Source organism: Cannabis sativa, chromosome 8 (genome assembly GCF_029168945.1).
Source record: "Cannabis sativa cultivar Pink pepper isolate KNU-18-1 chromosome 8, ASM2916894v1, whole genome shotgun sequence".
NCBI classification, from domain to species: Eukaryota; Viridiplantae; Streptophyta; class Magnoliopsida; order Rosales; family Cannabaceae; genus Cannabis; species Cannabis sativa.
The window spans coordinates 24,866,798-24,987,236 of record NC_083608.1 but is presented as its reverse complement, the minus strand read 5'-3'; the positions used below and the strand labels follow the sequence as shown (position 1 = coordinate 24,987,236).

At 32.3% G+C, this 120,439-nt stretch overlaps 4 protein-coding genes and 1 non-coding gene across 6 annotated transcripts; 1 reads left to right on the top strand and 4 right to left on the bottom strand.

Annotated features, from left to right (window-relative positions):
* Nucleotides 1-10,079: 10,079 nt before the first annotated feature.
* Nucleotides 10,080-17,865, bottom strand: LOC115699470 (stomatal closure-related actin-binding protein 3). The gene is made up of 13 exons (XM_030626897.2): nucleotides 17,517-17,865; nucleotides 16,027-16,326; nucleotides 15,734-15,862; nucleotides 14,927-15,019; nucleotides 14,615-14,761; nucleotides 13,738-13,806; nucleotides 13,426-13,509; nucleotides 12,625-12,805; nucleotides 12,288-12,404; nucleotides 12,093-12,151; nucleotides 11,183-11,317; nucleotides 10,657-10,806; nucleotides 10,080-10,355 (listed from the first exon to the last, which is right to left on the bottom strand). Exons 2-13 carry the CDS (start codon nucleotides 16,306-16,308, stop codon nucleotides 10,323-10,325), a joined length of 1,479 nt encoding a protein of 492 aa, XP_030482757.1. The 5' UTR covers nucleotides 16,309-16,326; nucleotides 17,517-17,865; the 3' UTR covers nucleotides 10,080-10,322.
* A 14,279-nt stretch (nucleotides 17,866-32,144) lies between these two features.
* On the bottom strand, nucleotides 32,145-32,251 carry LOC133030702 (small nucleolar RNA R71). The gene has a single exon (XR_009684251.1). It is a non-coding gene; the product is annotated as a small nucleolar RNA R71 (small nucleolar RNA).
* Nucleotides 32,252-44,374: 12,123 nt separating this feature from the next.
* LOC115699116 (probable mediator of RNA polymerase II transcription subunit 26b) lies at nucleotides 44,375-47,922 on the bottom strand. The gene is made up of 9 exons (XM_030626358.2): nucleotides 46,682-47,922; nucleotides 46,309-46,377; nucleotides 46,098-46,180; nucleotides 45,863-45,924; nucleotides 45,636-45,766; nucleotides 45,502-45,529; nucleotides 45,080-45,393; nucleotides 44,922-45,003; nucleotides 44,375-44,808 (listed from the first exon to the last, which is right to left on the bottom strand). Exons 1-9 carry the CDS (start codon nucleotides 47,153-47,155, stop codon nucleotides 44,684-44,686), a joined length of 1,368 nt encoding a protein of 455 aa, XP_030482218.1. The 5' UTR covers nucleotides 47,156-47,922; the 3' UTR covers nucleotides 44,375-44,683.
* Nucleotides 47,923-75,014: 27,092 nt separating this feature from the next.
* LOC115700612 (putative SWI/SNF-related matrix-associated actin-dependent regulator of chromatin subfamily A member 3-like 1) lies at nucleotides 75,015-79,517 on the bottom strand. 2 transcript variants are annotated; one of them, XM_061102635.1, is made up of 4 exons: nucleotides 78,925-79,065; nucleotides 77,760-78,836; nucleotides 77,011-77,302; nucleotides 75,015-76,030 (listed from the first exon to the last, which is right to left on the bottom strand). In XM_061102635.1, exons 2-4 carry the CDS (start codon nucleotides 78,792-78,794, stop codon nucleotides 75,216-75,218), a joined length of 2,142 nt encoding a protein of 713 aa, XP_060958618.1. In that variant the 5' UTR covers nucleotides 78,795-78,836; nucleotides 78,925-79,065; the 3' UTR covers nucleotides 75,015-75,215. The 2 variants fall into 2 exon arrangements, with proteins under 2 accessions (XP_060958618.1, XP_030484078.2); XM_030628218.2 differs by having other exon boundaries at nucleotides 77,760-79,517.
* An 8,743-nt stretch (nucleotides 79,518-88,260) lies between these two features.
* Nucleotides 88,261-106,928, top strand: LOC115701443 (serine carboxypeptidase-like 45). The gene is made up of 10 exons (XM_030629245.2): nucleotides 88,261-88,853; nucleotides 88,947-89,048; nucleotides 89,133-89,228; nucleotides 89,311-89,403; nucleotides 89,483-89,553; nucleotides 89,652-89,936; nucleotides 90,052-90,176; nucleotides 90,437-90,529; nucleotides 90,658-90,775; nucleotides 106,644-106,928. Exons 1-10 carry the CDS (start codon nucleotides 88,598-88,600, stop codon nucleotides 106,791-106,793), a joined length of 1,389 nt encoding a protein of 462 aa, XP_030485105.2. The 5' UTR covers nucleotides 88,261-88,597; the 3' UTR covers nucleotides 106,794-106,928.
* Nucleotides 106,929-120,439: the final 13,511 nt, after the last annotated feature.

The window sequence follows — 120,439 nt, the reverse complement described above, 5'->3', positions numbered from 1 at the left end:
CCATTTGGAAAGAACTAAAAAGAGGGAGAGTAAGAAGAATGTAGCCTAAAGAGACCTGTTAGAATCCCAAGTGAAAATGACCCTTTTGCATCAGACACACATGAAAGTTGATAGCAAATCTTTTAACAACTCTTCTGGTGAAGTCACCTGCTGAGGTTCTGTTCTCATTGACTTGTGTGTGGTTTTAACTGTGGAGGTAACTTTGAAAATCACATTTTAAGCTAAGCCATCTTTATATGAAATTTTCCAATGTTTGAAGAGACATGCACCTTCTTCCCTTGTCTTTTTTTTTTTTTTTCAGTTTTAGAAATGTTATGAATCCGATCATCAAATTAGATATGATTTACAGAGTTTATTTGGAACGATGAGTAATTGCTTTAATAACGTAGACTATACATACATTCAATACTATTTACAAATTGGTCCTAAGCTGCTGAACCTTTACCTCACGCCATAAACTCTTTTCTCTTTTTGTTATGTTTGCCTAAAAACTTTTTCTGATTAGGCTGTTCAAAAAATTAAAATACATTACAAAAAAAAAAATGTCAAAGAAAAACATGGCATAACTTTGAATATATAAAAGGATGGAGTTAAAAGAATGTAAATTTCCAAAAGTATTTTCTTTTTGTTGGACTTACTTGAACAAAAATACAATATGGTATAAAAAAAAGAAAAATCAAAGGCTTCCTACATGGTGTGCTTTCTTTGCATCAAGTTATGTTTAACCTTTTTGTTGTAAATCAAAATGTACTTTTCTTGAAAACATTTCATTAAAGTAAATTTCGTAGAATATCACAAAATCTCTCTCTCCCAAGGATAATATGTTAGCATTGATTAGAACTTTATAGTGAATTTATTGTTAGCATATTGGTTAATTTGGTAGAGAAAACATGTGACTGTCATTGCATTCTTACATGGGAAAGTCCAGCCCATATTTTAAATTTCCCTGCCTAACAAACTGATGCAATAAACAAACTAAAGATAAAGATATGGAGATGAAAACGACATCCTATTTAAGATTATTGCTGACACTTTGGTCCCAAGCAAAATAAAAGATAAATAAATAAGAGAATAATGCAAACGTTGCCATCATATTCACGTAATTGGTTCCTAGCCTATACATGAAATTTTCTAAAGCCACAAAAAGTGTCAAAGAGAAGCAAATGGAACAAGGGTATGCGGAAATGGTTATCTATCTATATATTTATTATATATTCATATATGGTGGGTCCTCATGGGATATAACCTAGAAATATCTATAAAAACAATGACAGATTTTGAAAAATATTCGAGGAATATTGATTATGTGATAGCGGAAGTTGTTAAAACAATTTTTTTTTTTTTTGGCTTTATCATCTTTTGTTATAATTAATTTCAATCTATATATTTTTACAATTAATTAAATTTAATATTTAATTATGATATTGTTAGAGGATTGGGTAGTTTAACAACTTAAAAAAGAAATTTCAAATAATTTAGAAAATATTTTACTAGCTAAGAAGATAATACAATTCTCTCTCAACGAGAAAGAAATACAAAAATAAAATAAAATAAATTTAACACATGTTTAAAATCATAACTAATAATATTGTTTTTTATTCTTAAAAATAAAAACTATTTTTTGAGAATAATTAGGTGCGTCCATGGACAAACCCACATTGTTCTAGGTGTTATCTCCCCTCAAATTCTTAAAAAATTTGTATATCATATACATTATGCTAATACACATACACAGTAACATATTATATAATATATATATTTATTTTTTACTAACTAAAATTAAAAAATATATGTATACATTCCACTTAATTAAAAAAATATCATATTCATATCGGTCTTTATTATATATACAACACCTTTATTTAGATGTCATGCTACAACAGTTATCTGAATCAAGATTACTTGGATTGAATAACGGGCATCAGTCAACTGTACTAGTAACTATTGATTAAGGATTCTTAAACTTTAATATGTTGCTGACTGTTTTATTCATGACAAAGTAATCTCAATTCTTGAAATAACTATAAGTCACAACCTCATATATGAATAAAGAATTTTTTATATATTTACATATAAGTTATTCAATATTGAATATTAATAATTTAATATTCATGCATATATCAAAATATTCAACTCTTATTAATAATCAAAACTATCTTTACAGACTTTTGAAGGCATAAACCCTAATAATTCTCACTTGCCCTAAAATCAAATTGGGCATCTCCCTTAATCCCATATTAGTCATATGACCCATAAAAGAATTTGTTGTTAGCATCTTTATGAATGGATCTGACATGTTATGTTGCGACGCAATCTTCATGACTGTCACATCATCCCTCTCTACTATATTTCTTAGTAGATGGTACTTCTTCTCAACATGCTTTCCTCTCTTGTGGCTTCTTGGTTTCCTTGGAGTTGACCACCTGTAACACCCTAAATAATTAGACACGCTACCCAAGATACTTAAGAAATCTTAATCACCTAAATGGGATTACTAATAAAATTAGCGCGGAAATTAAACTTTAATAACAAATAGAATAAAAATAAAAACTTGTAATAATTAAAGTTTTCCAAACTAAAAGTTACAAAAGTTGGGATCCAAAAAAATATTTACAAAATACTATTACAAGTTCTTTTTCATTGGCCGACCTAAGCGGCGAAACAGAGTCACAAAATACATCACTGGTAGACCCCAACCCGCTTGGTCTAGTGTGGCCCGAACATGTACATTCTTCATCCAGCTCCTACACTCATGGCTGATCAGAAACAGCTTTACCCTTTCCTGCACAGTAGAGCACCCCGTGAGCCAAGCCCAGCAAGACAGTATAAAATATCAATTACATGCTCATCATATCATATAAACAATAATGCCATTCTCAAATGCCTGTATGACACAGACCTGCATGTTACGCTCACATGCCTAATTATGTCTATGTGGCGTAGACCTACGTGTTGCGCTCACACGTCTAAATACAATAAGGCCTTAGAACGGTTCATCTCGGTTCTGATTACCGAGTCCAACCTGATTATGTCTTGAACGCATAACCCTTAAATCTCAATATACTTAGCATGGCATAGCATTTACACAACTCATATCACTAGGGTAATAACCCTAGGCTATTAAACCGCTCATGTTAGGGTAATAACCTTAATCTCGGTTACTATTTACTCACATATATCATTTCTAATATAAGAACCACCGCACATAACTCTACGTGCTAACTACTATCTTACCTGATGTCCCGTAATAATAGAGATTCCAAATCCCCTGGGTGCTCCTGACCAGATGTCGGTAATCCTAGTCACAATTCTGGGATTTTCACAAATAGGGTTAACCCCTGATTTCACATTCATAAAGTATTCACATGACATTTAAAATTCAAATAATCACATAGAGCTTGGAACGAGCTTTCCAACGGTATAAAGAACTCCCAAATCGGAGTTTGGAATAAAAAGTTATGCATTTTCAAAGTTCACACATGAATCTGCCCAGTAACTCAAGAGCGGGCCGCGACATTTAAAAGCCATGTCGCGACACCTGTGACCAACTCCCAGGTCCGGAAAGGAGGCGCGCTGCGTTATGCCAAATACCATGTCGCGGCACCTGGGTTCAAAACCCAGAAACCAACAGCAAGAACACGAAAAATTAGCCCCCAAAACTCAACTAAACCATCGCAAATCACAACCAAACTTTCAGATCACAGAGTAAGGCTACTAACAACCATTAGGGAATTAAAATACTGATTTCATGCATCAAAACCCACTTTTTACCTTGAAAATTCAGAAGCCAAAAGAGCTCAAAGCTTGAGCCTAATTCACCAAAAATCCACAATCAAATCCCTAAATTCTCAAGCATATACAACCACAGATTGCAGCAATATAATAATCAAGCACAACTAGATTTCAAGCATAAGAGGCACCCAAGAATTACTTCCTTAGCTCAACAACAAAATCACCACAAAATCATAGGATTAAACCCAAACCTAGGATGATCAACACTAACTTCCTCTTACATGCAATTAAAACATCACAACCAAAACATGCTTTCACAACCGTTAAAATCAGCAAGGATTTCAATCAAACATAGTAAAAGAAGGTTACCTCACTTCAAATCAAGGCTAAGCTCAAATCAATCCCCAAATACTAAGCTCTAAACCAAGCAATTTCACCAATTTAAGCTTGAAATTCAAAGTGTTGACCGAGATTTTCGGCAACTATTAGAATTTAAAGAGCTGTAAGAAAGTGAGATGAAGATTTTTACGTGGTTGGGGCGTTAATGAGCCTTAGTCCACGAGTCTTTGTTATTAATGGATGTATTTAATACAGATTCCCACTTGAGAGAATGTTTTTCTCATAAATACAGAGAATGTTCTTGGTGAGTATTTTCTCTTCTTGCTCTTATGCAACCCAAGATTCTCGACCCCCTTTAATGAGCTTTGAGGGGGTATTTATAGTGTTTTGGTGGGGTAATCCCAAGAATTGTTCTTACACATGTGTCTGTAAGTATCCATAAAGTTGGGTATTTCCAATGAATATACCATGGGTGATGCATGGTCAAATCCCTAGGTGCTGTAGGGTTTTTATGAAGAATGTCCTTTTTGCCTTGTGATTGACGTGACTCTTCGCAGAGTAGCCGTCGCTAGACTTAAATGATCATTACTGTAGCGCTGCTGTTTGGGGGTTGTGCCGTCAGACTTTATTGCGTGTTACAGTCCCAACACGCTTCCTCCCATGCGGCATTAAATGCGACTTGATTGCTCGGGAGAGACCTGACACATCCCGGAGAGCCTTCACGCTATGCGAGCTTCCGGGAGTACCTTGTACTCCGGGTGCCTCCTCCGGGACCCATGCTAACGGCGCTTCCTTGTGGCACACAAAGACTTATCAAATATTTACAAGTTATCTGATCCACGTGTCCCATTTCGACTGGTCCACGTATTTTGGGCGAATTCAGGGGCAACACAAAGAGGGTAGAGTAGAGAGAGAGAGGGGGTCAGGTTTGAAGGGAAACAAACCAGAAAATAAACTCATTTTGTTGATATTCAATAATCAATGCCAAGGACAAAAATGTCCCTAAGGCCAAATTAAAGCATACACTTCAAACAAGGGTACAAATGTCATTCACACACAATTTAAACCCAAATAATTTTTTAGATTATTCACCAATAATTAAAATGCCAAATATTTCAATCCTAATTGCATTTTGGGCCCGAACCCCGTTCAGCCTTAAATACCCGGTTGTGACTATACCGCGCCAACCTGTCAGAACACACCTGAAAAAGACAACACAGGCACATTATATAATAATATAGTCCCATAAGCACGTTAATAAATTAATTTCATCATTTTACCCTTCTCGGGTCAAAATTACTAAAATGCCCCTAGCTCACCAACGGGGTCTTAACATGTCATAAATCATATAAATTCACATATATTAAATTATATAATAATATAATTCCTCAATTATTCATAATATCTAATTAGGGTTTTGCTAATCTATTTCATAATCCTAGGGTATTACACCACCACTACACTGTTGTCACAGTAGAGCACAAGTGCGCAATAGGGCAGCCAAGGGGATCCGACCAAACCCCTTAAGATGGCAAGTTCATTATCTCTTCATCTCGGTTAAGTATTTGGAATCCTCGTCAACTGATATGTTGTGCATGCTAACTTGGTCTTCTTGCTGACAAGCTATACTCCACGTGGTATGAATTTTGCCCATATGGGCATGCCACGTCATGTGGGCAAAAATTGGGATAAGAATTATTTTTGTTGCTGTTGGAAAATATGAGATATATCTCATATCTGGATTTTTTTTGTGTCAGTTTAAAATCGAAGGGTAAAGTGTTAGCGACCATTTAAAACAGTCGCATATTTTATCCTCCTTTTGCTGTCGGTTATGAACAGTGAGGAATGCTCAATACCGACCGTTTATAACTGACGCCAATACCATCTCGTTTGGTGTCAGTGACAAAGGCATCAATTTTAGGAATCGACGAAAATTCTATATGTAAGTGTTTAAAACAGTCGTCCATGTGTTTTTTTTAGTAGTATATATTAATGAGATTACGTGATCTTAAAAATATAAATTGTTTATAGATTGAATAGAAAACTTTTGTATAGATAACTATATTAGAATATTTTATTTATTTTTTGTATAAATAAATTTATACGTGTATATAATACAATGAATATTTTATATTTATTGAATTTGGTCACAATTAATTAGTTGATATTCTATCTATGGTCAGATTACGATTTACTAAACATTTTATTTTCCGATTTGATTTTCTAAATTAATTGTTAACATATTCTGACAATTAATTGTGACAAAAACTTTGATGAAATGTCTCACCTATATAAATATAGGGTCTCAGTCCCTGAGTTAACTACTCGTTCTGTGAAACAGTATATCCTTCTAAAAAGAGTAAAGAGAGCTTGAAAGCCTGATTATCCACACTAATCAGTTTTCTTTTCTTTTGTAGATCCAAAGCTCGTGTGGGATTGAAGCTCAAAAAATCAATGACTCGAGGTATTTCGATCCTTTGTTCATTGTGCATATATATTCGATTAATTCTATATTTCATACATGATCATATATGTTTCATATCATTCATATAAATTTCTAACAGACTATGTATGCTCCTACTCAATAATGTGTATATTTTCTGCTGCGTACTCTTATTGTGTTGTTTCCCATAGTTGAAGCACTAGGGGGTACGTTAGTGTACTCTTTTTTGGGGGTGCACTGTAGAAGCTCCCTTTGTATGTATGTATATATTGGAAAAATTTATAATATAGCTCCCTAAAATGGTATTTCGGTAGACATCTTATATGTTTTGACATTCAAGAGAGTTTTTAGTCCACATTATTTTCATAATCGTGTACGTTATAGTTATTTAAGACCATCTATAAATTTTTCAAAAAATACTGAATAATTTACATTGTCAAAAATAAAATTCAAACAATTTCTTACCACGTGTGTATAAAAAAACAGTCACGCTTGTAAGAAAATATTTGAACTTTATTTTCAATAATATATATATATTTTTAATTTTTTTAAAAGTTTGCTGTGATCCTAAATAATTACAAATTACACGTTTATGAAAAAAAAAAAAAAAAAAACCCTAAAATGCTCAATTAAATGTCAAACTAGATAAAAGTTTACCAAAATAATTATTTTTGTGTACTTTATCATACGAATTATTTATTCTGTTATTCTATTGGACATAACAAATATATTGATTATTATAAACATCAATTATTGATATTTACTTCCCAACCTAAAAATTACTTTCGGGCAAGCGTATATAAATATAAATTCACATAGTAGTGATACTTACTAGATCTAGCAAATTGATTATCTTATTTTCCAAGGCTGTTTTTAGTTGGATAGACAATTATCTCAAAAGGTCAACAAAAATCATTAAAACAAAGACAAGACCTATTATTGTTATGAGATTTGGGTTATTAAAAAATAATATTATGAGATTTGGGATTTCTCACTTCTCACGAGTCACAATGCTGTTTTTGTTATTCTATATTCTTAATTTGTAATACATCTATATACTTATTCAGAGGACTTTCTTTCTCCTTTTTTTTTTCTTTCTCTTTTTCGAAAGCGATAGACTTTCTTTCAAAACTTTTCAAAAATATATCCTTTATATAAATATAAAATATCTCTTTCAAAAATAAAATTATAAATATAAAAAATATATGTATATTTATATTTATGTCTAAAAAGGACAGGTCTTATCCTTACCTTAGTAGTATAAATATAAAACAAAACCATGCCTTGAGCTTAAGCAAGTGGTGGACACCCTGGATCTCACCAAATTTATTATCATCACCATTATTCACATACTAATAATAATTAATTAAGAGAAGAGATCCAAACTAATAAACAAGCTTGTAATCTCAGACAAACTTTGCTTAACATACCAAATATAATAAATAAATCATTAATTGTACTTTCCCACCTTAAAAAGTAAATTAATAAATAAAAAAAGAAGAGCATAAAGGAAACAAACAACAATATCTCCAGGTACAAACAGTGTCCCAATATTTTTGCCAAGCTGGAAAAATAAAATAATAAATAAAAAGAAAGAAAGAGAAACAAAAGCTGGTCCAATGGCTTCTCCATATTTAGACTTTTCAACCTGCATCTTCTTTTGTCTGATTCTTTCATTTCTGGGAAGGACACTCAAAGAAGTAAAGCCCACCTTGGCCCATATGATTCGATCACCATTTTAGTCCACGCATCGACACATTCTTAATTGGAATTAATTTTAAAATAAACAAAAAAAAAATAATTATATGTAATTTTAAATATTTTTACAGTTTTTAAATTATTTATATAAAATACGGTATTTTGATATTTTTTTTTTATATTAAACTCTTGTTATTTTGTTTTTTTTATTATTTGTATATTGTTTTTACGTTATTTTAGATATTGTTTTCTTATTTGATGTGATTTTCTTATTATTTTTATGTTATTTTTATAAACACCCGTAAAAATATATATATTAAAAAAAAGAAAAGAAAAACTTAAAAAAGTAAATTTTTTACCAAATTTCCCTACATTCTCATATAAAGATATATATATATTTCAGTTATTTTTTCTATTAATGTGTATCTTCTTAACAAAAATTGCAACTTTATTTATGTGTATTTTTGAGATCCTTCCCTTCAAACACCACGAGGCTCTAATACCACTTATTATTCTTCAAGCTCGATCACTCTCAACTCACAGCAAGAACACACATACCAATCTCAGATTACTCGCACACCCTCAGACACAACAACACAGTAAACTCTTTAAGTCAAAGTAGAATCTTTAAATTGAATGTTAGAACATTACACATTAAGGTGGACTTTGGTTGGTGGTAACGAATTGAAATGTAATGCAAAAAAAATAATTTTTATTCAATTCCTTTATTTGGTTGCATATATAATATTGAAAATGTCATTCTAATATAATGGTTTTTTCTACCATTTTAGTAGAATGACTATTCAATTTTAAAATGGAAAGAAACACCATTCTAATGTATGATGAGAAAAAATTTAATAATTTTTTTATCAAATTTTTATACGTATTTTAAATTTTATTTCATTCTTATTCTTATTTCTAGTCTCATTCTTATATTTTACATTCCCCTAACCAAACAGCACCTAAGTTCTAAAAGAATGAGCCAAAAACCTATTTATAGTCGTAGGCTTGGACTGTAATTACAAGGCTATAACATAACTAGGACTTAATGACGTGTCCTACATTATTCTTTACTGAGATTTAACAAAATAAAATTGTATTCTCTCTTACATTTAAGAAATCTCACTTAAGTTGTAACCCATAATAAAATTTATTAATTAGATAAATGCTACTTTAGTACATTTGTTACCTAAACATTTGATTATTTTTCGTCAAATTTGACAATATATTTAGATTTTGCATTAGTGAATAGTGATGGTCTAAATGGAAAGAAAAGATGACCCCATCTGAAATTATAGAATTTATGTGAAGTTTAGAACACTTAAACAACCAATTTAACTGCCTTGACAGTTGGCAGTTATTTCGATTAGTTGTGTCCTAACTAAACTACTATAAATAGACATTCAACAAACAACAGAACAGGATGAGATCAAGTTGGGGTGAGGGTAATACACAAAGAAGAATGAGAGCTAAAGTGAGATGAATTCTCTTCAAGATTGAGGTGTTACAAGACTGTTTATTTTTCGAATTTTGACAGCCTTTTGTGAGCTCAATTCAGTTACTGGTGTGAACTGAAGCACCATTAGTGTACTTTGTGTTCTTGATTTTCAATTGTTGTAAGTTGTAATCTTTGTCATTTATCAATAAAGTTAATACAGCCAATAGAGCTGTTTCTACCTGGGGATTAGGTCCAAGTTTTATCCAAAACTTGTGACTGAACCTCGTTAATTCTTGCTGTCATTTTACATTTTCTGGTTTTCTGGTTTAATGTTCTAAGCCTATTTCTTCTTGCATTGTGTTCTTGTTTTGTGCTTGAGTGCACAACAATTCACGTCAAGATAATAATAATAATTAGAGAGCGAGAGAATTGCAATCAGCCACAAAGAACAAATTAATTATAAATATTCATTACAACGGATGATTAGGCAAAACAAAAAAAATGCCTAAAACACAACCATGATTAGTGGAAAAACACCCAATCAATATAGCATACCACGCTATTAATCTTTTTCTTTATCAATGCAGACACACATGCATACATATTAATAATCACACTGTAACAAAACCTGAGTTTACACACATTTGAAAAAACTGTCAGTTAGATTTGCTTCTATACTTGATCATCTGGACCAGCAAGCATGACCTGTCATTGAAAATATTGATTAAGATGCCTAAGAAGATGAAGATATATAGACTATGTAAAATCATTTCACTAAAGATATAAAAGCCTTAAATATTGAATCATCTTATTTCTTCCCTTTCATAAAATGAAATTATAAAAGAAGGTTATCATGTTTCTAAGTGTGACAAACATCAGAGTAGTTAGGCAGATCAGATGATTACTTAAAAATGGAAAAATCCATGACTCTCCAAATGGGAACCGTTTAGAACCAACTATGTAATGACCAAAGTCTCTAGTTGAATAAAAACAAGAAGTTACTTACATTGCAGTCAAAAGCATATTTTCTGGCAAGCGTAATAGCTGCATTCCTATCCCGTTCGGATTCAAATGTTAACATGAATGAGAGCCCCTTTCTCGCTTGCCAAAACAATGTTCTTGCTGCAGTATTACTTTCACCTCTGTAGCCGCATAACTTAATACCAGAATAAAGAAATATGTGAGATTCAGTGAAAACAATATCATTACACCATGCTACAAAGTATCACTTTAACTGAATGGGTAAAGGCTTGAAAGGGAATAATTTCTATCTAGTGATGAAATATCTTAAAAAAAAGGTTCGAGAGAACAGGGTCAAAGAAAAAAGAATAATACAATTTCCTTGCATATTCGCCAATTCACTTTCTTCGGTTCAACTTTGTGTGAATCACTTTAAGAACTATACATGGTATCAGAATGCAGAATGCAGAATGCAGAATGCACTAAGCGACCAAGCACATCATAAACTAGTTTCACCATTCCCAGTCCAATTATTTGTTGACTAAATGTTACACCTTGACCTCAAAATATACCTGCATTGTTGCAGAATAAATTTCTCTAGCCTTTGTAATCCACCCTCTTGAAAGCTTCATTCTCATCTTTCCAACATGAAATACATGTACAGAATTCGATGAATAGTTTTGCCCATTCATTTGGGAAATGGTAACCTACAAAAACAAATGTCGGGTTAGACAAAAATTGAATCCTTATGCATACACCCAGGGTTGGCCAAACATCCATCTCTATTTTGTCAATACCTGCATATAATTTTCTACGACAAATGAACATAATTGTTTTTATGCTAGCATTGTAGATCATATTCATTGTTTTTCTCTTTTTCACAAAGATTACGCTATAACCCTCTATGTTACCGTCTTCCGCACAACCTCCAAGCAACAGCTGATAAATTAGCAATCACTTGTTGTAAACAAACCAGTGAAAATCTTGGGCTTTCATAATCAGGTTGGAAGATTATTTCATGGGAGCAGAAGGTAGTGTTCTAATCGATGAAAGGACATCAAAATCTTTCAATGAGTAAAATTTTGTCTGTCAACACACTTAATTTGATTATTAATGATTGTTCAGTCACTTTCTCCAAAAGTTTAACATCCCACTTTAGTTTGTGTCCCGCTGATTCCTGATTAATGCATATGAATAATCACTAAGTATACATATAGTGTCCAAGTGTGGACCAGCAGAGTTACAGCATATTGTTGTTTAGAGTTCAATTAAATATGTACGAAGGATAATCAGAAAGACAATCTTTTCAAAGTGATTGGAGAACGGTTCAGCATCAAAAGCATAATCAAGGCGGGCTGTCTCTGTAGTTGATTGAATAGACGCAGGAAGCAAATTCAGAAGTTTCAACTTCATTATGGGAAAAAAAAAGATCTTGAAGTAGTAAACATAACTGCAAGCAATAAGAAAGACGTAGAATCTTACACTAAATTCAGTATTTGACTTTTTCGTAAGTGTCTCTATGTAACTTCCAAGTCCCACAGCTGTAAAAAGTAACAAAGTTAGACCTTCTGTCCACTTCTCTCTTAGTATCAGTGTGGATATTGGCATGAATTGAAACTACAAGTATGGACTTAAAACTAATAATTTAGACCAGATGAAAACAATTTGAGAGCTGACCAGAATCGACAGGACCAGCAGTCATTACTGAGACTTTTTGCCCATTTGAAATGATGTCTGCTTGTAAGATTCTTCCAACATCTAAGGGTTCAGGAGCATACATTGGTTTATTGGCACCTAGTGAAGAACATTGAACAAATTAGTTTACTCATCTATAAGACAACATTATACTTCAATAGAGATTCATAATAATAAAAACATAGGAAAGAATGTGCAAAGATAAACATGTTAGACAACTATGTAGTTCTAATAGTAGAATTGGATTAGTCAAGAACAGATTGTACAGCTATGATAATTAAAAGTCAAACCAGAAAGTAAATGTTGAAAGTTTGCTTGCCTAAGATAATTTCATCTCTGCTGCATTCTAAAGATACACGATACCACTGGATTGAACATTTTGAAAGCTGTGGAGCATCATCCGAGCAAATCTGGATTCTAAGACAGGAGCCCAGGATTCCCCCACCATCTAGACCATATAAACGAGTTTTGTTCTCCTCTGCCCTCTTGCTTAATGCCAGCTGATAATAATGGCAACTCTTCAAAATCAAGCTTATATAACTTCAATGTATTTTGTTGTAACAAACTAACTAGTTTAAACTACTTAAAAGGTCAATGAATGTCACTAGAGACATTAAGAATGCATGAAAAAGGGGGGTGAATAAATGACAATGCCACAGACTCAAAACCAAAAACTTATTCACAATGTTTAATTAACAACTCCTTGTCCCAAAGATGCTAAAAACATAGTATGTGAAAGTCCAAGAAATAAATATTGGTTATCTTTTACAAGGTTAAAACGAAATATTGGATAAAATATGCTTGAAACAGTTAAAACTGAGATACTATCAATTTTTGCAAATGAAGACATCCTAACCAACATTTACTACCTAGATCTAGTTTAGGCATAAATATTGTTTTTTAAAGTGAAGGAAATAAATATTATTATATTTTGGCGTAAACCAAAACATTTATGTTTTGGCATAGAAATATTTATAATTAAGTTTCGGCAATAGCATAATCCCACATTGATTAATCAGTGAATGAAGAATTAAAAAAAAAAAGTTAAGGCAACGGCTACTCCAATCTGAACATAAACCTAAGAAAGTCATAAAAAAAGTTATCTGTAGAGAACACATACCTCTTTTTGAAGCTTGACAGAAAATATAAATTTCTCCCTAATTTGAGTTCGTAGTGCACGAAGTTCGTGTTCCATCTCCATCACCTGCAAGCATTAAACATTTCCTAAAGTTCAAAATGTCAATTTAACCATAATTATGTTTTCAAAATTTTCTTTTATACCCATGCACAACATACATATATTTACAAAAATATCGAAGTAGGAACAGCTGTATAAAATATTTAAATCAGTCAATTGATAAAGGTTAAACCCGCTCACAGTGCATCACATAAACCAGTGGGAAAAAATATAGTTAAGAAAACCAAACTGCACCTTGATTGGCTGGTGCAACAATTTAATTCTTCTAGCTTCCTGAACCTCCTCAACTAGATCCTCAACATCCTGAAAATATATATGATCAAAACAGATACTGTGAATAATTCGTGTAGTAAATAACTAGATTAAGTATACATGGTTGATATTCTGCCCCACTATTTGATCAATGATATTTAGAACATAATTCTTATGGAAAACTCTACACTGAACAGATGTTCAAATTGCAGAAAACCATTATAAGACTTCACACTTGAAACAACCGTTTCTGGCCCCTAAAATTTAGAAGTGGGTTATTATCACTGTCAGACTGAAAACAACAATCTAAAGCACAGTAGCATTTAGGTGACATTTTGTATGTACAATGGTTCATTCCACCTCTCTTACTTCATAGGCTAAATGTATCGTGATAGAAGAGCATTGAGAGTTTGGACAACTGTTGCTTAAAATCTTATACATTTATCAGTATTTATTGTAAGAATTGTTTTGACATTGCTCCTTCATGAAACTTGAAAATAATTCATAAAATTAAAGGAGAAAAATTGGTTTAGGATTATTTTATTTTATGTTTCAGTTGCAAAAATGTTAAAACAAAAGCAAGAAAATTTGGAAGTGCTAGTGACAAAAAATAAATAAATAAATAAAAAATATAGGCATAAAGATGACATGGTGACCACATTCAGCAATGCAAAATAAAGTGGAATGTCAAATTAACAAACAGACATACATGTACACGTTAAGACGTGCATATTTGTGTCTGTGAGCACATGTAGGTGGGTGGGGCTACTAGTTGATCCAATGACATCCATTCGCATTTATACGCAGGAAAATAAGTAGAAATATAAAGAGAGAAAATTGATTGTAAAAAGGATCTTACAGGAGCCTGATTCTTAGAAGCTTGTGAAACTCTTGCTTGCTCGTCGAGTGCCTCTCCAATTCTCTGAACTACAGCCCGTGCACTCTCAATTTCAGCACAAGCAAAAGATTTTTCTTGGTTAACCAACTTCTTAGCATCTTCAGAGGCCTGTCGATTGATAACAGAAAACAAATCAAACAATGATACAGGACATCAAAATGCCTAGGATTATTTAAGGCATTCCAAAGTTGCTACCGAAGAAAAAAAATTAAAAAACATTCTTATAAAAGTGAAATAAATGTCTGTGCACAAATTTAAGACACCACTAACAACCTGCTTTAGGAAGTTTGCTAGCTTTTTCACTTCGAACTTCTCCTGGATTAATTCTCCCTCATTTTGTGTCAACTTAACAGCTAAAGCTTCAACCTGTATGAAAATTTGAGTTGAGAAGAATCATAACAATAGAAAGTGTACATTTCAGACTGTAACATAACAAGTTACGTCATTCACAATACATATAAAGCTACATTATTAATAAATAAATCATGCATAGAAAAATTTATGTGGTGAATGCAGATATATATAACAAGTCAACTTATTTGTAGAGCAATATCATTGGCACAGAAGTGGATTCTTTAGTTTTTCTAACAAAAAAGACTTCCAGAAATATAATACAGTAGTTTTAAAGTGAAAAATCTATATAATACAGCAAGAAGTGAGTAATATCTACATTGGCATTTGGCACAGTAGTTGTTTAAAGAGATCTGTCTAACAAAATGGACTTCCAGGAATATAACACAATAGTTTCAAGGTGAAAAATCTTTATAAGACAGCAAGAAAATGGGTAATATCTACACTGAAAGGAAAGGAAGAAATAACACAATTAACAAGAAACTAAAGTTACAAATCAAAGCTTCTTCACGTATCCTGAACCTGAACCTTAAAAAGCAATTGTACAGCTGTCTGTTCAAGATCAAGCAGTTTACATTATCTGCAACTGCTAAATTAGTTTGGGCGATAACAATAGTAAAATATGGTGGCACTGAACATATCCACAAATTGTGAAAAAGAATTTCATTTAAAACGGCAATAAACAAAAGTAAACAATCAATAAAACCCTTATAAATACTGGGGACAGACCATAGAAATAGCTGTCTCCACATCCTCTTTGTTACGCCCCGCCATACGACCTCTTAGATGTTCCAGTGCATCTCTGAGCTTCTTCAATAGAACATGTCCCTCCAATGAGGCAACTTCTCTAAGTTTTGCCTAAATTTCACATAGGAAGCACAAAGAATAATTGTCACCCACCATCTTAAAGATTCATGATCTTCCAAAATAAATGAGAGAATGATGAAATAAATGGATCAAATGTAATTAATAACTTATGCAATAGTACTAGTTTTGTCAAAGAAAAAATTATAAAGCCAGACCTCTTCAGATAATTTAGCAGCAGCTGTCAAGTTCTTGTCAAATTTACAAGCAAGATCACGAACTGAGAGACGTTTGCACTGCTCTGAGAGCTGAGTAGTTTCCTCTTCAATAACCTCCTTCAAAGATGGACCATTGTTGTCCTCCTTTGGCTCTTCCAGAATCTGATTATCAGCTCCTAGCTTGTACTTTGGAAAGTGATTGGTTGCAAAACTCACATCAGCAGATACTGGAAGAACTGGCCCCATCTCAATTGCTTCAACTTCAGGAGTTACCTTCGTCATTGGGTCAGATTGTATTTTCTGTACAGACAAGGAAATCAACAATATACTTTATGTTCAAAAGAAGTAGGATTTGATACAATCATACAGACTCTCCATATTGGCATGAGCTTCAATTATCAAATTAGAACTATGAATGTTAGATTTTTCAAAACCTCAATCCGGGAGATTAAACAACACCACGCCTAGATATTAATGCATAAAACATGTGTGCTTGTTCACAGACCACTGATCAATCACAAATTCTTTCATACAAAACATTAAGCAAATTTTCATCTAATGTGAATGAAAACATTAGGAATAGGAATAGAGATGAAAAGTGTCTCACATAATTGGTTGATGAATTACTAATGAATCAGCCAATCAGGAAATGGCATAGTCTTTAAAAATGATTTGTTAACAAATTTGTATATAATTCGTCAAATCATGCACCTTTTCTTCCCTACTTACACCAACAAAATCAATTGAGTTGGTTGGATCCAACCTATTCTTGAACTAACCAAATCATACATTCCTTTTACCAAATAAATAAATAATACACCAAGCACTGCACTTAATATGTTATAGGGAACTTGGATCTTGGATCTGTAAAACCATTATTAAAGTCTTAAGTTACCAAAAAAGAAGAGAGCTTTTCTCATTACAAACTATCCACTCTCAAAGTTTTGAAAAAGAAAAATGAGGAAACTTTACTAGATGATCATGTGATACCCCAAAGAGTAAATCCATCAAAGAACAGAGTCTTATACATACCCCAATTGCAGAAAAGAGCCAACTGCATGTATATATGTGGTGAATGAAGCTAGAATTAGGTTAACCATCTAAAATAAGCAAGAGAATACTCTTACAACACATTGTGAATGTATCCCAGTTCTCAATGTTGTATCAACTACTAACCATACGAAACTAAATTTCAGAAGAATATTAACCCACATTTTAAAGTTTTTCTATACAGCAAAACAATATACTAACCAAGAGAAAAATTATGAAAAGTACAAATACACCAAAAATACTAAAGCTAATTTTTCACCACATCTAAAGGCAACAAAAAAAACGAAGAAAAGAAACATGCAAAAACATCAAGCACTCATCAGTCCATGTAGCTCAGTTCCTTAAAAGCTTCAAGCTTTGATGCATTGTGTAAATGGTGAAGAAAACCCTTTTGAACAAAACAAAAACTGAAAATAATCAAATGTGAAAATCACACTTACAGAAAATTAACAGAATATCTGACCACAAATACAGAAGCTTTTGTTAATGCTGATCCATACCAAAGCTCAAGAGATTCATCTCCAAACAATCTTCTTTTTTTCTATAAGAGAGAGTTAGGAAGAAGGAGGAGAAGACTGAAGAAGAACCTAACAAGGTATTGTTTGGTTTGGTAGCTTAGAGTGCTTTATGAAAAGGAAAAAAGAAAACAGAAAAAGAAAAAGGCTATATAAGAGTTGTGAAGTGTGTCCATGCCTGACCTCTCTGTCTCCTGTCCAAACAACTTGAATGAATTTATTTTTCTTTGTTCTTCTCTCTCTTATGAATGATATTCTATGCTCTGAGGAAAAAGTCACAAAGAAATAATAATAGTAAGAAAGTAAAGAGAAAAGTGAAAGCCTGCATGCTCACGCGCCGGTCCCGCCACCTTCTCTTACGTACCCTCTCACTTGGGTCGGGTCCCACTTTAGGGTCAGTCAGTCATATGGAGCATCTGATGAGTTTGAGAGCCTTCATCACAATCAATGGCGCGTGGGAGATGTGACACTCATGAATGTGTTTGGTTCAAGGATGTTTCCGTAAATGAACCACAGTCATTCTTTTTTCTTAAAAACAATATTAAATATTTGAGAACTTTTGTGGTGTTTTCCCGTTAAAACTTAATTCGAGATTTTTTTTAGTATAATGCATGAGAAGCCTTTACGTACCGTAAGAGTATCAATTTTTTTACTCTATCATTTAAAATATTTTTACATATTTATTTGTATGAAAAATTTACATACAAAATATAAAAATTCAAAAATATTACTCATATACTTTTATAAAGTTACTCATACATTTTTATCTTTGATTTGATTTTATTTTATGTTGGAAAAGTTCTCATAATAAAAGAGAATAAGAGGATTACTATTAAAATACTCAAAATATTAGGGTTGTAAAAAAAATTCGTAAATCGCCCAAACCAAATAATCCGCCCAAACCAAATTGAAAAAACCGATAAAAATTACAAACCAAAATAACCCGAAAAAAATTACAAGCCGCTCAATCTGTTAATTGGGCGGGTTGAAAATAGGTCCAACCCGCCCAATTAAACCGACCAACCCAATTTTGTACCTTTAATTTTTTTTTTAACTTTTTAGTTTTTATTATATATAACATAAATGATTAAATATATAATAATATAAAGTTATATACTTAATTATTAGTTTTAAAGTCATATATATGGTGTTGTACTTTGGTGGAATGTGATATTTTTAATTTATCTTTTTAATTTTTATTAATTTTGACTTTGAAACTAAAAAAAAAAAAATTAGCCAGTTTGGGCGGTTAACCCGTCCAAACCGTTGGTCGGTTTATAGAATTTTTTTTTTTAAATTGGGCGGGTTGCACTTAAATTTTAGCAACCTGAACTTTAGATTAGGTTAGAAAATATATAGGATAAATCGTCCAAACCGACCGATGTACAGCCCTACAAAATACAAATAAAAATATTTCATCAAGATTACAAGAAAGCTAGAGAAAAAGAAAAAGAAAAATAACACACAAAAAACTTGACCAAGGCTCAAAGACCTTTGTCCTAAAAGTCATTTCCTCCCTCATATGGACACTTAGGGAAACTCTAGAAATACTCTTAAGGATTTATCTAGCCTAGCTCATATGCTCAGCCTAGTATCTAAGGATGAGAATATCCTCACAAGGTTCTAACCATAAAAAATGATTTAAACTAGATCTTAGAAGTGAACAATATGGCCTTTATTTATAGAGTTTTTACTCTCATATGAACATAATGGCCACCATAAAGCCCTTGGATGTTACCAATCATAAATTGAGCGTTTATAGTATTAATTGGGTGATTTGGAGGAGTTTTGGGCTATTATAAAGACTCTCAAACTTTCAAAAACGTATGCAATTGTATGCTGAAAAAAACTATACTAGTTACTAGTAACTATTTTTTCAGCTTTGGCCAATTCTTCTCCAAAGTTTTTCAAATCATTCCCACTTGATTTTGAATCATTTATACACCTTATAAATAAATAAATCAAGTCTCCAACAATAATATTTTCAATAGCTATCATTCATTCACATTCACATTCATAAACAATTAGTAACATCTTTTACTAATTTAAGAGTGAAAAAGAGGTAAGAGTTATATATTCAAGTGGTCATCAATTTAAAGAATTTGCAACTCTTATTTTGTGATCATTCTACACATTGTAACTCCATAATGTATGTTATAATTTGACAAAATTAATACTTTGTCACACTTAATTATTTAATCTAAATATTATATTATATAAAATAATATAACATTTCACTTATACTAATACTTCTTACACATATTTTATTTTATTTTCTCTCATTTTGTATCATTTTTTTTTTCAATTTTATTTTATTTTTCATTGTAGCTTTCTATTTGAAAACTTCTCCCACGATCAAAACCATTTTTAATCCAAAAAAGAAAAACAAATTTCGTCTATCTTCCTCAATTGCCTTCCTCCATCTTCTGACCACGTTTTTTGAAATTTTTTTCTTCTTTTTTTTTTATTCTATAAATGGTCATTACTTGGTCTTCATCTTCCCTATCACCATTGCTAAAAAAATCTTCAAAAATGGGTGTTAAATCTCTTGCCAACAAATCTAAAGGCAAACGGCCCGTTATTAAAGATGATGATTTAGACTTTGTCCCGCCTACCAAAAAAAGTGATGGTCGCCCTGTTAAGAAGAAATCGAAAGTTAATGTTGCTGAAAATATTTCCCTCCCTAAAGTTAAGAAAGAACCAAGTTGATGAGCACCTGAAGGTTTCTTTCTAGTTTCTTTATAGTTTTGTCCTAACATTGTCCTAAATTTTCTTATTACTAATTTTTTTTAGGAGGTACAAATCTTATTTATTCTATATATATAAAAATCTCTGAGGATTATAAGTTTTTTTTTTTTTATACAAAAGCACTTATTATTTTTTATTTTTTAAATGATTGATTATTGTACCACCGAGTGTGTGGTGTAGTTGGTTGGAATGCTTTGCATAAGGTTTCTCATTCGGTTGTTCTTCAGAGTTCGAGTCCCCATGGTAACACTTATCTTGGGCCTTAAAAATTGCGCTATTTTAGTCATAAGAAACTTTAGAAGATTCAACAAAATAAACAATATAATAAGAAAAAAATTGGAACTTCACATTAATGTGTCAAATATAATGTTAATAATGCTTTATATTTCTGTTAATATTTTGGATATGACATACAATTGTTGTGCAACTAATGAGTTGCTCATTGCAAAGAGGAGGTGTTGTTAGTTGTTATTGTATTGCTAACTATGTTTACACATAATGGATACCTTGTTAAATAAGATTCTTTCTATTTTAGTTGTATGTAGAAGAATAGGTTGGGATCGTCATTTATCCTCAATGGTTGGTATCCTTCTTTCACTTGATATTTCAGTTACAGTTGAGTGTTTTCTTGGTTGCACTCCAGCTCCTGTTTCAGCTTGTGTACTAGTTCTTCATATATGTAATCTATTGAAATGTATTGGGCAGTAGCTTTGTAATTTACATAATTCGTTCCTTGATCAAATTGTCCATTGCAAAATATGAGAAGCATAATTGCGTCTATTTCTTGACAATTTGAAAATTTAAGTATTGTAAGTCAACTATGGGATAACTGTCATGAAATTGTAATGTAATAGTTATATTTGTTGTGTGGCAACTAATATTAAACCTTAAAATAACTAATAACGCCCCTATGTAATACAAACAAGACTTACCACAATTGAGTTTTCTCTATACGAGTCGTGTATTGTCAATTCCAAGCCTTGTTTTTTTAAAATAATAATATTGTAGTAGCACAACTATTATTCAACTAATATACTACTTAAATGCAACTAGAAATAGAAAATTTGAATGGGCATCGTCATGAAAAAATTGTCAGTGTTTTTTTGTCACTGATCAACAATCAATTGTACCTTAATAATATTATGTGGAGAAACAACTATTAGAATTATGTAAAGTAACTTTATAACAACCAAATAAATATATTAATAAAACTAACCATGTTAATTTTTTTTAAAGAACTTGGTGTTGGATTGTGGATATGAAACACCTGCAAATATAATAAAAACTATTGTATCGTTGACAATTTGTAATCATTGATATGTCTAGTTTTAGAGCGTTAGTAAAATATTAATCCAACTGCAATGCAACTACGTAGAAACTTAAAAACTAGAACAATATTTCTATGTACGTGGCTCTAGATGAATTCAAATTTTTTTCATTATTCGTCAATGTGATATGAATAAATCCACCATTGAAAATCTAGAAAAAAAAAACGTTAATGCAACAGGAGAAACATTAGCTACTGTATCAATATATTTTTTTGGTTTATACCTGATTTGGATTGATCAAGAACTCCGGATCTACAGTTTATGAATCTAAAAATTGATGCTAGGAGGATTAGTTTTCTTCGATTTTAATTGTAATTTAGGGTTGAATTTTGGTTTCGAATCAGTTTTTTGGCCCAATTTTGCATAAATCTGAAATTTTGTGTGTTTGGATTTCTTACGGTCTTCTTCTCAGGTGAAGTCGCCAGAATTTATGGTAATTCTCCATCTGGCTTGATTTCTTTACGGTTGGCCTGCTATTTTGGTTCCTGGAAGCTATTGTTGTTGAAGAAGGTAGTTCGAGCGACTGAATGGTTAGAGCAAGAGATATGTTTATAAATTTTTATTATTGGGCTATATATATTTATAGGGCCAACCCAATATATTTGTGTAATATTTTTGTTATTTTAGTATATACATGAAAAAAGCTCTAATGTAATAGCTCTATTCTATTTTCTGTTTATGTGACAAAAGCAGAGTCAAAGAGTTGATTAGGTTAAGAGCAATAATATTATATTTATAAAGTAACACTAGGGTAAGATTTAGAATTAAAATGGATTAAAAAAAGATAAAATGACTTAATAAAACCCTCGTGGCCGAAATCTTATATGAGGCCACATGAGTTTTAATTTTGTCATTTTATTAAAACTCATATTTTTCTCAAAAATACCATTCTTTTATTCTAATTATTCAAATGCTAATTTTATTTATTTAATAATTATAATTAATTATCCAATAAAATCATCATTTAACTTATTTATTAATTAGATTTTCTAAAGTTTCTCAATCAATAAATGAACTCAAAATTTTTTTCTTCTCAAATTTTCCCTTCCTTAGTAAAATTTATAAATAAGACATCTTACTTAGAATTTTAATTGATTAATTAAACCAATTGATTGAGTCTACAAGACAATATTATCTCAGGTAGTATTGGGACCATGAGACTATATAATCAAACTCTCAATAAGTAGTTCTATAATTTATCGATTAAATTCTCTCTTATTAATTCCTCCTAAGTTCACTATATATTCGAAATTACACTTTTGATTACATAAAATACTCTGTTCACCAAGAATATATACTAGGGTTGTACAAAAAAAATTATAAACTGCCCAAACTGAATAACTCGCCCAAACCGAACCGAAAAAACTGATAAAAATTACAAACCGAAATAACCCGACAAAATTACAACCCGCCCAATCTGTTAATTGGGCGGGTTGAAAATAGGTCCAACCCGTCCAATTAAACCGAATAACCCGACCAACCCGACTTTGGCTTTTTTTTTTTTTTACTTTTTAGTTTTTATTATATATAACATAAATGATTAAATATATAATAATATAAATTATATACTTAATTGTTAGTTTCAAAGTCATATGTATTGTGTTGTGCTTTGGTGGAATTTAATATTTTTAATTCATCTTTTTAATTTTTATTGACTTTGAGACTAAAAAAATTAAAAAAAAGTTTGGCCGGTTTGGGCGGGTTGACCCGACCAAACCGCCCAAACCGTTAGTCGGTTTACAATTTTTTTTTTAAATTGGTCGGGTTGCACTTAAATTTTAGCAACCCGAACTTTAGATTAGGTTAGAAAATATATAGGATAAACCGCTCAAACCGCCGATCTACAACCCTAATATATACTATGAATTATCTATTGTTTCAATCTAAACAATCAACAATCATAGGGACTAAGTTATTGTTTTATCCTTCAATGTATTTTATCCTTAAAATACTTAGCTACTTGTAAATGATAATTCGGGAAACTAATGTAATTATTGAAACAAGCACTCTTCCATTTAAACTCGTTTAGCCAAGCTCTAAGGAAATCATTGTTTCACATCTAAGTATTTATGAAAGCTATAGATTCCTGTAACGTCCCCGCTTCAAGCCTCCATTAGGCCCTTACACCCACGGACTAATGGCTCTTATACACGAGTACGCCACACTCTCGCTACTTCCTGGATCGATGACTGACCCTACAGACCAACACGAGTGTTTTCAGCGTGCTTTGTCCTCACTCACACGCATCCTGGGAAAACTTCCCAGGAGGTCACCCATCCTTGAAATTGCTCCAGGCCAAGCACGCTTAACTATGGAGTTTTTTCGAGATGGGCTACCGAAAAACAAGATGCACCTTGTTGACATAGGTAGTACCAATCAATCCATTTAAGCTCTCTTCAACTGTGTAGTCCCATACCTACACAGTATCAGAATCATCCCGCTTGACCTTCCCCAGGCGGTGTGGGATTGCACAGCTTACCCGGTGTTTCCCCTTACAGATCACGGGACTACTGACTGTCACAATCACCCCCCCTTACGGGGTTCGACGTCCTCGTCGACCACACTTCCGGCTGGGTCAAGGCTCTGATACCATTTGTAACGTCCCCGCTTCAAGCCTCCATTAGGCCCTTACACCCACGGACTAATGGCTCTTATACACGAGTACGCCACACTCTGGCTACTTCCTGGATCGATGACTGACCCTACAGACCAACACGAGTGTTTTCAGCGTGCTTTGTCCTCACTCACACGCATCCTGGGAAAACTTCCCAGGAGGTCACCCATCCTTGAAATTGCTCCAGGCCAAGCACGCTTAACTATGGAGTTTTTTTCGAGATGGGCTACCGAAAAACAAGATGCACCTTGTTGACATAGGTAGTACCAATCAATCCATTTAAGCTCTCTTCAACTGTGTAGTCCCATACCTACACAGTATCAGAATCATCCCGCTTGACCTTCCCCAGGCGGTGTGGGATTGCACAGCTTACCCGGTGTTTCCCCTTACAGATCACGGGACTACTGACTGTCACAATTCCATATCTATGATTAGTGCTCACATTCAATTGCACTACCGTGTTCTCGAAATGTAAGTATTGGGCTAATCCTATGGGTAAGCTTGTATAAAACATGTCAAAGAACACGTGCAATATAGTTAAGCCAGAACCTAACTATCTTAGGATTGAAATCATTAATTTAAGATCAACATAGTGATATTGACTTAGAAAAAAATATTACTGTAAGTTTACGATATCTTTTCTATTGTATATATCAGTCCAATTTGATGTATAACCAATACATCTGAAACAAGATTACTTTACTAATGTTGAGATTTATGCCCTAAAAGCAAGTAATTAATAGAGAATATATTATAGAATATATAAAATATAATTATAAGATAAATAAATTAATTAATTATAGAAGTATAATTAATAAATATCTAAAAACTCCTTATTCATATGGAGAATGTATAATCTTATAAGGATGTACAAGAGAATTAAGGTTATACGATATGAATAAAACAAGTCGGTAGTGTATTAAAGTAATAGGAATTGTTAATATGAAACTATTAAGTATGGTTTACTACACACTATACGTTGTGTGTGTGTGTGTGTTGTGTGTGTGTGTGTGTGTGTGTGTGTGTGTGTGTGTGTGTGTGTGTGTGTGTGTGTGTGTGTGTGTGTGTGTGTGTGTGTGTGTGTGTGTGTGTGTGTGATTTTGATTTGGATCACATATGTGGATAGACATGTAGTAAATGTGTGGTGTATAATTTGATTATGCATGACTGGACCGATATGTAGTAACATCTTTCACTAATGTATCGTTTACCATGAAAGAGTTATTCATATCATAATGATGATCATTAGTAGATCAACCTAAATCCTGAATATACATGAACTCAGGTTTGTGTTCATTGAGTTCTTTGATTCACTCGTTAAAGTTTCTCAGAGAAGATGATTCTTTCACTGGGTGTTAATTTTTATGGTCCATATTAGAGTTATAAAAGCGGAAGCAAAATTTTGATAAAATATTGTTTATCTAATATGAATCATAAGCCCAAGGATCTCAACAAAATGAATATAGATTAAATTTAATCTACTGAAAGAAATTCGATACCTCTTGATGTCTATCAGGGTATCCTTGATTCTTTTTGTATAACAATCGAGCATCCAATCCAAGAACTTGATTGAAGAATCAACACCTTGATCTTCTAATTCAGCCTCAATACTCAGGAATAGGGTGGGCTATTAGATCTTACAAGATGAACAGATTTAAGTATTACAGTGTGTACTCAACTCATGAGACACTGTAATAAGATTAGGGTTTAATCTCACACACACTTGAGATAGGCGTGTAAGACAAGAGAGAAAGATGGCATGAGAGAGAGGGAGGAGGAGTGAGAAAATATCAATCCTATTTTCTCTCTTTTCAGTTATTTATTTTCTATTATTTTTTCATTCTCAATTACGATACTATATATCCATATACATATTGTTATAAATAAAGCCTTTTTAATCTTTTATTTTAAATAAAAGATAAATATCTAAAAATTTTGAATTTAAAATTTAAATTCAAGTATAAATATCTAATAGCTAAATATCAAAATATCAGTAGATCTTTTATAAAAATAATTATCGTTTAATTAAATAATTATTCAATAATGTATTTAATTAATAAATAAAAATAATTAACTTAATTTAATTGAAATTATTTAAACTTAATAAAATAATTAAATCAAATTAATTATGGACCGTTATATGTCACTCTATAAATGTCGTAGGCTATACTGACTCAGATTTATAGGCTTGTCTAGATGACAGGAAGTCTACATCTGGGATGGTATTTACTCTTGGGGGTGGAGCAGTTGTTTGGAGAAGTACTAAGCAAGCGGCAACATCAGACTCTACCATGAAGGCCAAATACATAGCTGTCACTGAAGCTGCTAAGGAACTTGTCTAGCTAAGAAAGTTCTTCTCAAGACTTTGTGTTGTTCCTGGAATGGAAAAACCATTGGTTTTACTTTGTGATAATACCGGTGCTATAGTCAACAGCAAAAAGCCTCGAAGCCACAAGAGAAGCAAACACATAGAGAGGAAATACCACATCATCAGGGAATATGTGGCAAGAGGGGACGTATTGGTGGAGAAAGTTGATACTGAAGACAACTTAACTGATCCATTCACCAAAATTTTGACTGTAACTACATTTGAAAAGCACAAACTGAATCTAGGATTAATTGAAATGTACTAGTTGTTTTATGTTAGTACAAGTGGGAGTTTGTTGGGCTTTGTGCCCTAAATAAAACTCTATTTCAATGTAATCTTTTATGTTCATTTATCAATAAGAAAACAGATTTATTTTCATTACTTATTTAATGTGTTATTTAGTTCATGTGATCATTTATTCATTTGATTTGATTTATAAATTCATCCAAATCCTTATCACATTAATATTCTTGTTTATTGTGTTAAACACAATGAAAAGTAATCAAGATTGTGAGATTAAATGTATTCCTATGATTTATCAGTACACATGGTTTAACTGATAAGATAATCTACAATGTAGTTTACTTGCACGTTGGATAAGTGTTATGTCATTTCCAAGGCATTGGTTAAAGTAAGCTTGGATTGGATGTATGGAGTATGCATCAGAAGTGACCAACATTGAGCTTGGATCAGATATAATTAAACTTACCGTAATATCTATTCAATTCAATATCACCTAGTTGATCTTAGATCAAAGGATCTCAATCCTGAGATGGTTTGGTTCTAGTTCAGTTGCATTATTTATGTTCTTCAATCTATTCATTAAAGTCGACTAATGTATCTTCTCATGACATATAGATTAAGGACATGGTAGTTCAATTGAGCGGGAGCGCTAATCATAGATACAGAATCTATAGCTTCTATCTGGACATGGATGTAAAATGATGATTTCCTTCGAGCTTGGCTTAATAGAGATAAATGGTTGAGTACTCATTTCAGTGATTATATTAGTTCACTGAAATATCATTTATAGGTAACTAAGTATTTTAAGGATAAAATACATTGAAGGGTGTAACGGTAAATTTATCCCTACTCAGTGTAGATCATCTATAGGGGATCATTGATTATTAGAATTATAACAAATAGATAATTCATAGCGTATCTATATCGTGGAACATATAGAGCGCTCTATATAATTGACAGTGCAATTCCAAATCTATAGTGGTGCAAGGAGGAATTAATAAGTTAGGAAATTTACTTAGTAAATTCTAGATCTACTTATTGGAAGCTCGGTTATATAGGCTCGTGGTCCCCATACTAGTTGAGACAATATTGCTTGTAAGACTTAATTAATTGATTTTAATTAATCAATTATAATTCTAAATTAGACTATGTCTTATTTATGAATTTTCACTAAGTTATGGTTTGTTTGTGAAGAAAAAAGGATTTTAGGGTTATTTATTAATTAAGAGACTTTGTGGAGTCTAATTAATAAATAATATAAATGACAATTTTATTTGATAATTAATTATAATTATTAAATAAATAATTTTGGCATTTATAGGATTGAAATTGGAAAATATGGTATTTGTGAAATAATAGATAAATAGTTGAGAAAAATGACATAATTAGTGGGGCTCACTCTCATGGCCTACCACTATAGGCTTATTTTTGGCTAATTTTTATCATTTTTTATTTCATATAATTCAATCCTAACCCTAAGTGAATTAGCATAAAAAGAATAGGATAGTCTCATAATCCAACTAATGACTCTTAACCTAGTTTACATCTTGTCAGACAACTAGAGAGTTCTTGAGACTTCTTCCTCTTTCTTTCTTCTAAATTTCGAATCCTAGAGTGTTCTTCATTAAAATTTTTGAGCCTTAGTGATTGAGTGCATGCCCACCCATTACGACCTTTACCACAACGATGCTGTCCATAGATCAAATTATTTCGTGGATTGGATATAGCAACTCTAGTACTCAATCATAGTGTGTAAGACTGTGAAGAATCCAAACAACTGAAGGAGAATCAGGCTCAGATCTTGATAATACTCTGCGACAGAAAGGAACAAGGGTTAGAGATCTGAGTGAAATAATTCATTCTATTCCGCTACAACCAATGTAAGGTTTCTCAAAATTTATATGTATTTAAGTTTTATTGTTTTAGAAATTCATATTTAGGATGTTAATAAGCATACTTGTTAGCAAATCTAGGTTCTGGTAATATATTCCAACACAGCCACACCCTAAAATTTGAAAACTCCATAACTTACTCAATTTTAAGCCAAATTGGGTTCCGTAAAAGCTTAATTCCCTTAAAAGTTCACAATGAATCTTTCTAAAATAATTTTAATCCTACAATAAAATTATCATCGAAAATTTTCAATTATTATTCAAACATCATTATCATCACATAAACCAAACATGAACATTCAAATCAATTACAAACAATACATAAATTATTTTAATCCATATTTCATAAAAGTAAATAGATGATCATGGCTCTGAGGCGAGTTGATGAAAATTATTTTACCAGAATCTATATTTACTAACTTGTATGTTGATTATAATTCTATAATCTAACAACTTAAATATGAACAATCCTAAAACGATGAATGTTGCGATATTTTGCACACGCAAGTGTACGTATCGTTTTAAGTAGTAAACTCACCAGGAGTGTGGTCGATCCCACAGGGAGTGTAGTTAAATACGTTAAAATTAAACTTTTACTTCTATTTGGTTAAATAAAAATAAAGAAAGAATTAAAAATAAAAAACTAGTAAGAAGCAATTATTCAAGAAAATTGATAGTTAATAAAAACTAGGGCTTCGATTTCAATTGTTTCTATTGATTATGGCCTAATATGATTATTTTCCTAATATTAATTTCTATGCAATAGCAGGTTTACTAAGGTAATTTATAGTCTTCTCAGATATATAAATCTCAATTACATGCAAACTTTCTGCTCTCGTGATAAATTTAACATGCAACAGGCATTAAGCATAAAAACCCTATAAACTATCTAAACCATATAGGTACTCTCGTCCTATATCGAAATTCAGTTCTATTTTACTATAGCATATTTGACACTCACTTCTCAGATCTCGCATCAAAATCATAGACAGTTAATTGGTGGCCAGGCAATTAAAAGTAATGAAGCACAAATAAAATAGAATACATATAAATTAGGGGAAAATAAATCATATTAAAACCATAAATAATGTTAAACAATATCCATTGATTAGTGGTTAAAAATACACTTTTATTTATTTTAAATGATAAAATAAATTGAGTTTTAATTGATATTTTCATGAAATTATTGTAATATATTTTATAAATGAAAATGATTTTGATTCAATTTATGTCTTTCTTGTAGGAATTAAAGTGTATTTTTGTTGAAAGAAAGAGGAAGGAGCAAAGTTGAAAAGAAATGAAGAAAAAAATGGCATTTTTGTTGAAGTCCAAAGCAACCCAACCCAAAAAGGTCAAGCCTAGCCCATGAAGCTCATAATCAATTTTGTCTCTTCCAAAGCATGTGATGCAATGATGATAAGCCTAGGTCATCATCAACCCTATTTTCCTCTTCCACACTCAACCTTCATCCAAAGAGTAGAAGACAAATCATAATGATAACAAAAATAATATTAATTTTATTTTTGATTTGAAATGTCAAATTTAATCTTAATATTTATTTTATAATCCCAAATTTTTATTTATTTATTTTTAGTCCTTTTATGGCTCTATAAATAGGAGCTCACTTAGTGTAATTTGGAGTGTAATTTTTAGTGTAGAAAAACTATAGCAAAATTCTCTCAACTTTTCTTCTCATCTTTTCTCTTTAGAAATTTTATGAGAATGATTAGCATAATGGCCTAATCTTCCTTGGAAGGTTAGGGATGATTCCATATGCAAAGTGAGGTTATTTTGTATCTTTGATTCACTTTTTGTTGTAATGTTTATTTGAGTAATGCAAGTTCATATTCCACTTTTATTTTTATGTTCTTCTTCCATCTATACTATCTATGCTATTATACCAAATATATATATAGACTTAGTCATGCTCTTTCTATATATTTTTATTTAGTGATTATAGTAATGGTAGTATTGCTCATTTCTATCTTTTATGTTCATTTTTATTTACTTTTTGTTAAATGATATATAGGTTTAGTCATGCTCTCCCTATGTGTCTAAAAATTAATAAAAGTAATATTAATGTTCATTTCCTTCACTATCACCTCCATCTCCATCTCTATCTCTTTGTCATTATTTTTACTAAAAATATATAGGATTAGTCATGCTCTTTCTATGTGTTACTATTTAGTAAAAATAATATTGATGTTTAGTTTTATATTTAATCTTTTATTGCATTATTACTTGATGTATAATGTCATTTCTAGGTTCTACATAAGATTAAATTATTTCTTTTATTTTTAAGAACTTGTATACTCAAAATATAATGAACTTTAATGTTACATCATTTGTGTCAACTTAGTGAATCAAAGGTACAAAATAGCTAAACAAGCATATGGATGATTCTTGAAGCCTTTCTCTCTTTTACTATTGATTACACATCTATTTGCTTTCTTTTAATATTTATTATCAAATTAAAAATCACAAAATCATTGGTTACTATTATCACTTATTATTAACCTTTTGTTTTTATTTTTCTACTAACGCTTTTGTCCATAATCACCTTCCTGTGGAATCGACCGCCCGATCTATACTACAACCACCGCTAGTGGAAGTCACATTTGGGCGTTAAACAAATTTTGGCGCCGTTGCCGGGGAGGTAATTTTTCGAAAGCTAGTGAAATCTACAATCAAGAGGTTAGTAATTTTTTTTTGTTACATTTTATTTTCTTGTGAATATTGTCTTATGTTGTGTAAATATTTGTAAAAAAAAAAATTACCAAGAATTCAAAGTATGCTCTAAGGTTGCGGTTTTATCCGATCTTCCTTATCAGAAATGATTTCTTGAAAAAAAAAAAAAAAAAAAGCAAACAAGAGTGGATGAGTAACTCTTCTTCTGACGAAACCACTTCTAGTGAAACTTCGTCCAATCCATCCACTACTCCTTCTCCCATTCACACGATAATCGGTAATCCTTTCGCAATGAATAATAATAATGAAATACAACAGAGAACACTTAATGATTACCTTCACCCCACCCAAACTTCCATACCATCATGCTTCATATTTCCTCCTAATATGCCAAGTCTTGGTGTCAAACCCGGCATTATTCAACTTTTGCCAACTTTTCATGGAATAGAAAATGAAAATCCATACGTGCATATTAGGGAGTTTGAGGAAGTTGTTGACACTTTTTATGACCGAGCAACCATCAATGATGCTGCACGCTTAAAGTTTTTCCCCTTCTCCTTGAAGGATAAAGCTAAAAGTTGGTTGTATTCTTTGAGATCTAGGTCTATTGGAACATGGGAAGAAATGACCAAAACATTTTTTGTTAAATATTTTCCTGTCCATAAGACCAACAGTTTGAAAAGACAAATCTCAACATTTTCCCAAAAAGACAATGAAACATTCTATCAAGTCTGGGAGAGATTTAAAGATCTCTTAAGTCAGTGTCCACACCACGGGTACGAGAGTTGGCGCATCGTCAGCTACTTCTATGAAGGCCTCACAAGTCGTGAGCGCCAACGTAGAAATGATGTGCAACGGTGAGTTCCTTCAAAAGGAACCCGAAGAAGCTCGAGTTTCTCATTGAGCTTGAAAAATCTCACACATGGATCGGTGCTCTTGAAAGCACCGTAAATCGACCGGTACGGGATTTACCAACTTCGGGAAGAGGATGGCTTAAAGGCCCAAGTCGAAGCTTTAAAAAGCAAATTGAAATCCTTACGACTAAAGATGGCCAAAAAGGGCGCATGGTTGCCCAAGCACCAGACCACTCGAACCTTGTTTCGTTTGTGGAGAAAATGACCATTTAGCTAAGGACTGCTTAGTTTACAAAGAAATGAAGGGGGTTCATGAGGAGCAATGCAATGCCTTAGGGCAATATAACAAGCCATTCTCCCATGCGTACAACCCTGGTTGGAGAAACCACCCGAATTTCAATTGGAGAGATAATTCCAACCAAGGTCAAACGTCTGGAGGACAATGGAGAAATGAGAATCAAGCTCAACCTCCAAAGGCATATCATGCACCTCAATACCATGCTCAACAACAAGGAAACTCCCTTGAAAATACCATTCATGCATTCATTGAGGAACAAACGAAAATCAATCGCCAATTAAAGGAAGATGTCCAAGAAATAAAAAGTCAATTTTCAAAATTGAACACATCCTTAGCTATTTCTGAGAAAGGCAGACTTCCTTCCCAACCTCAATTCAATGCACAAGGGCAACATATGGCTGAAACCTCCACCTCTAATGATCACATCGTTAAAGGGGTTAACGCCATCACAACAAGAAGTGGTAAAGCTTTGGAAGATCCATCCATCAAAACCACTACTTCAAATTCAAAAGTTGCCCCTGACAGTGCACCGATAAATGCTCAAGCAAAAGTACCATTTCCCCAGGCTCTTAAACACCCGTTGGGAAAATTCACAGCAGAAATTTGAACTCCTTGAGCACGACACAAGTGAAGATTAATCTTCCTTTGCTTCATATCATAAAACAAGTGCCGGCTTATGCCAAAATCATCAAGGACTTGTGCAATCGCTAAGAGAAAGCACCATGTCAAGAAGATCGCTTTCTGGTGAACAAGTGAGTGCGGTGATCGAACAAAAGACACCGCCAAAATATAAAGATCCTGGTTGTCCCACCATTTCATGCCAAATTGGGACTCATGAAGTCAGCCAAGCTTTGCTTGACCTTGGCGCGAGTGTGAATCTCATGCCTTACTCTGTGTACTCGCAACTTGGTCTTGGAGAAATGAAGCCAACATCTGTTGTCTTTGCCGGCTTCTTGACCGCTCTATCAAAAAGCCTCGGGGTATCGTTGAGGATGTTCTTGTTCAAATTGAGAAATTCTATTATCCCGTGGACTTCCTTGTTCGGGATACTCAACTGTGGTCAACATGGAATCCAAAATTCCCATCATCCTTGGAAGACCATTCCTTGCCACCGCAAATGCTTTGATCAATTGTCGTAATGGTCTAATGAAAATATCATTTGGAAATATGACACTTTGAGGTCAACATTTTTCACATTGGGAAACAACTTCAAGAGGATGAAGAATGTCATCAAACATTCATGATTGACAATCTTGTTTCTGAAGAGATTCAATTGCAAAGAAATTTCGTTAATCTTGATGAACTCCTCTCACGCCTTGAAAATGAAAATCCCGGTTTGTTGAATTCCGCTCTTTCGCTACCGTTGATCAATTGGACACACAAACAGTAGGAAGAAATTTTGGAAGCACACTTTGAAGCATTACCTCGTGAGAGGGAAACGCTAAAAGCTTCGCCGAAGAACCTCCCAATGTTCAATGAACCAACTTCCAAAGGGTTTGAAACATGTTTTTTTCGGGAGATGGCCAAACCTTTCCGGTTATCATCTCGTCCGACCTTCAACTTTCTCAAGAATTGCGGTTACTCGAGCTCTTGCGAAATACAAACTTGCGATAGGTTGGACGTTTGGCGATATCAAAGGTATTAGCCCTCGAATTTGCACCCACCGAATTAATCTAGAAGAAGAAGCTATCCCACGAAGGGACCCTCAAAGACTGAACCCACCAATGAAAGAAGTGGTGAAAAATGAAGTGTTAAAACTTCTTGATGCTTTGTATCATTTACCCGTGGGCCGATAGCAAATGGGTCGATCCGGTTCAGGTAGTACTTAAGAAATCGTGTGTTACTTGTTGTCCAAAATGAAAAAGGGGCCCTTGTTCCCACCAAAGCCGTGACGGGTTGGCGCATGTGCATTGATTATCGAAAATTGAATGCCGCCTCCCGTAAAGATCATTTCCTACTCCCATTCATTGATCAAATTCTTGAGCGCGTAGTCGGTCATCCTTTCTATCGCTTTCTCGATGGTTATTCGGGTTACTATCAAATTGAGATTGCATTAGAGGACCAAGAGAAGACCACTTTCACTTGTCCTTTTGGAACATATGCTTTCCGGCGTATGCCATTTGGGACCGTGTAATGCACTGGCTACTTTCCAAAGATGCATGATGAGTATTTTCGGTGACATGATTGAAAACACCATGGAAGTTTATATGGATGACTTAGCACCGTCTTTGGAAAATCTTTTGACGCATGCCTTCTCAATCTTGAAATTTGTTTTAAAACGTTGCATCGAGAAAGGTCTTCAGTGCTTAATTGGGAAAAGTGTCATTTTATGGTATCTTCGGAATTGTCTTAGGCCACATTGTTTCGAAAAAGGGATTGAGGTTGATCAATCTAAAATTGACCTCATCTCTAAACTTCCTACCCCTAAGATCAAAGACATTCGGTCATTTCTTGGCCATCTTGGTTTTATAGGAGGTTCATAAAGAATTTTTCAATGATTTCTCGTCCATTATGCAACCTCCTAGCCAAAGATGCTACTTTTGAGTGGACCCCAAAGTGTGAGGAGTCCTTCCAAACACTTGTGAATTCACTCACTTCTGCTCCCATTATTCAATCACCCGATTGAGTCTTCCTTTTGAAATCATGTGTGATGCCGGTAATTTCTTTGTTGAGGCTGTTCTTGGACAACGAAGGGAGGGAAACCTTTTGTTGTCTACTATGCAAGTAGAACTCTTAATAGTGCTCAAATGAACTATTCCACAACCTGAAAAAGAGTTGCTTGCGTTGTCTTTGCTCTTGACAAATTTCGAGCTTACCCGATTGGATCACCTATTACGATCTTCACCGATCACTCGCCTCTTAGTACCTCCTTTCCAAAAAGGATGCTAAGACACGCTTAATAAGGTGGATCCTTCTCTTGCAAGAATTTGACATAACAATCAAAGACAAGAAAGGTGTTGAAAATGTAGTCGCGGATCACTTGTCCCGACTTGAATTTAGTGATCCCGCTGATGGCCCACCTATTCATGATGATTTCCCCAGATGAACAATTATTCGTTGTTACTAAGTTACCGTGGTATGCGCACATTGTTAACTACTTAGTATTCGGTGAGCTCCCCTTCGAGTGGAGTTCACAAGACAAACGCAAATTCTTGGTCGAGGTGCGAAATTTCTTTTGGGATGATCCATACTTATTCAAGTATTGTCTGAGCCAGATTATGTGAAAATGCATTCCCGATGATGAGGTATCTAGTGTGCTAAATTTTTGCCACAATGATGCTTGTGGTGGTCACTTTTCTCGTGAAGAAAAGCTGCGTAAAAATCTTACAATGCGGTCTTTATCTTGGCCACTTTGTTCAAAGACACCAATGATTTTTGTCGCTCTTGTGTAAGGTGCCAAAAGTTAGGCTCCTTGTCCCGTCGGCACATGATGCCCTTGAACCCAATTCTTGTCATTGAAGTATTTGATTGTTGGGGGATAGACTTTATGGGACCATTTCCACCTTCTTTTGGTTACCTTTACATCCTTCTCACGTGGATTATGTTTCAAAATGGGTCGAGGCAGTACCTTGTCGAAATAATGATAACGCGACTGTTGTGAAATTCTTAAAAGAAAATGTGTTATCGAGGTTTGGTACCCCTCGCGCTATCATTAGTGATCAAGGCACTCATTTTTGCAACCGATCTTTTGAGGCTCTTATGCGAAAGTACGGTGTACTTCACAAAGTTGCAAATGCCTATCATCCACAAACCAATGGTCAAGCTGAGCTAGCTAATAGGGAGATCAAAAACATTCGAAAAGACGCGTAAATCCCAGGACCGCAAAGATTGGTCAACACGTCTTCAAGATGCACTTTGGGCATATCGCATCGCTACAAGTCCCCTCTTGGGATGTCTCCTTATCGCTTGTCTATGGGAAAGCATGTCATTTACTCCGTCGAACTTGAGCACAAAGCTTATTGGGCTATTAAGGCCCTGAACTTCGATCTAAGTGCGGCAGGTATGAACCGAAAACTTCAATTGTCTGAAATTGAGGAGTTGAGAAATGATGCTTACGATAATTCTAGGATCTACAAAGCAAAGCTGAAAGTTGCTCACGATAAATCGGATCCTAAGAAAACATTTTGGCCGAATCAAAAAGTACATTTGTACGATTCTCGTTTACATCTCCACCCCGTAAGTTGAGATCGAAGTGGACCGGTCCATATGTGGTGAAACAAGTATTCCCAACGGTTACATTGAAGTCAAGGATCCAACCGATGGGAGAATTTTTCGAGTCAATGGCCAGAGACTGAAACATTACATTGAGAGTGTGAGCCTTGTTGAAGAGGTCCTTCTTGAGGACCCAGATTATACACTCTGAAATGTTTATTTTCCCTCTCTTTATATTATAGTATTTTATTTTATTTTTATTTTTGTTTTGTGTTTTTGTATTTTTGTATTTTCTATGTTTGTTTTGGGTTACTGTTATCAGGTTATCTCCACTCTCACCCCGTGCATATTATCGTCGATCAGGTGTACTCTTTTCCCTATCTTTTCATTTCATATTTTTTGTGACATTGAGGACACTGTCTAATTTTGAGTTGGGGGTGGTGAGCTCTGGTGAGCGTTCATTTAGAGAATTATAATTGTCTTGTTGAATTTTTTTAAGTCAAATTTTTCAAAATTATCCAAGCATGATAGTAAAATTACGATTCGAGTCAATATTTGCTATATTTTGTTACCAAGTTGTGATTTTCAGAGTTCTTTTGTGCACTTTCCAAACATGTGGTAAAATGGTTGTAAACACATATAGTTAAGAAAAATTTTGAGTGTAAAGTTTTTCATTTTTTGTGAGTTGTGAGAGTTGAGAAAATAACTTTTTGAACTTTCATTGATCATTTGAGTTGGTAAAGTCAAACTTTTGGAATTTCAAACATGACATTTACTAGAGGGATTAATTTTATGTCAAAAGAGCCTTTGTGTTTATTTCTTTGTAACTTTATTGTATTTCTTTATATCTTTATTTTTATATGTTGTCTCTTGTCAAAAAAAAAAAAAAGAAGAAGAAAAAAAGTAAAAAAAAAAAAGATCATCAAATCAAAAAAAAAAAAGAGAAAAAAAATCATCAAAAAAATATATATAATGAAAAAAAAAAAAAAGAACAAGAGCAACATCATTTTATTTTGATTTTCAAGTAGTCTCCATCTTTTTTTTTTTTTTTTTTTTAAGTAATATCATTTTATTTCTATTGTCCTCCATTATTTCCATATCTAAAAAAAAGGGTTTCATGTTAGTTTATTTTAACTAAAAAAAAAAAAAGAAGCATCACATGTCTCTTTTAAAAAAAAAAATTGTTATTATATTTCTTTATTTATTAGTTAGTTAGTTGGCTCTTTATTTTGTGAGTTTTTCATGTAAATCCCAAAGGTTGTTTGTCATTTGAATTCTATTAGTTTGATATGTCTATCTTGTGATCAATATTTGTTCAAATTGCTTATCCTAAAAAGTTTATCCTCTCTCATTTGTGCGTTAATTGTTACATTTCCAACTCCAAAGAGTGTCACCCTTCCAATATAAATACTTTCAATACCCGTGAAAAAAATTGGAGTTGAGACCTTTACACTTTTGAGATTTTTCGATACTATTTGTGTTAAGACTTGAAATAAAATAAATACAGTTTAGTGCACACACACACAACTCTGTTGTTACAACTGAAATAACACTGATAGCAATCTTTAACTCTCTACTAATATTTTGAAAATGCTTGGATATTTTTGCGTGATTTGACTTGTTTATTCAATTCGATTATTCTTTTTCTCCGCTTGAATTGCTAGGGACTAGCAATAAGCTAGTTGGGGGTTGTGATTAGTGGTTAAAAATACACTTTTATTTATTTTAAATGATAAAATAAATTGAGTTTTAATTGATATTTTCATGAAATTATTGTAATATATTTTATAAATGAAAATATTTGATTTTGATTCAATTTATGTCTTTCTTGTAGGAATTAAAGTGTATTTTTGTTGAAAGAAAGAGGAAGGAGCAAAGTTGAAAAGAAATGAAGAAAAAAATGGCATTTTTGTTGAAGTCCAAAGCAACCCAACCCAAAAAGGTCAAGCCTAGCCCATGAAGCTCATAATCAATTTTGTCTCTTCCAAAGCATGTGATGCAATGATGATAAGCCTAGGTCATCATCAACCCTATTTTCCTCTTCCACACTCAACCTTCATCCAAAGAGTAGAAGACAAATCATAATGATAACAAAAATAATATTAATTTTATTTTTGATTTGAAATGTCAAATTTAATCTTAATATTTATTTTATAATCCCAAATTTTTATTTATTTATTTTTAGTCCTTTTATGGCTCTATAAATAGGAGCTCACTTAGTGTAATTTGGAGTGTAATTTTTAGTGTAGAAAAACTATAGCAAAATTCTCTCAACTTTTCTTCTCATCTTTTCTCTTTAGAAATTTTATGAGAATGATTAGCATAATGGCCTAATCTTCCTTGGAAGGTTAGGGATGATTCCATATGCAAAGTGAGGTTATTTTGTATCTTTGATTCACTTTTTGTTGTAATGTTTATTTGAGTAATGCAAGTTCATATTCCACTTTTATTTTTATGTTCTTCTTCCATCTATACTATCTATGCTATTATACCAAATATATATATAGACTTAGTCATGCTCTTTCTATATATTTTTATTTAGTGATTATAGTAATGGTAGTATTGCTCATTTCTATCTTTTATGTTCATTTTTATTTACTTTTTGTTAAATGATATATAGGTTTAGTCATGCTCTCCCTATGTGTCTAAAAATTAATAAAAGTAATATTAATGTTCATTTCCTTCACTATCACCTCCATCTCCATCTCTATCTCTTTGTCATTATTTTTACTAAAAATATATAGGATTAGTCATGCTCTTTCTATGTGTTACTATTTAGTAAAAATAATATTGATGTTTAGTTTTATATTTAATCTTTTATTGCATTATTACTTGATGTATAATGTCATTTCTAGGTTCTACATAAGATTAAATTATTTCTTTTATTTTTAAGAACTTGTATACTCAAAATATAATGAACTTTAATGTTACATCATTTGTGTCAACTTAGTGAATCAAAGGTACAAAATAGCTAAACAAGCATATGGATGATTCTTGAAGCCTTTCTCTCTTTTACTATTGATTACACATCTATTTGCTTTCTTTTAATATTTATTATCAAATTAAAAATCACAAAATCATTGGTTACTATTATCACTTATTATTAACCTTTTGTTTTTATTTTTCTACTAACGCTTTTGTCCATAATCACCTTCCTGTGGAATCGACCGCCCGATCTATACTACAACCACCGCTAGTGGAAGTCACATTTGGGCGTTAAACATCCATCTAACCCTAATAAAGTTTTTAGCTACACATGTTCATTGAAGCACAATTACACATATTAACTTAAAGAAAAGAGATGAAAATAGAGAATAGAAGAAAAGAAGAATGCTGAAAACCCTGAGCAGTATGTCTCCAGTATTGTAGTTGATCTCTCCACTCTTTATCTGAATTCTCTCTTTTTTTCTCTCTGAAAATTGCTTGCTGAAATCAACTCCCTTCTGCTCTTTATATAGGCATTCAGGTCCTAAAAAGATGGAATACTACACATGTTTAAATTCCATTCGGATTTAAATTTTTGGGAAACCTCACACCAGATATTTTTTTTTTCTGTTGACAAAGAGGTGGGCCGCGACATGTTAAACCCATGTCGCGGCCCGTGTGGCCAAGTGAGATCCTTCCTTCGATTTTCTTCATGTAGACGGGCCGTGGCATGCTAATACCATGCCGCGGCCCGTGTGGTCCTCTGCTCCAAATTCCACATGTTTTTATCCTTTTTCCGAATCTGATTCTGATATTTTCCACCGGGATATTTTTATGCGATATTTTATCCTTTTTCTATTGATATTTTCCAACTCTTCATCTATTTTAAATCTGCAAAATTAAAAGATAAAAGCGTAAAAATGCTCCAAAACTAAATAGAAAAATCTGCTAAAATTAACTTAAAATTAATACTAAAAATAACCTAATAATAAAATAAACACATAAAGTTATAGAAAACCTTACAAAAATGGCAGCGAAATATATTGTCTCCTTCTGTTCAGTTCTCTAACCCTTGATCATTTATGTTGCAGAGTATGATCAAGACTGAACTTGGATCTTCTTTTCCTTCAATTGTATTCATCACAATCTTCCACAAAAGCCTGAGTATAAACTAGAATAGTGTGGACTGATACTCAAAATACCTTTGAATAATTTAGAGATTGAGAAATACTTAGTGAATTTTGAATTTACAAAAAAAAAGAACAGAAGAGAGTTGTTGACATAGAATTAGGGTTAATTTCTTTTATCATTACTTTCTTTATAGAGACATTCACTTAGGCAAGGTTTAGATGATATGGTCTTAAATAAAGACTTGGGTTGATATCTAACTCTTAGGGTCAAATGCATTGTGGGCTTTAAAGTTAGATTTTTGCCACTTTATTTCAACTAATAAAACTAAAGTGTATTTTCTAATTTTAGCACTTATCTTATCTAATTATTTAAATACTAATTTTATTTTAATAATTATAAATAATTATTAAATAAAATACAATTTAAATATATTTATCAATTAGACCCACAAAGTACACTAATTAATAAATAAACCTCTATTTCTCTTTTTTTCTCAAAATTGGCCAAATTTGGTAAAAATTCTCATTAAGACATAGTTTATTTTCGAATTCTAATTGACTTAATAAGTGAATCAGTTGAGTGTACAAGATGATATTATCTCAGACAATATGGGGACCATGGACCTATGTAATCAAGTTCCTAATAAGAAGATCTTGAAATTTACCGAGTAAATTTTCTAACTTATTAATTACTTCTGACTTCACTATAGATTCGAAATTGCACTTCTGATTACATAGAATTCTATATACATCAAGTATATACGCTACGAATTATATATTGTTTCAATCACAACAATCATTGATCCCTTATATATGGTTTACGTCGAGTTAGGACAAAATTACTATTTTACCCTTCAATATATTTTATCCTTAAAACACTTAGCTATTTGTAAATGATATTAAAAAAATTAATATAATTACTAAAATGAGTGCTCTATCATTTATCGTGTTAAGCGAAGCTCTAAGGAACCATCGTTTCACTTCTAATAAACATAGAAATTATAGATGTCAATATACGATTAACACTCCCACTCAATTGCACTATCGAGTTCCCAAGATGCAAGTATTGAGTTGGTTCTACGGTAAGCTGGTAACGAACAAGTCAAAAAACTCATGCAATATATTTAAGCTAGAGCTTAACCATCTCAAGATTGAGATCAAATGATCTATGATCAACTACGTGATATTGACTTAGAAAAGATATAGCAGTAAGTTTATGATACCTTTTCCACTGTCAATATCGGTCCAGTATGATGTATAGCCAATACATCCAATCCTAGTTTACTTTACTAATACCTTGGAAAAGACATTCCACTCATCTAAGTGTAATTAAACCTTATCGTTGATTATCACGTCAGTGTAAATTCAATACACTGATAAATTGTGGGACTAAATTATTTGAAGCATATAATCACAATTACTTTCTATTGTGATGACATCACAGTAATTGTGAACAAAGCATATGACAAGGTCAAGATATGATTTCTAATCTTTATTGAAAGCAAATAAGATTACAATAAAATTAAGTTTTATTTAGGGCATAAAATCCCAACACCTTGAGCTAGCCCAAACTCAGACCCCAATCCCGGCCTCAAACCTCAGGCCCCGACCTTGGAACCCAACTCTGACCATGATCCCAACCCTTGGCCTTGACTTAGACCTGGCCCAGACCCTAGATCCTGACCTCGAACCTGACCTTGACGTGACCCTAGACTTTAGACCCCAAACTCATAACTATACTCACACCCTGACTCTGCCCAAATTTAGACCCTGTACCTTAACCAGGAGTTGGGACCCGAACCCTGAACCCTGCCCCGCCCCTGTCCCGACCTGAATCTACACTGTAGACCCTGGACCTTAGAGTAATGACCTAAACTTGGTTGGACTTAGGCCTTAGCCTCAAACCTTAACCCCAACCCAGACTCAAACCAGGAACCTGGCCCGATCCGACGCCAAGACTTGCCACAACTTGGACCCTGACCCTCCCTGAACACCTGCCTAGACCTCGAACCCGCCTCCAACCTTACCACAATACAACCTAAGTTCATAAATATTACATTACAAGTTAATACAAACTATTTTTCATTTGTTGAATGATATTGTATTCATATTGTATTAAAAATTATGATCGTAATAATTAATATAATATAAAATTTTATTCAAACACAATATTTTTTCGTATTTAATACAATACAACCCCTTATGTAATTTTTCAAAAAACCCTAAAATCTATAATTTACAAAACTCTCTATCTAGCTAGTCACAGTAACAAAACTACACCAAAACTACCATATCAATGTTTTCCTGTTTCCAAAACTAAACACTTTCGGAAAAGGCAATTGTTCGCGCCCCATTTCAATATCACTAGCACTATCGTTATGTTTGGCTTAACTTCTATAAGTTTTTTTTAGTCTTTAGATTTAAAAAAATTCTTCTAAAAGTACTTAGATAAAAAATGAAAAGTTATTTTTAATTTAAAAATCTTTTTAGAAAAATCTAAGATTTGTAGCTTCTCCCAAAAGTATTGTTGAGAATTTTGAAAAGCTATTTTTAAAATTAAAATAATTTACATAATTTTTAATTTACTCAAAAACAAAAAATCTTTTTTCAATGATAAATACTTTAAAAAGTACTTTTTATTAAAAAAATAATCATATAATAATTATCCAAACAAGTAACTTATAGTTATCTTATACTTATAACTAAAAGTAAAACCTTAGTCAAACAAACCTTATCTACACAATCTTTGCTTCAACAACGATAATGAAAGAAAACTTAGGAGGCGTTTGGTTGGGAGGAATGAAAATATAGGTATAGGAATGGGAATAGGAATGGAATAAAATTTAAAATGCATAAAAAAAATTGATAAAAAAATAATTAATTTTTTTTTCTTGTTACATTGGAATGGTCATTCCTTTCTTTTTAAAATGGAATAGACATTCCACCAAAATAGTAGAAAGAGCATTCCATTGAAATGCCATTCCAATACTTTAAAATGCAACCAAACAAAAGAATGGAATGAAAATTGTTTCCTTTCCATTTCATTACCTCCAACCAAACGCCACCATAAATACATCAAAACCTCCAAGCCTCCTAACCCTTAATTTTATTGAATCAATCACAACATTACGAGCAAAAAAATGTCACAAAACTAAACTCATGAATCCTTCATACTAACTAATGTCTACACACTACACTAATTATTCTTCATTCATCAACCAAAAATTAAAGGGCGAAGCTTTTTAGCGGGTAGAACTTAACCCCTATTCCTCTCTCTCTGGTATAAAAGACTAGAAATGACTCTCTAGCTGGCACACTATCTTCAAAAGGAAACGTGAATATTTAAGCTTAATACATACATGTGAAGGTTCTTACAGATTGGTTTTATTAGAGAATGCACTTGTGCACTTATTCATTATGTGCACATTAACTTATATAACAATGGGTTAGAAGTTTTGGTTAGTTAGCAAGGACCAACAATATAGTAGCCAATGAAATGGGTAAGAGCGAATCCGTGTAGTTTTTGTACAGAATGCTACTATCTGAGAACAACAACCGTGATTAGTCCAGTCTGCATAAATCTATAATCTGTCTCTCAATGTTTTCATCAATTAAAATTTTATCTAAATGTCTAATGGAAAAGTTTCCATAAATTCTATTTTTTTTCACTCTACAACAGAGACAGAACCTCAGCCAGTAAGAATGGTGAATGAATCTCTTATTTCTGATTCACAACTCGCAAGTGTCAAGCAAGCCTCCAAAAGCTGGGTTATTAGAGTCTTCCACCATATTAAAAATGGAAGAAACTTAAGGAAGTCTAGTGAAACCAGTATTATTGAGAAAACCGACGACCTATCGACGTCCATGTCCCCAATGTCGATTATGGTTACCAGGTTTAACGAGTGGATTTCTGTGCACAATTCCCTGCTTAGGGAGATCATGCAATTCCATAACCTGTATCGTCCGTTGCCTCTTGGCTGTCAAACAGGGAGAATTATGATCCATGAGATGAATTCATTTGTACTGGAAGAAGTTTCTATTCAAAACATATGTTACTTATTTTGAGAATTAGTACATAAAAGAGACGTACCATTCTCAGCTTGTTGATACCGCTCCTGGAGTTTCCTTTTAGTGGCTTCAAGTTTCACATCTTCATCAGAAGACTTGAATTTCTAGTAGATAAAGAAAAAAAATCAAAAGAAAGTTGAAATGTATACTTTAATGCATGCTCCTCTTAATTGAACTTACATCTTGTGGAGCAATAACCGGTGGCCTCTTCTGAAGAGTAGGCTTATCAGTTCTTTTCTGGAACTTCAAGTCGTTGCTGTCCTTGTGCTCATTACAAATGTTTGGAGGTCTCCCAGGTCCAGATTCAGTGTTTAAAGGTCTAGTTGGTTTGGTGACCATTTCTTGTTTCTTCATTTGTTGGTTTTTATTTTCCACACGAAGCACATTTAGCTCTGAAGGAAATTTCTGCTTTCGCTTTGGAACATTTTTATTCTCCATGGATGACTTTCTTCCGTTCTCACGGTCCTTGTTGAATTCCCCACTGGTCCTAGGATCTGAAACAACATTCCCCAAATTTAGTTATAAATCTAGGTAGTGGGGAATTCAAATACCGAACAACAAAATCTATCAAATACAGGCAGAAAATTGCAACGTTAACTCACTTCCATCATCATCCATGCCGTCGAAGAACTTCATTTGTTGCAATAAGTAGACCCAAGAATTAAAGTTAGTTTACAATATAAACAGAAAGAAAACATGTTGTCAATTGAAAAGGCAAATTAAAGAGCACCATTACCCCTGATAGTTCCATTGCAGATGGTTGAGCAGCAAAGAAAAATCCTACATCCAAAGGAGGAGATGGGAGCCCTTCTTCTTCTTCATCATCAACAACGGATGGATTTACAGAATCTGGGGTACCTTCTGTGCCTGAAAACGCATTAATAAAATCATGATGATTAACTAGACTCAATTGAGATTAAATCAGAATTGGATGCATTGTTGATAGACAAAAAGAATACATACAGTTCTGGTTTGTAATAGCTGCAGCAGCACTAACCCATTCATCAACCATGCCTTTCCATACACTGCAATCATTAAAGTTGGGCTAAGCTAATCTTCATTGCAATCTTACAAGCATGTTAACATAGTAGAAGCAAGCAAAAACATAGACAATGAAAATTAAAACTTAATCTCCAGCTGTAGACAATGAAAATAACACTGAAAGCAGTTCAGGAAGCCAAAGGTTATTGATGCATACTCAATAAGAGTTCGTGCAAGAAGGCAAATATCCTTTGATGTGTGCTTTCGAAGACCATTAACCGCCTTTCCAATCTCAGTTGCCTGGCAAACAAGAACTCTATCAAGCCAAAAAAACTTTAGAGAGCAAACCAGCTAAAAAGCCACTCAGTAACCATCCCAGATTTAGATATTAAGTATCTAAGACAAACTGTAAGAAGATTGAGTCAGACCTTCAAAGTATCCACAGTTAGACACATTAATTGAAGCTTCCTCAAAGAATCGTACAGCACTGATTCAGACTGCACAACAAGAATCAGATCATCAAAAGTGATGAATCAGATTACAAATAATCAGCAACATTCTCTTAGGACCTAATTAAACCAATATAATCTCCCAACACAGCAGAAGAATCCTTAAAATTAGACTAAACAAATGAAGCCCCATTTTAGGAACACTACAAAATTCAGTAATGGAAAGATCAATGGACAAAACCCTTTTAAGATATCACATCACACAAACAACAGGACAAGAATAGATAGATGTGAAACTTTGATAAACATAAAACTTGGGCAATTTATAGAGGATGTGTAAGCAAATATATACCTCTTCTTTACAATTCTGAAGAATCTCTTTGATCCTAAATACTTCCTCAACAATTTGGGACTCTTCTTCAATCTCATCAGTCAATGCCTCAGCATCTCCATAGCTGAAATTGCTAACTTGGTTCCTATTCATCTCAGCTTGATCATCTCTAGTGCTATTCACCTTGCTCTCTTTACTAGCTCCAGCCTCAAATTCACCTCCATTTCTATCAAAATCACTCTTAAAACCTCCATCATCGGAGTCATCACCTTCATCACCACCAGGCACAGCTAACTCTACGTGGTCACAGCCAGAACACCTTGTTAATCTACAACTGAACAACCTCTCAGCAATTCGATCTCTCCTCAATCTAAACTCTTTCGGGCAATCCGAAGCGGCCACCATGATCGCATGGTCAATTATATCAAAAATATCAGAATTCGCAGTCCTGAAGTAATTCCTCCAATATTCTAGAGACCCTGACTTTCTGGCCATGGTTGGCCGCTCCACAAATGAAATCCGGGAACCAGAATCGACAAAATCTGCTTCTAATCAACACCCAGACATCAAAAATTGGTTTCCATCGGATTTTAATGAAACACAGATGAGAAAGAGATTTCTCATATAATTTTGATCAATACCCAGAATTCAAAGACCGGACTTTGTAAGTTTTGAAGCCAAAAATATAGGACCAAGAATCGATTCCCACGTAACTTTGATAAAGACACAGAATAGGAAAAAAAAAAATTAGATTTTGGTACAAACTTGAAATTCGGCACAGAATATCAATAATCAAAACCTGATATGGTTGATTTCTTTTTCTTTACTTTTTTTTAAAAAAAAAATTATATTGGAAGAAGAACACGCCTGTGATGGTAACGAAATGGAATACACGTAACAGGATTTAGGATAAGTAGAAAAGCACAAAAACGTTGAAACCAATAATGGATTTTGAAGATGATGATCGGTTCAGCCCAAAATTTCCTGAGAAAGGAAAAGAAAAAACTGGAAAACCAAAACCAAAAAAAATTGTGGGGATTTCTTACTTCCTTTGTTTCTCTTTCTCTCTCCTCTGCCCGGGTCTCTACAAATACCAGGTGCTACGAAAAGCCACAAAGAATTTAGTTTCACAAAACAAAAACCAGTGCTTAGAATAAAGAGTAAGTTTTAAAATAAATAAAATATTATTTTAAAAAAAATGTACATTTTACGAAAATGAAAATAAAATTATTGGATTTTTTTTTTAATTATTAATAAAAATAATAATAACTATTGTTTTCTTTCCTTCCTTTTATCTACTTTTTTTGTAGCTGTATTTGACTTTGATTTGGAAACATTGGCTAGAGAGATAGAGATGTGGAAAGTGCCTTTTCTGGTATTTTCATTTAATTATTAAATATATTTTTTTATAATGATGAAGATAATTACCTTATTGCCACGCTAGAGTTTCGGACCAAGTCAGTTCATTTTCTCTCATAGTCGAGTTGTAAAAACTCGGATGTTTTTTCAATTTCTCGTCAGAAGAAGTCCAAATTATCTCATTTGATTTTATAAACTTGTCTCGTGCGACCCTAATGGATCATGTTTGTGATTGTTGATACGTAAGGCTAAGGCCACATAAGTAATTGTGTATTTGTTTATGCAATATAAATAATACTCCAATTTATGTTAAGCATTTTTTGTAGATTAAAAACAGAATCTCTATTCATATTTCATTTCAATAATTTGATTCACCCTATACCTTATAAATTTATAATTATTTTATAAATCATTGGTCAGATTGGAATTGTGTTTTTGTAAAAGAGAATGGAAATTTGTTTCCCTAAAAAAAACATTATTATGGAATTATGATTTTTTTTTTTGGGCAATGAACATTATGGAAGTATTATGTTTTTATTTTCAAATACTTTTTTTTTTTTTTTAATTTTGTGTAGAATGGAGATAATATTACATTGGTGGTAATTTATATTGCTCCAACATGCTTAATTGAGACTCTATATTTTGATCAATTATGGTTTTAAAACAAAAGGTTAAAATTAAGGCTCAAAAACCAGATTTAGTAGAAATATTTTTATATATGATTTAAATATTTGTATTTCTTATAAAACAAAAATAACATTTGCAGATTATAAAATTAAAAAATATATATATCTTTTCAATTATTAGAAATATATATAAGTTATGAAAATGTGAGTTCTAAATATGTAACAGACAAATATAGAGGGTTTACAACAAAAGATAAATAAAAAGAAGACAAATATAGGGCTAAAATAATATCACTCGTATTACAATTAAGGGTATTGTAGTCATTTTAAATATATTTTGAATTTAGAGTCCTAATTTTAGTAGCTTAGAAAATACCGGATCCAACTTTTCAAAATATACGACCCAAATCAATAATTGGTTAAAACATGGAATAAAAAAAAGTGTAAAACCCTTTGATAAAAAATATAAGATAAGATGCATAATGATAATCAAGTAACAAAATGTATGTGATAAATGCTAAGATTTTGTTTCTTTATTCAAATTATTTTTAATTGAACTTCAATCTCAATTTCGACTTTTAATTTTATATTTGTTAAAACTCTATACGTATAGTGTCTTTATATAGGAATAATATAAATAACTGTAAATTGTTATTTTTTGAGATGAAGAATAATTCTTCAAATTCTGTAAAACGTTCTACAAACAAAATAATTTATGTATTAGTAATAACTGTTTATTTTAAAGTTGATTGTGCTTATAATTATAATAAAGGGAACGTTCCGTTAGTTTATTTTTGTTATTGGATGATATTTTGGTTTAATGAAGTTGCTACTTTATTTTTTAAATAATAATAATGTATGTGATTAATGCTAAGATTTTGTTTCTTTATTCAAACTATTTTTAATTGAATTTCAACTTCAATTTCGACTTTTAATTTTATATTTGTTGAAGCTCTACACGTATAATGTCTTTATATAAGAATAATATTAATAACTTTAAATTGACATTTTGGGATGAAGAATAATTCTTTAAATTCTATAAAACGTTCTACAAACAAAATAATTTATGTATTAGTAATAACTACTTATTTTAAAGTTGATTGTTCTTATAATAGAATGAATGTTTCCGTTAGTTTATATGATATTTTGTTTTAATGAAGTTACTACTTTATTTTTGAAATAATAATAATGTATGTGATTAATGTTAAGATTTTGTTTCTTTATTCAAACTATTTTTAATTGAATTTCGACTTTTAATTTTATATTTGTTGAAGTTCTATACGTATAGTGTCTTTATATAGGAATAATATAAATAACTGTAAATTGTTATTTTTTGAGATGAAAAATAATTTTTTAAAACGTTCTACAAACAAAATAATTTATGTATTAGTATTAACTGCTTATTTTAAAGTTGATTGTTCTTATAATGAAAGGAATGTTTTCGCTAATTTATCTTTATTATTGGATGACATTTTATTTTAATAAAATTGCTAATTTATTTTTGAAATAATAATACGAGTTATTTAATAAATTTTTGTAAAATTACCTTGTTTAATATGTATAAAATATGTCTAATTAATCGATAGAGATTAATGTATGTATAAAATGATACTAACTTTTTAATATTAGAAATTTCAAATTTAAAATGTAATATATGTCCAATTAAAATGGATTGAATTCTAAAATAAAATAAAATCAATATATAATACTATATGTTCAATCTCTCTCTATATTACTCTGTGAAAATAAAAGATCAGATCTGAATGATATCTCAGATCCTCTTTTGGATTGAACTGAAAACTCGATTATGAGGTGAGTTTCTTTCTTGTTTTTGAATTAAATCTTTCATTCTTTTTAGATATTCATATGAGTTATGAATTTTAGAAATATCTTTTTGAACCCAAAATCTTTAATCCCCTAAATTTTCTTGGCCCGTGAGACCCCAATTTCTCCATAGGAGACGGATTTCTAAAACATAGTAACACTATTCCTCTAGTTTATATTATTTTATTTTTCATTTTTGTGTCATAGATTGTATATACATACAGTATGTGAATCTAGATAACACTAGTCCTTTAGTTTTAGATTCATTAAGATTGTTTGTAGTTGGTTTGTTTGGGAATTTATGCTGGTTTCTTTTTGAGTTAGTGAAAGGCCTATAGATTTTAGAATTTTTGCTTTAATGTTTGCACAGTGTGATGAAGATTTTGAGTTAAATTTTTTAAATTTAGTTTTGAGCCTGGGAGATCTCGGTCAGTGTCGTGCTGGGTTGAAGGCTGAAATAGTGGATAGTTGATTTTATCTTGTTGTTTGTTATTGATTTTGTTCTTTTTTGGGTGAGCTGATATAATGGGATATACGGTTAATTTTGTTATGGTTTTGTTTTATATTGATTTTGTTCTATTTTGTGCCATTATTTATGGCTTTGGCGCCTTACAAGGCTTTAGCACCTATTATATGGTTGGGCCCCTAATTATTTAGGGTAGTTTGTTTAAATTTTTACATTTTCCGGTATTGAATGTATAAGAAAATTTTGACAGAATAATATTTTAAAGTTAAAGTTATGCACTATACAGATTTATTAGTCAGAATAAAAGGATTATTTTGGTTAAAGTATAATTTAAAGAATATTTTAAACTGAAATAAGGTTTAAGAGGATTTACTTTAAACGCTAATTCCTATTAGCTATATTTTAGTTTATATTTTTTTAAGACTTTTCGTGTTTGAAATTTTAGTATTTAGATTCTAATATTATAATTAATTAAATAAATTGAAGAATAAGAATCTTGAGGATCTTGTAATAAAGGGAGGTGGTAATACCAATGGTCTAATGAGAATATATTGCTTCAGATATATTTGGGAAGTCAAATTATTATGGAATTTTGGTTTGTTATCAATATTATGGGAATGTACAAAAATTATTACATTATTAGTATTTTTAAATAATTTCTGGATGAGTGGTATTAGCTTTTTTGATGGAAGAAATGGAAGTACAAATTTGATGGATGAGCTGCGCCATTATTATGGCTTTGGTGCCTTTTAAGGTTTTCGCGTCTGATTTATGGCTGGCCCCTAATTATTTAGGGTAATTTGGTTAAAATTACAAGATATCATTAATTATTAAAATATTATAAAATTTAATAGCTAACAATTATGGTATGTAATTATGAGATTATTGCCTTATTAGTTTATTATGGATAAAATAATATTAATTTTGGCTATATAATTTATAAATATGAGTTTATTATAGATAACATAATATTATAAATAACATAATATTAATTTTGGTATATAAATTATAAATGTGAGATTTTGTAATTAATTGGAGGTAGGAACATTTATTGTGAATTGAGAATATTTTATTTTATTTTATTTTTATTTTTGGAAAGATATTTGAAATTAATGGGAAGTAAATGCTAATGAAGTATTGAGATTATTGCCTTATTAGTAGTATAGGAAGATACTAATATTAATGGTTTTTATAATAATTTGAATGGTATAATAATTAGGAGGTCATCTTTTTAAATAATAAATAAGGAAGCATTATGTCATAATACCGAATTGGATTAATTAATATTAATTTAATATTAATAATTAAATGTATGATTAAGAGGTATTAGGAAAAAGGTATTTTTGAATTTGAAGAGTACAATCTTAAGTTTTAAGGAGATTAATACAATTTTGGTTTAATTTAGGCTGAATAAAGATTATAGATACCATGTTTTACGCTATAAATAAAATAATATACAATTTGACTTATTAAGAATTTTGACATGTTTTAGTCTAAAAATAAGTAATACTTTTAAGAAATAAATGAAAGAATTAGTATATAATATTTTGAATATTTAAGGAATAATGGATATTAAAAGGAAAACTTTATTTATGTTTGTTTTTAAAAGGGTAAAAGTAAGGAATAGGGATCCTATGAAGGTTATGAAGTTAGAATGCTATAATTTAGTTGTTACTAGCCAAAGGGTACTCCCTTTGGCTAGTTCTAGTATTTTATAGGGAGATCTAGTTGCTTAGTCTTGGTGGTTAGTTGATTCTATTCAGTTTGAATAGTTTTCTAATTAAAGTTTTATTCTGTTTTTTGATATTTTTTCAGGTGGAATTTCAGTATTTTATTGAGTTGGGAGCGTTGTTGGAAGATGTTATAACTTTATTGTCTAAATTTCCGGGGGCAGTTTTGTCCCATGGGGCTCGCTCTAAGATTTTAGCGGCCAATAGTTGGCAAAGCATGCTCTGCGGTTAGACGATGAGCTATCCTGGTTCGAGGAGGTTCCAGCGCCGGTGGCGGACGTGGACGTTGTAAATTCATGAGTGATTTTAATCACTTTGTCAAAAAAAAAAAAAAAATGGATTGAATTCTTTCTTTTTAGGAAATTTAATAAATTTTTTGTAAAATTACCTTGTTTAATATGTATAAAATATGTCTAATTAATCGATAGAGATTAATGCATGTATAAAATGATACTAACTTTTTAAATATTAGAAATTACAAATTTAAAATGTAATATATGTCCAATTAAAGTGGATTGAATTCTTTCTTTTTAGGAAATTTTTTGTACATATTATTGAAAGAGATTAACAACATATTTAGGTAAAGCATTTTTGAAGATGAATTAGGGAAACTCTTGAAATTTAGACAATAAACTTGCTAAAATATATCACTTATCAAAAGGTGACATGTGTGTTTCTTTTGAATGGATCAAAAGGAGACATGTGTATTAATTCAATGTCTACGGACTAGCTGCCTATTCTTTTAAGATAAATGAACAACATATTTAGGTAAAGTATTTTTGAAGAATAATTTGTATGATGTTTAGATAATTAGTTTGACATTATTTATTTTTTTCTATAATTTATTTAGGAATAATTATACAAGATACTATTCTTTATAAAAAAAAAATTATATTTTTACATTTATTTTTTTTTTATATATTTTTACGATTTTCTATAAAAACAATACAAAAATAATAAAAAAATTACATAAAAATAAAATGAATATAACATCTAAATAACATCAAAACAACAACAAAAAAATAATATACAAATAACAAAAAATCAACAATAAATTAACAAGAGTAACATAAAAACACCATATTCTCTGTAAATAAAATCGTAAAAATGTTTAAAATTCCGTAAAAACCGTATTTTTGTAATTTTTTTTTTATTATTTTGTGTATTTGTGAAATAATTCTAATTATTTATTGCTTTATTTAAAAAAAAATCTAGCATATAGTTCTCAATATATTGTTATAAATTATAACTATTTGTTTGCTATTTTATTTTTGATAAAATCCACCAAGTATAATATTAATTTAATCATTAAAACTCTATAATTAGGTTAATACTTAGTAGCTATTAAATGTAATATAAACACTGAAAAAATGATTGACTTCATTTTATGCGACATGACTTGCAAATTTAAGTTTCAAAGATGGGAAATGGAAAGAGAATAAGAAATGGCAGTGTTTTTTTTGTTTTGATAAGTTAGGAGCACATGCTTGTTTTAGAATGTGACAAAACAATAGTTAGTAGGTACGCGTAACAGTTCTGCTTTTGCCAAACAGTAACGCGTACCATTATTCCATTGTATTTTTATTTTATATATACAACAAGAATTGACTATTTTCTTTTCTTTTCTTTTTTTTTTTCTTTCGAAATTTTAGGATTTCTTTTGTTTGTTATGTCAAAGTGAGGTCGGTAAGGTGGTGGGCCTACAGATGGTGACTCATTCATTCATTCAGAGAGTAAAAGCCCTCATAGTCATCTATGACTATGGCTGTGATCATAATTAAATATTAAAAATATATATTTTCTTTTATTAGAGTAAGGTCTTGATTTTTGAACAGTCGCTAGTCATCCTATTCATTTTTTTTTTCTGAAACTAAGTTTAGGACTAGTTTCACCTACATCCTATTCAAATTTAGTTAGGCTAACCTTTATTTAAAAATAAATAAATAAAATAGAAATTATATGTTAGGGCGTCTCTCCTAAATTCTTCATGAAATTGTTTTTTTCTCTAATCAGGCTCATCGGCTTTTTTTGGACTTAAGTGTGGCTTAGTCAGAATTTTGCTATTACGATTAATATATCTCTATGATTTAATTTTTAGTGTTTTTATTTAGGTTACTGCAAAGTCTGGTCTTTGTGATATATTTTTGAGTGTCTTTTGTTTAGGTTACTACGATTAGTCTTATTCCTGTGACGTGGTTTTATTTTGTTTTATCTTTGTAACTAGTTCTCTACGGTTGAAGAGGTTGTTAGTAGTACAATTACGTACCTTGCACAATAGTTGAATGCTCAAGTATAAACTAGGGGTGTTCATAAAATAATCAATCCAATCCAATCCGCACGATCCAATCTAATCTAATCCGCAAAGTGCGGATATCCGCACTTGTGCAGATTGGATTGGATTAGAAAATTCAAAATTCGTACTTGTGCGGATTGAATGTTGATTGACATGTAAAAGTAACTGATCCAATCAAATCTACACATGTTTATAAAAAAATTAAAAAAATTATATATACAAATAATATTTTGATGTAAAGAAAATAGTAATTTAAAAGTTTAATATATATAATACAATTATATTTCAAAACTTAATAGATAAAATGTATATTTTATTACTATATGTAATTTTTTTTTCTACCTACAATTCAAAATAAAAGTAAACGTTTCTTTATACATATAATTTTTTTCTTCGTTTGAGTTTATTATTTGTTATTTATTTTAATGTGTTGTTGGAGACATAAAATAATTATAATTTGTTTTATTTTGTTACCAGTTATGTGAAAAAAATATTTATTTTCATAAATATTAAATAATTTAATATTAAAAAGTAACAAATTCAATCCGCAATTGGATTGGATTTGAGCCATTGTGCGGATTGGATTGGATCTAAAAAAAGAAATCTGCACTTAGTGCGAATCGGATGCACTATAAACAAAATAGTGCGGATTGAATTGGATGAACAACCCTGGTATAAACTTGCTGCAATTGATTTATTGTGTTGTGTCCTTTGAGTGGTGGAGTAAACTGAATATATGTATTTTTAAGATTAATTGTGATGCTATAATATTTTTCATTTGTCTTTATTTTAGTTTCTTTTGTAAAATGATTTGGGAATCAGACGACCAATTAGTTGGCCCGTTCTTTTGATTCTAATCTAGTTGTGTTTATAACGGGAGAGATGTCCCGATTGAATTCACGACTACAAAAACTATTATTCTCATCGGTCCTCAAACTCAATCATTAGAATTTCAACTGAAGATAATTACTTTTTAAACTCAATTTTTTATGTGTGTGTGTGTGTTCAATCAACTCATCATATTACTAACATTCAAATTAATTCATGCATGCCAACAATCAATGTTCATTGCAAAAGAAATGTGTATTTCAACAAAAATCCACTCTATAAGCTTAATTATCAAACCATTCTCCACTAATGTAATTACACACAATCTAAAGATCAATAGGACTTTATAGGCTTATAATGTAAGTCTAGGATGAAAGGTAAATAAATAAAGTTAATTTAGGTTCAAATCACACCATAACATATATAATATTCTCTCAAATAATTCTCATTTGTATTCCCCAATTACTCTCCTCAACAATTCAATGTTGCATCTTTTTTTTTTCATAAAACTTACTATTCTCCCACACTTAAATTGTTGCAAGTATTCATTTATATATATATGGGTAAATACCATTTTGGACCCTCTGTTTTACAAAAGTTACCAATTAGACCCTGTGTTTTGTTAAATGACAAAATAGACCCTGTATTTTCTAAAATAGTACAAATAGGACCCTGAATTGATTTTTTGTCAAAATAAAGTTTAATTATAATCCGATCTAAAAGTGCTATGACAAAACTGTTTACATTTTTTGTATCTGTTCGTATTAAGCATTGTCTTCAAGTTGTTGTATTAAAAAAAAAAAGTTGTCAAAAATTAAGCTCAGGGTCCTATTTTTACTATTTTAGAAAATACAGGGTTCATTTTGTCATTTAACAAAACACAGGGTCCAATCTGTAATTTTTGCAAAACACAGGGTCCAAAATGGTATTTACCCTATATATATTTTTATTCTCGATTTTTTCATTATTTTTCTTTGGAAATAGTTACAACTTACAAACATTTATTCTAAGGGAATAATAATATTTTTTCTTCATCATCACTTATACATAACCATTAATATTTTTCCCTCAACAAAACTCTCACACCTTTACAAATACATAAAACATCAATATACTATGGTGTGAAAAAAGATTATTATATACTATATAGGGTCAAAAGAAATACATAACACATGATTTTTTTTAAGCTCAAAAGGTTATTATATAGGGTCACAAGAAAAATAAGATGTCAATATTTAGGCTCAAATTTGGTAAAACTAGGGAATTAACAAATAGGATAGGTTTGAAAAGCTCAATCGATAATTTTTTTTGCCTATATCATATCTCAAAATCATGTGTAATTTGTCGATTTCGCCTCAAATGATTATCAAATAAGTTCTAGAGTGATTGAGACTTTAAATTAAAAGTCAAGCATGCACTTATCTTTCCAAACATTAGCAAATATGATATTTCAACTGATGTGCAATTTTTTTTAAAAAATCAAGCTTGAGCAGTAATTAATCATGGATTAAACACACAAATTATGAGAATCTATCATTTTCTTAGAATTATAACTATCACGCAATCAAGAACTTCATCATCAACAAAATTATTTTTTCCAAGACTATGCATAAGACATCAAAGTATAAATACATATCAAACACAAGCAATCATTGTCAACAAAATTTCATTCAACCCACACTCACTAATATTAAAACCAAAAAAATTAATATAAACTGAAAAATGATAAAAATAAGTAAATAAACAACTAAATAACTAAAGAAAAAAACTGGATAGACACGACAATTAATCTCTTCCCCTACACTTAATACAAGCATTGTCCTCAAGGCTCAATTAAATAAAATTAATGCAAAATTTAAAGAAAAGGGTAAGAAAAACTCTTGTAAGTTTGCTTTGTTTAGTGTCGTTAGCTCGACTGTATGTTGTGCTCATTCTTCATGTTGGGTCTTCTAACAAAGACTCATTCTTTATGTATTTATCAATGGAATCTAACACATTATAATTAATTACTACACCATTAAATTACATTGTAGGTATCCATACTTTCATATACAACTTCTTAGTAGTGAGTAAGAAGGGTCTCCCAAATAAAGTTGATGTAGGATTGGGATCACCCTCATCTTCCATCTCAATTATGTAAAAATCACCTGGAATGACAAGTCTATTAGCCTGCACAAAAACATCTTCAACTATCCCTGACAGATAAGGATTAGTCTGATTAGTCAATAGAATCAAAATATGAGTTTCTCTTAACAAACCAAGATTTAAAGAAGCAAAATTAGAATAAGATATATTATTAATAATTACTCCTAAATCTATCATGCAATGATCAAACTGTTGGAATATGTTTTACCAGGATCTAGATTTACTAACAAGTATGTTTCATTAACATCCTAATATGAATTTCTAAAACAATGAAATTAAACACATATAAAGTTTCAGAAAACCTTACATTGGGTGTAGCGGAATAATATGTCTCCTTCCACTCAGATCTCTAATTCTTGTACCCTGTCTGTCGCAAAGTATCACCAAGATCTGAGCCTGAATGTCCTTCTCTTCAGTTTGGATTCTTCACAATCTTCCAGACTATGATTGAGATACCACTTGATGTGTGTGGGCACTCACTCTATCACTCAAGGTTTCGAAAAATTGAAGAAAAGGGGATAGAGAGGTTCGGCTATAGACAATAGGATAGTAGGCTCAATTTTTCTGAAGGCGAAATTTCATCTGATTTCTCTCTTTTCTCATTCTTCACTTAAGTGTGAGCCATTACTATCTATTTATAGGTAACCACTAGGTTTAGGTTAGGAATTACTAGGCATTAAAATAATGAAAATATTAATTGGAAAAAGCCTCATAAGTTGCCGACCATGGAGTAATGGGCCCCACTTGGTATTTTTCCAATTTTGACAATTTTCATATCTATTTTCTCAAAAATGTCAATTTTCCAATTCTAACCATTTAAATCCCAAAACTAATTATTTAACAACTAAAACAAATTATTAAATAATATTGTCATTTAATATATTTATTAATTAAACATAATAAAATCTTCTAATTAATAAATAAAACCTAGAATCTCTTTTCTTCACAATTTAGCCCTTGCTTAGTGAAAATTCATAAACTAGACATAGTCTAATTTTAGAATTATAATTGATTAATTAAAATCAATTATTTGAGTCTTACAAGCAGTATGGTCTCAACTAGAATGGGGACCATGGGCCTATATAACTGAGCTTCCAATAAGCTGAACTAGAATTTACCGAGTAAATTCCCTAACTTATTAATTCCTTGTTGCATCCACTCATAGAACTTGGAATTGCACTTTCAGTCATATAGAACGCTCTATGTTCCACCATATAGATACGCTATCACATTTAACCATCATTCTAATCTCAATAATCAAAGATCCTCTATAGATGATTTACACCGAGTAGGGATAAATTTACCGTTTCACCCCTCAATGTATTTTGATCCTTAAAACACTTAACTTCCTGTAAATGATATTTCAGGGAAATATAATCACTGAAATAAGAGCTCTTCCATTTACATCTATTAAGCCAAGCTCGAAGGAAATCATCGTATCACTTCTAAGTACCTATAGAAGCTATAGATTCCATATCTATGTTTAGCGCTCCCACTCAATCATACTATACCATGTTCCCAAAATGTACGTATCACCCTGACCAGAAAGTAGGTTTAACTAACAAATCAAAGAACATGAATAGCACTCCTGAGATTAAACCTAAGCATATCAGGATTAAGATCTTTTGATGTAAGATCAACTAGTGATATTGACTTAGAAAGATATAACGGTAAGATTATAATATCTTAACCAAGATCAATATCGGTCCAGTCCAATGTATACTCCATACATTCAAAACTAGTATACTTTGCCAATGTTCTGGAAAGAACATAAACACTTATGCAAAGTGTAAGTACACTTCACCGTAGGGGTGAAAATCGCTCGGTTATGGTCGATTTTTAAAATTTTATAACCGAACGGTCGGTTACGGTTTTTATTTTACGAAAACCGTAACCGACCGTTTAGAAATTATAACCGTATAAAACTGACCGTACAGTTTTTGGCGATTTTCGGTTTGGCGGTTTTAGGCGGTTTTTGGCGGTTTTGACGGTTTTTTGGTTAAACTATTTTTTTATTTCAAAAATCGAAACCGACCGCCATGTCAAAAAAACCGAAACCGACCACCAAATTCGGTGATGACGTGGAACCGAAAATTCGGTTATGGTCTGGTCAGTTTGATGGTCGGTTTTGGTTTTTCAGTTTTTATGAACACCCCTACTTCATCGTTGATTATCACATCAGTGTAAATCCAATGCACTGATGAAACAGGGACTTTGTCTTTCGAAGCATATAATCACAATCACATTTCACTGTGTTGACATCACTGTAATTGTAAATGACTATATGTTCTGGACTTAATAGATTTTGTATATAATGTATATATATTAAACCATAAACATGAAAACAACATGTAAACATAAATGACTCATACTCTTTTATTGATAACAAATCAGATTAAATTGTAATGGGTTTTATTTAGGGCATAAAATCCCAACACAAACCTAGTTTTACTAATTGTGCATTGAATTGTACTTGTCTTAGGCAACAACTTGTTGGAAATTATTTTACCAGGATCTTAGATCTACTCACAAGTATGTTTATTAACACCCTAAATATGAACTTTCTAAAACGATGAAATAAACACATATAAAGTTTAGGAAACCTTACATTGGGTGCAGCGGAATATAATGACTCCTTCCGTTCAGATATCTAGCCCTTAATTCCTTTCAGTTACAGAGCATTATCAATATCTGAACCTGGATCTCTTTCTCTGAATCTTTGATGTTGAAACCTCCTTCTTTCTGAAAGTCTTTCTTCACGATCTTCCTCACTATGATTGAGGTATCACTTGCTGTGTGTGGGCACTACTCATACACTAAGGATTTCAAAATTCAAGAGGAAGAGAGCGAGAGTGGGTTCGGCCAAAGATAGGGAGAGAGAAGGCTCAGGTTTTTCTGATTCAGAAAGTGTCAGAAAAAAGTGTAATTTTCTTGAAGCCTTCACTATCTATTTATAGCATTCCACTAGGGTTAGGTTTGAATTATCTGGCATTAAAATAATGAAAATATCAGAGGGAAAAACCCTACAAAAGTGGCTGGCCCTATACATGTGGATTTGGGCCTCACTTTTTGCAATTTTGCAGTTTTATCTTTTCTGCATCTGATTTTCTCAAAAACGCCAATTTTCTAATTCAACCATTTAAATGTCAATTCTAACTATTTAATAACTATAAATAATTATTAAATAATATTGTCATTTATCATATTTATTAATTGAACCATACAAAGTATCATAATTAACAAATATGCCCCTAAAACTCTTTCTTTACAATTTCGCCCTTACTTAGTGAAAAAATTCACAAATAGACATAGTCTAATTTGAGAATTATAATTGATTAATCAAAACCAATTATATGAGTCTTACAAGCAATATTATCTCAACTAGTGCGGGGACCATGGGTCTATATAACCGAGCTTCCAATAAGTAGATCAAGAATTTAGCACTAAAATTCACTAACTTATTAATTCTTCGTTGAATCCACGCATAGAACTTAGAATTGCACTCTCAGTTATATAGAATTCTCTATATGTTCCACCATATAGACACATCATTAGTTATCCATTGTTATAATCCTAATGTGATCAATGATCTCTATATGAATGATACACCTTTGTAAAGGGATTAAATTACGGGTTACACCTACAATGTATTTATTCCTTAAAACAACTTGACCCCGTATAAATGATAGTTTCGCTTATGTGAAATGAGTACTCCACCATTTATGTTCGTTTGGTCAAGCTCGAAGGAGATCATCCTTTGCTTACTATTCGCCGGATAAGCTATAGATTCCATGTTTATGATAGCAACTCCCACTCAATTGCACTACGAGTGTTCCCAAAATGTACGTTTCACCACGACCTAAAAGTAGGCTTAACTAACAAATCAAAGAACACGAATAGCCTTTCAAGATTGAGCACTAATCATATCGGGGATTAAGATCATTTGATCTAGGATCAACTAGGCGATATTGACTTGAATAGATATTACGGTAAGTTTAATAAATCTAAGTCAAAGTTCAATATCGGTCCCTTCGTGCATACTCCATGCATCCAACTGAAACTTTTACTTTAACCAATGCTGGAAAGAACATAGCACTTCTCCAAATGCAAGTAAACTCTATTGTAGATTATCATATCGGTAAAACCTATGTATCGATAAATCTAGGAAACTTTATTCACATAGTCATGTTTACTTTCCAATGTGTTGACGGCACAATAAACAAGATCAAGTATGTGAAAAGGGTTTCAGATGAATTTATACATTATATACATATAATCATGAAATAAATCATGTGAACCATGCAACATTAAATGTTATTTCTGATCTATATTAATAAGTAAACCTGATTATATTGAAATGAGTTTTATTTAGGGCATAAAACCCAACAAACTCCCACTTGCACTAATATAAAACAAAAAGTGCGTTTCAAATAATCTCAACACCTTGATATACAAATCAAGTGTAGTAGTAGTAAACTTCTCATAATAGGATCTGAAAGGTTGAATTAACCACAACCTTTTCTCCACCATTACTCTTCCTTAATCACAAAATCATTGATAATGTGAAATTCCTCTCTATATGTCTACTCTCTTGGGATACTGGATTCTATATCTTTGGCAACTACTTTTGGTTAATCAGGAAATTAACACTAGTAGTTTAAGGCAATTTGGAATGGTGCCAAAGATGTATAGAACTTTCCTTAAGGCCCGAATAAGTACCTTTCCTGCAACTTTAACATTCGGTCCACTGCGGTAGCTAGAAACTTCAGATAGGTTTTTACACTTCTCCAAAATCACTATTCCACCCCCAGAGTAACCACCATCTTATCAGAAAGATTTACTAGCACAAAGGCAAATTTCGAAATCTGATATGGTGTAGTCTAAGAGTTTTAAACACACCCTTATAGACTAACATATAGTTCCTCTTATTAATCTTAGGATTTACTTGATTGTCTTCCAATGTTCTTCTCCTGGATTAATCTGATACCTACTCATTACTCCCACTCAACAGCAGGTGTCTGGTCTAAGGCATACAAAAGCATATCCAAGACCTCTCACTGTTGATATAAGAAATTCTTTCATGACTTTATCTTTTCTGGAATAGTTAAGACTTTTCCTTAGAGAAATAAAATCTATACCTAAGAAGTTGTGAAACTTCTATAGATTTTCATGCTTCAGCATCTTACTAAAGTAAGTTGCTTGCATTAGAATAAGTAATTACCAGGTATACCACAAGCCATAGGTTTAGATAAACTCAAACCTATAATACTAGGAACAGGAAGTTTGTTAAGTCCATTGAATAGACTTATAAACGAAAATTTCCTTTTATGTCCTTGTAATAGAAAACTTTAGGTTACTCCATGTGAATGGATTAAACCATAGTTCTATTGGCTTATCTTCTTAGTTTCTTATCTTGACAATCCATTACTTGTTTAAACTCACAATGGATTTTAATCACTAGTGTCTCCCAAGTCATAAGAAGGTGAGGTCCTAGAAACTCTCCCACTACGACAAGGTACCGTGAATTATGTCGAAGAAAACTAAATGGTATTGATCTCTTCGATTGTGACAAGACAACAGAGGCAGTGGGATCATCATATGTTATATAAGATGATAGAACACTTTTAGAATCAAGAATTAAATATCTCCTTTATTTGCTACTTGTTTTCAGACTTAGTCATTATCTTAGAAAAGTAGTATTTGTTTGAACAAATACTTTCTTATCTATTGACAATGGGATGGTCCACCCCTAATCACTTAGAATAGCTAACAAACCATGGTTAACTTGATTCTAGCTTTTCTTAAGATTTTGATTAGGTCATCCATGAATCTAGTAATGATTTACATTAAGTATACAACCATTACATCATTCTAAAATTGTATTACCATAGAAGGAATTAGGCAACGACTAGTAACTAATCATCAACATGCAACTCGAAATTTCTGGGGAGGTAAGTTTGGATATAATTCAAAAATTAATTTAATGATCTTTGAACTGCATATCTACTAACTATTTCTCCACCCCTATCAGTTCGCAAGATCTTTAACCACTTACCTTAATGGTTTTAACCATTGCTAGAAATTAATGAAATTTTTCAAACATTTCAAATTTCTTGCTAAAAGGTATAATCTAGAGTTATCGTTTTAAGAATACAACGAAAAACTCATATCCACCCCTGAATGTACATCCATCTGCGAATGAGATGAACTACTTTCAGCGGATATAGGCATATTAACTCTTTGCAGAGATTCATCTTGTCAAATCCACTATGAACAAGATACAAATGCCATAGATTAAAAAAAATGTGGTAGTGTCTTTTGATGACTTAGGTTTAGTTATATCAAAGAATTCTTAGAATAGTGCAAGTGGATCCTGGTCACAGAATACCTAACTCATATTCCATACAGTTTGAATCCATTAATAAAAGATGGATATTAAACACTTGAGAAAGTGTAACTGTATTGTATCTGGAATTAGAAATATAAGAAAATTTCTATTTGGAATCTAAAATTAAAGTCAAAGACTTAAAATTTATACCAAATATAATGAGTAATTCTATCTTGGACCACCACTACTATTTAATTCTAAGTCTTATTTGCCCATACAAGTAGGAGATTTCTAAGATTGAGGATTTATATCAATTGGGAATAGAATTTCGGGATTATAATCATAAGCGTCATTTAATTTCTTAAGAGAAAATATAGAATGACATGAAATGATTTATAGACCATTCATCCAATGATATGTTTTGAAGCTAATTCAAAATGAATAAGCTAAGAGGAATTAGGATAATTTCGTTTAAAATAAGAATCCAACGATGCTTCGATTAGCGAAAGTCAAAGTAATCTTATTTATACAATCTTCTTGTTTCATATCGTAAAAATACTAGTCTAAGGTGTCATCAATTGATGAACAGCTAGATGTCGCATATACAATATTTATCTTTCGAGATCTAACACTATTATGTATGTCTAATGGTGAAAATCCACTAGGGATTTATCTCATTAGATAAACAAGCCAAGTTAGACCAACAATGAAGATTCGAAATTAAACTACAACTTAATAACAGAAAATAACATGGTTCAATATAAATTCATACACAATTCAGAAATTATAAACGTATAGCAAGTAGGAATGACAAGTGAAAATACTAAAACTTATAATCCTAAATAATTTCCAAGGTTTTCAACAAGGCGATATCGGTGTCCGTTTAGGCGAAGTCAAAGCTACCATTCATTGAATAGAGTTGTCGGCTCGTCTAAAATGTTAAACATTCTAGCAACCTTTTATTCGATCAAGATTGGAATTCGGCGTTGTCCGTTTAGGCGAGAGTCGAAGGCAGATACATCTTATGAGCTTCCACCATTGTTTCGCAATTTGTAAGTCAAGTATGGTCGCCACCATTAGGGTGATCCATACCATACAAAACACTTACAAACTACTTATCATGCGAGGTTAAACGGTGCGAAATTGCTAATGAACGTTCCTCCATTAGGGAGGATTACTCACTAAAACAAACGCGGTGTAAAACCCACAATGGAGATTAAATATCTTAATAATAAAGCTCATTATTTAAAGAGAGTTGTATTTTCTTTGATTCTCTTTATTTAATCTATTTATTTTAAATATATATTTATTTAATTAAAATTTCCAATTTAGAATGAAAAATTCTAAATATAAATTTTAATTTAATATTTATAAATTTTACTTAGATGGATATGAAATAACATGAATTATTTCCATCTTAGCAATAATTTCCAATAAATATTTAGAAAATATTCAATTTAAGTTGTTACAAAATTAATTTAAATTAATTTACAACTCAAATTTAATTTTCTATAGATATATATTGCATTTCGAAAAATTAAAGTATTCAAAGATACAATTTTCGAAAATGCATGTTAAAATAAAAAATTAATCCTGGAAAAATTATTCTAATTTAATGTTGGTCCAAAATTAATTAATAAAATTAATTTACAACAAAAAATATAATTTTCCTATTTAATTAAATATATAAAAAAATTTCAAATATTTAAGTATGATGATGAAAATCAACTTAAATATTCATTTTTTATTTATTTAAATACACTAGAAAAATACTTCAAGCAAAAATATCATCTATCTAGATTTTCCTTTGACTAATTAATTCAATTTCTAATAATATACTTTAATTCAATTTATTTTAAATTAATCAATAAATGTTAAAATCATTGATTTAAGTTGGTCCAAAAATTAATTAAAATAAATAATTAATTTGCAACTTAATCTATTTTTCAAGATAAATTTCGAAATTCCAGCATTTAAGAAATGCAATTTCGAAAATTGATTAATAAAATAAAGAAAAATATATTTTGAAAATTATTTAAATTTAGTTGAAAAAATTAAATTTCAACTAAAAATAATTTTCTATTTAATTAAGTGTCATGAAAAAGAAATATTTAAGTATCATGATGAAAATGAACTTAGATATTTAATTTTCAAATTAATTAAATGTATTAAATTCAAGAAATAAATAATTAATTGTAGAGAAGGCTTAATTATTAATCTCTAGTTTAATACTAGGAAAAAAATATACTTAAATTGTACCAAAATTAATTATTTAAAATAATTAATTTCACAATGTATAATATTTTCCTATTTAATATTAGAAATAATAAGTAGTCTAGAAATAACTATCTAGAAAATATCTTATTTGACTAAGTATCTTTTCCAAAAAATTTGAAAAAATATCTAATTCAAGTTGTATTAGAAAAAATCTAGAACTTAAATATTTTCAAATTTAAATTTAATTAAATATCAAAAATTAAGTTGTAACCACTTAATTTGAAAATATTCCATTTTAAGTTAATATTCGAAAAGATATTAACTTAAACAATATCTAAAGAATCTTAATAACCAATGCCTAAAATTCCTCAACTTAATTTTGAAATTTGAAATTCAAAAGATATTCAGATTTAAGTTGGTTAGTTGTAGATAACTAAATATCAACTTAAATAAGAATATTTAATGAAAAATTTAAATTAAGTTCCAGAAAGAATCTAGATGGTTATAATTCTATATTTAATTAAATACAAGAAAATACATATAGTTTAGCTTAGAATAAAGAATTCTTTGAACTATAATTTTCTTAAATTAATTTCAAAATAAATAAAATTAATTATGTTGCTAATCAATTTTATTAGGTTAAACTAGTGTAATTAACCTAGTACAGTTGTTCAAATCAGGCAAATGGACCTTCACAATTGGGGTGGTTCATGTGAAGTCTTGGAGTTCGGTATGTCGTACCCAACTTCTATGGCTCCCAACTCACACTGAGGCCCAAAAGAGAGGAATTTAACCTTAAAATGAACAACTGTTATTAATTGAATAGGCCCAAAAACTAAATGGGCCTAAATAAATTCTATCAAGAACTATGATAATTTATTTTAGCAACAACAACCTATATGCATCTACAATAAAATTAAACACATAGGCTCACACATGCACACTTTGGATGGGTCCTATCATGTTATTGAGTCATACACGGATGAAAGAAGATTGTAAATATACCTGTACAAATTATTATCTTGACGAGGAGCCATCGGATCATTAGATGCGGCAAAAAGTAACCATGGCTATTTGCAATCAAGTAATAATAGGTTTTGAAAACTTACACACAAGCTAAAACACATACTCCTGCAACAAGGTTAGTTGGATAGTTGGATGTAGGATTTATTTAATTTTAAATTAAATAATTAATTTCGAAAATAATTAATTAAAAAAAAAATAAATTTTCGAAATTTTTTTTAAAAAAATTTGAATCATTCGAAATTTTAAAAAAAATTTAAATTTAAAATTAAACCTACAATTTTGAAAAATTAGGTTTCAACCAACCTAAATACCATTTCAAAATTTGCTAACTACTTTTAAAATTTAAATATTATTTTATAAATAAAAATTAGAAAAGATAAGTTAAATATATTTTTCAGATTTTAAATTTAATTTAAATAAATAAAATAACAAAATTTAAAAGTTAGCAAAATATCTTACATCTATTTAAAATTACATGATTATAATTATCTTATTTTAAATTTAAATAAGGTCAAAATATCTAAAAAAAGATTTAATTTAAAAAATATATATAAAATCTGACCTTGAATTTAAAAATAAGATAAGATATAATCAAATTTAAAAATAAGATAGATTTTTAAGCAAGAAGATAGATACTAATTCTATTCAAATTCAAATTACACTAATATCTTGAATTAAATTTAAAAAATATTAAATTAATTCAAAATGATAATTAGAATTGAATTAGGAATAGTAATAGTATATATACAAAACTATACAAAAAATCGGAAGTTAATTCCATGAAAAAGCATGAAAAATCGAAGAAAAACGAAAAAATTGTGAAATTTGTGCGGATGATTTTTCGCGATCGCGAAAATTTCAACACGGCTCGATTTTTTCGAATCTTCAAAAAATCATAACTAATTCAAATAAAATCGAAATTTAGTTCTGTAAAAGGCTAACTTGCTTAATTTTTTCCATACTATCCAATAAAAATAATTCCAGAAACAGAATCGCAATTATTTTTCACGAAAATTTACAAACATCAATCAATCATCAAATAACACTCAATACAACATGATACCATCCAAAAACAAACAAACAATCGTTTTAAAGTCCAAATTTCTTGCAAGTAAATCAATTACTATGGCTCTGATACCAGTTTTTGGAAATTATTTTACCAGGATCTTAGATCTACTCACAAGTATGTTTATTAACACCCTAAATATGAACTTTCTAAAACGATGAAATAAACACATATAAAGTTTAGGAAACCTTACATTGGGTGCAGCGGAATATAATGACTCCTTCCGTTCAGATATCTAGCCCTTGATTCCTTTCTGTTGCAGAGCATTATCAATATCTGAACCTGGATCTCTTTCTCCGAATCTTTGATGCTGAAACCTCCTTCTTGCTGAAAGTCTTTCTTCACGATCTTCCTCACTATGATTGAGGTATCACTTGCTGTGTGTGGGCACTACTCATACACTAAGGATTTCGAAATTCAAGAGGAAGAGAGAGAGAGTGGGTTCGGCCAAAGATAGGGAGAGAGAAGGCTCGAGTTTTCGATTCGAAAGTGTCGAGAAAAAGTGTAATTTTCTTGAAGCCTTCACTATCTATTTATAGCATTCCACTAGGGTTAGGTTTGAATTATTTGGCATTAAAATAAGGAAAATATCAGAGGGAAAAACCCTACAAAAGTGGCTGGCCCTATACAGGTGGATTTGGGCCTCACTTTTTGCAATTTTGCAGTTTTATCTTTTCTGCATCTGATTTTCTCAAAAACGCCAATTTTCTAATTCAACCATTTAAATGTCAATTCTAACTATTTAATAACTATAAATAATTATTAAATAATATTGTCATTTATCATATTTATTAATTGAACCATACAAAGTGTCATAATTAACAAATATGCCCCTAAAACTCTTTCTTTACAATTTCGCCCTTACTTAGTGAAAAAATTCACAAATAGACATAGTCTAATTTGAGAATTATAATTGATTAATCAAAACCAATTATATGAGTCTTACAAGCAATATTATCTCAACTAGTGCGGGGACCATGGGTCTATATAAGCAAGGCTTCCAATAAGTAGATCAAGAATTTAGCACTAAAATTCACTAACTTATTAATTCTTCGTTGAATCCACGCATAGAACTTAGAATTGCACTCTCAGTTATATAGAATTCTCTATATGTTCCACCATATAGACACATCATTAGTTATCCATTGTTATAATCCTAATGTGATCAATGATCCTCTATATGAATGATCTACACTGTAAAGGGATTAAATTACCGTTACACCCTACAATGTATTTATTTCTTAAAACACTTGACCCCGTATAAATGATATTTCAGCTTATGTGAAATGAGTACTCCACCATTTATGTTCGTTTGGTCAAGCTCGAAGGAGATCATCCTTTGCTTACTATTCGCCAGATAGAAGCTATAGATTCCATGTTTATGATAGCACTCCCACTCAATTGCACTACCGTGTTCCCAAAATGTACGTTTCACCCTGACCTAAAAGTAGGCTTAACTAACAAATCAAAGAACACGAATAGCCTTTCAAGATTGAGCCTAATCATATCAGGATTAAGATCATTTGATCTAGGATCAACTAGGCGATATTGACTTGAATAGATATTACGGTAAGTTTAATAAATCTAAGTCAAAGTTCAATATCGGTCCCTTCCGATGCATACTCCATGCATCCAACCTGAGCTTTATTTTAACCAATGCTCTGGAAAGAACATAGCACTTCTCCAAATGCAAGTAAACTCTATTGTAGATTATCATATCAATAAAACCCTATGTCTGATAAATCTAGGAATCTTTATTCACATAGTCATGTTTACTTTCCAATGTGTTGACGGCACAATAAACAAGATCAAGTATGTGAAAAGGGTTTCAGATGAATTTATACATTATATACATATAATCATGAAATAAATCATGTGAACCATGCAACATTAAATGTTATTTCTGATCTATATTAATAAGTAAATCTGATTATATTGAAATGAGTTTTATTTAGGGCATAAAACCCAACACAACTTTCTTTAGAGAACTACAGAAACATTCTCCCCCACACTTATTTTCTCACCTCCATTTACTTTTTCTTATTTTGACACAAATCCTTAAAAATGTTAGCACAATGAAGTTCTTCTTTGATTATCTCAAGACATGAAATTTTTACCTCAATTTTCGGAAGGGTTTTAGGCATCTCCTTGATGGGCTCATTTTCTTGGATTTTTTCAATCTACTTGGAAAAGACGTAGGAGTGACATGGTACAGCTGGTTTGTACGATTTTTTCAGTGATGGTGGACCAACTAAAGTAGGAGACTCAACCTTTGGTGGAGATGACTCTTCAAGGGATGAATTGTTGACTCTTTTAGTTGGAATCAAATCATTAACTTCTTGGATTGGTGGTAATTCAAGTTGTGTACTACTTTGGATAGTGATGCCACTGACATTCTCTATTTGACTACTCTCTACTTGTGAAGGCATAGTGTTTGAACATTGAATTTCATACTCACTCATAGATGTTTCCATTGACTCTGCAAGATTCTCTAACGTTTGCGGAGATTGTTGAAGGCTCTGCATAGTTTCATGACAACTTTGTTGAAATTGCAAGGTATTAGTTGCTGACATTTCAATTAACTCAACAGTAGTTGGCTTTTCACTATATGTTACAACATGAGTAGATTATAGAAACTATGCATTATTATGTTCCATCTGAGTAGTAGAAGCAACCAAAGTGTTGAGCAGATCAGTAAAAGAATGATCTTGATCTTGTGGTGCTACAGGAGAATAGTAAGAAGTTGGTTGAACATATTGATTGATCCTACTGTACGAAGTGCTAGAATAATCTCCCTTGATTGTATGTGTAAGTATCATAGTAGGGATCATATTGATACACTTGTGACGAGATATAATGTGGATCACAGTATTGTTGATTGTATATCGCCATATTTCTAAAGGAATATCTGAAAATTAAAACCATAACTAGAAGAAAAAGTTAGTAAAGCAAAAATTAAATATAAATAATAAAATAAAACAATAGTCCCCGACAATGGTACCAAAACTTTGATGTGTGTCGTAAGCCATAAAAAATTTATTAATATATATTTCTAATACCTCTAATTATTTTAGAATAATTGTAAGTCAGGGTCGATCCCACGAGGACTATGTTTATTTAATTATTCAAAAATTAGTGACAAAAGTTAGAAAATGGAGTTTTGAGGTTTAGAGTAAAATAGCATAAAAAAAAACAAATTAAATTGAGATTATGATATGAAAAACTAGTTAAAGGTTATTCGCCATCCTCAACGATCATTCCTAATTCCTATTAATGAATGTAATTCAATTTCCAATCAAACTATTAATCCCGTAGAGAATGTTGAAGCAGTCAATTATCACAATCTTCATATTACATGTAATCAAGGCGAAGCACTCAATAATTAACTCTTTTATCTAAGCAGTAAATTCACGAAACATGCAATTTATTTAACTTAGATAAAGCTTTAAGATTTATGGAGATAGACTAATCCAGACAATAAATTAATGAAGCATATAATTCATTTAACCTAGGTCCTATTCTTCATCACAATTAAAAATACCTTAGAAAATATTAGAAATCATAATTTATCACAAACACTTAGACTCCTAGACTATTAGGTGAATAATAATCATAAGATGACAGTCGATTAAAGTAAAACCCAATTTAGTGGCCATATAAACAAGATAAAACAATAACCATGACTTTGAGCATAGAAGAAAAGAAACAATTTGATATAATAGAAACTAGAAATTAACATTCAATAATGAAATTAAGAATGCATGTCTCGGGTTTTAAAATAACCCTTAACTAAAAGAAAACTACTCAAAACTAGATATTATAACGATAATCATAATAAATAGTAAGAGTTTAAGAAAAAAGAAAGAACTATGATGAAGAACACTTCGAAGCCGCAATCTCCGTCTCTTCCTTGTTCTCTCTCTAAGTTTCTATCTCAATTTGGTAGCTCTAGGATTCTGAAATTCGTAGCCTAAAAATGTTCTATTTATATTGCTTGGAAAGATAGATGAATCTCCTTAGAGTTAGGATATATATATATATATATATATATATATATAAATTTATATATATATTTTTTTAAAAAAAAAGATAAGTACGACACTATTGGTTAGTATTTTTGCCATAACTTCTTCAATACAACTCGGAATTGGAAAATTCAAGATGTTCCGGAAAGTTAAGAATGAGATCTAAAACTTTCATGGTGAGATCCAAGTCCAATTCTACTTCTAGGATTGCCAAAATTTGTAATTAAGTTCCGCCTTGTAAAATCGAGCTCGCTCACTTCCACTATTTTCCACCAAAATATGCTAACATCCCTCCAAATGACTCTAAATGCATGATTAGTCTTTAAATATTCAAAATAATTAAAATCACACTAATCAATAATTTAAAGAATCAATTTAAGAATATTAATACATAAATTGATCATATTTATAAGACAAATATGAACTCATCAGTTAAACTCTAAAACACTTAGTGACGTTTGGTAACACATTTGTTTTTAAATTTTTTAATCACAAAAATGAGTAACATTTTTGTTTTTAAAATTTTGTTTGTGAAAAACAAAAGGAATATTAGCGGCTAAACCACTCGAACTTTATGTTTTGTAACATTTAACCACATAAATTTAATTTTTGACGGCAAAACTTACGGAACCCCCATTTCGTTTTGCTCTGTATCCCTCCGTCCAAAAATCACAGTTACGTGCCATAGTAGACTGTCCACGTGTACACACTTGTACACATGGCATGTTTTTAGTGGTCCATGTAATATTAATTTCTAAAATATTATGAAATTTAATTTAAAAGTTATAAAAATTAAAAAAAAAAAATTATATATAAAAAATATTTTATTTTATTTTATTTTTCTCTCTCTTTTTTTTTCCCTTTCTTCTTCATCTAAACTACAAACTATTATTATCACCACCCATACCACCACACTACCTACTATTATTATCACCACCACTACAACCACCATACCACCACCACTAAAAATCAAAGATCTTAATTTTTTTAGGAAACCAAAACCAAAACAACAAATAAGAGTTTCATGAGGAATCACACCAAGGGGAAGAGAAGGAAAGAGAAATGGAGCTCAAAAAAAATTTCCGGTTGATGGCGTTGTATGAGGGAGAGAACCACGAGATCTGAAAGTTCTTGAGAAGGGAAACACGAAATTGCAACTCACTTGGCTCAAAGAGGCTCGGATTTGGCCAGATTGAAGCTGAGAATAGCGGCAAAATGGTGAAGGGGGAACACGGGTTGGGGTTTCGATGCATGGTAATCCATTTCTGGGGTCCGTGTGGGCTAAAGAGGACCGATTGAGGTGGTCCGTTCGGTCCTCATCTTCGGCGAGCTCCTGATAGCGGTGCAAATGGAGGATCTGTGTGGGCTAAAGAGGACGGAGGTGGTCCATTCCATGTGGGTTTAGAATGTGTGGGTTTAGAGAAGTAGAAGAAGGAAGAAGAAGTTGTAGGTTTAGAGAAGAAGAAGGTGTGGGTGAAGAAGGGCACTGGTTTTGTCGAGAGAAGAAAAAAAGCAAAACAAAAAAAAAAAGAAAAAAAAAAAGAAAAAGACGAAAAAAGAAAAAAAAGAAAATAGAAAAAGAAAAAAAAGAAAATAGAATAAGATTTTTTTAATTTTAATATTTTAGAAATTAATATTATGTGGACCACTAACAACGTGCCACGTATACAAGTGTGTACACGTGGACAGTCCACCGTGACACTTAACTGTGATTTTTAGACCGAGGGGTACAGAGCAAAACAGAATGGGGGTTCAGTAGGTGTTACAAAACGTAAAGTTCAGGTGGTTTAGCTGCCAATATAGCAAAATAAAAATGTGTTCTATAACTACTTTTGTTTTTCATTTTTAAAACAGAAAACAAAAGTGTGTTCTGTAAATTTTATTTTTATTTTTATTTTTTGATTTTATTTAAGTTGAGTCTGAAGTCCGATCGGGTCCGGAGTCTGAGGCCTTAGCCGGGGTCAGGGCTAGAGCCGATGTTCGGGGCCAAGGTCTGGGTTTGAGATCGAGGATCCAGGTCTAGGGTCGTGGTCGAGGTCTGTGTCCAGGGTAAGAGATCGGGTTCGGGGCCAGGGTCAGGGTCCAAGTCAAGGTCTGGGGTCCAGGCCAGGATTTGGATCCAGGATCTATGTCTGGGGCATGATCAGCGTTCAAGTCCGAGTGTCAAGGTCCAAATTGGGGTCAAAATCCAAAAATTGTTAAAAAAAATTTTAAAAGTAACTTTTTTTTTTGTTTTCAAAATTTTTAAAACTTAAAATTTTGATTCTTAAATAAAAATTAAAAAGTAAAAAAAGTTTTATAAAAAATATTTTTATTTTTCTAATTAAAAAATTGATTAAAAAAATATTACCAAATACACTTTTAATAAAATATATTTAAAGTAATAAATAATATTTTAAAAACGTAAAACATAAGTATTAATTTTATAAAAAAAATTTAAATAAAAAGTTTGACTATTGAATGTACCTATGTATTATGTCTTTGGTTCTTCAAATATTTTAAAAATTCTACGAGTCCTCTAAGAAAAGCAATGAAAAATGTAAAAATGCATTATAGAGAGATTTGACATTTGTTCCTATCCTATACAGAAAACAAATGTACATGTCTATGTGAGCATACTCATCATACTTTGGGCTCAAGAGACACTAGGGTGCGAAGATCATTGATCCCAATTTCTCTTCTATCCTTTGATCCCTGTCTTCCAAAAGCTTCTTTTGCAAGTCTCCTCTTACGTTCTTGTAATTCCAGAATTCTTTCTTCGATGCTGTTTCGAGAAATTAACCTCACAATCTTCACATCCTCTGTTTGTCCAATTCTATGGACTCGGTCCATGGCCTGATCTTCAACTGCTGGGTTCCACCATGGCTCCAAGAAGTAAACTCTAGAAGCAGCTGTAAGGTTTATACCAGTTCCTGAAGCCTTTAGACTTGCAAGCAAGATTGTTGGTCCATCTTTTGAGCTTCCAAATTCTTCAATAACTTTAGCCCTTCTCTTTGCATTCATAGAACCGTCTAATCGCAAAGTCTTGAAACCAGCTTCTTCTAGTGGCTTTTCAAGTAAGATTAACATCTTCCTGAATTGTGAAAATACTACTGACTTTGTTGCTGAGTTTTGATCTCTTGATGCCACAAGAAGTTTCAGAAGAGCAGACACTTTTGAAGACATGAATGGCCTTGAGGAGGATGAATCATTATCAGCATCCGAAGAAGTTGGTGGAGCAGAAAACAGGTCAGAAGTAGTTGTAGGACGTCGACAAAGAGGGCAAGAAGACTTGGTGTGCTTTAGAGTTTTCAAAATACAAGCATGGCAAAAGATATGGCCACAACGCGTAATCACCATATCAGTTGGGGGTGTAATGCAAATCGGACAGTCAAAATCTTCGCCGTCTTGCAGTACCTCGACAATCTTTTGAAGCAGCTCTGGGTTGTTGGATGCATCTGCTCAGAAACAACTGCTGTTAGTTTGTAATAGTAGGAGCATGTGAACAATCACAGCAAAGAAACTTGCATGAAATCATTTGATAATTGAAATTTCATTCGGTTAGAGTTAACATTAACATTTAGTTTTGTAGGCAGAGCCCTAAACTTAAGTTGCTAGGTACCTAGACCTCATGAGAGAAAACCGTTAGTCAAACCATCTCTCATGGTAGAACTATGAACTAATGTAGACCTTTCCTACTTTTTCTAGACAATGATAGTACAATCAAGTGACTTTCAATGTTTTCAAAAGTATACAGAAAGCAGTATAGACTAACAGCAGAGATTAATTTTGCTGTGGATGCATCTACACCAATACAAAAAAGCTTCTGTTTCTTGTTTCCATTCAACTATTTTGTAAGAGTTGAGGTTCCAAAGCAGTGCAAAGATAAGTGAAAATGTTCCATAGGACATCTTAATTGCCTCTAGGGAAAGACAAATAATGACACATCCCAAACAAACAATGGCAGTGATACATTGCCCAATCTGGCAATACAACACTGACTGAAATGTGGAAACTGATTTTATGCATCAATTCACAGACATGATAAATTGGCTAAATGTAGGACATAGCATGTGATTTAGTTTTTTTTCTCTAGCATGACAGACATGATAATAGTCATCATGTAAGGCAGTAAGAACTCTTTTCTCTTTGTACAGATTATTATTATGTAAAGTAGAAAAAAGAAATGCATTAAAAATAGTTAGGGATTAAAACAATCCACAAGCTGCGAAATTCTTTAACACCACACAATGAATGTAGCATAAAAACTCTTAACAAGCAAACATGAAAACAGAAATGATACAGGCACACCAAATAAAATATATAAATATACAATATATTAATACAATACAGTACAGTACAGAAGTTAGTGGAATCTGGTGAAGATGTAAAGCTGCATAACTAACAAAAAGAAAATTAAGAAATGGGCATACAATACCTTCAATATTATTAGAAGGAGTCAAGGATTTAATATTTGAAGGACACAAGGCTAGATCAGTACAGATTTGGCGAAGTCGTAGAATATTACTCAGTACAGTAGTATAGTTGCACATGGGACCACCAGCATCAATATAACCTTGTAAAACATTCTTTGCTACTTTTTCCATCTGATCATACACTTCACGTTCTTCTGTAGAAAGTTCAAGATAACAAATCTCTACCGTTTTTGTTGGCAATCCTATTAGTCCATTGTCTTTTGTTCTTCTCAAGGAAATGGTTGCCATTAAAACCTGAAACCATTTAAAGTTATTTAGAAACAACTTGAATTCAAAAACATTTATAAAGGCTAATGTTTTGTTTTATTCCATTTCTCAAGTCTCACAAAATAAATACTAGGGATCAATTATGTTTCTCTATTTAGTACTTCAACCAGTCAACAATGCAACCTTCCCAAAGTCATAACCAAAAATAAAAGTCCTTACACAGGCACGTGCTAAAAGGGTTAACATTCAACCTGGTCCTAAAAAGACAATACAGCTTAAAAATCAACCAAACAGACTTAACTTTAAGTATGCATCTTATTGTCTCCAATTCATAATTTCATGAAACATCACGAAAAATTATGGTGATATTCACTTGTGATATGTGTGAGAAGAGCAGTCCAGCCCTAGAAAAAGTATCTTTCATGTATGTGTACATTAAACATGTTGAACTCTGGGTGAGATAATATGAAGATGGATTATATACCTGCAGACGTGAGAGCCCCTTTTCGTTTCCCTGAGCAAGTGGTCGCTGGACTAAGCTTTGCCAGTAACTCTTGACAGAAAATGGCTCAAACCGTAAAAATGCCATCAAAGAAAATAAATCATACGAGTCATTCTGAATAGGAGTTCCGGTGACAACCCACCTCCGGTTAGCCTTCAAGTCACAAACAGCCTTACTCTGTAAAGCATTAGAGTTCTTAATCAAGTGAGCCTCGTCCAAAATAACCCTCCACCAGTTAACTTGCTTAGCAGCAGACTTAGGCCAAGAATGCTCAGTAGCCAATGTACTATATGTTGTCAAAACAATATCGTACTTCTTCAGTTCTTCAGCATCATTAGTCCTATCTCCATAATACATATATACCTTAAAACTTCCGGTCATGGTGTGGTCTCCCAACTGTGTGATCCATGTTGAAAAAACAGAAGGAGGGCATACAATCAACGTTGGTTTACAACCTGAAGACTTGTCAAATATCAAACTGGTGGTGTCCCCAACTTTTTGTTTCTTCTTCGACCCTGTAGTTTTTTTGCTGGGTCTTCCCCTCTTGCCTTTATTACCGCCCAAAACAGAAACTTCCTGACCCTCCTCGCCAACTTCATCGAGCTTATCTTCATTTCCAATTGACAAAGGAAGACTACTACTAACACTGCCACTACTAGAATATTTATCAAAAGCTATCAAAGAGAGCAAAGTTAGAGTCTTACCCAATCCCATATCGTCTGCAAAAATCCCACCTCGCAAAGGCTCCGGTCGAGAATTGGTTTCGTAATTCGTTAACACATTCACATAACAACCATTTTTGTCTTCCCAAAAAGGAGGCAATTCACGGGAATTTTCTCTTTGGGCCAGCCACCATAACCCTTCCTTCTGGTGCAAGAAAAGCTCTGATTTAATGGCTTCTTTTGGGGGCTCCAATACTTGCAATTGCCCCTTCTTGCTCAAATTCTTATCCACCAACTTGAAAATCTTATCCAAACTCTTCATCCCCTTCTTACCCTTTTTCTCCTCAACCACCATAGCCTCAGAGAGTGTAAAAGACACGTCGTTATCCGAAATCAACTGCAACCCCGATCGCAATATTGCATCTTTCAAAGCGGGAAAGGCTTCAACTTTAGCGAAAATATGAATTTGACAAGGAATCTTGTACCTGTTAGCGGCAGCTTTTCCTTTGGGGACAATGCCTTCGACAGCGATAGAGTTGGAATCAATCAAAGGCGCCAGTACGGCTGCCACAGCTCGCTCAATGTGGCCGACCTGAGCCATTCTCGTGTTGATAACTCTAATGGCGTTGGAATCGTAAGGGTTGAGGGGTTCCCGAATGAGACCAACCATTTCTCGGCCATTAATAGTGCCCGAGTAGTACTTCATCCCAACAATGTTGGCGATGACAAAACCGAGCATGTAGGTTTCGGAGGAAGAAGAGAGGGACTGAGAGAGAGTATCTTGGGAAGAAGAAGAAGAAAAGACAAAATCATCTTGGTCGGTTGGAAACTCTCGCCAATGATGGAGAAGATTGATGAACCTCATTGGGCCGTCGTCCTCCATGGCTCGTATTTGGGTGTCGAAGAAATAGAAGGCGGTGGGGTTGTGGTGTGTTCCCTCTTCTGTACAATTTTGGGTTTTTGAAGGCGGTAGGACGCTTTCAAATTTCCTTTGTGCCTTATTTCTCAAGAGATGTTTACATATATGCGGTATAGTATAGAGAGCACAGCTATTGTTTTTCGTCTCGTAAAGATTTGTGATTGTAAAGTTTATTTTTATTTTTATTTTTTGATTTTATTTAAGTCGGTTCTAGGTCCGAGGTTGGATTCGGGTTCAAGTTAAAAGTCGGGTTCAGCGCCAGGGCGTGGATAGGGGATTTGAGTCTGGGTCTGGTCGTAATTCAAAAGATTGATTAAGAAAAAAAAAACTGTTTAAAAAAATATTGAAAGTGATTTTTTTTTTGTTTTTAAAATTTTGATTTCTAATTATAAAATTGAAAAGTAAAAACAGTTTTATAGAACATGTTTTTAAAAAAATATTTTCACCTTTTTACTTTTAAAAACAGAAAACTAATTAAAAAAGTATTACCAAACGCCACCTTAATGTTTCCGATTTTATATATTTAAATACTTAATGTTTCATAGAAAAAAAAATTAAAAAAAGATTATTGTTTCTTAATTTCCAATAATAATCTATTTCCATATCCATTTATATATAAATCAAACCCATATACATATATATCAATATATAATTTACACTAAAATATATATGTATTTATTACTAAAATAAATAAGTTAGTATATATATTTAAATTTGTGTGTATGTGTCTATATGAATAAAATAATTTTTCTAGTGTTTTTTATTATAAAACAAATAAAATACACTAACTCAATATATTACTAAAAAAGATTAATAAATTAGAAGAGTGTGTTTTTTTTAATATTACTAGAAAATTAATATATATTATACATTATAATTTTTTAAAAATATATATAATTAAGTGCGGATTGGATTGGATCGGTTACTTTTTGAGGTCAAACAACATCCAATCCGCACAAGTGCGAATTTTAAATTTTTCAATCCAATCCAATCCGCGTAAGTGCGGATATTCGCATTTTGCGGATTGGATTGGATTGGATCGTGTGGATTGGATTGGATCGGATACTTAGTGAACACCCCTAGGTAAAAGTAAGGAATAAGGATCCTTTGAAGGTTATGAAGTAGAATGCTATAATTTAGTTGTTACTAGCCATAGGGTAAACCCTTTGGCTAGTTCTAGTATTTTATAAGGAGATCTAGTTGCCTAGTCTTGGTGGTTGGTTGATTCTCTTCAGTTTGAATAGTTTTTTAATTAAAGATTTATGCTGTTTTTTGATGTTTTTTTCAGTTGGAACTTCAATATTTTATTGAGTTAGGAGCGTTGTTTGAAGATGTTATAGCTTTATTGTCTAAATTTTCGGGGGCACTTTTGTCCCATGGGGCTTGCTCTAAGATTTTAGCGGCTCATGGTTGGCAAAGCATGCTCTGCGGTTAGACGATGAGCTATCCTGGTTCGAAGAGGTTCTAGCGCCGGTGGCGGACGTGGGCGTCGTAAATTCATGAGTGATTTTAATCACTTTGAAAAAAAAAATACCTATTGTTTATTTTTGGTGGCAAAAATATAATGTTACAATTCTCTTACACCGTTACTACCACTTCCGTTAACTCATAAATATGGACACGTAGAGGGTTCAGATGCATTACATTTATTTTTATTTTATTTTAAAACTTAATATTCTTAACATCAGAACCTAAATGCTACTTGTTTATAAAAAAATGTGTTCTCATTAACAATTTTCACATGATATTGACACTTCAATTCAGTTATCATGTTCCATATACTACACCGGTTCATTCAGCTATGGTAATTTAGTATTGTATCTCTCTTATTTTTTTTTTTTAAAAAAACAAGTAATATTTAATTTTTTATATTAAGAATATCAAATTTTAAAATAAAATAAATAAATGTAATGCATTTGGGCCCTCCACGTGTCTATGTTTATGAGTTAATAACGGAAGTGGTAGTAACGGTGTAAGAGAATTATAACATTAGATATTTTTGCCACTAAAAATAAACATTAGGTATTTAAGTGTAAAAAATCAGAAATATTAGGTATTTATGCCGCAATTTACCTTTTTTTAATTATTGAATTTTTTTGTACTTTTTTATTTATAAAAAAAACTAGAAAATCCTGTGCTATTTAGTATTTTGTTGTGGCTTTTTTTTTTTTTTTTTTTTTTTTTTTAAAAAAAAAAAGCTATTTTGTTTTCAAATTTTAATATTTTTGACATAATTGTTTTAAATAATAAGAATAATTGTTCTATAAATTTGTTTACTTAAAAAAATTCAATAAACAATTTTTATAAATAAAAATAAATAAAGATATTATCAAATGTTAGCTAAAAAAATTCTCATATAAAATAAAAATTTTAAAAAATAATTCATAAATCTATATATTGAAACCCTATCATATGATTTCAAAATTCTTATCTTATTTGTTATTTGTTATTGTTACTATATTTAAAATAATTGTAATCACTATATTTCATTTATAGTGATCATTACATTCAAAATTAATGTTATCACTGTATCGCGCTTGTAGTCAGCATTATCATTGTTGTTAGACTTACTTTCCACATAAAATAAATCTAACAATAAATTATTTACCAGGCCCGGCCCTGGGCATAAGCGGAATAGGCCTGTGCCTAGGGCCCACTTAGCCCAGGGGCTCAATTATTTTCCCTTTTAAAATTATATATTTTTTTTACTGACTTTAAAAAATACCAGATTTTTTCTAATATAAGGGCCCAAAAATATTTTTTTTTTCTTGTGGCCCACTTTGTTTCAGGGTCGGCCCTATAAACTACTATAGAAGAAAATCATTATGTTAATCGCCTTATGTCTCAGTCATTATAAGTTAATTACTATGCAATGAGTTAAGGAGAAAATAAATAAAGTTATTCAGTGATTTTAAAGAGTCAAGTCACTATTTTATCTCTCCATTTTATATATATAAATTTCAAATCATATATAAAAAAATTATGTATTTATTTTATGATAATTGAGTAATTAAAATGCAATAAGATTTTAATTAATAATTTTTATACAATGTTTTTTTTTTTTTAAATAAAATCAGCATTTCAATTAACTAGAAATTTCATCCATTACAATAGCTTCTATAGTAAAGAAATAAGAGCTTTTTGTAAGACAATGAGCTACCTTGTTTGCAGATTGTTTAACAAAACGTAAAGTAACATTACTATTAGAAGAAAGTAACACACGATAATCAATAACTAACAAGCCAAACTGAGAAGAAAAAGTGGCACAACTAGAGATAGCTCGAACATACAAGAGACCATCGATTTCAAGGACAACTCTAGGCCACAAATATTTCTTAATCCAGCTCAAAGCCTCCTTGATGCCCACAATTTTTGCAATCTCTGGTTGTACTTTTCCAACAACACTCGTCATAAAAGCTTCAATAATTTCACCAAAAAAGTCACGAGCTACAACACCCATGCCAAAACGTTCCTCTTGTTCAAAGATTGCCCCATCAACATTAACCTTGATCGCATCGACAACTAGTGAAGTCCATTACGTTGTTTCCTTTCCTCCATCAAGAGATGAAGAAAAAGATAAACCTTTTCTAAATTGAGCAAACTTAAATTGATCAAGAATTGTTCTTACTGAATGATTAATAGTTGCAGCAAGGAAGTCTTTTTTCTTTGCCAACTAAACTCATTTTGTGCCTTTAAAATAGCCCAACTAATCATTGCAACTTCTTCTAACACATCATCCTTATCCCTATTAAATAAAACCAGCAACCAGTCGAAAAATCGAGTCTCATTCCAAGAACTTATGTTAGTTGCAACACGATTTTAGCAAGCCCGAGAGTAAGAACAACCCACCAATGCATGAAAAATTATTTCATCTTGGACATGTTCTATTAATTGATATATGTCTATGTTGAAGTTGAGCACAAGTAGGAAGAGAATTAGATGTTGCACGCCACAAAAAATTACTCTTTAGGTGGGATCTTTAAGTTCAATAACTTTCTCCAAAAACATGCTGCATTATTCACAGAGCAACACCCTTTTAATTCACGAAGTTGCTGGTATGCACTCTTAATAGTGTAGATACCATGTTTGTCAAACTTCCAAGAACAGAAATCAAACTCAACAAAATTGCTCAATTGAATTGAAAAAATCAATTTTTGATCTCTAACCTCGAGCAAATCTCTAACCAGTTCCTCATCCCAGCTTTGAGAATCCAAAATTAAACAAAGAACTTATTGGTTTACTAATTAATGCAGGGTAAGAGGAAATGACATAAGGATTTTTCACACAATCGAGCCAAGGGTCGTGTAAAATGCTCATTGAATGCCTAGGTCTGATACTCCGCTGAATCCCACTCAAAATAAGTGGTTGTGCCTCCATAATGCTTCACCAAATAAAGTTTGGGTTATCACTAAGTGTTGCTGAAAGAAAGGATCCATGCGCATAGTATCGAGCTTTATAAATCTGCCCCACTAGAGAAGATTCTTGAGTGAGGAGATGCCACCCATGTTTCCCCAAGAGAGCCAAGTTAAAGTCTCGCAAGTTTCTAAAATGCAGCCCTCCTTCATACTTGTGCTTGCACATACGCTCCCAACTCACCTAATTAATGTTTCTTTTTTGAGATGAACCTGTTTGCCACCGGAATTTAGACATAAGACACTCTAATTCTTTTCAAGTATCCACAGGTTGCAAAAAAACATTCATAGCATAGTTAGGAAGAGCTTGTGCAACTATCTTCAATAGAACCTCCTTACTTGCTCTCGAGAGTAAATGACCCTCCTAACCTTGGATCCTTTTACGAAGCTTATCCTTTAAAAAGCCTAAGGTGGTCATTTTATTCCTACCCATGGTATTCGATAGGCCTAAATAGGTACCATTCTCATCTGCCTTAAAAATACCCAGCAAATCACATATGTTATCTCTCATAACAACCTCAGTATTTGAACTGTAGAAAACTAAGGACTTGGAGAAATTAATTCTCTGACTAGAGGCTAGTTCAAACGTATGTAACAAATTGAGAATACATTGCGCCCTTCCTCAATTGCCTTATAATAAATGTAGCTATCATCCACAAACAACATTTAGGATACTACTGGCGCTCCCCAAGCAACTCTACAACCCCTCAGTAACCCACGCGTCTCATAATTACGGATAAGGCTTGAGAAGACTTACAGATATGAGGATAAGGAATCACCTTGGCGAATACCTCTAAAAGGGGTAATTGGTCCCATTTCTTTACCACCATGAACCAATGTATATGAAACCGAGCAAACACATTGCATTATCAAATTGATCCAACGCCCATCAAAGCCTATTCTCTCCAATATAGCTCTAAGATATCCCCATTCAAGCCTATCATAGGCCTTACTCATAACGAGTTAAAGCGCCATGAAACCATCTCGACCTCTAGTTTTCCTTTTAAGATAATGCATAACCTCATAGGCCACCATAATATTATCAAAAATAAGGCAACCTTGAAGAAATACACATTGAGTATCCGAAATAACCCAAGAAAGAACCTCCTTCAATCTATTAGCCAACATTTTAGAAATTACCTTATAAAGCACATTACATCGGGATATAGGATGCAAATCACCCATATCAAGCGAATTCTTCTTTTTGGAAATCAAAACAACATTAGTAGCATTCAACCCAATTAGTTTGGATGTTAGATGGAGTGTCTAAAAATTCAAGACATCCAACATCCAATCGAACAAATTAATATTTTCTACTGTGTTGACAACATTATAATCGTGAATAGCTATATGTTTGGGATTTAGCATAATTTATATTTTAAACATATAATCATGAATATAACATGTGAACTAAGCAATAATATACAAAAGTAATAAAATAATTTTTGATCTTTTATTGATTAGTAAATAAGATTACATTTAAATTGATTTTTATTTAGGGTATAAAACCTTAACTTTTGTTGATTACCCTTTCCTCACTCCTTATTTTTTCCCGCACTTATTAATGTAATTGTTATCTCAATCATGAATCTCTTTAGTTGTCTTAGCTGTTTCTAGATTCTTTTTTCCCATAACTCATGTTCCATTGGCCAAGATGACTTTTTGTTTTCCTTCATGCATCATACCAGCACCCTTTCCTCTTCCCAAGCTCTGATCATCATGCACCTTCGTCAGTTGCCCTAAGTTCAACCATTCTTCTGCCCTTTCCTCATTTTGTTCCTTAGTGATGTTTCTATTGTTGTAATCAAAACATCACATCATCATATTCTCCATACTCAACCAGCTTCCATATGGTGTTGCCTTTTCTCTATTAAGACCTCTAATCATAATTCTTTTTCATGGAAATCCTTTATATTATGCCCCATTAGCCACATTTGTAATAAGCATAGGACCTATTATTATTGCTGGTTCATTTAACCCCCATAACGTCTCCAGCTAGCTCTCTAATCCTTCTAATGTTAGCCTGATTAAAACCAATAATGAGGAATCCCACCATTCGTATCCTGCAAGAAACTCTGTCTAGTTTCACCTCCTCCCAATTTCTACTTTCAGGCCATCTTTCAACTAGCATAAATCCCCCGATAAAGTTCCACATTCTTTTTTTTACACATCCACAAAATCCTTCTCACTTTCAAATGTTATTCCAATAAATGAACTCATCGAATCAGTGACGGACTCAGAATTTTTACTTTGTGGGAGCTTATTTATTATTAAAAAATATTTATACTTTTATTATAATCACTCTTATTAGATCTATTTAATTGTAGAGACTTTTTTTTATTATTTTAGTCTATAATTATCAAATTAAAAAAATTACATTTAATTTTTTAAAAGGTAATATTTTTGTTAGTGGGGCTATAGCCCCCACATTGATAGTAGTGGGTCCGTCACTGCATCGAATCATCTTTCAAGCCCTTCACTCTCCAAAGGCTTCTTGGTTTTTCATATCCTCCAAATATGTTTTTGACAAATTTTCTCATACATCGTCTCTTTGAAAAAACTTTGTCAACAATCGATTGTCTTCCAAAGCTTTTTATGTCTTCTTCATTCACAATCCATTTTTCTTCATTCTGTTGCCTAATAATCACTTTATAGTATTCTTCAAATTCTTCAATATTTTCTTCCTGTTCCATGCAGTCATAAGGTTTGTTTTAAAGATCATGTCTTCCACTACGTCTTTGTTGATATTAATCACCATAATAAACAAAATTGAGTCATCGAATATTCAGAGTAACTAGGATCCATGAAAACCATCATTCCCTTACAGGGTCTAATAGGCCAACTTAATTAAAGTTAAACTTAATAGTCAAGTTGGTGTATATTGGAACAAGTGATTTTGTTTTTCTTATAATAATTAAAAATATTTTGTTTGAATATTTTTCTTTATTATTATTATGTATATCTAATCTTAGTTTAGGAATATTATAACTTTAGCTTTCAAATTATTGTGTATGAAGAATCTTTATTGTAATGTTTTGAGATAGGTGTAAATCACTCACATCGTACTAGGGGTGGGCATCATCCAATCCAATCCAATTGAACCGAACCAATCCAATCCAATCCAATTACAAAAAATTGGATATCTAATTACAATTGGATTGGATTGGATGCTAAAAGTTGGATTCTAATTGGATTGGATCGGTTATTGGATGTCAATCTCAAAATCCAATTAAAAACCGATCCAATCCAATTACATTAATGTATATTAAAAAATTATTTGTATAATAAAAAATATTAATATATATTAATTATTTATTATATTTTTATTAGATTTTTTTATGTTGAATTTGTAACACTTGATTATTTAGTGTATTTATTTTCATGATATTTTGTTCTATTTTATTACTTAGAAATGTTATTGTTTTAATTTTTAAACCTTTTAGTTACAATACACTTGTAAGAATAGTATATTTATGGAGTATTAAACTTAAATAAAAAGTGATACTTAGTTTTTTTACGTATTTTCCTTTATATTTTTAAGATAATATTGAAATTTAGGTATGTAATTGGATATCCAATTAAAAAACCGATCCAATCCAATTAGTAATTGGATTGGATTGGATTGGATTTTGAGGTCTAATTGGATTGGATCGGATGGTGATTTTCCAAATCCAATTACTAATTGGATTGGATCAGATGAGGAAAAAAAGGTTGGATTGGATCGGATGCTCACCCCTACATCGTACCGCATTATACCGCATTTGGTGGTGCAATTTAGTGTGTTTTGAGGTCTATGCAATGCCTGTATGATTTAGAAAAAATATGTGATGCAGTTCAATAAATTAGTAAGAAACTCCCAAAGCTGCACTCCCAACACCCCCTCCCATTACATCACTTCTAAAGCAAATAAAAAAAAGAAAAAATTAGAAGCATACCTATAATGTAATTTTTTTTTAAATGAAATTTCGAAATAAATATTAATAACAAAACACAATAGAGTGTTAAAAAGACACAAAATGGTTAAATCTTAAAAATAAGAGCATAAATGTTTTTGCAAAAAGGATTAAATTCTTCTTTTTAATAAAAAAATAAAAAATAAAAAATTTCAGGTTGGACAAAAACTTGGGGATCTCAATTCTGAAGTTCTATTTATCTGTTAAGTCACGAAGTTGTTACCCAACTATAGATTTCACGCAGAGAAATGCAGAAAAAAACAAAAAGAGTGAGTGGAAGAAAGATAATGGAATAAACCGAAGAAGTATTGGAAAAAGAAAATGTCTTTTATTTGAGGGGAGCACAATAATTGACTTGATAAGCTTGGACAGATTCCTTGATTCTTCTTCTTTGATTAATCAAATTTAAGAAAATAGATAGTTATAATTTTCTTTGGTAAGTTAACCACTACGGTTATGTATGAGTCTAAAAGGGTAGTTTAGTTTGTGTGTTAGGGAGTAAACATAATTACATAAAGACTGTTTTTAGCTTTCTACTTTATTTGTCCTAACTTAGTGTATGACCACATATGTCTATCTCTCTGGGTTGATCTTGACTCTACTGTTATACAATTATATTCACCTCACAAGTTACCATTATCACATGTTACCACTAAAATAATCATATTTTCTATATAATGATATTCCACAGATCAGTCCAAAAAGATAAAAGGCTGTAATCGAGACATTATAATAATTATATACTATTAACTTTGTCATATATCTCAGAATTCGAAAAAAAAGTCACACCCAACCCAAACTCTATTCTCAAGGACTCAAAAATCAACTTTTGAAGCTCTCAACTTTCATTTTTCTTATCTCTTTCATTCACATTATGCAGCTCCAGCCATTACTTGCTGTTCTCAAAAGCATTGCACTAATAATTATTATACAAGAAATTTTGTTGAATGGAGACTCCATATCAGAGGCTGCTAAAATCACTAGCTTTCCAGGGCAGCCACCAGTCAATTTCCAGCAATATTCAGGCTATATAGCAGTGAGCAAAAACCCAAAAAGACAACTGTTTTACTACTTTGTTGAAGCTGAAGCCAACCCTGATTCAAAGCCACTGGTTTTATGGTTAAATGGAGGTAAATATTTTGCTCTTAAACTTTTCTACTTTTGGCTCTGTCATTAGTGCTATTCTTAACAGATGATACTTTTCTGGTTTTCTTAATCTTAAGGGCCTGGTTGTTCATCTATTGGAGCTGGTGCATTTTGTGAACATGGACCCTTCAAACCAAGTGGAAATTCACTTCTTAAGAATGATTATAGCTGGAATAAAGGTTCTAATAAATGACATTTTCTTCTTCTTCTTGTTTTCCTTCTTCTCTCACTGGTTGTTGATTTTGACAAGTTTTCTTCTATAGAGGCAAACATGATATACTTGGACTCCCCTGCTGGAGTTGGTTTCTCCTACTCAGCTAACAAATCTTTCTACACAGAAGTTAATGATGAGAAGACTGGTACAAACATTGGCTTTAAACGAAACTACATTAAATCCAGGATTATCTAAGAAATTTGATGATGGGTTCTGTTTCCTTTCAGCTCAAGATAATCTTATGTTCCTCAAAAGATGGTTCATCCAATTCCCCAACTACAGAAACAGGGCATTTTTCATTACAGGAGAGAGTTATGGAGGTAATTTTCTAACTGAACCAAATAAAATAATAAAAAAAAGTTCAAAGAGTATCCAAATTGAAACTGTTTTTGTCATCAGGACACTATGTTCCACAGCTTGCTCAACTCATTGTCCAATCAAAAGCCAGTATTAATCTAAAAGGAATAGCAGTAAGAAAACTATATCATTAACTTTATTCTGATACTGGTAAGACTATTATTTTTGTTTAATTATAAATAGGATTGGGAAATATATGTTGATTTTTCAGATAGGCAATCCACTTCTGGAATTCAATACAGATTTTAACTCAAGGGCTGAGTTCATTTGGTCTCATGGATTGATTTCAGATTCAAGTTATGAAATGGCCAATTCAGTGTGTAACTATTCAACATACAGGAGACAAGTTCAAGTTGATGGAAACCTCAGCCCTGTTTGTTCTCAAGTATGGAGAAAAGTGTCAAACGAAATGAGTAGACTCGTTGACTCATATGATGTTACTCTTGATGTCTGTTTGCCCCCAGTTTTTGCTCAATCTGCCATGCTTAATAAACTGGTCAGTTTTTCTCTTTTTAAGTTATAGGAAAATCTTTGCTAATTCTAAGATTAAAAAGGCACTTATAATAAGGACATTTGTATGTTTTGTTATATTTATAATGGGTTATTTACAGGATGAAGCAGCAAAAATTGATGTATGTGTTGAAGATAAAACAATCAAATACTTGAACAGAAAAGACGTGCAGAAAGCTTTCCATGCTGAGCTTGTTGGAGTAACAGAATGGAGTGTTTGCAGCGAGTAATGTATTTTCTTACTTTTAAAGTTAATAAATTAATTTGAAAGAAGAAACAATAGAAAGAAACAGTTGAGTAATTCTTTTTTCATGATAAGAAAAAACAACCATTAGTTAGACGTGACGTGAGAGTTTAACACACAATTTTTTTTTTTTATAAAAAAATTAAATAATTAGACAAAGCTATATAACCAAAATTAAATTATGTACAATTTCATAATAATGATTAATCATAATTTATTGTTTTTTTTTTTTCGAAAAATAGTGTTCTCAGGTATGATATGAAAGACCTTGAGATACCCACAATTCATGTACTTCGTTCCCTTGTCAAGTCTGGAATTCAAGTGTTAGTTTACAGGTAATCATTGAAAGATAGTAATATTAGAATTTAGATGAAGTAAATATGTATGTGAATCATAGTATAATATAATATGGTTGAATTGAATTTTGTTATAACACTGAGAATTTTAAATGTGTTATATACAGCGGAGATCAAGATTCAGTTCTTCCACTAACAGGATCGAGAACTCTGGTAACTGGGCTAGCAAAGGAATTGGGACTAAACACAACTGTGGCTTATAGAGCCTGGTTTGAAACAAATCAGGTTCGCTTAGCTTACAATATACAATTTTGTTTCAAAATCTCAACCACCACCACCACCAACCAATTCCATAAAATTTAGCATTGAGCATTATCATTGTCCTTCATTCATGCTAGTTTTGTCCAATTAATATATGCCAATATCATAAAACTATAATTCCAAATCTAAATGATGGTAGTTTATAAAATAAATTAGAATAATTTGCTGCATAAATAACTAAGGCTGCGTTTAGAAAGCCACGGTGTAATTGGATTTGTGTAATTGAAGGTAATTACACAATTTGGCATGTTTGTAATTACACTGTAACTGTGTAATTGGAAGTAATTGAGAGGTTTTAATTACACTCTTCAATTCTCATGGCCCCCCATGAGAATTGAATGTAATTACACTGTGTAATTACTAAAAACTTTCTATATTTTTTTTTTGAATGAAAAAAAAAAAAAAATTCCATATTAAACATTAGATACTAAAAAATATTATTTTTTCATGTAATTACTAACTATTTTGCCAAACAAGATATTAGGAATTCATATGTAATTACCACATCATATCCAAACACACCTTGCATTTTAAAATATAGTGTAATTACAAAACTGTGTAATTACCACCCTAGTAATTACCATACCTAGTAATTACACAGTTAGTTCCAAACACACCCTAAGTTTAACTTTCGGTTGCAAATAAATATCAAAGTTTAATTTTTGGCATTAATAATACCTAAGTTATAATTTTGGAACTTTTGTAGGTATCTGCTTAAATAAATTGCCACGTGGCAATCCCTGATTAGTCCAAGTCATTAATTTTTTATTATTTAAAAAAATTTAGTTTAAATATACTAATAAGAAAATGACACGTGGATATAATGATTTAACATTTAACGGTTAGGTACTTACAATTTAAAAATATAATTTAGGTAGGTATTATTACCGCCAAAAATTAAACTTAGGTATTTATTTATAACCGAGAGTTAAACTTAAGTATTTATACCGCAAATTACTTAATAAATTATATTTTGTTAATCCGTATTAGCTTTTCCAATACTACTTAGTCTATTTTATATGTATATATGAGATGAAAAAAAAAATATAAGTGATAAATAATTACTAAAAAAATATCTGGAGGATGATTAATAATATATGTAAGTGGGAAAGTTATTGCATTATGTTAAAAAAAATATATAATTTAGCTAATTCACTAAGAGTTATCTTTAGAAATTATTTAACCAAGTTAGAATGGAAAAGCAATGAAGAAGATGAAATTTTAAGAGCTTAGAAGAAACCAAGGAAGATGATGAGAAATATAACATATTAACAATGGAGAAGAAGGAGAATGTATTTCCGTTTAACAAGGCTTCAGTACATTAATATTCCAAATCCCTAAAGAGCTATTTTATACGGAGCTTTAATGGCTTAGGGTAGTTAGAGAGTTTTATATTGTTAATTTGTAGAAATATAATACCACATATAAGGTGCTACTCCTTTTATTATTAATTAATTTTGAGATAGAACCTCATGCATCTTACAATTCTAATATGGTATGAGAGCCAAATAATAATCGTTAGACTTTAGAGTATCCGATCTAATTTCATAAAACGGTTCAAAAGAGTTGATTGTGATTCGAGGAAACAGTGAACCAAAAAAGGACCATTGTGATCCAAAAGTACCGCTCATCCAAAAAGAATAGCAAAAAAGAGCCGCTTGTGATTCAGTGAGCGAAAAGTGTATTACGAAAATTATGATCACTACACAAGTATACACAGTCAAGTAGTAGCTCACGCAAGTGAGGTCGAACCACAAGGAATTGGACTAATTACTACTAAATTATACTTATGATTCTATCGGGTAAAACAATACTTTTTGTGAATTAAATAAGACGATTCAGAAAATTAAAATACTAAATGAAGATTAATCAAGATGAGAGATTAGGGAGGAGAATCCTGTTGTTAAGTTACCAATGTTAATGCCTAATTGCTATCCTTTTCTTGAAGTGAATGACAGATTATGAATTAACCTAACTCTTTTCAGATCTTTTAGGTTCTAAATCTCATGTTCTCTAATTAACTTCTTAATTAAACCAACATGAAATCAGCATTAAGCAATAATCTATTTATCACTAAGGCTATGTAAATACTTTCGTTTCACATCAAAACCTAGACTATCCAATTTTAGCATTCTCAATTCTCACTTTTCAGATTTCGAATTGAGATCATTAAACATGTAAAAGGTGATCAATCTTGCACATGGAATTAAACACAAATATAGATAGTATTCACAATCAAGATGGAGGAATGACAATTATTTATTAACTAGGCAAAAACTTAAACAACATTCATCATCCTCCCTTAATGGGAAATTTAGCTCATAAAAACAATAAAAACATCCATGGTTAAATCTGAAACATCAATAGACATAAAAGAAAGAATAAAGGGTAAAAGAAAGAAACTAGAAAGTGATATCGCTCCGGGTCTTCAAGATAGCTTCCTCTCCACTTTCATCCACTCTTCAGGTCTGTTTCTGCTTAATTTGACCTTCTGAGTCGTATTCCTTATATAGGGATGAAAGGTGTGCCTCCAATTGAGAGAAAAATCAGAATTAGGTTAAAACTACGTTTTTCGTACCTAGTCGCGACTAGCCTATAAGCTGGTCGCGACTACAGGCAAAACTCGAAAAACTGAGTTTCTGCCAAATCCTCGAAGTCGCGACCACAGAAAAGGGTCGCGACTACTGAAACCTCTTGAGCAGATTTTTCCGACTTTTTCGCCAGTTTGTCCCGTCTTTTCATCAATTGACTGAATTTGAACTTTGATACCCCGGGAACCTAAAACAATGAAAATCAAGTGTAAAACCGCTCCAAAAGACACCAATAGACGAGAAAATGCTTACTTTTCAAACCCGAAACATAGGCTAAATATAACCTAACAAAATTCCCCCAAACTAGATTCTCACTCGCCCCCGAGTAAAATAAAAAAACTAACTACGCTATCAGATAATTATTACACTGCTGACTCATGCTCTGCTTTCTTCGTTGCATAAACTAGAATTTCAATCCTACTAACTCTAACAATTAATTCAGATGCTCAACTCATAACACTATGCATAACCACAAAATTTATTCACACGTGAAACATCGTTATAAAAGTTTTACTCTTTCCAGCTGTCCCACAGCTCGGTAACTCATAAGCTTGCATGCTTACCTTTCTCCACTAATGTTGACAATATCTTTTGTAATCATTAGGTCTTTTCGAGGTTTAGGAATTATGGCTCAAATATTCAGAAATCGACAAAAGACGATTTTGGCTCAAGATATCATAAGCACACAAACAGAACCCACAAGCTTCTTACTTTCTTTTTTTTTTTTTCAAACACATCTTACTTTTTATTGTGTTTCTTTTTTTTTTATTTATTTTTTCTTTTTCAGTGACATTGAATTACACATTTTTTTCTTTTCTCAATCTTGCAAGTTCTTCTCCCTCTAACTGTTTTCTCACACTAAATATTTCTTCTCCCCCAAACTAATTATGTAGCTAGTGACGAAAAATTAATAGCGTGGTTACAATTTTCGATTCACTGGGTGAAAAACATAACGGGTTTAGGCTCAAGAGGGTTAACTAGGGATAAACATTCTTATGGTAGGCTTGAAAGGCTCAAACTATCCAACAAATGCCTAAATCATATTCAAATTGACACCATCAAGGATTTCGCCTCAAAAGAATAAACATGCAAGTTCTAGGCTATCCTGTCAATCTTACCACAAACCATAGTAAAACAATTATAATAATTTTCACAGATTGAGAAGTTGCAATTATACACAGGTTTCTAAGCATCCAAACTAATCCAAAGAGTTAAAAGAATCAAAGCACACAGTTATTTTACAATTTCAGATCGCATTACACTAAGCAGCAGCATACAACTATCTTCTAGCTTATTGCCATTCCTTAACTAAAACAGAAAATTAAAGTACAGAAAATAAAAATTTTTAAATTTGAGAAGTCTAACTTGGTGCTAAATTGGGAGAAGTGCCACTTCATGGTAACAAAAGGAATTGTTCTAGGACACAAAATTTCAAAAGCAGGGATTGAGGTGGACAAAGCTAAAGTGTCAACAATCGAGAATTTGCCACCTCCAGTTTCTGTAAAAGGAGTAAGGAGTTTCTTGGGACATGCTGTTTTCTACCGAAGATTTATTAAGGACTTCTCAAAAATCTCCAAACCATTGTCCAGTTTACTTGTTAATGGCGTTCCATTTGAGTTTGGAGAAGATTGTTTGAAGGCATTCCAGGTTCTGAAAGAAAAATTGATTTCAACACCAATAGTCACTTCACCAAATTGGGAGTTGCCTTTCGAGTTGATGTGCGATGCAAGTGATTATGCAATCGGAGCGGTCTTGGGTCAAAGGGTTGACAGGGTGTTTCACACAATCTACTATGCTAGCAGAACCCTGAATGATGCTCAACTAAATTATGCCACTACAGAGAAAGAGATGCTGGCAATTGTGTTTGCTTGTGATAAGTTCGGACCCTATCTAATCGAGAATAAGGTTATTGTCTATACAGATCACTTAGCGATTAAATACCTTATGACCAAGAAGGATGCAAAGCCAAGATTGATTCGGTGGGTACTTCTACTTGAAGAGTTTGACTTAGAGATAAGGGACAAAAATGGCACTGAAGATCTGGTAGCAGATCATCTGTCAAGACTAGAGCTGGAAGAGAGCCAGAATACGAAAGAGGTACAGATAGATGAGCAATTTCCTGATGAACAACTCTTTAGTGTGAGGGAAAACCTGATGGTACCGTGGTATGCTGATTATGTCAACTTCTTGGCTGCAAAAATAACTCCTCCTGAGCTTTCTCGTCAACAATTGAAGAAGTTCTTTTCTGAGGTGAAACATTATTATTGGGAAGAGCCAATCCTCTACAAGCACTGCGCTGATCAGATAATTAGAAGATGTGTGCCTGAAGAGGAGATGTATTCTATCCTAAATCATTGTCATGCTTTGCCATGTGGAGGACATTTCGGTGGGACTAGAACAGCTGCTAAGGTGTTGCAGAGTGGATTCTTTTGGCCGACACTCTTTAAAGATGCTAGTACTTTTGTGAAGGCATGTGATCGTTGTCAACATACAGGTAATATCTCAAGGAGGAACAAAATGCCTTTAACAGGAATCTTGGAAGTGGAATTGTTTGATGTGTGGGGAATAGACTTCATGGGTCCTTTTCCTTCATCTTTTAGCAATCAGTACATCTTATTGGTTGTGGACTATGTTTCTAAATGGGTTAAAGCTGCAGCAACACCACAGAATGATGGTAAAACAGTTCTCCGCTTCAATCAAAAGAACATCTTCACTCAGTTTGGTACTCCCCGAGCAATCATAAGCGATGAAGGGAGTCACTTCTGCAACAAACAGTTTGAAGCACTCCTTTCAAGATATGGTGTCCGACATCGAACTACTCTACCGTACCATCCCCAAAGTAATGGCCAAACTGAAATTTCTAATCTGGAGATAAAGATGATTCTGGAGAAAATAGTGCAGAGATCAAGGAAAGGCTGGTCAAGAAAGTTAGATGACGCACTGTGGGCGTATAGAACAGATTTTAAAACACCGATTGGCATGTCACCATATCGGTTGGTGTTCGAAAAGGCTTGTCATCTGCCGGTGGAATTAGAACATAAAGCTTTTTGGGCTATGAAGACTCTCAACATGGAATTGAAAGCTACAGGAGAGAAAAGACTATTGCAATTGAATGAACTGGAGGAGTTTCGTAATGAGGCCTATGAGAATGAAAAGATCTACAAGGGGAGAACCAAGAAGCGGCATGACCAAGGCTTAGTTAGGAAAGAGTTTCAAGCTGGGCAGCAAGTTTTACTATTCAATTCATGGTTGAAGTTGTTTCGTGGTAAGCTGAAGTCAAGGTGGTCAGGACCATTTACAGTGGTCAAGGTGTTTCCCTATGGAGCTGTGGAGTTAAAAAGTGAAGGTCCAACAACCTTCAAAGTTAATGGACAACGTTTGAAGCCCTACTTGGGCGGTCAATTTGACCAAGCCAAGTCCGCCATTATTCTGGCCCCTCTGTAGACACAGCTCAGCGTCCGGCTTTATGACGATAAAGACAGCGCTCTTGGGAGGCAACCCAAGTGTTTTCTTTCATTTTTCAGACTTTTTTTGGTTATGTTTTCAGTTTATGTTTTAGTATTTCTTGTATTTTAAATTTTTATTTAAGTACCAGACATTAAATTTTTTCCAGTTGAATCGTGAAAAACGTGAAAAAAGTAATTTATTTTTGGAATTGGGAACCCAGTGGTCGCGACCACCAGGTTCTAGGGCCGCGACCCTTTTTGGTAGTCGCGACCCTGGTCGCGACCTGAGCTTTTACAAAAACCACAAAAATTTTAGGTTCCAGTGGTCGCGACCTGAGCCTTTGGTAGTCGCGACCCTTTTTCCAAGTCGCGACCCAGCCTCTTTTCCAGAAACCCCTAATTTTTGAATTTAAGCTAGTCGCGACCAGCCTTTGGAAAAGTCGTGACCAACTTACGATTTTCTATAAATACCCCAATTTTTCCCCCATTCAACCCTACACCAATTTCAAATTTCTTCTTCTTCTCTCAGCCGACCCTAACCCCTTTCCATTCAAAAATTTCAAAGTTCCTTCCCCAAATCTTCAATTCTTTCATCTTCAATCCAATTTCTCAATCCCAATCCATCTAAAAACCTAATTTCACTCATCAATCTACACTTTCCATCAAAAACCGTCCCAAGAATCACCAATACCATCCCAAATCCGAAAATACCATTGTTCTTCATCTTCAACCTCAAGCTTTCAAGGATATTCAACAATGGAGGTGGAGTAAAAGCTTCTTTGGGTTTGTAAGTATCACTTCCTATCATATTTAGGAATTTGATTGATTATTTATACATTTTGGGTCGTAATAGTGAATGTTGTGGGAAAATTGTTGTTGATATTGGGTTGTTCAAAATTATATTGTGGTATTGAGTTATTAGTGATATTAATTGCACTGTTTTGGGTGATTGTAAATTTTTGGGAAGTAGAAAATTAAGGGGAGGTGCTGCCCAATTTTTTTTAGAACTATTTTGAAAAAAAAAGAAAAAAAAATCAGAAAAAAAAAATTATTATAATTTCTAAGAAAATGGCACCCAAGAGAACTAGGCACGTTGAAGAAGGTTCATCATGAAACCCACCAACTACGGGTTTCGATAGAACCCGGTTTGTAAATGAGGAGGCTCAGAATCGTTTCATGAGGCTAAAAATTAGGCCTTACATTGAAGACCGGGGTATTGAATTCCCTGAAAATCCATTAAGGCGTCAACCTAGGTTCGAAGCGATTCGGGCTCAAATTGAGAGGATGAGATGGGGTAGTTTTGTGAATGCTCGGGGCTGGGCTAATGTGACTATGGCATGTGAATTTCTCGCCAATTGGCCCGAGCGTAGAAATGGGGAGGTGAAAGTGCGAGGAAAGAAGGTTCCCGCCACTGCTGATGCATTCAATGTTATGTTTTCTGTCCCGGATTGTTCTAGGGAGGAACAACGCCTCTGAATTATTGAGGAGGAAGAGCAGTTTGATTTGGTGGACGTGGCTGAAACAGTGGGATTCCCGGGGTTGAGGTTCCATGATAAGGATGGCCAAGATGGGTCGCCAAACATCCTATATAAGTGTGAAATAAACCCGGCGGTGAAGACATGACTGTACTTCGTCTGTGCTCGGTTGGTGCCAAATAAACACTTCTCAGATGTCCAAATGGATCGCCTCAAATATGTGTACGCCATTATGAAGGGGTACAACATAAATATTGGACAAGTCATTAGAAACAGCATTGACCAAATTGTACAAGGAGCCACTGGAGGTGGTCTTGGTTTGGCGGGTGTAATAACTGAACTCTGCGGGGCATATGACGTGCCACAACTGGAGTATGATAACACTGTGGTGCCACTTCGAAAGATGGATATCACGTTTGTCAACAGGCTAAAAGAGCCACATCCTTATGGCCAGCCTCCACCTGATGCACCGCAAGGCCGAAGGCGGCAAAGAGAGCCTAGTGTCGAAGAAGAGGAGGAACAACCCCCACAATTGCTTGGGCCTATCGATCGAACGATGCAATATACTCATGCACAACTGAATTATATAATTCAGCAGAACAACCACATGCAAAACAATGTGGTGCAAAGGAGTATCCATGATGAGGGACAAGTTCACCAACTTAACTCTCTCATCAACAGAATGAACATCGGGATTGATTACCCGAATTACTTGGCGCCACCTCCTCGGTTCTATCATATGATCAGCCGCCACCACCCAACCCTTTCTGAGAGGGTCTCACGTAAGTCTCTTCTCTCTACATTTCATTGTATACATTGGGGACAATGTCATATTTAGTTTGGGGGGAGAGATTTAAAATTTTTTATTTTCTGCACTTTAATTTTTTGTTTTAGTTTTTATTTTTAGTTAAGGAATGACAATAAGCTAGAAGATAGTTGTATGCTGCTGCTTAGTGTAATGCGATCTGAAATTGTAAAATAACTGTGTGCTTGATTCTGTTAACTCTTTGGATTAGTTTCGATGCTCAGAAACCTGTGTATAATTGCAACTTCTCACTCTGTGAAAATTGTTATAATTGTTTTACTATGGTTTGTGGTAAGATTGACAGGATAGCCTAGAAAGGCTCAATTATACACAGGTTTCTGAGCATCGAAACTAATCCAAAGAGTTAACAGAATCAAGCACACAGTTATTTTACAATTTCAGATCGCATTACACTAAGCAGCAGCATACAACTATCTTCTAGCTTATTGTCATTCCTTAACTAAAAATAAAAACTAAAACAGAAAATTAAAGTGCAGAAAATAAAATTTTTTAAATCTCTCCCCCCAAACTAAATATGACATTGTCCCCAATGTATACAATGAAATGCAGAGAGAAGAAACTTACCTGAGACCCTCTCAGAAAGGGTTGGGTGGCGGCGGCTGATCATATGGATAGAACAGAGGAGGTGGCGCCAAGTAATTCGGGTCATCAATCCCGATGTTCATTCTGTTGATGAGAGAGTTAAGTTGGTGAACTTGTCCCTCATCATGGATACTCCTCTGCACCACATAGTTTTGCATGTGGTTGTTTTGCTGAATTATATAATTCAGCTGTGCATGAGTATATTGCATCGTCCGATCGATAGGCCCAAGCAATTGTGGGGGCTGTTCCTCTTCTTCTTCGACACTAGGCTCTCTTTGCCGCCTTCGGCCTTGCGGTGCATCAGGTGGAGGCTGGCCATAAGGATGTGGCTCTTTTAGCCTGTTGACAAACGTGATATCCATCTTTCGAAGTGGCACCACAGTGTTATCATACTCCAGTTGTGGCACGTCATATGCCCTGCAGAGTTCAGTTATTACACCCGCCAAACCAAGACCACCTCCAGTGGCTACTTGTACAATTTGGTCAATGCTGTTTCTAATGACTTGTCCAATATTTATGTTGTACCCCTTCATAATGGCGTACACATATTTGAGGCGATCCATTTGGACATCTAAGAAGTGTTTATTTGGCACCAACCGAGCACTGACGAAGTGCAGCCATGTCTTCGCCATCGGGTTTATTTCACACCTATATAGGATGTTTGGCGACCCATCTTGGCCATCATAATCATGGAACCTTAACCCCGGGAATCCCCCTATTTCAGCCACGTCCACCAAATCAAACTGCTCTTCCTCCTCAATAATTCAGAGGCGTTGTTCCTCCCTAGAATAATCTAGGACAGAAAACATAACATTGAATGCATCAGCAGTGGCGGGAACCTTCTTTCCTCGCACTTTCACCTCCCCATTTCTGCGCACGGGCCAATTGGCGAGAAATTCACATGCCATAGTCAGATTAGCCCGGCCCCGAGCATCCACAAAACTACCCCATCTCATCTTCTCAATTTGAGCCCGAATCGCTTCGAACCTAGGTTGACGCCTTAATGGATTTTCAGGGAATTCAATACCTCGGTCTTCAATGTAAGGCCTAATTTTTAGCCTCATGAAACGATTCTGAGCCTCCTCATTGACAAACCGGGTCCTATCAAAACCCGTAGTTGGTGGGTTTAATGATGAACCTTCTTCAACGTGCCTAGTTCTCTTGGGTGCCATTTTCTTAGAAATTATAATAATTTTTTTTTTGATTTTTTTCTTTTTTTTTTTCAAAATAATTCTATGAAAAATTGGGCAGCACCTCCCCTTAATTTTCTACTTCCCAAACATTTACAATCACCCAAAACAGTGCAATTAATATCACTAACAACTCAATACCACAATATAATTTTAAACAGCCCAATATCAACAACAATAAATTATTTGATACCCCGGGAACCTGAAACAATGAAAATCAAGCGTAAAACTGCTCCAAAAGACACCAATAGACGAGAAAATGCTTACTTTTCAAACTTGAAATATAGGCTTAATATAACCTAACAAAGTGCTACTTGTGGTCGAGTGATCAAAGATTGGTGAGCAAAAAATAGTCACCATCTTGAGGGGCGAAGTTAGAGAGTCCCACATTAGTAATGTGTGCAAATATAATACCACATATAAGATCCATGAGTTACTACTCTCATTGATAACTGATTTTGAGATTGAACCTCATGTATCTTACTCCTCAACCACTGTTCAAGATTTTGGTGATCGTCATTCTTGGTATGTTTATACTGGTGCAACCAATTACATTACTTTTGACAATTCCAATCTTGAAACCTCTATTCCTTATCAAGGTCATGAAACACTAGCTGTCTACTACTATACCATCTTCTTTTACATTCTTGTCCTTTACATATGAATTCTATCTTAAAAGTTCCAACTATGACTAAAAACCTTGTTAGTGTTTCTCATCTAACACATGATAGTGATGTCTTCTTGGAATTTCACAAAAATTGGTATTTTAATAAGAACAAGGCAACTAGAGCAGTACTGGTAAATGGGAAACTTAAGGATGGCCTATATCTCCTTGGTGATGCTACTGGTAAATTCAAGAAGCCTCTACAATGTCATCTAGCTACTTCTACAGCCCATCAAACTAGATATCTTTGTAATTCTTCTAGTTCATCTGTAAACAACACTTTTCATGATAATCATGATTGTAATAATTCATCAATAAATGAAAATTCTTATTTTTGTTCTGTGCCTACTGCTTATTACTGAAATAACTATGGTGATATTAGCATTTGGCATTACAAACTTGACCATCCTAACCAAAATACATTTAGTAAAATACTTCCTCATATCAAACACTTTGGCTCCTTAAAGACTTTAGCATTCTACAATGCTTGTCAACAGGGAAAAAGCCATCGATTACCCTTTTATATGTCTAGTTATAGGGCCATTAAACCTCTTAAACTCATCCATACTAATCTCTAGGGCCCTTCCCATGTTCCATGTCGAGATGGTTACAAATACTATATTCTGTTTATGGATGACTATAACAGGTTTACTTATCTCTACCCTTTAACACTGAAATCCCAAGCATTTGACATGTTTGTCAAATTCAAAAGTATGGTTGAGAAGAAATTTGATTTGCCAATAAAAAGTATTCAAGCATATGGTGGTGGAGAATACAAGCCTTTTGCAAGGTTTCTGGCTGATCAAGGTATACTTTTCTCTCATCCTTGTCCACATACACATGAACAAAATGGTAGATCTGAAAGAAAGCACAAACACATTACCGAAAATGGCCACACTTTGTTAGTTCATGCAAGGTTAGATCTAAAGTACTTATGGCATGCCTTTTTGTGTGCTTCTTTTACGATCATATGGTTGCCTACTCCTATTTTGCTCAATATCTCACCTCTTGAATGTCTCTTTGGTACTACCCCTGACTATTCTATCCTAAAACTATTTGGTTGTTCTTGCTTTCCCCACTTGAGAGCTTACAACTCTCATAAACTGGATTTCATATCCCAACAGTGCTTGTTCTTGGAGTATTCTCCATATCACAAAGGCTACCTATGTGAAAGTGATCAAGGAAGAATCTACATTTCTAGGAATGTAGTTTTTAATGAAGCCTTCTTTCCTAGAATTCACTCAAATAACATGAAAACACAGGTACAATCTAAACCTAATACCTGTTATTTTCCTACTACAACCTTTTCTACTTATTTTGCATCTAATGTTGATGGTTCTTCTTTGCCTATGCACACTTCTACTGAGCATGCAACTAACCCAACTTAGACTACACCAACACCTAACACTGTCCCTATTCCACCAGATATACCAAACATAGTAACAGACTTACCACCAAATGAACATGTTATCTCAAACACTCAACCTACTATCTTAAACATAACACCAGATATTCTACCTACAACATCTGCTATCCTAAACACTGAACTTGACTTATCAAAAATTAATCCTCTCCCCACCAACAATCTACACACAGATCATAACTTACCTCCTTCATCCTCAAATAATGATAACCCTTTAGTGTAAGCTCTATCATCTGCTTCTGCAAGAATTCCACAACCAATTGTCAGCACACATTCTATGATTACAAGATCTAAAAGTAGCATCACCAAACAAAAGGCTTATTATTCAACTAAATATCCTCTCCCAGAATCATTTCTCCCATCTGAGCCAAGATCTCTCAAAGAAGCATTACAAGATCCCAAATGGTTTAAATCCATGACAAGTGAATCTCAAGCTTTAAAAGCTACAGGAGCATGGATCCTTGTCCCTCAGCAGCCTACCATGCATATTATATAGAACAATTGGGTGCATCGAGTTAAACTAAATGTTGATGCTTCCCTAAACAGGTTCAAATCCAGGTTGGTTGCAAAGGGCTACTCTCAAACACCAGGCCTTGACTATGAGGAAACATTTCCAAACTTGATAGGTCCAAATAAGCAACTGATTTCCAAACTTGTTCGTGATCTCAACACACAATTTTCCCTTAAAAGTCTAGGTGAAGTTCACTATTTCTTGGGAGTTGAGATTCATAGAGATTCACATGGAATGTACTTATCCCAAACTAAATATATCATTGATTTGCTGGTCAAATTACATATGGATGGAGCAAAGAGCTGCCCCAATCCAACAGTGCCTCCACCAAGCTTTCTTTGACAGAGGGTGATCCTTTTGAAGATCCATCTTTATATAGATCAACTTTGGGTGCTCTGCAATACCTTACATTGACAAGGCAAGATGTTGCTTTTATAGTCAACAAACTAAGTCAATTCATCCAAGCTCTAACAACCATATACTGGGAAGCATGCAAACGGTTGCTAAAATATCTTAAGAGCACTATTTTGGTTGGCATACTATTACGACATGCTATTGCAATGACCATTGAATGCTACTCTGATGCTGATTGGGCGAGTTGTGTAGATGACAGACGCTTAACTAGTGGCTATGTTGTCTTTTTTGGGGAAATATCATATCATGGTCTGGAAAAAAGAAAAGTGTGGTGGCTCTATCCAGCATTAAAAGTGAATTCAAGGCATTAGCCAATGCTGCAGCTGAACTAAGATGGATTACATCTCTGCTTACTGAATTACAAGCTCCACTTGCCTACTACCCTTTTATATGGGTTGATAACTAGAGTGCTACAACTCTTGCATCAAATCTAGTATTTCATGCTAGGTCCAAGCATATAGAGATTGATCTGTATTTTGTTAGAGATCAAATCATAGCAAAACAATTGTCTGTTCGATATGTCCATTCTCTGGATCAAACATCTGACATTCTCACCAAGTCTCTCTCAACTGATCGATTCAACTATCTAAAGTCCAATCTTCAAATGGCTGCTACTCTTTTTTATTTGTGGTGGGGGGGGGGGATGTTAGTATAATTCAATATGACTTGATGTTTGTTATCAGTTACATATGTCAATTGTTAGTTAAGTAATTAATGTTAGTTAGTTATCACAGTTTTATGCTCAATCCATGTATAATCACGATATATAAATATTAATCTATTAACAGAATAGTCAAGCTTTTTTCTCTCTTTCTTTCTTTCCTTCTTGTTCTCTCGAGCCTTGCTCTATTTTTGTGCTATGTACTTTTCTTGTTCTATAGACCTAAATCGACTATTCATTAATACACTTTGACTCTGTTGCTCGTAGAGGTTCCTAACAACTTTTGATAATAGCTCAAAAAAGCTTCTTGGACACCTTCTGCATTATACACCCCAAACCTTCATCATTCTTGATAGAGTAAATTTGATTCTGAGATCTTCGAGCCTTCAAGGATGCATGAAATATTGTTGTATTTTCATCCCTATTCTTAACCCAATTTGCTTTAAATTTTTGAGCTAAAAATAAATTATAGACTTTATGAAAATTGAAATATTTGTCTCTGGCCCTTTGTTCCTATTCCATTAAAATAAAATTAAGAGGATTTTTTTGTAAGGAAATTAAGAGGATCTTTATTTAGCTCTTCTATAATCTCCAACATAGCCTGTTTTGCTTGAGTATCAACCTTGTGAATGTCATTGAAACCTTCTTTGTTGATAATCTTAAGCACTTTGTACATTGTGGTTCTTGATATTGGCTCTTCCTAACTCTTTCGGATTTTCTCAGCAAAATTATCATTTGTGGACATTTTAAACCAAAACTTCGTTCAAAATAGTAAATAATGAATATTTTATTAAAATTAACTACAATAAATAATAAATATTTTATTAAAATTAGTAAAAAAAAAGTTGAAAAAAACATTTTAATCCAAAAATTCGTTCAATATATTAATAAAAAATGATTTTTCCATAAAAAGTGTGATAATATATAAAGAATCTAGGGGTGTGCATAAATCGATCCAATCTCATGATAACTGATTGATCCAGTTACAACTTACCTCCAAACATTGGATATCTAATTGTAATCGGATCAGAATGAATATTATTTTTGAATATCCGATTGGATCGGTTTGGATGTTGGATGGGGTGTCTAAAAATCCAATATATCTAACATCCAATCGAACAAATTAATATTTTCATTTAGTTTGGATGAGTAATTAAAAATGTTGTTATACTTGAAAAAAAATATATGTATATATAAAAATAAACATTAATTTTTTTTTTTGGATTGGATGGATCCAATCTAATCTAATAAATACTGGATCTAAAATATGGATTGATATGATCCGATTCAAAAAATACTAGGCCTAAAACATTAGATAAACCCAAATTAAACTAATAAATATGCATGAAATCCATCCAATTGATAGTTACGATCTAATCCAACATCCAATGGATGTTGAATCGATTGAATGACTGAAATTAATTAAATCAAATCGAATGGTAAAATCTAACATCTAATATATAATTAGATCGAATTTGAATAGATCTAACAATATTAAATGTGGTCTAATAAATACTCCTAATAAAATAATGATATACATGTGAGATAATAACAAAGAAATATATCAAATTCAGTATTTATACTTATAATTATAAGGTAATCAATCCATTAAATGTATTTCTAATTTTTACTTGAACTTAAACATAATAAAATTTAATTAATTTCACATTATTAGGCTCAAATATTTTTACATTTTTTTTTTCATTTAATTAATTTATACATATGCCATTTATTTAAGAGTATTGCTATTAGGCACCAGTGGTGCCTAGCACCTTTACGACATGTCGCGTTGCGATTGGCTAGCGATACTCCCTAAAAACTATTATATTAAATTATATGGAACCCGATACTTAGTTGTACCAATAGCGATATTGACACATAGGAAGGTGCTAGGCACCACTGGTACCCTTTAGCATTTCTCTTTATTTAATTATCAAAATCTCACTGAGTTAAAACATAAGGACTTTGTAACTATAAATGTAAAGTAATATTTGGATCAAACATTGAGATTATTTTGAGTTATTTATTGACATTTGTATTAAATTGCAGGTGGCGGGGTGGACACAAGTGCATGGTGATATTTTATCTTATGCCACCATTAGAGGAGCATCTCACGAAGCTCCATTTTCTCAGCCAGAGAGATCTCTAGTTCTCTTCAATTCATTTCTAGCCGGGAAACCACTGCCAGATAATTTTTAGTTTCACAAAATATTTCTAAATTATTCTTTTCTACTCTAATAATATAATTCTTCGCACAATTGTATTTCTTATTGTTTACAGTAAACATTATATCCTTACAAAATAAATAAATAAATAAATAATGCGATTCTCACTTGTTCAATTTTATTATTTGACGATTTTATAAATAGTTTTATTTAGTCTTTTCTTTTCTTTTACACTAAAATTTTCTTTTTAATGGAAAGGAGGTGCTAAGCACCGTATTCAATAAAACTAAACAAAATACAAGCTGAAGTTTAAGAACAAAAACAAAAACAACCAACAAAAAAGAAAAATAAGAAACAGCAGGAAACACAGAAGAAAAAAAAAATAAAACATCTTCAATCAACATAATACAAAATCGCATGTCAGTTGGCTGTAAGAGACTTGTGATATGTGTCTTCCTTGCTCACTTAGCAGTGTTATGAGCCATGAAATTGCATTTACAAGATATGTGAACAATCTCCCACTGTATGAAGTTACTGTTAGAAATTCATTTATTTGGGACCACAATTATATATATATAAATATGTGTTAAGTCATCTTATAAACGTGTCAAATTTATGCGGTCTATTTTAGAATACAATTTAGCATGATTGTTATAATTTTAATATGTAGATATCATAAATACAATTTTTGATTTAATGTGGGGCTAAATTAATTTGCATCATATCTTTTTATTCTTGAATCTTCATCATCAAGAGACCAAGGTTTCAGAGAAAAAGTTTTGATGCAAAGTTGGAAGCTCATACAATTTTAAAGTTGATTTTATAGATCAAGTATGCTTTTACTAATTTTTGATTCTATTGTTAGATTTTTTATGAATTAATTAAAGCTAAATGTAAATTAGAGTATTCTAACATTTAATATTAGAGCATCTTAAATTAATTCTTCAAGATTTATGGTAATTTATTATTTCACAAAGTTGCTTTTGCCTTTGTGTATGTTAGAATTATTATTGTGGACTAATATAATCATAAGCTTAATACCATAAACACAATTATTAACTATGTGTCCAATATTTGTTCATAACCATAATGGAATGGTTGATAAATTAATTATGTATTAGAGGCACATGAGAGCACCCTTTATATTATAATTGGTCCATTAAATTATAGTATACCATAAAAAGACCACTTAAGCCCTATTAGTGAATAACCCCTTAGGGTTATAAGGGTATGGGATGTATATATATGTGTTATTTGGTGATAGAGTGGTTTTAAGGTGTATAATAATTAGGAAAGAGGAGATAGCTCCACATTGTGGCTCTAAGGCTTGGGTCCATCTTGAGATCTTGTTGGTGATTCTTGTTGGAGACATTGAAGCAAAATGGCTCATATGGATGGATTGGGAGGTATGTGTATTTATTTTATTTGATGCTCTAAATAAATACTTGATCTTGGATTTATTACTATGAGTAATGTTGGTTGGTGAGTAAAATGTTTGCTTTCAATACTCATAATCTGTGATTGTTTTAACAATTGGTATCAAGAGCCAAAGTTATTGATTTTAGAGCTCAAATTTTTCATAAACCCTTTTTTTCCAAATCTAAAATTTGTGATAATTTTTTAGGATTAATATGTTTAATGTTGTATGAATGTGAGTTCTATGATTTCAAATGAATTCATATATGTTTTGGGAACTATTGTTTTATATTTTCCATTGAGGTACATATGAGTTTAACAATGGAGGATACCCATTTCGGATTTACCATTTTTTTGTATATTATTTTGTATTTTTGAATTAAATGGGTATTGGAAAATGATAGAAGGTTGAAAATGGAACAAAACCCCTCAAATGGCGTCAAATTTAGTGATCGGACATGGTCTATCCGACCGGGTCACGAAATGGGTCGCGCCGATCCGAGTTGCAGACCCGTGGACCCGTGGAGAAGTTTGCTGGGTGACAGGAGTGACAAAAAATGACTTGTCATTTTGCCTCTGTCCGGCAAACGAATGTCGTTTTGAATGGGTGAAAATGTCGTTTTTGGAGCAGAAAAATGGCTTGTCGTCTGGCCTCTATCGGGAAAACGACATATCGTTTTGTATAGAATAGAGGTCATTTTTTTGAGCAGCAAACGACGGGTCATTTTTTACCCTGCGACACGCCATCCTCCACAAACGACATGTCGTTTTTGGAAAATGACATGTCGTTCGAGCAGTTAAAAAAGAAGAAGAAGGCGCGTGTGGGCGCGTGCAAGGTCAATTTTTGGGCCATTTTCACTAGTTTATTCTATTTTTAGCATTCTATCATTTTCACATCTTAATTTTATGCATAATATTAATTCATAAATTTATTGATAATCTTAATTATTAATATTATCATGTTATGGCATATATTAATGTTTATTTAAACAATTTGTGCTTATTTTCTTACCTATCGTAAAATTAAGCATTGAAAATTATTTGGTAATGAGGAACATTTAAATATTAATTTATTTAAATATTGTATCTTTCTCTAAAATAACATTAAGATCCTTATAAGTAATTAATTATCCTATCGATAATAATGCTTGCTAAGAATGTCTAATATGGTGAAGAAAATTTATGAAATATTATGAATCACAATTTATCTATCCTTTCAATAGTAAATTAATGTATTTGATTATAATATTTAATAGATTCTTCTTACCTGTGTATGAGTTCTACTTTATTAATTTCATTTAAGAACTCTAGCATACATGATGATTTGTTATTTTGATTATGAGAAAAAGAGCACAAATGATATGATTTTGTTATAACATGCATTTAATGGTTATTGCTCTTGTTTCTCATTTAGCTTTAAGCATTCCAAGAACCTCTGCCATGTTGACACTGAATGGAACCAACCAAAAACAGTGGGTAGAATCTCTCATGTTGAATTTGACTCTTATGAGAGTGGATTTGGCCTTGAGAATGGAGACACCGCCTAAACCTACTGATGATGCCACTGAAAAGGATAAGAAATCCTATGAGGATTGGGAGCATTCCAATCGCTGTTGTTTGATGCTTATGAGATATCACATGGATGAGTCCATTCGTGATAGTATTCCTCAGATTGAAAATGCAAAGGATTTTCTTACTGCCATTAAGGAAAAGTATAAGAAGTTCTTAAAGAATGAGAAAAATGAGTGCTCAACTTTATTCCATCGCACTAATTATGCTGATACGGGTGACATTAGAGCTCACATCGACAAGCTCATGGGTTGTTACCAGAAGCTTAAGGGTATGGGATTGGATCTTGGTGAGGATTACATGGTGTGGTTTGTGATGGAAACCATTCCTTCTCAATTTGATTCGATCAGATCAAGCTACAATGCTCAAAAGGAGCAGTGGACCATTGAGGAGATGACTGCTATTCCCGCCAAAGAAGAAGAGGACATGAAAAAGGGGAGAGCGAGAAGTATCTCCATGGTGACCAATCCAAACAATTCTCACAAGAGAAAGTTCACTCCCAACAACTCTAGTGACCAAAGGTTTCATAAAAAGAAAGCCACCAATCCTAAGGGAAATGGACAAGCAAGCTCTTCTTCAACTGGTCATAAGAGTGAGTTTTTCAAAGGGAAGTGTAACTTTTGTCAATGCTTCAGGCATAAGAAAGCTGATTGCCGAAAGCTCAAAGCTCACTTAGAGAAGAAAGGTAATTGTCTTGTGATGGTTTGTTTGGAATCCAATATTATTGATGTGCCCTCAAACACTTGGTGGTTAGATACTGGTGCTACAATTCATGTTACGAATTCTATGCAGGCAGTGACAAGTCGAAGAAGGCCGAGTAGAATGGAGGATTATGTATACATGGGAGACGATACTAAAGTCAGAGTTAAATTTTTTGGGAGTGTTAAACTGCAGCTGAATACTGGGCATTTTTTGGAGTTGCATGATGTTGCTTATTTACCCTCTATTAGGAGGAATTTGATCTCTGTATCTATTTTGGATAGACTAGGTTATATAATCTTCATTTTGGAACTGGAATACTAACTTTGTATCGTGACTCTATGTTGATTGGAAATGGAACTTTATGTGGAAACTTATATAAGCTTGATTTACATGATGTTGTTCCTATTACTTCTTCCTCTTGTCCTTCCTCTTCTTCTCTTAATGTTGTTGTTGGTTCTAAACGTGCAAGATCAGATTTGAAATCTTCCATGCTTTGGCACAAATGTTTAGGCCATATTTCTAGAGATAGAATGGAGAGATTGGTGAAAGATGGTGTGCTTCAAGATCTTGATTTTTCTGATTTTACTGCCTGTGTTGATTGTATAAAAGGAAAGTTGATTGCCGAGGTTAGAAAGATTAAGTCAGACTGATCTGCAGATGTGTTAGAGCTTATTCATACTGATATTTGTGGGCCTTTTGTTCCACCTGCTATGGGTGGTTATAAATACTTTATCACCTTCATTGATGATTTTTCCCGATATGGCCATATTGAGCTCATTCGTGAAAAATCTGAATCTTTAGATGCTTTCAAGATTTTCAAGTCAAATGTTGAGCTTCAAAAGGGAAAGAAGATTAAAGCTGTCAATTCTGATAGAGGTGCAGAGTATTATGGACATTATGATGAAACTGGAAGGAACCCCGGGCATTAAGGACTGCTACTTATATCTTGCCAGAATTTTTATGGGGTGAGGCATTAATGACTGCTACTTATATCTTGAATCAAGTACCTAGCAAATTTGTCACAAAGACACCATACGAGTTATGGTCAGGCAAGAAACTGAGTTTGCGTTATTTTCATGTTTGGGGATGTAAAGCTGAAGTAAGGCCCTATAACCCACAATCAAAAAATCTTGATCCGAAGACTATCAATGGCTATTTTGTAGGCTACACTATTGGTTCGAGGGGGTTATAGATTCTATTGTCCTTCTCACACCACCAGGGTGATAGAATCAGATAGAGCTGTCTATTTTGAAGATGAATTTGGTTCAAGTCAAGGGTCAAGAGAAATTATATTCAGGGAAGAACGTATGTATGTCCCTGTACCTGTTGCTTCCGCTTCCGCTCATACTATTGATCCTGTGATTAAACAAATTCCAACAAAAGCTCATGATGAACCTCAGAATCACATGCAAGATGAAAATCCTAATATTGAGGGTGGTGAAGTTGTGTTGAGAAGATCAGAGAGAGCTCGCAAACCTACTATTCATGATGACTACCTTGTCTATTTGCAAGAGCATGACTATGATGTAGGAGACGCTTCTGAACCAGTTACTTATCAAGAAGCCATGAAGAGTCCTCAATCTAAGTTATGGTTGAATGTAATGACAGATGAGTCAAGTTCCATGTCGCGAAACAAAGTATGGAATTTAGTTGTCCTACGGAAAGGTTGCAGACCCATTAGGTGCAAATGGGTTTACAAGATCAAATATGATTCAAGTGGGCAGCCAGTAAATTATAAGGCTAGACTTGTTGCTAAAGGATATAGCTAGAAAAAAGGTATTGATTTCAAAGAAACATTCTCACCTGTCTCTACCAAAGATTCTTTGCGAATCATCACGGCTATGGTTGCTCATTTTGATTGGGAACTTGAACAAATGGATGTAAAAACTGCCTTTCTAAATGGAGATTTGTATGAAGATATCTACATGACTCAACCTGTTGGTTTTGAGGAGCCTGGCAAGAAGCATATGGTTTGCAAGCCCAATAAGTCTATTTATGGACTTAAACAAGCATCAAGACAGTGGTATCTAAAGTTTGATGCAGTTGTCAGTGCAAATGGTTTCATGGAGAATAAAGTTGATCAATATATATATATATATGAAGGTCAGTGGGAGCAGCTTCATCTTCCTGGTACTGTATGTTGATGATATTTTACTTGCTTCTAATGATAAAAATCTGTTGTCTGAGACAAAGCAATTGTTATCTGACCATTTTGATATGAAATACCTTGGTGAGGCTTCATATGTACTTGGGATACAGATCCTTCGGGATAGAACTAAAGGTATTCTTTGGTTGTCTCAGAGAACTTACATTGATCAGATTTTGAAAAGATTCAATATGCATACTTGTTCACCTGGAAAGGCACCAATAGTGAAAGGTGATAAATTCTCAAAGGGCCAATGTCCACAAAATGACAAAGAGAGAGATGAAATGAAAGTGGTTCCTTACGGGTCAGTTGTGGGTAGCCCGATGTACGCTCAAGTATGCACACGCCCTGATATTGCTTTTGTTGTTGGCGTGTTGGGTCGATACTTGAGTGATCCTGGACTTAGCCATTGGAAAGCGGCTAAGAAGGTCATGCGATATCTTCAGGGTACCAAGGATCATATGTTGACCTATCGGCAAGCTGGCACTCTTGATATAGTTGGGTTTAGTGACGCCGATTATGCAGGATGTGTGGATGATAAGAAATCCACATCAGGCTACATTTTTATGATTGATGGAGGAGCTGTTTCGTGGAAAAGTGTCAAACAAACACTCACAACATCCTCAACAATAGAGGCAGAGTATATGGCGTGTTATGAGGCTACTTGTCAGGCAATATGACTGCGGAACTTCATTTCAGCATTGGGTGTTATAGACTCTATTTCGAGGCCGCTGAAATTGTACTGTGATAACTCCGCAGCAGTAGCTTTCGCTAGAAATGTTAGAAGTACTTCCCGTTCTAAACACATTGACATAAAGTACTATTTTGTTAAAGAGAAAGTTATAGAGTCTCTTATTTCTATTGAATACACACCTAGCACTGGCATGTTAGCAGACCCACTAACGAAAGGCTTACCCATATGTGTATTTTTGGAGCATGTTGCTCGAATGGAATTGTTAGCAGCCTAGCTGTCGAGCTCAGTGGGAGTTTTTCTATTATGTATTGAACATGCTAGTATCTTATATGGAATGCTTATGATGTTTTGAACATGCATAATGATATTGTAGTCACTTCTAGTTATTGTTGACATATGTATGCATGTATGTGTTGTTTATTGAAATGACAGGTACAAAAGGAGATGAATGCGCATAGTCTCAATTTTGTTGTACCTCAAGCGTGTTTAGTTTGATTGTTAATGGATAAATGTCTTCAAGGTCAATTCATACATAATATATGTATCCTGTCAATATGATATCATATACGTCTCAATTGGTTACCTTATGTGTGATAGATAATGTTATGGTAGTTGATTATATTGTCCAAGTGGGAGAATGTTAGAATTATTATTGTGGACTAATATAATCATAAGCTTAATACCATAAACACAATCATTAACTATGTGCCCAATATTTGTTCATAACCATAATGGGATGGTTGATAAATTAATTATGTATTAGAGGCACATGAGAGCACCCTTTATATTATAATTGGCCCATTAAATTATAGTATACCATAAAAAGACTACTTAAGCCTTATTAGTGAATAACCCCTTAGGGTTATAAGGTATGGGATGTATATATATATATGTTATTTGGTGATAGAGTGGTTTTAAGGTGTATGGTAATAAAAAAAGAAGAGATAGCTCTATATTGTGGCTCTAAGGCTTGGGTCCAATCTTGAGATCTTGTTTGTGATCTTGTTGGAGACATTGAAGCAAAATGGCTCATATGGATGGATTGGGAGGTATGTGTATTTATTTTATTTGATGCTCTAAATAAATACTTGATATTGGATTTATTACTATGAGTAATATTGGTTGGTGAGTAAAATATTTGCTTTCAATACTCATAATCTGTGATTGTTTTTAACAATGTACTATTTCGATTAGTACTTTGGGGTTGTAATCGTCCTATTTGAATTGATATCTATGTCTATATAAATGTATGCGTATGCGATATGGAATTCATTCTGGTATATGTAACCAATTCTTCATAATGTGCATACATATGAGACAAATGCTGATTAATTTCTTAAATAAAGATCTAAAGCCCACATTTCTTTCTTACTTGTATATATTTTTTTGGCTAATTAGGATTTTTGCCCCTTGAACTTTGACATGTACCAAATTATGCCTTCTAAACTTTTAAGGTCGTTAAAAATACATCCTGAACTATTGAGTTCATTGGATTTAAGAATTTTTGTCCAATTTTAGTACAAAAGTCTAACATGGGTGAAAGAATTTGTTTTAGGTTACCAGGTGCAAACAGGTTAACCGGTTTGACAGGTAGTGTAAAATCGGTTAACTAGTTGTGGGACAGGTTTTTCGAACAAGCTGATTCGTCAATTCGTGTTATTTTCAGAGTCTTGGTTGGTTAATTCCTTGTTACTTAAGGTATTGTTAAGTTAGTTATCATCAATAGCAGAACCCATAGTTAGGGGTTTGGGTTAAGGGTTTTGGCGTGTGGTTTACCCGTTTACGTGATTGTGATTATAATACTATAATCTAACATCTTAAATATGAATTTCCTAAAACAATGAAATAACACAATAAAGAATCCTTACAATGATGGCAATGGAATAATATGACTCCTTCCATTTAGATCTCTAGCTAGCCCTTGATTCATGTCTATAACAGAGAATTATCAAGATCTGAACCTGAATGTTCTCCTCTTTCGATGGTGTTCAACACAGTCTTCCACAAAAGTCTGAGTATCACTTAGAATAGAGTGATACTATGTTAGAATTTAAAAGTGTGGTGGAAATGAGGTTTAGAAAGTAGGATGAATGTGTATGGTAAAGTAATTGAGGTTCTATCTCACAATCAATCAATTGATAGTGAGCATAATAACTCATGTTCTTATAAATGATATAATATTATTTCATTTTATCCCTATGAGATAATATTGTCCAACATATAGGCGTGTGGTCGAAATGCTTTTTTCATCCGTTTTGATTTTATATTGACACGTACGCCTATTTTAAAATTTTAAGTAGTGTGTTAGTAGGAAACTTGAGAAATTGTACTCATCTTGAGTTAAACACAACCCACGAGTAGAAATATTTCAAACATTCCATATTTGATTTTATTCTTCAATGGCACATACCCTTTGGTACATTTCAATGAAAATATTGAGCATCAATTGCAAAAAAAGGAACCAGATACATTCAATGAAAAAAAAAAAAACATAACCTAACTCAAGAACATATAATATATAATACGTATTACAGATATAATTGCCAACTAATAATAATAACATCAATTATACCGAATTACGTACGTACGTATATATGTAATATATATTGTTACTAACTAGAAGAAAATTTAAAAAGATTAGGAAATTTAATTTAAATTTGAAAATATTGAGCAAAAATAAAATAAAATTAGAGTTGTGGAGTTGAAAATTGAGACAGAGAAGCTTGGGTCGGGTGGGCCATAAAAGAAGTGGGATGGTAATATGTGTGTATATAATATTTACTTTCTTAGGAGATATGATTGTGTTGTTAGTCACTTTTTAATTTTTGGAGAAAAGATATATATATGTGTATATCAAAGTCATACACACTCGATGATTATAGCACCCAGAAATTAAAAAGGTGGCCCTAAAATCCTCATACACCGTACTTTGTTAAAGTGTATTTGTCTTTCTCTTAAACTATTTATAAAATTAAATAAAGACATAGCTTGATCATCACTATGTTCTATAAATATATCCATAGACTGTGCGAGCTGTAAGACTGAATTTTTATTATTTATATATTTAATAATTCCAATTCTAATTAAATAATTACAAGTTGTATGCCTAAATAAATAATTCCATTTAAAAACGCCCGACCTAGCCATTCTGTTTGTCTTATCACTTTATGTGTATATAGTGGTGCAATCCCAGCTCAAATTTCATCAAAATTAGCAAAGTTAATTATATTGAAACATACTCGAAAGATTGACTTGTCAACACTACATTAACGGCTAAATAGTACATTAAAATTTGGGTTGAAGATTAATTCAATTGAGAATTGAGGAAGGAAGATCTGTCTCAAAAAAAAAAAAATGATGAAGGAAGAGAGAGAGGCACCTTATTATACTATTGTATTAAAGAAAAAAAATTATGTTTGAATAGACTTTATATTGTATTAATAATTACCATTATAAATTTTAATATAATACAAACTATATTATTCAATACATAATAAATATTTAGAAATGGTTCGAGATTAGGGTTCGAGGTTAGGGTTGTGGCTTGGGTTCAAGGTCAGGGTCAGGGGTCGGAATTTGGATCTATGGTCTAGTCCGAGGTTAGGGTTGTAGTTCCGGTTTGGGGCCAAGGTCTAGGTTTGGTGTCAAATTCCAAGATTAGGTTGGAGGTTGAGGTTCGCCTCCTAGGCTCAGGTCGAGGCCAAGGTTTGGGGTTCGGAGCCGAGGTTCGGCATTCGGGGCCAGGTTCGGGGTTCGGAGCTGAGTTTGAGGGATCAGGTTTAGGATCCAAGTCCGTAGGGTTCGCATCTGAGCTGGGGTCTAGGGTCGGGAGTTGAGGTTCGGTCGAGGTCCGAGTTCAAGTTCGAGGTCCGAGATCGGGAGCAAGGGCCCGAGTTACGGTCTGGGCTTGAGGTCAAAGTCCGAGTTTGGGGCTGGGATCGAATCTAGGGTCAGAGTCGGCGTCTGAGTCTAGGTCTAGGCTAGGGTTTAGGTTGGGCTCTAAGGTCAGGTTTTGGGTGCGAGTATGAGGCAGGGTGCGATCGAGGTTAGGTTTATGGTAAAAAATAGTATAAATTTTTACAATATATTAATACAAGTTAATACTGAACAGAGTATTGTATTAAAATAATTTCATACAATATAATACAATCTAACATAATAATATTATACAATACAACATAACACAATAGAGTGTACCAAACATGCCTTTAATTAGTCCCCAATGATAAACTACCATGAAACATTTAAAAAATGGGTACGTAGTACAGTAAAATAATACTCTGTTAAAAAAATAATGATAAAAACTTTTTTGTATACATTTGGAAGTTCTTTTTCATTTTAGATGGATGTTAGGTATTTGATGTTTTTCGTAATTTTAACTTCTTTTTTTTTGTAAGTTTTTTTATTTTTAGACTACTTTACATTTTATGAGGAGAAAATGAAGGAATTGTTGGATTAAAATTTCATTGTGGGCACTTATGTATAATGTATATGTTATTATAAAGTGTGATACAAAATTAAGTAGTCAATTATGTTATGTGTATCAAAAGTATATTAAGTTGTCATGGAAATAATGTGTAAACACCATAAGTTAATTTATAATTTGTTGAGGGGCTAAATTATAAATACCCAAAACTCATTCTAAGATGAATCTATAAATAGGTAGTGGTCCCCAAGAAACATGAATGTTTCTGTATTCTCTCATTCCCCATAAGAGAAAATACTTTAAGAAATAGTGTATTCTTGGAAGATCATAACCTTCTATGCAATCTCCAATAATAGTTTCAGGTTAGTGCTTTCGCTCATCTTTTATCACAATCTTCTTCTTTAATTTAGCAAAGGTTCTATAGATTTATGATTTAGGATTTTCTATATTAAAGTACATTTAGGAATATATTTAAATTTGTGATACATACATTTCTTAAGTGTTTTATAAATCCTAACAAGTGGTATCAGAGCCACTTTTTGCTAAGTTGATTGAAAATCAGATGATTTTATTGTTAATGAAATTTGAGGATTTTGAAAATTAGGATTTTATTCTTTCTTTCCCTTTTGGTTCATATACGGTATGTGAGTTGTACTGTATATATATATACATATACAGGGCCGGCTCTGGGCATAGGCAGGCTAGGCCTGTGCCTAAGGCCCACCTAGTCCAGGGGCCCAAAAAAAATCTTTCCGTTTTAAAATTACACAATTTTTTGGCTGATTTTGAAAAATTCTACTTTTTTTTTTTTTTCTAAATAAGGGCCCAAAAATAATTTTTTTTCTTACGACCCACTAAATTTCAGGGTCGGCCCTATATATATATCTATTTTAATTGGTACATGGCTTAATTTGATTGATATGGAATCGTGTTTTATATCTATTTCAACTGTATTTGATATTTTGTGGCTTCAGTATATGTCGTAGGTTTAAATATATATATATATAGGAATAATTACATAAGGCACCATTTTTTGTAAAATATTTATATTTTTATGTTCAAAAGAATTATTTTTTTTTACATTTTTACGATTTTTTAAAAAATAATACGAAAACAACAGAAAATCAACAAGAAAGCTACATAAAAATAACATTAAAATAATAACAAAAAATAACATACAGATAACAAAAAATTAACAACAAATTAACAAGATTACAACATAAAAAGACCGTATTTTCTATAAATAAAATAAAAAAAATTTTAAAAATATTTAAAATTTCGTGAAACCGTATTTTTATAATTTTTTTTTGTTTTTATATTTTTGTGAAATAAATACATTTATATATATATGTATGTTGTTTTTGTTTTTGGGTGCACTCTTAATGGGTATTACCCATGAATAGGTAAAATTAGAAAATTTTGAATTTTTATGCTTAATTTTTCTATCTAATTAAAAAAAATCTCTCATTTTTATATCATATGGGCTGAGATTGTTCCATCGGTAAAAAAAATTACAAAAAAAAAAAAAAATAGCAAGAAAAATTATAAAAGAAAAAGTTGAGTTTGAGTTAGATATTTTTGTATGAACATATTTTTGATAGAGGGTAAAAAGAGATATTTTTTGATATTTTTTCTAATTAAGTAGTTAAATTAAGCATAGAAATTCAAATTTGTGATTTCATTATTCGTTATTAGATCAAAATTCGATGATTTGATATTTTTAAAATTAATATCTGAAGTTAAATTTGTTTAGTAATCATTCATGGGTCATACCCATTAAAAAATATTCCATATATATATATTATTTTAGTGTATGTACAGTCCTTTCATGTGTTGGCTACTTTTTGGATTTATCATTTGGATATATTATATTATATCATGATATTGTCTCGGCCTCGTAACATTTTAGGTGTGATTTTTTTTCCTCATTATAGTGTGATACGATTAGGGGTGTTCACTAAGTATCCGATCCAATCCAATCCGCACGATCCAATCCAATCCAATCCGCAAAATGCGGATATCCGCACTTGCGCGGATTGGATTGGATTGAAAAATCTAAAATCCGCACTTGTGCAGATTGGATGTTGTTTGACCTCAAAAAGTAACCGATCCAATCCAATCCGCACTTAATTATATATATTTTTAAAAAACTATAATATATAATATATATTAATTTTCTAGTAATATTAAAAAAAAACACACAAACTTCTAATTTATTAATCTTTTTTAGTAATATATTGAGTTAGTGTATTTTATTTGTTTTATAATAAAAAACACTAGAAAAATTATTCTATTCACATAGACACATACACACAAATTTAAATATATATACTAACTTATTTATTTTAGTAATAAATACATATATATTTTAGTGTAAATTATATATTGACATATATGTATATGGGTTTGATTTATATATAAATGGAGATGGAAATAGATTATTATTGGAGATTAAGAAACAATAGGCTTTTTTAAAAATTTTTTCTATGAAATATTAAATAACCGATCCAATCCGCACTATTGCGGATTGGATTGGATCGGATTTAAACTATTATGCGGATCGGATTGGATCCAAAATATGAAATCCGCACTTAGTGCGGATTGGATGTTGTTTGACCAAAAAAGTGCGGATTGGATCGGATGAACACCCCTAGATACGATTACATGTTACATAATACATATGTATCATATTGTATGAGGATTCTAAGTATTATTATTAATTTTTTT

Excerpts from the sequence above, each read along its gene's own strand:
- LOC115699470 (XM_030626897.2), bottom strand. The coding sequence starts at position 16,308 with ATGACGAAGGTAACTCCTGAAGTTGAAGCAATTGAGATGGGGCCAGTT. Across the intron at positions 15,863-16,026 it reads CTGCTAAATTATCTGAAGAG|GCAAAACTTAGAGAAGTTGC; the intron begins GTCTGGCTTTAT and ends TGTGAAATTTAG. Across the intron at positions 14,762-14,926 it reads TAGCAAACTTCCTAAAGCAG|GCCTCTGAAGATGCTAAGAA; the intron begins GTTGTTAGTGGT and ends ATCAATCGACAG.
- LOC115699116 (XM_030626358.2), bottom strand. The coding sequence starts at position 47,155 with ATGGCCAGAAAGTCAGGGTCTCTAGAATATTGGAGGAATTACTTCAGG. Across the intron at positions 45,767-45,862 it reads AGCTATTACAAACCAGAACT|GCACAGAAGGTACCCCAGAT; the intron begins GTATGTATTCTT and ends ATGCGTTTTCAG. Across the intron at positions 44,809-44,921 it reads GTATCAACAAGCTGAGAATG|CCAAGAGGCAACGGACGATA; the intron begins GTACGTCTCTTT and ends CCTGTTTGACAG.
- LOC115700612 (XM_030628218.2), bottom strand. The coding sequence starts at position 79,322 with ATGGAGGACGACGGCCCAATGAGGTTCATCAATCTTCTCCATCATTGG. Across the intron at positions 77,303-77,759 it reads AGGGGCTCTCACGTCTGCAG|GTTTTAATGGCAACCATTTC; the intron begins GTATATAATCCA and ends AAATGGTTTCAG. Across the intron at positions 76,031-77,010 it reads TCCTTCTAATAATATTGAAG|ATGCATCCAACAACCCAGAG; the intron begins GTATTGTATGCC and ends GTTTCTGAGCAG.
- LOC115701443 (XM_030629245.2), top strand. The coding sequence starts at position 88,598 with ATGCAGCTCCAGCCATTACTTGCTGTTCTCAAAAGCATTGCACTAATA. Across the intron at positions 89,937-90,051 it reads CTGCCATGCTTAATAAACTG|GATGAAGCAGCAAAAATTGA; the intron begins GTCAGTTTTTCT and ends GGTTATTTACAG. Across the intron at positions 90,177-90,436 it reads GAATGGAGTGTTTGCAGCGA|TGTTCTCAGGTATGATATGA; the intron begins GTAATGTATTTT and ends TTCGAAAAATAG.